The 132,105-nt window shown below is 51.1% G+C and overlaps 4 protein-coding genes, 2 long non-coding RNA genes and 2 other non-coding genes across 9 annotated transcripts; 3 read left to right on the forward strand and 5 right to left on the reverse strand.

The window, feature by feature from the left end:
* Window positions 1–5,626: 5,626 nt before the first annotated feature.
* On the reverse strand, window positions 5,627–11,451 carry LOC138810184 (uncharacterized). Its single transcript, XR_011367047.1, has 3 exons — window positions 11,196–11,451; window positions 7,868–8,037; window positions 5,627–6,760 (listed from the first exon to the last, which is right to left on the reverse strand). It is a non-coding gene; the product is annotated as an uncharacterized lncRNA (long non-coding RNA).
* Window positions 11,452–12,359: 908 nt separating this feature from the next.
* Nub1 (negative regulator of ubiquitin like proteins 1) lies at window positions 12,360–37,979 on the forward strand. Its single transcript, XM_069997110.1, has 15 exons — window positions 12,360–12,530; window positions 15,853–15,970; window positions 20,640–20,807; window positions 21,946–22,004; window positions 24,299–24,369; window positions 26,882–27,064; window positions 27,165–27,253; window positions 28,560–28,666; window positions 30,870–31,056; window positions 31,480–31,587; window positions 32,220–32,372; window positions 33,964–34,110; window positions 35,822–35,917; window positions 36,439–36,613; window positions 36,759–37,979. The coding sequence occupies exons 2-15, from the start codon at window positions 15,854–15,856 to the stop codon at window positions 36,935–36,937; spliced, it is 1,839 nt and encodes a 612-aa protein (XP_069853211.1). The 5' UTR covers window positions 12,360–12,530; window position 15,853; the 3' UTR covers window positions 36,938–37,979.
* A 2,823-nt stretch (window positions 37,980–40,802) lies between these two features.
* On the reverse strand, window positions 40,803–51,332 carry Wdr86 (WD repeat domain 86). 2 transcript variants are annotated; one of them, XM_069997112.1, is made up of 6 exons: window positions 50,657–51,332; window positions 46,379–46,520; window positions 44,688–45,108; window positions 42,907–43,042; window positions 41,160–41,263; window positions 40,803–41,067 (listed from the first exon to the last, which is right to left on the reverse strand). In XM_069997112.1, exons 1-6 carry the CDS (start codon window positions 50,817–50,819, stop codon window positions 40,891–40,893), a joined length of 1,143 nt encoding a protein of 380 aa, XP_069853213.1. In that variant the 5' UTR covers window positions 50,820–51,332; the 3' UTR covers window positions 40,803–40,890. The 2 variants fall into 2 exon arrangements, with proteins under 2 accessions (XP_069853213.1, XP_069853212.1); XM_069997111.1 differs by having other exon boundaries at window positions 46,379–46,523.
* A 5,974-nt stretch (window positions 51,333–57,306) lies between these two features.
* Window positions 57,307–60,771, reverse strand: LOC138810185 (uncharacterized). The gene is made up of 3 exons (XR_011367048.1): window positions 60,464–60,771; window positions 58,287–58,446; window positions 57,307–57,394 (listed from the first exon to the last, which is right to left on the reverse strand). It is a non-coding gene; the product is annotated as an uncharacterized lncRNA (long non-coding RNA).
* Window positions 60,772–64,148: 3,377 nt separating this feature from the next.
* On the forward strand, window positions 64,149–64,274 carry LOC138810262 (small nucleolar RNA SNORA61). Its single transcript, XR_011367069.1, has one exon. It is a non-coding gene; the product is annotated as a small nucleolar RNA SNORA61 (small nucleolar RNA).
* A 3,120-nt stretch (window positions 64,275–67,394) lies between these two features.
* Window positions 67,395–76,869, reverse strand: Crygn (crystallin gamma N). Its single transcript, XM_069997389.1, has 5 exons — window positions 76,697–76,869; window positions 76,520–76,613; window positions 71,455–71,703; window positions 68,373–68,518; window positions 67,395–67,553 (listed from the first exon to the last, which is right to left on the reverse strand). Exons 1-5 carry the CDS (start codon window positions 76,867–76,869, stop codon window positions 67,418–67,420), a joined length of 798 nt encoding a protein of 265 aa, XP_069853490.1. The 3' UTR covers window positions 67,395–67,417.
* A 5,985-nt stretch (window positions 76,870–82,854) lies between these two features.
* On the reverse strand, window positions 82,855–131,785 carry Rheb (Ras homolog, mTORC1 binding). The gene is made up of 8 exons (XM_069997113.1): window positions 131,524–131,785; window positions 103,424–103,495; window positions 96,627–96,694; window positions 90,722–90,804; window positions 87,311–87,367; window positions 87,160–87,207; window positions 85,790–85,871; window positions 82,855–83,351 (listed from the first exon to the last, which is right to left on the reverse strand). Exons 1-8 carry the CDS (start codon window positions 131,573–131,575, stop codon window positions 83,259–83,261), a joined length of 555 nt encoding a protein of 184 aa, XP_069853214.1. The 5' UTR covers window positions 131,576–131,785; the 3' UTR covers window positions 82,855–83,258.
* LOC138810242 (U6 spliceosomal RNA) lies at window positions 113,762–113,865 on the forward strand. Its single transcript, XR_011367053.1, has one exon. It is a non-coding gene; the product is annotated as a U6 spliceosomal RNA (small nuclear RNA).
* Window positions 131,786–132,105: the final 320 nt, after the last annotated feature.

The raw sequence follows: 132,105 nt of genomic DNA on the forward strand, positions 1-132,105 counted from the left end.
GTTGAACTCGGGGGCCTTGCACTTGCTCACTCAGTTGGTGCTCCACCACGTGAGCCACACCTCTAGCCCAGCTTTTTTTTTTTTTTTTTTGCTGGTTAGTCTGGAGATGGCATCGTGTGGATTTTTCTGCCCAGGGCTGGCATCCAGCAGGGATCCTCAGATCTCGGCCTCCCGAGTGCCTAGCCCTACAGGACTGCGCCCGTGGGCTGGCGGCCGGGCACTTTTTCTTTACAGGGGCTGGGTTTAGGTGTTCCCTCTTCCTTATCCGATCCGGGGTTCGCTGTTCCACACTGCATTACCGGGCCTCCCTTTTCGTACTGCAGTCTGCTGGTGGAACTCTGGATTTTGAAATCTTGCAGCTGGGCCTGGCCGAGAGGCCAAGAGGCAAGAGCATCACCTAAGCCCAGGGGGAGGCCGGCCTGGGGTACCCACGACGCCCGCAGGTGGGCTGCGCGGGCTCTGGCGCCACCTGGCGTCCATTGCAGGAACGACACCCCAGAACGGCGCCCCAGAACGGCGCCCCAGGACAGCTCCCTGAGGACAACGCCCCAGGACAGCGCCCCAGGACGGTGCGGAGGGGGTGGGGTCCTTAACCCCGCAGCACCGCCCCCCCACGGACACGGCACACCCCACGGGACACTCCGGGGCCTAACTTTCTGTAATGTTAACAGAAATGCACAGTTCAGCCGGGTACCAGGGGCTATGGTGGCCCGGTGCCAGGCCTAGGCCACTCAGGAGGCTGAGATCTGAGGAAGGTGGTTCGAAGCCAGCCCCGGCAGGAAAGTCTGTGAGACTTATCTCTACTAAACTACCACCAAAAAAAGCCAGAAGTAGAGCTGTGGCTCAGGGGGTAAAGCACTGGCCTTGAGGACAGAAGCCCAAGGACAGTGCCCAGGCCCAGAGCTCAAGCTCCAGGATAAGCAGGAAGGAAGGAAGGAAAAAGGAAGGGAGGAAGGGAGGGAGGGATGGAGGGAGGGAGAAGGAGGGAAGGAAGGAAGGAGGGCTTACCTGGGGAAGGTGAGGTCCGTACAGGAGCCACGCTTCTTATGCTTCTTATCTGAGAACACAATGGGTCTGTGTTGAGCCCAGCGGAGCCAGGCACCCAGGGCCAGCAGACTCGGGGTGTCGGCTTGGCTCTGATAATCAGGTGGGGGGCTCTCCTAGCTTGCTTCCTGCTTCCTCCTGGCTGCAGGGCAGGGGGACCTGCCCAGTAAGACGCCTGCCAAGGATTCTCTGCCAGTTTTCCTTCTGTCACCCGGCGAGTCTGAATCTTGGCACCAGGAAGGCCCCAGCCACCAGGCAAAGGGGAGGGGACGGAGGGGAGGGGACATGGCTGCCTGTCCTCCCGCTAGCTGGCTCTGGAAGCAGGCACCAGAGTTTCCTCCATGTCACTTGATAGAGGCCGCTGGGAGAGAGCCCTGGGACACTTCTGAAGGTCACCTGCCAGAAGCTGCTTGGGGCTGGGGGCCACCAAGGGGGTCAAGCTGTCAGGGAGTCTGGTTTGGGGGGGGCGAGGAGATTGCCTTGTGTAGAGATGATGGCTGCAGGTATAACTTCAGATCTGTATTTTGTGTGTGTGTGCCAGTCCTGAGGCTTGAACTCAGGGCCTAGGTGCTGTCCCTGAAGAACATTTTTGCTCAAGGCTAGTGTTTTACTACTTTGAGCCACAGCACCACTTGTGATTTTCTGGTGGCTCATTGGAGATAAGAGTCTCAGAAATTTTCCAACCAGGGCTGGGAAGGTGGCTCAGTGGTAGAGTGCTTGCCTTGCATGCATGAGGCCCTGGGTTCGATTCCTCAGCACCACATAAGCAAAAAGAAAAGGGCCGGAAGTGGCGCTGTGGCTCAAGTGGTAGAGCGCTAGCCTTGAGCTGAAGAGCTGAGGGACAGCGCCCAGGCCCAGAGTTCAGGCCCCACAACCGGACCAAAAAAAAAAAAAAAAAAAAAGAAATTTTCCAACCAGGGCTGGCTTTGAACCTCAATCCTCAGATCTGAGCCTCCTGAGTAGCTAGGATGACAGGTGTGAGCCACAGGCTCTGCATTTTTGACTAAGACAAGATTTTTGTATATAGCCTAGGCCTACCTGGGACTGGCAATCCTCCCAGCCTGCCTCAGCCTCCCAAACACTGGATTATAGATGTGCGCACACACCTGAGCACACACGCACACATACACACCACTGAGCTTTAAGTTTAATTACATTTTCTTTCTTTTTTCTTTCTTTCTTTCTTTTTTTTTTTTATTGGTTGTGGGGCTTGAACTCTGGGCCTGGGCGCTGTCCCTCAGCTCTTCAGCTCAAGATGAGCACTCTACCACTTGAGCCACAGCACCACTTCTAGCTTTTTCTGCTTATGTGGTGCTGAGGAATCAAACCCAGGGCCTCATGCATGCAAGGCAAGCGCTCTACCACTGAGCCACCTTCCCAGCCCTAAGTACATTTTCTTCTCTTTTTGTACTGGTACCAGGGTTTGAGCTCTGGACCTCTTGCACTCACTATTTTTTTCCCTCATAGCTGGCACTCTACCACTTGAGCCATGCTTCCAGTCCAGGATTTAAGTAGTTAGTTGGAGATGGAGAGTTACACACACAGAGACTTTTCTGCTTGGGCTGGCTTACAATCCTCCTGGCCTCAGCCTCCTGAGTAGCTAGGATTAAAGGCGTGAGTCACCAGCACCTGGCTTTCAATGACAATGTTTTGTTAAGCCAATTGAACACTTTCTTTTTCCAGAGGTGCTTTAAAATTCATTTTAATTATTTTATTTTATGTCCTTGCTCTGCAGCCCAGGGTTGGCCTGGAGGCCTGATTCTCCTGCCTCAGGCTCCCAAGTGCTGGGACTACAGGCATGCACCACTACAACCAGTTTGAGATCTGCAGCTCACATCCAAGCTGCGAGCACTGAGGACGAATGCATCGGATTTTCCGGGCACAGCCCTTGACCACAGAGCGGCTGCAGTCAGCTTCCAGAGGAGAGGAGCTCAGCGAGAACCTGCACTTTCTGTGAGGCAGAAAGGCTGGGGGGGGGGGGGGGGGGAGGAGGGGTGGTGAGGTGTGGCTGTCCGTGCCCTTGACCGCTGTGAGGGGGAAGGCAGGGACCGAGCCTGCCCCCCATGCATCCCTGCGGGTGCCCTGCACACAGGTCACGCCAGCGTGCCGGTTAGGGGTGACCAGTGGCTTCCAGAAGGTGCCCAGGTCCAGGAACCCAGGCCGGTGCCAGTTGTGGCGGCAGGCTGGGCTCCAGGCCTTGCCGGAGCGGGGAGGGTTAACGGGGCTCCCAGCGCGTGGGCGAGGAGCCGGTGCTGGGCGCGGGAGCTGTGTGTGTGGACACGGTCTCTGCGGTCGGGGCCCCGTCGGTGCGGGTTCGTGCCGGGCTGTGTGAGCTGGGGTCCCCGTCGGTGCGGGTTCGTGCCGGGCTGTGTGAGCTGGGTCTCTGCGGTCGGGGTCCCCGCGGCGCCCCTGGGCTCGCAGCGCTCTCGGGGCGCCGTCCTTCCTCGGCAGGGCGCGGGCTGCGTCCGCAGGCTTGCGGGCTGTTTAACTTGCAAATCCCCTCGCTGATTCCCGACGATTCCAGCCCGCGGCGGAGCGCTGATTGCGGCATTAAATGTCTTAGCATTCCTCGCCACACCGGGAGGAGCAGCGCGGGCGGCGGCGGCAGAGCCGCGGGAAGCGGGCGACGCCCTCCCCGCCCCGGACTGCGGAGCGGAAGGCGGGGGACAGGGGATGGGGGTGCATGGGGCAAGGTGGCAAGGGACGGGGGGGGGGCAGGGGACAGGGGGTGAGGGACGGGAGAGGGGACAGGGGAGGGAGGAGCAGGGGGGACAGAGGAGAGGGGCTGGGGGAGAGGGGCTGGGTCAGGGGGACAGGGAGGTGAGGGGGCAGGGGGACAGAGGACTGGGGTAGGGACAGGGAACGGAACGGGGCAGAGGGATGGGGAAAGGGGACAGGGGGACAGGGAGGTGGGGGTGGGGGACGGGAGGGGGAGCAGGAGGACAGGGAGGTAGGGGCAGGGGCCCCCACCTTGGCACTCTGGGCCCCGCATCCTAGCACTGACCCCGGACCCAGGGCCGTCCGTGGCGTCTGCCACAAATGACGATCCCAGCCGCAGCCTCCCTCGCCTCCCGGACTCGGCTTCCCTTCCCGTCCGCAGGCGCAGGGTGGGACAGACGGACGAGCTTCTGGCCTCTCCATCCGGGCCGCCAGAAGCGGCCTGACTGACCTCCAATCTCCGACCTCCGACCTCCGACCCCCATCCGCGGTCAGGGTCCTGGGCTGCTGGACGGGCGGAGGGTGAGCCGCGCCTGCTCGGGGAAGGCCGGTTCGCGTGTGTGAGCACGAGCGTGCCTGCGTGCGTGTGTGCGTGTGAGAGTGCGGGAGTGAGGGAGCGTGAGCACGCGTGAGACAACGTGAAAGCGTGAGACCACGGATGTGCTGTGGGTGTGCGTGCGCACGCCAGTGAGAGTGCGCGCGGCAGCCTGCGCCCTGCAGGCCTCGTCCTGCCTGGCCCGGCCCCGGCGGGCCAGCCTGGGCTTCCCTCCCGCGTGGCCCCACCGCGGGGCGCGCCCGCCTCGGGAGCTGGCGCCCGGGATCCGGGAGTGCCGCGGGCGGCACCGCGTCCCGAGAAAGGCAGAGCTGCCGTGCCGGCACCCCGCACCCTGCAGGAGAGGACGACGGACGCTCCGCACTCCTCTGCTCTTCCCTTTCCTTCTGCGGGGAAAAGATTTGCCAACGTCAGGGGCCATCGCGGTCCACGGGACGGCCCGGCGGGCAGGGGGCGCACGCGAGCGCTACTGGGACCATGGGACAGCCGGGCAGGCAGGGGGCGCACGCGAGCGCTCCGGGAACCATGGGACGGCCCGACGGGCAGGGGGCGCACGCGAGCGCTACTGGGACTACGGGACAGCCGGGCAGGCAGGAGGCGCACGCGAGCGCTCCGGGGGGAAAGGGACAGCCGGGTAGGCAGGGGGCGCACGCGAGCGCTCCGGGGGGCAGGGGACAGCCGGGCAGGCAGGGGGCGCACGCGAGCGCTCCGGGGGGCAGGGGACAGCCGGGCAGGCAGGGGGCGCACGCGAGCGCTGGGGGGGGGACGGCCGGGCGGGCAGGGGGCGCACGCGAGCGCTGGGGGGGGAGGGGACGCCCCGGCGGGCAGGGGGCGCACCCGAGTGCTCTGGCTCCTCTTCCTATTTTTTGTCTTTTTTGTTTTTTTCCTACCAGGTTTGGGACTTGAACTCAGGGCCTTGCACACTCTGCTTTCTTGTGCAAGGCTAGCACTCTACCACTTGAGCACAGCTCCACTTACAGACTTTCCTGCCCAGGCTGGCTTCAATCCTGGATCCTCAGCTCTTAGCCTCCCGAGTAGCTAAGGTTACAGGCGTGAGCCACCGCGCCCAGCCTCTTTTCTATTTTCATGGCATTGGCATGTTTGATAAAACTTGGATTACCTTTTAGCTGAAATTTCGTTATTCTACATTTTAATAAAGAAATTCACACACACATGTATGCCTTGCTAGGCAGATGCTCTACCACTTGAGCCACAGTTCCTGCCCTTTCAGTAAAGGTTTGTGGCATGAACTTAAATGCATGTCCTGCCTTTTCTAGTAGAGTAGCAGTTGCTGCGGGCAGAAGTAGGGTGAGATTTCGGGAGCCATCAAGTCTCCACATCCCTAAGTGGAGAGTTAGGCCCACAATGGAGCAGGGGTCTCAGACCTGAAGGCAAAATCACTAGCACCACATTCACATCTAGGTTGCCTTCTACTCCGTGTGTGTGTTGAGATGGACTCTCACTGTATCGTACTATGTAGCCAAGACTGTCCTAGAATTTGGGATTATTTCACTTCAGCTTCTCTACAGCTGGGATTAGAAGCATGTACCATTATGTCTGACCAGGGTTCCTCTTTTGTTGTTGATGATGATGATAATTTTTGCAGCTCCCAGCAGTGGCCAACAGCCTATCTGAAGAGCAGCAGCCTGGCACAAAGTAGCTGCTTAGTAAACATTGTTCAGACTAATGAATGGTGAGTAGGGATCTGGCTTTGGGAGGGGTGCTGTCCTGTTGTCTGCTGGGGGGCAGTGATGGTCCCCAATGCACAGCTTTAATCTAGGAAGAACTCTCTCAAGGGTGACTGAACTCACTCAGTGTGTGTGGTGGGGGCAGTCCTGGGGCTTGAAATCCAGGCATAGGCACTGTCCCTGAGCTTTTTTGCTCAAAGCTAGCACTCTACCACTTGAGCCACAGCTCCATTTCTGGCTTTTTAGTGACCTGGAGACGAGACTCACCGACTTTCCTGCCTGGGCTGGCTTTGAACCGCGATCCTCAGATTTCAACCTCCTGAGTAGCTAGATTTCAGGGGTGGCACTAATTCTAATTCTTACCACAGTGCTTCCTTCTTGGGCTGTGATTCCACAGTTCTAAATATTGCCACCAGAGGGCGAGCTAACCCCCAGTGACTGCAGTTGAACTATTGCATCTCCCAGCTGTTTCTGATTTCCATGGTATCACTTTTTCCTCACAAGTTTAAATACCCACAGGAGAGGCAATATCCCTCTTATTGAAAGTATTAGCATTTAAAACAAGCTACTTTTTTTTGTTAGTCGTGGGGCTTGAACTCTGGGTCTGGGCACTGTCCCTGAGCTCTTCAGCTCAAGCAGAACACTCTATCACTTGAGTCACAGCGCCACTTCCGTTTTCTGATGGTTCATTGGAGATGAGTCTCATGGATCTTCTTTCTGGGCTGGCTTTGAACCACGGTCCTCAGATCTCAGCCTCCTGAGTAGTTAGGATGACAGGTGTGAGCCACTGGCACCCAGCCTAAAATAAACTATTATGTCACCCATGATTATATGTTCAGGGATGCCTAGATAGCACAAGTTGATACCCACAATTTACGTAAGTTTCTCCTCCTCCTCCTCCTTCTTTTACAGTACTGGGGATCTAATTCAGGGCCTTGCACTTGCAAGACAGATGCTCTACCATTTGAGCCACACCTCCAGCCTCTTTTTTGTGAGTCTTGGGGCTTGAACTCTGGGCCTGGGCACTATCCCTGAGCCTTTCTGCGCTCAAAACTAGTGCTCTACCATCTGAGCCACAGCACCATTTTTGGCTTTTTCTGAGTAGTTTATTGGAGATAAGAATCTCACAGACTTTCCTTCCTGGGCTGGCTTGGAACCGAGATCCTCAGATAGGGTTACATGCATGAGCCACAGGCGCCTGGCTCAGCTGCTGCTGCTGCTTTCCTCCTCCTCGTCCTCCTCCTCGTCCTCCCCCCCCCCTCCTCGTCCTCCTCTTCTTCTTCTTCTTCTGTGTCCACCCTGGGGGTTGAACTCTGGTGCTATCCCTGAGCTTCTCTTTGGTCTACCACTCGATCCACAGGTCCACTTCTGCCTTTTTATTTTAATAGTTTATTGTAGATGAGAGTCTCATGGACTTACTTGCCTGGGATTTTTTTTTTCTTTTGCCAGTTCTGGGGCTTGAACGGTCTTTGAGCTTCTTTTGCTCAAGGCTAGCACTCTACCACTTGAGCCACAGAGCCACTTCTGGCTTTTTTTTTATGTAGTGCTAAGGAATCGAACCCAGAACTTCATGCATGCTAGGCAAGCACTCTGCCACTAAGCCACATTCCCAGCCCTGCCTGGGCTGTCTTTGAATCTCAGTCCTCAGATCTCAGCCTCCAGAGTAGCCAGGATTCACTCTTAAATGTAAAATCATAATGAGATTTCCAGCATCCAGTTACCAGAATGAGGCCCCTACCCACTGCTGGAACAGGGCCTGGTCAGCTGTTCCTGGAGCATGAGCTGGGGGCAAACTAGGAGGGGCTATCTAATCAGTAACAGAAAGCCCACACGCGTGCCTGGAGCTGACTGATGTCTTCCTCACCTGACCTCTGCCTTTCTGATGAATCACTTGATTTTTCTTTGTGTAGCCAGCTTGTGTAAAACTCAGGATTTCGCTTTCCTCAGGGTCTCAACTATCTCTGGTGCCAGCGTGGTTCGGGTTGCTGGGAATAAACTCCAGAAAGTGGTCCTGATTTTTGCTGGTCTGCATGGCTGTAACAAGGAGACAGTATTAGTAGTGTCTCAAGTGGTAGAGTGCCCACCATGAGTGAGATACCCTGAGTTCAAGTCCCAGTCTAGACACACAGAAAAAGGGAAGGGAAAGACGGAAGGAAGAGAAAGGGTGGTGAGATCCCAAGGCGGTGGCTTTTCTTCAGGATCCTTGGTTAAGCTACAGTTTACAGGGACAAGAAAGCAGCCGAAGAGCGGCTTACGTTCAGAAAGGACTCAGGTGGGGAGTTCCAGTTCTGGTTAAAGAAAGGATTTTTGGGGGTTAGTCATTACTAGTAAAACTGAAAACCACCAGAGTGAATGTGTGCGTCATCACTCAAAACCCCCCAAAATTCCAGCTCATAATCACTCCTGGAAATTCCCATTTATAAATAGGCAAGTCAAGAACAAATTTGTTTTCTTAAGCACATTTCTTCTTTTTCTTCTTCTATGGAGAACTAGTTTCCCACACAGCTGAACTTAGTATCCATGTGCGCATGTGCATGGGGGGGGGAGGAACAACAGGACCTGGGTGGGGTTGATAGTTCTGATCAGAGCAGCTGTCTGTCGGTGACAAAGAGCTACCACAGCTCAGCTCCTACCACTGTGCATTGTGTGTGCATGTGTCTGTCTGTCATGGGGCCTGAACTCTGGGCCTGGGCACTGTCTCTCGCTCAGCTCTTCAGCTTGAGTCACAGTGCTACTTCTGGCTTTTTCTGCTTATGTGATGCTGAGAAATGGAACCCAGGGCCTCATGCATGCGAGGCAAGCACTCTGTCACTGAGCCACCTTCCCAGCCCCCACTGTGCATTTCTGCAGCACAAACTGGTAACTCAGCACTAAGTTTCACTGTCATTTAGAGGGTGATTAAAGACTTCCTGAATTTAGACACAAGAAAAAGAAATCAGATACACTCTTCACCACAAAACCCATAGCAACTACACGAACCGAAGTTACAGTGACTTCCCCACCGCATGAAATTGTAGTTGGAGCCACTAAATGTCAGCTTTAGAAAGACAGCAGGATGCTGGAAGCAGTGGCGGGAGTGGTAGAGCATCTGCCTAGCAAGCATGAGACCCTGGGTTCAAATCCCAGTACCCACAACAAAAAAAGGGGGTGGGAGAAAAAGCAAGCTAATAAAATAAAACCAGAATAACAGGAGATAGGCTCAACACTGATGCTCAAGCCTGTAATCCCAGCTACTCAGGAGGGTAAGATCTGAGGATCAAGATTCCAAGGTTTGAAGACACCCTTGGCAGGAGTCTATGAGACTCTTATCTCTAATTAACCACCAAAAAGTTGGGCATGGAACTTTGGCTCAAGTGGGACACACACACACACACACACACATACACACACACATACACACACACACGTGTGCACGCATGCACAGGCACAAGCCTTTAGTTAAAGGATTAAGCTGTACTTCACAAAGTAACTTAGTCACAAAGAGACAAGTAGCAAATGACCTTGGTTTTTGTTTCTTTGTTTGCCACTGTGAAGCTGACATACAGTGATCACAGATATGGAAGTCAGGCATGAGTACATTGCTTTTTGAACTGTGTCAGCCCTCACTCATTTTATCCCAGTTTTTCCTTCCCGATCCTGTTTCTTTCTTTAAACTTTTTTTTTGGGGGATGGTAATCCTGGGGCTTGAACTCAGGCCTAGGCACTGTCCCTGAGCCTCTTTGTGTTCCAGGCAAGCATTCTACCCGTGAGCCATAGCAGCCTTCTGACTTTTTCTGAGTAGCGTTTTGGAGATGACTTAGGTTGGCCTTGAACCACAATCTTCATAGTTCAGCCTCCTGAACAGCTAGGATAACCAGCATGAGCCACCAGCACCCAGCGTATTTACTGTTTCCTTGAGCCAGTTGTTTCAGTGTGCCAATAAGTCAGTGTAGCTTATGTTTCCTTGATAATGAATGCTGTATCGACTTTTGCTGCTTAGCATAAAGATTCCAAAACCTAATGCTTAAAGTGACAACCATTGCTTTAGCTCATGAGTCACGTGGCAGCTGGACAGTTCTAGTCTGGGTTGGCTCAGGTGTCTGCCGTGTGTCTGTGGGCAGCTGGCAGGGGAAAGATCTGGCACAGCTTTCCTGGCTGCTGGCACACTCATCTGGGGCTCCTGGCTTTTCCTCTGGGTGGCTGCTCAAGCTCCAGCAGGGAGCAGGTCAGATATTTGACACAGTGTCTGAAGTAAGAGAAAGCCAGCCACAATCCCAAACCTTTGCTTCTGTCACTGACTAAATCCCTATTGGCCAATGCAAATCAGAAAAGGCCAACCCAAGGGGAAAAACAAATCGTTTAAATAGGGATACAGGTGGACCCATTGCAACAATGAGATGTACAAGTCGTTATGTCGAAAACGAACTTTACAACTTTGGGGGGGAGGGGATGGGTTAGGAGGGAGGGTGGGGGAGGGGAGGATGGGAAGGGATGGGAAGGGGAAACAAAGGAGGCTACAATGCTTGATAAGAAATGTACTCATTATCTTGCCCATGTAATTGTAACCCCTCTGTACAGTATTTTCACAATAAAAGTAAATAAATAAAAAGGCCAACCGAGATTTGAAAGGCCAACAAAGCAAGTTCACTTTTTAACTTATTACTGATACTACTGCACGTGTTATCGTTATTATTACTATTGGAAAGAGGTCTGACTAGTGGAGGTTGGCCTCAAGATCAGCATTCTCTCACCAAGTGCTGCGGCCCCACGCCTGCATTACCTATCACTGCCTAGTACTTCACTTCCTGCTAGTGTCTGCTGCTGGTGCAGTGAACACCGCCCTGGGATTCTGTACGGCTCCTTGGGTTTCTACAACCTCCTTTGGATCATCTTGGAATGCCTTCTGCGCAATGCCCTTGTGGTTGGTAGACAGGCTCAGTGACCCATGTGTAAGACTCCACGCTCTGCACGCAGTGGCGATGTGACACAGCCATTGCAGCCTCTCTGCTCACCGCCATCATCGCTCACTGCATCGCTCCCAACTCTCTCCTCCTCACGGTGAAGGGACTGGGGCCTAAACATCAGGCTTTATTTTTGCATTGCAGGGTTGTTTTTCCCTCTCCTTTTCCTCTCCTCTCTCCACTTCATGGCTGAGTTAACTTCACACCTTCCTCGTGAGACTGCACACCACGTGTGACTTCACTCATACTTACCTTCCTGGAACCAACCTTCCACGCCGGGGCCTCTGACAGCCCCCGTCCCACCGTCACAGTCTTCCCATGCACCATCAGCCTTACTGGAGCTACCCTAAGAAAAGGCGGCCTTCCCGAAGGTTCTGTGTGCACCATCTCCCCAAAGGCCGCCGCGGGGCACCAGGCCCCTGAGACAGAGCATCGGCTGCTGTGCGCACATGTTCCCGGACCTGTGAGCTCAAGCTCTCCCACCACAGGGCTGGAGACCAGAGCCTCACCCCAGCCGTCCGCCTCACGTCCAACCACGCAGGAGCGGCCCTTTAAAGAACGCTCCCCCCGCCCCCCTCCCGCCGCCCACGTGCCCTGCGGTTTCCCGGCGCTCGGCGGAGCGCCTCGGCCGACGCAGGCCGCCCGGCTCCCGGGCTGACGCCCCGGCTCCCGGGCTGACCACAGGGGTGGGCGGGGCCGAGGCCCACACACCCCGGGCCTCTTCGCCGAGATGGGATGGACGGCACCGGGGGTCGAGGTGCGGGGCCAGGATCTCGGGGAAGCAGCCGGGCTTCATCCCGGGGCGGGCCCGGTGGGCCGGCGCCGGGCCACGTCGGTCGGTGTTTAGACCCAGGGATCGGGGCCCGGGCCCCTCCTCGGGGGAAGCGGGTCTCACGGCGACCGGCCCGGCCCTCCTTGGCCTTCGGACGCTCAGCCCTGCTCAGGTCCCTCCGACGTCGGGCGAACCGGGCTCGGCGTGTCGGGGGGGCGGGGTGCTAGGCCCGACCCCGAGAAGCCGCCACGACCCCGCCGCGCCCCGCCCCGCCCTCTCAGTGCGCCCCGCCCACCACGCCGCACCCCTCCAACAGCCCCACTCACAACCGCCACCCCCGGTCCCCGCGTCCCCCTGGCCGGGCCGCCCCACGAATCCCGCTCTCTCCAAGTAACAGCTCCGCCGCGGCCCCCACGCCGTCCACCCCGGTTTTCCGCCCTACGCCTAGCTCCGTCCAGGACCCCCCCAATACCTCCCCCCAATTGGTCCACCCCGGAAAGCCCGCCCACGTCAATCACCTTAGCACCGCCCAGTCCCCCTCCTTCCGGCCCGCGTGGGGGCGGAGGGTCGGGGGCGGAGCCAGCCGTACCCGGAATGAAAACAAACGGCGGCCCCAGCATCCGGGCGCTCGGCCGGGCGTAGCTGGCGCAGCTGTTGCGCAGGTGAGGAGGCGGCGACCGGCGTCCGCGACTCCGGTCCGTTCGCGTCACTTCCCGACGACTCCGGTCCGCTTCGCGACCCCGGTCTCCTCAGCGTCGCCTCCTGACGACTCGGACCCGGGCGCGACCCGACACGTCCTTCGTCTGGGCGGCGAGGTGAGAGGCGGGGCCTGGGGCTCCGGGCCGGGACCTGGGATGGGGAAGGGGGGGAGGGGGCCAGGCCGGGCCGGGTGGGACGGGACCTGGGAGGGGGACGGGAGGGAGGGGGCCAGGCCGAGTCCGGTGGGACGGGACCTGGGAGGGGGGAAGGGAAGGAAGAGGAAGGGGCCCAGGCCGGGCCGGGCTGGACGGGACCTGGGGAGGGAGAGCGGGCGGGCGGAGCCGGGCCGGGAGGGACCTGGGAAGGGGGGAGAGCGGACCGGGCTGGGCCGGGAGGGCTGGGACCTGGGGAGGGGGGGAGAGCCGGCGGGCCGGGCGGGACGGGACCTGGGGAGGGGGGGCGGGCGGGCGGGCCGGGACGGGAGGGCTGGGACCGGGCATTTACGGAAGGCCGAGCGTGTGATTGTGGGGGACCCGCGGGGGTACATGTGCGCGTGTGTAATGCCAAATGACACCGCAGATACCTAAACACCATTCGGGGCTTCTTGTCAAAACCGGAGAACCTTGAGGATCTGAGCCTCGTGTCTCAGCATCTTTTCTTGCTCTTATCTTTAGTACAAGAATCTGTTTGTTTGTTTGTTTGTTTTTAGTCGGTTGTGGGGCTTGAGCTCAGAGCCTGAGCCCTTAGCGTCTTCTGCCTGAGGCCGACATCCTAGCACTTGAGCCAGACATCTACTTCCAGCTTGGTGTTTGCTATTTGGAGATAAGAATCTCATGGGATTTTCTGTCTGAACTGGCTTTAAATCTCAGTCCTGAGATCTTCTCAGCCTCCTGAGTCCCCAAGGTTATAGGAATGTGCACCAGGGGATGGCATGAAAAGCTAATGCTCTTAAGAGCTGTTCTCCTCTGTTGTGAGAAGTTAAGCTCAAAAGCTGGGATTCTTTCATGGGTTCAGAGATAGTGTCCTCCTGTGTGCCTATGCTCTCTTCTTCTCCTTCCCATTCTGATCACCTCTTTCTTATCCTAAACTAGCATAAAACAGATTTTAACTTATTAATTGCCAGTCCTTGGGCTTGAACTCAGGCCCTGGGTACATCCCTGATCTGCTTTTATTCAAGGCTAGGACTCTACCACTTTAGCCACAGCACCACTTCCAGATTTTTCTGTGTATGTGGTACTGAGGAATTGAACCCAGGGCTTCATGCATGCTAGGCAAGCACTTTACCATTAAACCACATTCTCATCCCAACTTCCTTTTTAAAAATACACATTTGTGGAGTACATTTAAGCCACCAATTTGATTTACAAATCAAGTGAATTGGATTTGGGAAGAGTACTGGCCCTCAATAGGGAAAAAAATGTCCTGGGTATGGTGGCTCATGAATGTAATCCTAGCTACTCAAGAGGCTGAAATCTGAGGATTGAGGTTTGAAGCCAGCCTGGCCAGGAAAAGTCTATGAGACTTTTTTTTTTTTGCGGTTGTGGGGCTTGAACTCTGGGCCTGGGCGCTTGTCCCTCAGCTCTTCAGCTCAAGGCGAGCGCTCTACCACTTGAGCTACAGCGCCACTTCCAGTTTTCTAGTGGTTTATTGGAGATAGGAGTCTCATGGTCTCTCCTGCCCAGGCTGGCTTTGAACCGCGATCCTCAGATCTCAGCCTCCTGAGTAGCTAGGATTACAGGCGTGAGCCACCGGCACCCGGCGTCTATGAGACTCTTGTCTCCAATAAACCACCAAAAAGCTAGAAGTGGAGCTGTGGCTCAAGTGGTAGAGCACTAGCCTTGAGCAAAAATCTGAGGGACAGTGCCCAGGCCCTGAAATCAAGTCGTAGGACTACCCCCACAGAGAGGGGGGGGAGGGAAAGAGGAAGGGAGAGAAGTGGGACTCATCTGATACTGACACTCATAGTCCTAGCTACTCCTGGAGGCTGAGATCTGATCCTTATCCCCACTCATCAGCAAAAGCCAGAGTTGAGGCTCAAGTGGTAGGTAGAACATCAGGCAGGAGCTCAAGGCCCTGAGATCAAGCCTCAGTACTTACAAAAAAGGAAAAAAAAAAAAAGTAAGCCAGGTGCTTGTTGCTTATGCCTGTAATCCTAGCTACTCAGGAAGCTGATATCTGAGGGTCGTGGTTCAAAGCCAGTCTTGTCAGGAAACTCCCTAAGACTTTTATTTCCAAAAAAAATGTGCAAGTGGCAGTGTCTCAAGTGGTAGAGTGCTAACCTTGAGCAAAAAGAAGCTCAGGGACCGCCTAGGGTTCAAGCCCCAGGAATGGCAAAAACCAAAAAAAAAACCAACTTGGGGTACTGTTCAGTGGTAGAGCACTTGCTTAGCATGTGTAAAGCCCTAGGTTCTATCCCCAACACTAAACTTTAAAAAAATGGGGTAGAATAATATTTTACTGCATAGCAGCAACTTTAAAGAATACTATATAATTGGATACATAATAAATAATTCTTTTTTTAATTTTTCGGTTGTGGGACTTGAACTCTTGGCCTGAGTGCTGTCCCTCAGCTCTTCAGCTTAAGGCTAGCACTTTACAACTTTGAGCTACAGTACCACTTCTAGTTTTCTGGTGGTTAATTGGAGATAAGAGTCTCACGAGCCGGGCGCCAGTGGCTCACGCCTGTAATCCTAGCTACTCAGGAGGCTGAGATCTAAGGATCATGGTTGAAAGCCAGCATGGGCAGGAAGTCCGTGAGACTGTTATCTCCAATAAACCACTAGAAAACTGGAAGTGGTGCTGTGGCTCAAGCGGTAGAGTGCTCACCTTGAGCTGAAGAGCGCAGGGACAGTGCCCAAGCCCAGAGTTCAAGTCCCATGACCAACCAAAAGAAAGAAAAAAAAAGAGTCTCATGGACTTTCCTGCCTGGGCTGGCTTTTGAACCATGATTCTCAGATCTCAGCCTCCTGAGTAGCTAAGATTATAGGTGTGAGCCACTGGCACCCAGCCTCATAATAAATATTTCTTTTTTTTTTTTTTTTTTTTTTTTTTTTGGTCCGGTCGTGGGGCTTGAACTCTGGGCCTGGGCACTGTTCCTCAGCTCTTCAGCTCAAGGCTAGCACTCTACCACTTGAGCCACAGCGCCACTTCCAGCTTTTTTCTTTTTGCTTATGTGGTGCTGAGGAATCGAACCCAGGGCCTCGAGCATGCAAGGCAAGCGCTCTACCACTGAGCTACCTTCCCAGCCCCATAATAAATATTTCTATGTATATCCTTTTCTAACTGGTTAAAACCTTATCTTAAACACTGTGTGTGTGTGTGTGTGTGTGTGTGTGTAAAGTTTTGCTTATTCTACAAAAGACTTCAACGTGTTAGGTAAGTGCTACAACATTTTTAAATGAATGTGGGGTTTTATTGATACATGGTTTTACTTTCAAGAATGGCACAGAAGAAATATCTTCAAGCAAAATTGACCCAGTTTTTAAGGGAAGACAGGATTCAACTTTGGAAACCTCCATATACAGATGAGAATAAAGAAGTTGGCTTGGCATTAAAGGTATTTTCCTTTTAAAGACATAAAATATTTGTTATGTTATAAATCTTGATAAATAAGATTCTGAAATCACCAGAAAATTTCAGGCATGTCCTTGTATGTAGCACTAAAAAGCACTGGTACTGAGATAGGACAAACTTAGTTTTACTTGTTCTGTGTATTTACCTTTTTCTTTCTGGCTGTTCTGGGGATTGAAGTCAGGGCTTTATGTGAGGCCCTGAATTGCACCCCTAGCCCTTTGACAGTTTCATTCCTAGGAATGTTATCTGATTTCTTGGGACTTTTATCAGAGTTTTCCTTTACCAGGTCCCAGTAATAACCTACGTGTCTTCTTCTAAGGCCTCACCTCCAGTAGTGCCACCCAGAGACCATGCCTTTATCAATGAACCTTTGAGGCTCACTGCTTCTATTCAAACCCTCCCATAAAATGATCTGGGATCTGATTTTGTGTTGCCCTGCAGCAGGAAGAGCAGCATGGCAGAGCTGCGTTTCGAGATGGGATAGTGTTGGGTGCCGTTCAGTCCTTGCTGTCTTCGCTGTGGAACTGTTGCTCTTCTCCCCCAGGCTTTTTGCACTGTGTCCCATCAGTATTCATTTTTCCAGAATACAACCTGATAACAGTGTGTCTTATGTATTGATAAAAATACTGTTCTATATATTTCAAGGAACTGAAATTTTCCTCTGTGTGTGTGTACATGCGCGTGCGGTCCTGAAACTTGAACTCAGGGCCTGGGCAATGTCCCTGAGATATTTTTTTTTTACTCAAGACTAGTGCTCTACTACTTGAGCCACAGCTGCACTTCTAGGGGTTTTTTTTTGGTGGTTAATTGGGGATAAGAAGAGTCTCAAGGACTTTCATACCTTGGCTGGCTTTGAACCAGAATTCTCAGATCTCAGCTTCCGGAGTAGTTAGGATTATAGGCGTGTCTATGGGCGCCCTGCCTTTCTAAGCAAAGAAATTTTACATGTTCTTGACAGAGCTCTTCTCGATTAGAACATCCCAGTACATTCTTTGCTTTCTCAGTCTGTGTTTCCTGAACATGAGGCAATGTTTATCAGCACAGTAAATTTTTTTTATTGTGAAAATACTGTACAGAGGGGTTAACAGTTACATGGGCAAGTAGCACAGTAAATTGTAAATAGGGCATTAACTTGTCTTGAAGGTGACATAAATCAGGAAGTGACTTGTGTGTCTCTCCTGCCACTGGAAACAGGTTTCACTTTTTTTTTTTTTGAACCCACTTTCTGAACTTCTATGTTAGGTTTTTTGTCTCAGAAGGTGGTTATAGTATTAAAAAGACCTAATTTTCTCCCCTCCACCCAGTTCCTGGAAGAGTGGTAAGGGTGAAGAAGCATCTTTTTCTAGTAAGACTTAGTGGTCTGTTCACAGCTCCAGAGCAGGGCTGGTTGCCTTCATTAGAAGCGGGCAGCTAAGCCAGGCGCTGGTGGCTCACACCTGTATTCCTAGCTACTCAGGAGGCTGACATCTGAGGATCACAGTTCAAAGCCAGCCCGGGCAGGAAAGCCCATAAGACTCTTACCTCCAATAAACCATCAGAAAACCAGAAGTGGTGCTGTGGCTCAAGTGGTAGAGCGCTCACCTTGAGCTGAAGAGCTGAGGGACAGTGCCCAGGTTCAGAGTTCAAGCTCTATGACTGACCAAAAAAAAAAAACAAAAAAACAAAAAACTGGCAGCTTTCAGTCTAACCTCGAGCCTCTGGGAGAGGGGGAAGGGGTTGGAGTTGAAGGTGATCACCAATGATTTCGTCGAGCCAGACTCCATACAAGTCACAAAAATGGAGCGGTTGGGGAGCTCCTGACTACCCTCAGGACAGAGACATTAATCTGGACATTCATTTGTTCATTTCCATCCTTCCTAGTAAAACTGTAATAAGTATAGCATGCTCTCCAGAGTTCTTTGAGTCATTGTAGCAACTAGAAAGACCGGAAGGTGGGGGAGGGTGGGAACATTCTACTTTGTAGCCAGCTCAGACTGAGGCTTGGGTAACCTGTGGAGAGCGGGGACCCACCTTTCAACCTGTGGGCTCTAGTGACACGTGTCAATACTGTTGAGCTGAATTGAATTAATAAGAGTAGCAGTTAGAGTCAGGATTGATTGGTATCAGGAGGAAACAAGAAACAACTAAAAGCACTCTTTAGAAAATGACAGAACATTTTTTAAAGAGATTTAGCTATTGCCTGGTGATAAAAAGTAACATATAATTTGTGTGTGGATCCAGACTCTATAGCCACTATGCTTGGGGTTAAAGGGTTTCAGATTGCAGTTTTTCAGGCTTTGGAAATACTTGCATAGACTTTACCAGTTGAACATCCCTAATCTGAAAATACGAAATCCAGAGTGTTCCAAAGTCCAAAGAGTCAACCCTTTTGAATATCATGCTAGCGCTCTAGATTACGTGTTCCTGAAGTTGAGCCTTGCGTGCCCTGGATGAGTTCTGAGGTGTACATCGTAAGTGATTGTGTGAGATGTACGGCACTGCTGCCCACATGGCGTACTCTGTGACAGCACACTTTGTAACTGGAGGAAGGAAAGCTCTCAAATGACAGGAAGTGCGGCAAGGCTCATATAGACCAGCCAGCTTCATCAGCATTTGCTGTCACCGTCAAGTTGTTTGAGTCACACTTTTACACAACGGGCAGCACATTGCCACCAACATGCACCCCATTATGTTGTGATGTTAAGATGGACACAGCGTGGAGACTGAGGTTAAGAGCATCCAGATTGTGTAGTGCAGCTAGGGTTAAAAAACACAAAAACTCGAGACCAAATCTCAACGGAAAGCTGGGCATGGTGACACACTCCTGTCGTCTCCACTAGTGTGGGGAGTGTAACTCGGAGGACGGATGGTGGTGGAAGTCGTGAGCTCCCTTGGTTCTCATCCTTGTCCTTGTACCTCGTCCTGCGTTTGCTGCATAATGGACAGTGTGTATATAAAATACAAAAATGCAGAGAATACGTGTGAAATCATTAAACATCAATAGCTTATTCTAGTCTTTTCCTGTGTAACTATTAAAATGTGTTATTAATAGGCTTATGTAATTCAATCTGTTTTATAGCTTTATGTATCATGAGCATTTTTGTACTGTGTAGTGCTTTAATCATGGACTTTAATCTAGATTCCATTGTTTACCATTTTGTGAGCCACTTAATGAGCTGTTAAGCCTCAATACAAATTTTTTTTTTTTTTTTTTTTTGTTGGTCGTGGGGCTTGAACTCTGGGCCTGGGTGCTGTCCCTCAGCTCTTCAGCTCAAGGTGAGCGCTCTACCACTTGAGCTACAGCGCCACTTCCCGTTTTCTGGTGGTTTATTGGAGATAGGAGTCTCACGGTCTCTCCTGCCCGGGCTGGCTTTGAACCGCGATCCTCAGATCTCAGCCTCCTGAGTAGCTAGGATTACAGGCGTGAGCCACCAGCGCCCGGCGTTCAATACAATTTTTTTTGGGGGGGGGGTCAGTCATGGAGTTTGAACTCAGGACCTGAACACTGTCCTGAGATTTTTTTTGCTTAAAGCTAGCATTTTACCACTTGGAGTCAAAGCATCGCTTCCAATTTTCTGATGGTCAGAGATAAGAGTCTCCTGCACCTTCTTGCCTTGGTTGGCTTTGAACTGTAGTCCTCAGATCTCTGCCTTCTGAGTAGCTAGGATTATAGGCATGAGCCACCAGCACCAGAGACTTCACTGTAATTATTGGTTGACATTGTTTTTTGAAGCACCTTAAACCCATTATCTTAGTGAATTTTAAAGTTTTTCTTAGAAAGTAATTTTACAACTACTACTGATGATCTAGAATTTTTCATTAAGGACGTTATTTTAAGTCTAAACTCTACTTGGGCTTGCCAATTTGGAAAAGTAAAATATATTCCCTATTCTTAAAATTTTTTAGCCTGCAATGCTGTTGAATTATTCGTTATTTCTTAAAATAACTTCTTTGGGGCCTTGAACTCAGGGCCTGGGTACTGTCCCTTAGATCTTTTTGCTTAAGGCTGGTGCTCTACAACTTAAGACACAGCTCAATATTTGACTTTTTGGTGGCTAACTGGAGATAAGAGTCTCATGGACTTCCTGCAGGGCTGACTTTGAACTACGATCTCCTTCTCCTCAGTAGCTAGGATTATAGGCGTGAGCCACCAGTGCCTGACTTAATCTCTTCTGCTTTGCATTGGTGGATCATGCCTGTAATCCTAGTTACTCTTGAAGCTGAGATCTAAAGATGATCAGAGTTTGAAGCCAGCCTGGGCAGACAAATCTGGAAACTTATCTCTAGCCAGCAAAAAACTGGAAATGGAGATAGGACTCAAGTGGTAGAGCACCAGCCATAAGTGGGAAAAGCCAGGCAGTGGCCCTAAAGTAAAGCTCCAGTATAAAAATGAATACTCGTTTCTTATTGTTTTCTGGTCACAAAGATCATAAACTACTCTTCCTGTCCCCAGGATAGTCCCAATTGTTTTCACATTTTCTGCTGAGCCTGTTCTACTGTCTGTCTGTGGAATTTCTCTTTTTTGGATCATAAGAGCCATGACTGGATTTCTGTATGCCATACATAAACTCCTCAGTTTCTGCCCCAGAGGCCCTTGTGCCCTTTCCTGGCTTGCCTGTGCTCATTTCTCATTGGCACTGCATTGAGCTCTCCTTGCTGCTGCTGCTTCTTAGGACCTTGCCAAGAAGTACTCTGACAAGCTAGACTGCTGTGAAAATGAAGTTGAGAATATAATAGAAGAAATACGTTGCAAAGCAATCGAGCGTGGAACAGGAAATGAAAATTATAAAACAACAGGAATTGCAACAATTGAGGTGTTTTTACCTGCAAGGCTACGAAAAGTGAGTAATTCCTCCAAATTAACTTTGGAACCAATACTTAGTGATGTGATCCCAGGAATTGTTTTTGTTCAACTACAGTCCTAAATTAAAATTTCTTTAGGCCAGTTTCCATTGACTGTTGAGGTTCTGGAGCCCAGTCCAGCTGCTCAGAGCTTCCCCCCATCAGTCATGGAGCTTGAACTCTGGGTCTGGGCACTGTCCCTCAGGTCTCCAGTTCAAGGCAAGCACTCTACCTTTTGAGCCTCAGTGCTACTTCCAGTGTTGTGGTGGTTCATTGGAGATGAGAGTTTCAGGGACTTTCCCTCCTGGGCTGGCTTTGAACCTCCATCCTCAGACCTCAGCCTCCTGACTGGGAGGACAGGCAGGCACCGCTGGCACAGTTATTCAGAGCTCAGGATTAGTGGTCAGGATTGCTGTGAGCTAAAGTGGCCACCAGGTTTTTTAGAGAACACTCTCAAGCCACAGTTCCCTTTCCCTGCTCTGCTGCTTGCTCAGGCAGGGCCTAAGCAGGCTCCGTAATGCTACCGTGGCCAGGCCAGTGCCTTAGCACCGGCCATGTGACCATTTCCAGAGCTGGGAGTATATGTATGTAAAATGTATGTGAGGATTCATGACCATGCTACTCATACAGGCAAACCTGGAGGAAATTCCAAATGTCCAGGAGTATATGAATGGAAAAACAAGTGGCATTGTCATATAATAGAAAACTACTTAGTAATGAATAATGAAATACAAGTACGTACACAACACTGGTGAACCTCAAATCATGTGGAATCAAAGGCCACACTGTACGATCTATTACAAAATGTTCAGAACAAGCAAATCTGTAGAGAGAGAAAATTAATTATTTCAGGGGCTGGGGAAAGAAGGGAAGAAATGGTAGGGCCAGGCATGGTATTTGAGGGAAGGTGAATGAAGTGTGAAATTTGGTTCTAAGGTTGGCTGCCCCTGTGACTGGTGCTTAGCAGCCTACTTGGAGGACGTTCACGGCACCTTGTCAGCTCCAGCCCCCTTGGTTTTCCCAGGCATTTTAGTCCTGGACCAGGGACGAGGTTTATATCCCCAGATGTCAGTTTTTTTGTTCTCATAGGGTGATAGCTCCAAGTAACATTTTATTTTGTTTCCCATTTTTAAACAGGACAGGAAGAGCTTGCTGGAGACCCGACTGCATGTCACTGGCAGAGATCTGAGGTCTAAGTAAGTACCTGAAGCTGTTCGGGTGCTGTGCTCCTCTGTACACTGGTTCATTTGATCCTCCTGGCCTTCCTGCAAGTAGGTAGCATGGGTCCTATCCTCACTTTATAGCAGAGAAAGCTGAGACTGGTCAGGGAGGGCTTTGGGGACTCACACTGACATGTGAGAGGCCCAGAACCACTGGACAAACTGCTTGTTCCTCTCTGTCCAGGGCAGCTTCAGGTGGAGCTGGGAAGTGCAGACCTACCATCACAGGTGCTCAGCCCACACAGAAAGGAGTAGATGAGGGACAGACATGGGAGAGAGTCTGGTTCAGCAGATTGTGAGAGGTTTTGGTGCTGGTACTGAGACTTGAACTCAGGGCCTTACACTTTACTTGACTCTACTCACAGCTGGTACTCTACTACTTAAACTATGCCTCCATTTCTGACTTTTTGGTGGTTAATTGGATATGAGTATCCTAGATTTGTCTGTCTAGGCTGGCTTCAAATTTTGATCCTCAGCTCTCTGCCTCCTGAGTAGAAAGAGTTCCAGACCTGAGCCATCAATGCCTGTCAGATCACATGTTTTTTTTTTTTTTGTTGTTGTTGTTATTTTGTTTTTCCATTCTCAGTGCAATAATAATTTGATGTGATTTCAGGCTGTGCTCTCATCTGTAAAAATACCACATCCTAACTTTGAGATCTGGCAAGTTGTTTCACTGATGGTTTGGGCACCTGCCAGGCTAGCCTATCACTTTCTCCACCTGACTCTGATTATCACCTTTGGTCACTTCAGGCTGTCTAGGGGTGGACTGAAGAAGCTTCCTTCAGTCTGGAGTAGACAGTGGTATGGATGACCTTTGATCTCAGCTTCTCCAAAAAGACTACCCTGGAAGGGAGAGGATTTGCTTCTGACAAACAGAATTCACTTGGCTGTTTTTAAGCCTCCTAATGAAATGGGTAGATAGCACGGCTCATGAGGAAACAAATAGGGAGCAGTTTAAGAAAGGACTTTCCTCCTACTGTTTCTAGTAGTCCCAAGTGAACCTGCTTGGTTTGAAGAAAAGGTACAAAATGGCAATCATGATTTAAAAGAAATTTCTTTTTATTGGTCATGGAGCTTAAACTCAGGGCCTGAGCACTGTCCTTGAGCTCTTTTTTTTTGTTGTTGTTGTTGGCCGTGGGGCTTGAACTCTGGGCCTGGGCGCTGTCCCTCAGCTCTTCAGCTCAAGGCGAGCGCTCTACCACTTGAGCTACAGTGCCACTTCCCGTTTTCTGGTGGTTTATTGGAGATAGGAGTCTCACGGTCTCTCCTGCCCGGGTTGGCTTTGAACCGCGATCCTCAGATCTCAGCCTCCTGAGTAGCTAGGATTACAGGCGTGAGCCACCAGCGCCCAGCTTGTCCTTGAGCTCTTTTGCTCAAGGCTGGTGCCCTTCCACTTAGAGCCATAGCTCTACTTCCAGTTTGAGTGGATAATGGGAGATAAGAGTCTCAGGGCACGGGCTGGGAAGGTGGCTTAGTGGGAAGGTGGCTTAGTGGGAAGGTGGCTTAGTGGGAAGGTGGCTTAGTGGGAAGGTGGCTTAGTGGGAAGGTGGCTTAGTGGGAAGGTGGCTTAGTGGGAAGGTGGCTTAGTGGGAAGGTGGCTTAGTGGGAAGGTGGCTTAGTGGGAAGGTGGCTTAGTGGGAAGGTGGCTTAGTGGGAAGGTGGCTTAGTGGGAAGGTGGCTTAGTGGTAAAGCGCTTGCCTTGCATGCCTGAGGCCCTGGGTTCGATTCCTCAGCACCAAATAAGCAAAAAGAAAAAGCCGGAAGTGGCGCTAGGGCTCAAGTGGTAGAGTGCTAGCCTTGAGCTGAAGAGCTGAGGGACAGCGCCCAGGCCCAGAGTTCAGGCCCCACGACCGGACCCAAAAAAAAAAAAAAAAAAAGGTCTCAGGGCACTTCTCTGGCAGGCTTCCAACCACAATCTTCAGATCTCAGCTTCTTAAGTAGCTGCTGACACCTGGCAACTAATTTTTATTTTTTTAATTTATTTACTTATTTATTGCCAGTCCTGGGGCTTGAACTCAGGCAGGGCCTGGACACTGTCCTTGAGCCTCTCTGCATACAAGGCTAGTGCTCTACCACTTGAATCACAGTATCACTACTGGCTTTTTCTGTTCATGTGGTGCTGAGAAATTGAATCCAGGGCTTCATGCATAGTAGGCAAGCACTAGGCAAGCACTCTACCACATTCCTAGTTCCTAAAATATTTTTAATAGATAATAAATACTTGGTGTTTCTACAGTTTTCACTGGGTTGTTTTTTTCTTTTTTTTCCAGAATAGCTGAAACCTTTGGATTTCAAGAAAATTACATCAAGATTGTCATAAATAAGAAACAGCTCCAGCTAGGTATGTTACAGCAAAGAATGCACATCTGTCTAATACAGAAATAATGGTTTTCCATTTTTCTTGCTAATGGCCTAGATGACAGCCACTGCAGCTGGTATGCGGTGGCCCTGCCATTGGGCACACAACCCTTTACCTGGTGCTTCTGCAGAGGGGAAGTGCTGAGCCCTCCAAGCAGAACTTCGCTAGCAAGAACCCCAAGGAACCCAACTTGCATACCAGCAGCTTGGTGGCTCCTCCTTTTATGAAATACAACAGGGTTGGGGGGTTTTTTTTGCTTTGTTTTTGTTTTTGTTTAGGAAAGGCAATGAGACTCTTTATTGCCAACAAACTACTCAGAAAAAGCTGAAGCTCTAGCTCAAGTGGTAGAGTGCTAGCCTTGAGCAAAACAAGCTCAGGGACAGAGCCTTGGCCCTGAGTTCAAGCCCCAGGACCAGCACCAAAAAAAAAAAAAAAAAAGAAAGAAAGAAAAAGAATGGAGTCTTAGACTTTTTGCCCAGTTAGTTTCAAAGTATGTTCTTTCCAATCTAAGTCTTCCAGAAATCAAAACAGTTTTTGAGTGTGCCCAGACTGGATGATGTTAATTTCTGTGAGGGCTTTAATGGGCTGCTAATACTGTAAAATTCAACGCTGGATTAATCTCATCAAAAAGTTCAGGGCTGGGGGCTGGGAAGGTGGCTCAGTGGTAGAGCGCTTGCCTTGCATGTATGAGGCCCTGGGTTGATTTCCTCAGCACACATAAGCAGAAATAGCCGGATGTGGTGCTGTGGTTCAAGTGGTAGAGAGCTCACCTTGAGCTGAAGAGCTGAGGGACAGCACCCAGGCCCAGAGTTCAGGCCCCATGACTGGACCCAAAAAAAAAAAAAAGTTCAGGCTGGGAACTGATGGCTCATTCCTGAAATCCTAGCTACTCAGGAAGTTGAGATCTAAGAACCATGGTTTGAAACCAGCCTGGGCAGACAAATCTGAGGGACTCAGTGATCCCTCACCTATCACAGGAGTTACATTCCAGAGATCCCCACCATAGGTGGAAAATCTATGAAGTCGCATAATATATTTATTTTTATTTATTTATAAGTATATTTTAAGGCTTTATAAACCCTTCCCACTCTCTTATAAACTTTCCTGTACTCTTATAAACTTCATATGCTCTTAAACACGTTCTGTACTGTTAAACCCATGTAATTTTTTTTAATTTTTTTATTGTAAAGATATTATACAGAGGGTTACAGTTACATGAATGAGGTAATGAGTACACTTCCTCTTGAACATTGTTACCCCCTCCATTGTTTTCCCCCTACCATCCCCTCCCTCCCTCCCTTCCCCGAGGTTCTTTTTTTTTTTTTTTTTGATTGTGATTAAGTGATTACATAATTTCCGGAAATTCACAGTATTGTGGAATAATGATGCTCGTTTAAAGTCACAAGTTCATTCTAACTTTCCTGGAGCAAATTGTCTATCACAGTCTGTAATATATAACGGTGCTCACATGTTATATACCATATATGTGATCAGCAGCATGGGGATATTTGGTAGTGGTTCAGCCAGATGAGTGGGAGTTCTTTGTTTCTTAAGTCCTGTTAGTTTTGTCATATCACCTAACATTTTGGATTTAGCATCCACTTATCAGGAAGACCATGTACTGTTTGTCTCTTCGTTCTTGGCTTACCTCGCTCAACATGATTCCTTCTAGCTCCATCCATTTGCCTGCAAATGCCATTATTTTGTCATTTCTAATGGCTGCATAATATTCCATTGTGTATAGATACCACAATTTTTGGATCCATTCATCTGTGGTGGGACATCTAGGTTGTTTCCATATCCTAGCTATTGCAAACAGTGCTGCAATAAACATGGAGGTGCACGTGTCCTTGTATATTGGTTCCTGTTGTTCAGGATAGATGCCTAGAAGTGGTATGACTGGGTCGTAAGGGAAAACCCATGTAATTTTAACAACATATAAAATCCCATATGGGCGCTCACCGGTGACCTCTGACAGAGATGGCGACTTAGGTGGCTGTGAGTGCCGACGGGATGAAGGCGATGAGGAGGAGGTGAATGCACTGCACAGCCACGCAGAGCGTCGCAGCTCTTCCAAAGGCTCTGCCTCCTCAGGCTCCATCAGGTGGTGTGGGATCTTCGCCCTGGGCCGTAACTTCTGTGTTCCTATTAGAAGGGGAGGAAAGCTGTGTGTTCATTGCATTTTCTCATTTTCCTTCTATACTGCCTATCACACTGCTCTGCCTGTGGTAGATTCTCAAATACTTGCGCTTTTGATTTGGTCTTAGAGTAGAAAAAAGAAAACAGGGAGGGATGAATTTAGTTGGTTTTGGTTTCAAGTGCCTGAGTTCAGGGCTGCTTAACAGGTACAAAGTTCCACAACTACATTTAAACACATCCTTACCAATGAGAGCCTGGTGTTTGCAAGTGTGAATGGAGGCTTTGCAATTCCATTCACACTGGAAATGGGTGGTTGCTCAGTGAGCTTACAAGACAGCCATTTTGATGTTTGTAGGAAAAAGCCTTGAAGAACAAGGAGTGACTCACAATGTCAAGGCCATGGTGCTTGAACTAAAACAATCTGAAGAGGATGTGAGGAAAAACTTCCAAGTAGAGGAAGAGGAGCAAAATGAAGCCGAACTCAAAGAGAAACGAATTCAGAGGACGAAAAGAGGACTAGAGATACTGGCAGAGAGAGGTACATGTGGCTGTAGGACATCACCTTACCCACATACAGAGGACCATGAATCATACTGTTGCTGCTGTTTAACCCAAATTAATGGAGTTCTTTGTTCCAGCTGAGATGGTGGATCCAGAAACCATGCCGTACTTGGACATTGCAAACCAGACAGGCAGATCAATCAGAATTCCCCCATCAGAGAGAAAGGTAAGTGCTGGGCCAGTGGGGGCTAGAGTGAGGGGCTGGTGCCTTGTTTACCATCCCTGAGCCAGGCTCAGGCCTCTCCTGACTGTGAAGAGGTGTACTGGCTAGGGTCAGCCTAAACTTAGTGTAAATCACACTTAACGATTTGAGTTATTTCATTTAAAGTTAGTAATATTTATTTTCCTTAATTATTTTCTGCTGGTGTTGGGGCTTGGTGTCAGGACCTCACACTTTTGGCTTTCTGGTGATTAAGTGTTACAGGCCTTCCTGTTCAGGCTGGCTTTGAACCATGATCCTCACAACTCAGCCTCTTGAGTAGCAAGGATACAGGTGTGAGCCACCTGCACTACTAAGTGATGGTATCTAGATCTTTTGGAACATGTTTATAAGACTGAATTATGTAAAAATTCAAACTTAAAAAATTAACTTCAAAAAGTTCTGGATCACGCTTACCTTTGCTATTAGTATAACAAAATGTCTGCAGTAATTAGATTACAAAGCTGGGTACCAGTGGCTCACTCACGTCTGTAATCCTAGCTACTCCGGAGGCTTGAGATCTGAGGATTGCTGTCTGAAGCCAGCCTGAGCAGGAAAGTCTGTGAGACTCTTATCTCCAACTAAGCAGAATTGGAGATATGGTTCAAGTAATAGAGCATCAGCCTTGAGTGAAAAACCTCAGGGACAGCGCCCAGTCCCTGAATTCAAGTCCCAGGACTGGCTTGCACACACACACACACAAAAAGTGTCATCTGGCAAAAATACTTAAAAAAAAACTGGCTATTTTTTAATGCATTGAAACTTACAGAGCACTAAGCGTAGATCTAGATCAGCAGATACTAAAAGTGAACAGATAAAAAAACCTGGCCTGGTCTACTGTAGACCCATAAAACTGAGAGTTCTGCTCTAGTGTTTATATTTTTCTTCCTGCCTGTTAGATTGAGTTGTGGTCTTTCTTACTTTATTTGCTGTTCTTTGTAACTAATGTGCTTTTAGTATAACTTGTTATATATCTTTTTTTTTTTCTCCAGTCCTGGGGCTTGAACTCTGGGCCTGGGTGCTGTCCCTGTGCCCTTTAGCTCAAGGAGAGCACTTTACCACTTGAGGTACAGCGCCACTTCTGGTTTTCTGGTGGTTTATTGGAGATAAGAGTCTCAGGGACTTTTCTGCCCAGGCTGGCTTTGAACTGCGATCCTCAGATCTCAGCCTCCTGAGTAGCTAGGAGCTAGGATTATAGGCCTGAGCCACCTATGCCCGGCTCCTTGTTTTATATCTTAAAGTGATGTTTTTAGGAATATCTGTTCTTTTCTAGGCGCTTATGTTAGCAATGGGCTATCATGAGAAGGGTAGAGCTTTCCTGAAAAGAAAGGAATATGGAATAGCCTTGCCATGCCTTTTGGATGCTGACAGATATTTCTGGTAAGCACTTTCATGCTTGGTGGATCCAGTATTAAGGGAAATGATCCAGGTTTCACACAGTCCCCTCCCACTCTCATCACTTCAAGTGCTTTGTTCTTGCTTTTGTTTTTCTACCTTCTACTACTTGAGCCAGGCAGGAACCACCACTGCAATATGCCATGTTATCTGTTTATATTTTGTGCTAGTACTGGGGCTTGAACTTGGGGTTCTAGATTCTGTCCTTTTGCTTTTTCACTCAAGGCTAGTGCTCTACCACTTAAGCCACAATTCCAGTTCTATTTGTTTGGGATTTTTTTTGTTTTCTGTCTTTTTGGTGGTTAATTGAAGATCAGAGTGTCTTGGATTTGTCTGTGTGGGCTGGCTTTGAACCACAGTCCTCCATTCTCAGCCTCAGTAGCTAAGATTACAAGCATGAGCCACCAGCACCCAGCTTATACCATCCTTTTTAAAGCCTTGATTTTCCTAATTAACATGATCAGATTCAAGTTTAGGCCTAATCATTTCAAAATTATAATATGTAGTGATTTCTTGAAATAGAATATAATGTATCTCAGTAATAGGAGACCTGTGCTTTGCTATCTTTTTGTTTTCATTCTCCTTATAAGATTCTAGGTCAGGTCACACTTAGGCACACATTGCTTTTATTCTTCTTGCTCTTGATATTTATTAATCATGAAAAAGCCTGTTGAGGCTTATAAGAAATGAGAATGAGTGTGGCAGATTGCCATTGCATTCCTGTGGTTGTCAGGAACTCTCCTGAGTATAGGTCACACCTTAGTCCTCTTCTCCAAAGGAGCTAGTTCTCTGATTAAGCAGCAGAGTGGGATAGTGCTTGACCTGGTTCTGTACGTATGTATATACGTACGTACGTACGTGTGTGTGTGTGTGTGTGTAAAATGTGATGTGTATTAAAGACTAGACTGTTAAGAGACAATAAATGAAAAAAGAGAGATAGTAAATGCAACAATACTTCTTTAATACATTAGTTTTTTGCTCTCCCCAATGGATTCTAAGCCTGCCCTGGAGGAGAGCACTGTGTTAAAGGATAAAGATGAGCAATTCTGTGTGATTTGGGGCTGCTGAGCGCGTAGCCATAGCCAGGGTGGAAACTTGAGGATGTGCACCCCACTCCCACCACCCCTCCACCATCCCCCCACCCCGCCTTGGTTTTGGGTCTTGAAGTCAGGGCCTCAGTGCTGTTCCTGAGCCTCTTTGTACTCAAGGCTAAAGCTCTACCATTTGAGCCACAGTGTCACTTCCGGTGTTTTCAGTGGTTAATTGGAGATGAGTCTCATGGGACTTTTCTGCCTGGGCTGGCTTTGAACAAGTCCTCAGATTTCAGCCTCCTGAGTAGCTAGGATTACAGGTGTGAGCCACCAGCACCCGAGGAGGATGTGCAGTCTTATTTTAAACAGATGGCCTTCCTTATTAAAGAATTGGGATCTAGATTTGCATCATATATTTTAACAGGCTGGCCTGGAATTATCTCTGTTGTCTAGTCTGGCCTTGATCTCACAGTCCTGCCTCTGCTTCTCAAATGCTGGGATTACAGGCATGCACCAATAAGTAATGGCCAAACAAGTCATCGTGGTAACTGTCTCTGTCTGCATTCTTCCTAAACCAAACTGCCTTCTACTTACTGTCTTTCTTTCTTTCCCTGTACTGTGTCCAGCCAGTGGTAAAGTGGCCTTTACTCTGTCCACAGGCCCTCAGAAGTCGAGTGAGGCTTTAGCAGGCATGTACTAGATTGTTTCCCCATCTGGAGTGTGATTGAGCACGAATGCCTTGTCAGAGCCACCACCAGCTAGCCACCATCTTAGCGAGGGCAAGAGGGGACGATGCCTTGAAAGCAGAAATCACAACCTGTCCCATACCTTGGAGTCACCCAAGGGCATCTTAGAAATACAGCATCTAGCACGTCTCAGCAGCAGTATTTCTTGCAAAAAGAAGATCAGCTCCTGTGTCTTGGTGGTTCTAGTTGGTAGTTTGGGCCAGCACCACTGTGTTCAAGCTTGGCTTCCTCATGTCCTGGGTCAGGAGTGTTAGGCTGCTATTCCTATGCCTTTTTCTCTTTTCCACTGGAGGGACTCAGGTTATGTGGTTGACTTTAATCAGCCTATGCAAGACCTGAAGAGCAGTCCAGTAGGTCCCACGAGGCTTCCCGTGGGGCCAGCCGGTCAGTGACGCCTCCTTCTCCTTGCAGTGAGTGCTGCAGGGAGCTGTTGGACACGGTGGATAACTACGCCGTGCTCCAGCTGGACATAGTCTGGTGCTACTTCCGCCTGGAGCAGCTGGAGTGCCTTGATGATGCCGAGAAAAAGTTAAACTTGGCCCAGAACTGCTTTAAAAATTGTTACGGAGAAAATCATCAGAGGCTGGTCCACATCAAAGTATGTCACTGTCCTTTGTTTCATGTCACACATCTTTGGAATCTGTGTTTATCCCTGTTCCACTAGACCACTGCCGGGGGTGAGTTGGTCTGGATGTGGCTGTGCAGTGTGTTCTTTGTAAGATTGCAGCATGTGTTAAATGTTTCTGAATCTAGCTGTGTCAAACACAGCTTGCTAGTCATAGACCCCCGATAGTCCCCTACCCTGGAGACAGTCAGTGACCTACCTATGTTCTGTAGTGTCCTAGATGGCCAGAGACAGGCATCCCAGCCCCAGTTTCCTCCCATGTGGAGGCGTGCTGATGCAGTAGTGATTCTGTGGACATTATGCCCTGTGAGACAGAGGGAATTGGAAATGTGAACACTCTACACCTGTAATTGCAAACAAGAATGCTTTATCCCCTTAACTTTATCTGATAACTAGGGAAATTGCGGGAAGGAGAAGGTGTTGTTTTTAAGACTCTACCTGCTTCAGGGGATACGAAATTATCACAGTGGGAATGGAGAAGAGGCTCGGGAGTATCTCAGCAAGGTAAGGCGACTTCCGGGTAGCCGTTTTCATCAGCTCTTCCCAATCCTGCAAGTGAAGAGCACTCTATCAAGCCAGCAGTTTGTGACTTTTGAGAGAAGTGCATCCTCTCCTGTGGTATCCTGAAAACATATTTGTTTGCCTTGCAGGCCAGAGGCCTTAATAAGGCCTTAAGGATGCTGCACCCCAGCATTGTGGGTCGCTCCTGCAGCTGCCTCTGCTACCTGCAGAGGGAGCCAGAGAGTCATTTGGCCTCTAAATGAAGAGAGGACCAGGAAGTGGCTACAGGTCATTGACCTTGCCCTAGACTTTACCACCTTGCCAGGCCTTACTGTAAGGGAGAGTAGTGCTGCTGTATGCACAGCCCAAACTCAGAGACTTTCGTTAACAAAAATGAAGGGGATCCTGTATAGCAGTTACTTCCACAATACCTCACTAATTCCCCATGCTATATTACAGATAAGTTACATAGGCAGTTGTCTGTTTCCATCCTACTGGTTGATAATAGATTGGTTAAAGTTTCCATCTAAAAATCCAACACCGTATTCATGCAGAGTACGGTCGAGTTTCTTTCAGTTTTGCTAAGCTTTTGGGGTTGCTATAGTTACATGACTTGTATTTCTCCCTGTTTGTAGGCAAGTCAGCTCTTTAAAGAGCTGTATATTGATCCGTCGAAAGTTCACAACTTGTTGCAGTTGGGTTTCACAGCCCAGGAAGCCCGGCTTGGCCTGCGAGCCTGTGATGGGAACGTGGATCATGCAGCTACTCACATCTCCAACCGCAGAGAGGTAGCTGGCCACTGCTTCCACAGCCCACGCTCTTGAGGGGCTGCGATGTGTGAGGCAGAGCAGGATCGTTTTAGAAATGCCTGAGCTCCCTGGGGTAGGAAAGAGCAAAGCAGCCCAGCCTGCACGAGGTGTTAATAACAAAGGCATGATTTTTTCATTCCAGATCTAAAAGAAAAGGAGTAACTTGTCTTTTCAGTGAATTGATTTCCAGATGGTATAGCCTCTTACCATGGTGGAGGTTACACCAGCAGTCTTTTTCTTTCAATCTCTTTCTGGTTCTCAATACTAAAATATGTTTCTGAAAACCTTTGTAAAGGGTTTTCCAGTGGGGCAGTTAGGATAATTTAGGCTTAAGTACGTTAAGTAATCTTAAAACCAGGTGCCATGATTCATGCCTATAAATCCCAGCTACTCAGGAGGTGGTGGGGGGAGGATGCAAGTTCAAGGCCAGTCGTGCTGTTAGTAATACCCTATTTCAAACATAGCCAGTAGCGTACATGTGTAATCCAGACTTAGGAGGCTAAGTTAGGGAGGATTTTGATTTGAAGCCAGCAGGAAGAAAATTCCATGTGGTCTTGTCACCAAAATAACCAGCAAAGGCCAGGAGCTGGTGATTCACACCGGTAGTCCTAGGAGACTGAGACACGAGAGTAACAGTTAAAAGTGAGTCTGGTTAGAGAAGTCCATTGGACTCATCTCCAGTTAATCAGCAGAAAGCCAGAAGTGAAGTTGTGGCTCAAGTGGTAGAGCACTAGCCTTGAGGGATGGGATTGGATTGAAGGAATGGTTTGCAAACCTCTTTACATTTTTACTTATTTATTGTTGTGCGGGGCACCAAACCCAGGGCGTTGCACAAGCTAGACAGGATCTGCATTCCCAGCCCTAGTTTTTTTTTTTCCTCATCCTGAGGCTTGAACTGAGCCTGGGCACTGTCCCTGAGCTCTTTTGCTCAAGGCTAGAACTCTGTGACTTGAGCCACAGCGCCTTTCCCAGCTTTTTTGGTAGTTTAGTGGAGAAAAGAGTCTAGCAGACTTTCCTGTTGGAACTGGCTTTGACCTGTAATCCATGGAGCCCAGCCTTCTGAGTAGCAGGCATGAGCCACCGTACTTGACTTTATTTTCTTTTTTGTCTTAGCATTAAAGTCTCCTTTTTTTAGTCACACTTTTATGTGTGTCTCCATTGTTGGGTGCTTCCAGTTAGGGCCTAGTGGGGCAGAAGGAGGGGACTATAGCTGTTTGCGCCCAGCTCAGGCACCTCCAAGGAGCAGGTTGCACAGCCGTGGGTTGAGCTGTCCTTTGTCCCCCTTGAGCATTCTGTGGGTTCCAAATGGATCCTGGCCAAGTATGGCCTGGGGAGGGGGGGGGGCGGGCTCAGCAGCACACTCGTCACCCAGAAGCCCCTACCATGTGCTGAACCCTGGGCACTTCACCGCAGGGGGGGGGTCCCCACAGAGCAAAGCTCTTCTCCAGGGCTTGACGGGGCGAGGGCAGGTAGAGGAGGTCCCTGTGGCAGCTTTGAGAACCTGCAGGGCACAGGGAGACGCGGAGGCCGTGCCTGGTCTCTGACTCGGTGAGACTGCTGTCTTCCTAAGGAGCTGGCCCAGATAAGGAGGGAGGAGAAGGAGAAGAAGCGCCGCCGGCTGGAGAGCATCGACTCCCTGAGACGAATGGGCTACTCGGCACACGCGGCCAAGCGGGCCCTGCACCAGACCAGCGGGAACCTGGAGGAGGCCCTGAAGGTAAGGGTGCCGCCGCCAGGCTCCCAGACCCGCTTCTGCAGCACCGGCTTGCTTAGCTCGTGGGTGCTCTTCCCTGGGTCACAGACCTTCCTCGTAATCTCTGGTCTGATGTGAGGTCAGCTCTGCTGCTCTCCAGCTGAGTGACAGAACACGGGGGTGGAGCCTTGCTCCCTCATGAGACCTCCTGACCTGCAGTACACCGCGGGCTCCTTCCCTGGAGAACTGGATCTGCAGCAAGAGTTTGATAGGAATGGGCGTAATTTCCAAAGTGGTGGAAGAAGAGAATAGTAAAATTTTTGTATTTTTTCGCCCCTCCCATCGTGGGACTCAAACTCGGGGCCTGGGCTTTGTCCCTAAGATTTTTTGTCAAGGCTAGCTCTCTATCGCTTGAGTCACAGTTCCACTTCGGTTTTCTGATGATAAGTCTCCCAGACTTAACTGCCAGGCTGGCTTTGAACTGTGATCCTCAAATCTCAGCCTCCTGAGTAGTAGGATTTCTTTTTTTGACAGTGTCATACCTTCCCTCCCTCTGTACAGTTTTTTTTCATAAAATTGTTATTTCAGTATCTAGTTTTATTTAGTATCTTTTGGCAAAGGAGCTTTTTGAAGAAATTCCTGGAAACTACAGGTTAATAGTACCTTCACAGAAGACCTGTTTCCTCTTCCATTCTTACTTTTTTTTTTTTTCCCCGTGAGTGATGGTCCTTAATTGTTTCACTCAGGGCTGGCACTCCACCATTTGAGCCACAGCTCTGGCTTTTTGCTGGTTAATTGAAGAGTATTACAGACTTTCCTGCCCAGGTTGGCTTTGAACTGTGATCTTCAGCTCTCAGTCTCCTGAGTAGCTAAGATTCTAGGTGTGAGTAGCCGTGCCCAGCAATGAAGTTGTGGCGGGCTCAGGACCTGCGCTGCGTGGCAGCAAGTTGGCATGGAAGACCTTGTCACCAAACACCAGTGGAGACAAACACTGAGCTAAATCCCACAGGCCTGGTCCTCTGCTTTCCTCTGCTCTACCTGTGGGGCTCATGGCAGGCAGCGGGCAGGAGGGGGAGTGAGGAGCAGCTTGCCCCGCACGCCTTTTATCCCATCCCATATTTCAGAAGGCCCCATGGGTTTATTTGAGGCAGGTGCGCTACATTTGAGCCACAGTCTCAGCCATGTTGCTTAGTTATTTTTCCAGATAGGGTCTTATGTGTTTGCTTGAGCTTTTGGACCATGATCCTTCAGAACTCTGCCTTCCACTAGCTAGGGTTGTGGCTTGTGGGTTGAGATGAGATCTCATTAACTTTTTTCATAGTCTGCACCTTTGGTGTAGCTGGTATTACAGGTGCACACCACCATGCTTGGCCACCACTCTGCTTGGTTGGTATCCTTGGGGAGCTCCGAGCTGCCTGAGCCTCTGCTGTGGACCTGTTCTGTGGCACTCGCCTCCAGAGCTGAGCTCTGGGCCAGCGGTCTCCACCTTGGCCCCTGCTGGCCTCCATGAGCTTTGACGAGCCTGGCTGCTCTCGCCCCACTCTATCTTGGCCTCAGAATCCCTTTGGTGGGCTTCCCTGATCACAGCCTGGGGTGGGACCCTTTCCCTGCTTCCCAGCCCCTTGCACAGTGCTCCTCACCTGCTGGTCCCCAAGTCCATGGCGCTGGGGCTGTGCCCCCCACGTGGGGGTGGCTGTGGCTTCGCTGGGGATGAGTGATGGTCCCGTGTGTCCAGTTCCTCCTCAGCAATCCTCACCTGTGGTGGCTGCACGGCTCAGAGTCCGACACTAACGGCCACCAAGGAAGCCCTGCCCAGGAGAGCATCGACCAAGTGAGTGAGGGGCCCTGGCGCCCCGCGTGGGCGGGCGGTTCCGGGCCTGCAGGTGCCTGCCTGGGAGCCCTGAGCGAGCCGGCCAGGCAGGGTGCCGGCAGGGCCAGGAGCCGGGGAGGCGTTGGCATGATCTGGCCACTTCTCTCTCCAGCCCTGTGCCTTCGACCCCCTGAAAAGATCATGGAGCTAGCTGTAGTGGATTCCTGTCCCATGTGCCGGCTCCGTGCACCTTACGTGCCTCGAGCGTGGTGGCCGCTTCACTTGCAGTACTTGTGGCTGGGTGTGAGCAGCACGGTGCTGCCTGGCTCCAGCGTGGGCCCCACCATGGCCTGGCCTGGCCTGGCAGACTCAGGATCTGTGAACCCAAGTCTTCCTAGACCCCTTCCTGAGGGCTTGAGGCCCACTGGCCAAAGAGCGCCTGCAGGAAGGGCAGTTGTGTGCGTGCTGGGCAGCTTGAGGCGAGGTGGGTCCCGTAGCCTCGGCCTTGCTCATGAACACGCCTGTCGCGGTGTCCTCCCCAGCTGGTGTACATGGGCTTTGACACAGTTGTGGCCGAAGCCGCGCTGCGGGTGTTTGGGGGCAACGTCCAGCTGGCGGCTCAGACCCTGGCACACCATGGAGGGACCCTTCCTCCCGACCTGCAGTTCTCGGGGGAGGACGACTCCACGCCATCCACGTCTCCTTCGGACTCCGCAGGTAGGCCGAGGCTCCAGGGAGCCTGTGAACAGTGGCCCGTGAAGTCCCAGGACAGACCGGGCGCTGGCTGCCCCCGGGGTGAACCAGCTGCAGCCGGCCCAGGCCACTGTCCTCACCCCCCCCCCCCACCTGCTGCACCCTGCAGGAACCTCAAGCGCCTCCACGGATGAAGACATGGAGACAGAGGCCGTCAACGAGATCTTGGAGGACATCCCCGAGCACGAGGAGGACTACCTGGACTCCACGCTGGAGGATGAGGAGATGATTATCGCAGAGTACTTATCCTACGTAGAACACATAAAGTCAGCCCCTAAGAGAAACTAGAGAATGAACAGAAATAAGTGCTAAGTTTCTGCTTATAAATCCCGTCATTGTGAAAATTCTAATGCAGGCCTTGCTTGTGTTCCATTTGCTGTTGATGGATTTTGTTGTTTGGTGTAGGAGGGGCCGCAGGGGACCCCCGCAGAGGACAGAGATGAGGGGGACTTGGGAAGGAGCATGCTCTGGCCTGACTCTGCTGTTCCTTCTGGCTCCCAACTCCACCTCCCTGCCTGCCCATCCACAACCAAAGAGCGGGCTCACCACAGGAGCAAGGGGCCGTGGTCCCTGGGGGTCTCGGGGCACAGGGGACAGTTGGGTGTGCTGGGCCCGGCTTGTTTCCTATGTAGCTCTCAAACCGCTTTTGGAGAGGCCCCTCTGCCTGTGTCCCCTTAGCTCATGCCGGCCAGCCCCGCGCTCGCAGCTGCCATAATACTCCGTCCTTCCGGCCAAGGGCCGTGTGCTGACAAGGCTCAGGCCCTCCTGGCAAATGCTTTATCTTGAAACAGTGGTTCCTATGAGTTCAGCAAAACACCCGCTTAAAATTCAAGGTTGCGATCACTCCCTATGTGTCAGTCCTTGTTCAAAGTGAAAATCTTTTATTAAATAACAAATATTAATCAAAGCACCTATTCTAATTAATATTTTGAGACTGCTATCATAAAGTCACGGCTGGCTGTCAGAGACTTAGATGTATTTTTTCCAAGTTTCTGCTGGGGATTTGTCATAGCTGGGTGACAAGATTACGCCTTGGGCATGCGGTCAGCCTTTCATTGGCTGAAGTAACTCCTCCCCATGTCCAGCATCCCTCTTGATGTGGCCTGGACAGCAGCCTTCCACTACTCAGCCTGGGGGCAGCAGCTGTGACCGATGGAGCAGATGTGCACAGCGTGGGCCGCAGGCCACGTGGGCTGTGCCGCCGCCAGGGCTGACTGTGGTGCTTGAGCTGTCAGCAGGTATACACAGCACTCGTGTGGCTAAGTGGACACGGTCTCTCGTCATTCTTTTACAGTGGAGAGTACTGATGGAAATAAAAGGTGGAAAAGCCCTTTGAAACGTGTTGGCCTAGCTGCAGTAAGTAGCTAAAATGCTCTGTGGTTTGATGTGGGGTTTTTTGGTATCAATACGAGGGCTTGAACTCAGGACCAGAGTGCTATCCCTTAGCCTTTTTTGTTCAAGGCCGGTGCTCTACCCCTTGCGCCACAGTTCCACTTGTTTTTGGTGGTTAATTGGAGATGAGTCTCATGGACTATCTGACTCAGATCTTAGTCTCCTGAGTAGCTGGGATGATAGATAGGAGCCACCAGTACCTGGCTGTGGTTTGCCATCTTGAAAACCTCTGTAGTCGTGGGCTGTATATGTAGATCGCTTGCCTGGCACACATGCCACCCTGGGTTCCACTCCCAGTGATGGTAGTTGCTGCTTTGGAAAGGGCATGGGTGGAAAATAGGGCTTGGGGTGGAGCAGGGAGGAGCAAGTCTCCATGAAGCAGGCCACACAGCGGAGAGCCTGGGCTTCACGGGTGAGAATGTGCCTGGATTCGGGTCTGACCTGAAGAGCCCCTGACATGGGCCTCCTGCACATGTGGCTGCCGGTGTCCCAGTAGCTGGAAGGCTGACTGGTTTAAAGCGTGGGCAGCACCATTGTACCGGCAGACACGAAGTGCTGCTGTCCTGAAAGAGCTGCGACCTGCTGGGCCTGGCTGAGACTACTGTGGGGGGGACCGAGGCTGAGAGTCCGGCCAGGCGCAGGAGGGTCTCTGAGAGCCAGAGGAGAAACAATATTCCATACCTGGGGCAAATGACATGTGACATGATCTTAAGTTGGGCAGAGATGAGGCTGGGAGGCGTGCTATGGCCCAATGCCCTGGCTGTCCCCGGCTCACCTGCAGACCTGTGCAGGTGTGAGGGGGACACACAGCTGAGCTTTGCCTAAGGCAGTGGAGGGTGGGCTCAGCTGAGTCTGACGTTGGCCATGCTTACACTGCCCTCCCGGCCGCCAGCCTCCTGCCCTCTCCCAGCCTCCTGCCCTCCCCCAGCCTCCTGCCCTCCCCCCCGGCCGGCTGAGACCCGTCGCAGGCGCACACATTTTCTTGTCTTCTGGATTGACCACACACATACACCTGGTTTCTTATTCTCCCTCCCTTTTTGGGGTGCTGCTGGAGACTGAACCCAGGGTTTTGTTTGCTCCACTAGTCCTGGGGCTCAAACTCAGGGCCTGGGTGCTGTCCCTGAGCTATTTTTTGTTCAAGATTCTACCACTTGAGCCATGGCTCCTTTTGTGGTATTTGTGTTGGGTGTGTGTGTGTGTGTGTGTGTGTGTGTGTGTGGTTAATTAGAGATGAGTCTCATGGGCGTTCTTGTCCAGGCTGGCTTTGAACTTTGATCCTCAGCCTCCTGAATGGCTTGCCTTACAGCAGTGAGCAACTGGCACCCAGCTTGCCCAGATACTAAGAGAGAGCTCTACTACTGAGCTACAAGCCCTACTCTGGCTCTTTTGGTGATGGGAGGGGCCGGGCCTGTCTGAGGACGTGCAACAGCACCACAGCTACCCATCTTAGGCTCATGGGGGCCAGGAGGGGACGGGCCACTTTCATGGTCTAGCGTCAAGCTAGTCTCTTGGTGGAATGTGTTGTGCTAAATCAGTACACAATGGCGGCTTCCTGACTGACTGACTGGGTGGCACAGACTTGGCGTGCAGGGGCGTTCCCCTGGCTGGGTAGATGGCAATGCGTTTACTGTGGCCACGTGAGCGTCACCAGGCAGTGTCAGCCTCTGGGAGAAGGGACGGGAGGGCCAGCAGGCAGCTCTGTGTGCTGCACTCGCTACAACCCCGCTCCACCTGGCCCCGTGGGGAGCTGCGGAGCCTACCGGATCTGGTCCCCTCGCCTGGGAACACCCAAGTAAGTCCCACCCTAAGGATGTTAGGTTCCACTTCCCGGATTCTACCTGCCACCAAACAGCCACTTCCTGTGGCTGCAGCTTTATTGCAAAGGTGTGAGTCCCTCCTTCCTTTAATGTCATTCTTTCATGGGGCCTGAGATCTCAAGAGCGTAGGTATGGCCGTGAAGCCTGAGACTCAAGGGCACTGGACCTTACCAAAGAAACACCTCTCTCCACAAGTCAGGTGCACAGTGCCCGCCTCAGGCTGATCTGCAAGCCAGCTCCTGAGCTGTGTGTGCACATGTGCACGCACGTGTGCATTGGGGCTTGAACTCAAACGAGTCTGGGCACTGTCCCTGAGCTGCTTTTGCTCAAGACTAGCACCACTTGAGTCACAATTTCACTTCTACATTTTCAGTAGTTTTTATTGGAGACAAAGAGTTATGGACTTTGCTGCTTGGGCTGGCTTGAACCATGATCCTCAGATGTCATCCTCCCGAGCTAGGATTACAGTGTGAGCTTTAAATGTCAGCTGCCGTCTGTCACCTCTTTGCGCTCGAGGTCACCAGAGCCTGGCCTGCAGGAGCACGGCATCCCTTCAGGTGAGCCCCCCTCCCCCCACCCAGTGCGTGCGTCTGGTGTGCTGTGTGTCTCCTCCACGCTTGTCCCACAGTGGCCCTCAGCGCAAAGCCAGGGAACGTGCGTGCCCTCCTCGTCACACCTCCGTGCAGAGGCCCTGGGACTCAGCAGGCAGAGACCCCACTGCCCCCGGGATGGCCACAGAACCCCATGCTTAGCCGTCACCTCCACAAGGAAGCCAGGCTCAGTTGCCAAACAAGCCACACTCGACGCTTGGAAGGAAGTGTATTTGATGAGGGGCGGGAGGGGGAGGCCGGCTTCCGGGGCTTCCGTGCCGAGGCTCCACAGCCCCGGGCTCCAAGAGTGGAGTCTTCAGGCCGGGGCACCTGGGCTGGGCGGCTGCAGGCCGGGGGAGCGACAGGGCCTTGGCTGCCGTGGGGGAAGACGGGCCTCGCTGTGGGCAAGGGCCAGGTCTGCAGGGCCTGACCTTCCCTGGGCTCAGGCGGGCTGCAGAGGCGCGGAGGCCGCACAGGCCACCTTGTTGCTGAAGAGCCGGGACAGGCTGCGCGTGGCTGCAGGCCTGCGTGCAGGGGGTGGAGGGCCCAGGAGCCCGCGCACGTCCCACAGGCGCAGAGCCCCGTCGTGCGACGCTGTGTACAGCACCTGGCCGTGCACCTGTGGGTGGGCAGGGTGGGTGTCAGCCGGGCAGGGCCCTCTCCAGGTGGAGGGGCTGCACTCCCCCGGGGCACGGGGGTGGGGCGGGCTACCTGGAGACAGTTGATGACCAGCGCGTGGCCCCGGAACACCCTCTGCAGGACTCCAGACTGGGCATCGAAGGCCCGGGCGCAGGCGTCCCCGCTGCCCGTGAACACTGCAGACACAAGCCGCACGCTGGGCCCGCCCGGCTGTCTCCCTCCTCCCCTCCCCAGGGCGCTGCGGGAACACACTGCAAAGCCGTGTCCTGAGGCGAGAGATGTGTTTTGGTTTTGTTTGGGCCAGTACTGGGGCTTGAACTCAGGGCCTGGGTGCCGTCTCTTAGTTATTTTGCTCAAGGCTGGTGGTCTCCCACATGAACCATACTCTAACTTTTTTGCTAGATAACTAGAGAGAGTGTCACAGAAGCCAGACACTGGTGACTCACGCCTGTAATTCTACCTACTCAGCAGGCTGAGAGCTGAGGATCATGGGTCAAAGCCAGCCCTAACAGGAAAGACAGTCTGTGAAACTCTTATCTCCAATTAACTACTGAAAAAGCCAGAAGTAGACCTGTGGCTCAAGTATCAAAAGTGCTAGCTTTGAATAAAAAAAGCTGGACAGTACTCAGGCCCTGAGTTCAACACCGGGAATGGCACCAACAAAGACTTTTCTGTCCTGGCTGGCTTTGAACCAGGATCCTCAGATCTCAGCCCCCGAGTAGCTATAACAGGAGCGAGCCACCAGCAGCGGGTAGCATCCAGCATCTTGTCTGCCTTTTTTGTTGTTGTTGGTGGTGGTGGTGGTTGTGAGGTTTGAACGCGGCTTGGGCATTGTCCCCGAGCTCTTCAGCTCAAGGCGGGCGCTCTACCACTTGAGCCACAGCACCACTTCCAGTTTTCTAGTGGTTCATTGGAGATAAGAGTCTCACGGACTTTCCTGCCTGGGCTGGCTTTGAACCGCTATCCTCAGATCTCAGCCTCCTTAGTAGCTAGGATTACAGGCGTGAGCCACCAGGGCCCGACTTTGCCCCTTCTATACAGAATAATCCCAGCTCATTGCTAAAATAAGGTTCCAGACATCTAGTCTGCACTGGGCACAGCAGCCTCAGGGAAGGTCTGCAGGTGGCCTTAAAGGGGCTGGTTATCTAACAGAAGCAATCCTTTGTTCTTCCCTCCCTGCTCTTCCTGCCTGGCTAAAATGTGGCGTGCCACGTGACGGCTGGTGTTCCCGCAGCTATCAGAAACCGTGAGGTTCCATGAGGCAGAAGAGGGCTAAGGAAGGAGCACTGGAAGGAATTGGGGTCTGTGGGGTCCTCGCTTCCAGGCTTGACAGCCTCTTAAAGTCATCTGCCTGACAAGGAAATTCACCACGACCTCATTCTTAAATTACTATTATTTGGATTTTCCCTTCTAGTCCAACCTAAAGTCAAAGCAGGCCAAATCCCATGAGCCTGAGGTCTGGCTGGCTCCTGTGTGAACCTTCTTTGCCAAAAGCAAGACCACCTTTACCATAACAAAAAACTTAAACTTTAAAAGAAAGAATCCAATGTATATTCCTCCAAAATTAAGAGTGAGAGAAGGGCTGGGTAGGGGACAGATGGGTGGGAATGTTGAAAAGGGTGACAAATATATTCCTCAACCGTTAAGTGTCCTCTGTACAACTACTTAAAGAAAAAAAAAAACAAGATTAACAGCTCCCGGGAGAGCCTGGGACCTGTGTTCAGAGCAGCCACGGTTCAGTGAAGGAAAACCACACAGGCAGGAAAAAGGCAGGGCAAACCTAGGGAGAGGACGGGGTGGGGCCTAGTGCCCTACTCACAGGTGCCTGCGTGGTACTTGACGGCGCTCACGCTGTGCCCGTGTGCCGGGAAGGTGCGCACCGGCTCCCCCGTGTCAGCCAGCCAGCACTTGACGGTCCGGTCGGCACTACCCGAGTACAGGAGCTGGTCCGTGAGCTGGAGGAGGAAGGGGGAGGGCTGGCCCACGAGGCACCAAGTCTCTGCGGTCCCGGCTGCCCCGATCTCCCTATGATGGGAGGGGAGTATGGGCCTCAGGGCTGACAGGCTTGGATGAGTGTAGAAGGCCCTGGAGCAGGCCCCCAGGGAGAGCCCACTTCACACCGAGGGCCGGGTCTCCACCTTCAAAGGTGGTGGTTTCTTGTCCTCTCGGTCGCGGGGATTGAACCCAGGACCCTGAACTTGCCAGACAAGTGCTTTGCCTCTGAGCCACATCCCAAGCCCTGCTTCCTTCCTTTAAAGTGCTCACACCCACATGTGGTCTCAAGCGTGGCTTCAGCCATGTGTCTGTTTCCCGTTACATCTGAAATGGTCCACGTCTGAGGGGCTTGGGAGTTTGTGCCGGTACCGAGGCTTGAACTTGGAGCATGGCACTCCTGCCTAACTTTTTCTTTCAAGGCTGCCACCCGACCACCTGAGCGACGCCTCCACTTCCAGCTTTTTGGTGCTTCACTGGAATGAGTCTTACAGGCTTTTCTGTCCAGGCTGACTTCAAACTGAAATCTCCAGCTTCCAGCCTCCTGTGCCCAGTCCTAGCTGAAGTTTTTCTTTGTTTTTGTTTTTGGGTCCGGTTATGGGGCCTGAACTCTGGGCCTAGGCGCTGTCCCTCAGTTCTTCAGCTCAAGGCTAGCACTCTACCACTTGAGTCACAGCGCCACTTCCGGCTTTTTTTTCTTTTTGCTTATGTGGTGCTGAGGAATCGAACCCAGGGCTTTGAGCATGCAAGGCAAGTGCTCTACCACTGAGCCACCTTCCCAGCCCCCTAGCTGAAGTTTTTAAACCACACACCTAAAACCATGAAGGAAGCTGGCTGCTGGGGCTCCCGCCTGTCCTCCTAGCTACTCAGGAGGCTGAGATCTGAGGGTCACCGTTCAAAGCCAGCCAGGGCAGGAAAGTTGTGAGATTCTTTAGTGTTTTAAGACAAGATCTTTCTGTGCTGTAGCCCAGGCTGGCCCAAAATGCAGCCATGTTCCCGCCTCTGCCTTCCTCATGCTGGAATTATGTTTTACGCCACGGCACTCAGCACTCGGCACTCAGCACTCGGCCCCAAAAGGACTCATTAAACCCACCTGGCCTGCCCTGGCCTCTGCAGGACCTGCCCTAATCCACTCATTTTTACAACTTCATCCTTTTCATTCACTTAGTGTCCATTTTTCCGGAAGGTTCCCATTGCTGGGATCTGAATGTGTCCCCCAAAGGTCACTGGTGCTGCAGTGGCTCACGTCTGTAATCCCAGCAACTCAGGAGGCTGAGATCTGAGGATCACAGTTAAAAGCCAGCCCAGGCAGGAAAGTCTTTGAACTCTTATCTCCAATGAACCACCAGAAAACCAGAAGTGGCGCTGTGGCTGAAGTGGTAGAGGGCTAGCCCTGAGCTGCTGAGGGACAGCGTCCAGGCTCAGAAAAGCCCTAGGATCAGAAAACAAATGAAGCAAAGATGGCAAACATAGGCCCCAAGGAAGTCCAGGACGGGCGCACAGGGAGGGGCTTGGGTGGTGACAGCGGCCCTCCATTGGTGCCTGGGCCCCTGGGGCTCCTCCCTCGGGCCCAGCTTCCCAGGGCGGTGGCCGGCGGGCCCTTCTCACCTCCAGACAGATGACGGAGCCCTGGTGCTCCCGGAACACCCGCAGCTGCTGGCCGCTCAGGATGTCCCAGGCGCGGACGGTGGCGTCGGTGCTGCCCGTGAAGGCCGTGTGGCCCGGCGCGTCCAGCACGAGGCACAGCACGGCCCCGGTGTGGCCCCGCAGGGTCTGGTGGCAGCAGCCACTAGCCACTTGCCACACCTTGGCCGTGCCGTCTGTGCTGCCAGTCACCAGCAGCCCCCCCGCCACGGGGGCCTCCACGCGGGGCGAGGCCGCCGCGTCCCGGCGGGCAGCGTAGGCCAGGGTCAGCACACAGTTATGGTGGCCCCGGAACTCCCGGGTCACCTGCCCCTGCTCCACCGTCCAGGCACGGGCCGTGCGGTCATACGAGCTGCTGAACAGCTGGTTATCCGCGACCAGGATCCTGCGGGCAAAGGGCGGGGTGCTCACAGGGTGCGGACCCACAGGGGGTCCTGGGGGCTAGCCTTGGCACTGGAACAGCCCGTTGGTCTGCAGTCGCCACCCACAACGTTCAAGGCCCAGGCCAGAGCGCCTGCCTCCAACGACCCCCTCCTCAATCCGGGCGAGCCGTCCGCTGGCCTGGCTCCCACCACCAGTGCAGACTAAGCCTCCACACTCGACCCACACGTTGGGCCCACTCAGAGACAGACCCTCTACCTGGGCATGGGAGGACAGGGCCCTGGGCACTGTGGCTCACGCCTAGAATCCTGACTACTCAGGAGGCTGAGACCTGAGGATCCAGCCTGGGCAGGAACGTCCGAGGGCCTCATCACCAACGAACCACCAGAACACCAGGCTTGGTGCTGTGGTTCAAATGGCAGAGCACTAGCCTAGAGTGGGCCCACCATCTTGGAGTGCTAGGCTGGGGGAGCCCAGCCCCAAAGCCTCTCAGTGGCCACTGGCCGGTCCTGTGTCTGCCTGCCCCAGCCCGGGGCCCACCCAGGCCGCTGTGACTGAGAGCCCTGCGTGACCATCACAGGTGGCAAAAGGTATCAAATTGGTCTGACCAGCAACGGAACTGGCATCACTTGGCACAAGCCCAGGTTCAAAAGGAAAACAAGCCAGCAAGCCCCTGAGAAAGAAGTAAGTGCACTCAACGGCCATGAGGAAAGGAGTTTTCATTTATTGGTGGTAGTTGATGTTTTATCTTTTTCCAGTCCTGGGACTTGAACTCAGGGCCTTGTGGCTTTTACCATTCAAGGATGGTGCTTTTACCACTTGAGCCACACCTCCACTCCTGGCTTTTCATTGGTTAGTTGAAGATAATCCCATGGACCTTTCTATCTAGGCTGGCTCCCAACCGGTATCCTCAGATGTGAGCCTCGTAGAGAGCTGGGATTATAGGAGAGCCACAGTGCCTGGCTCTGGAAAGGAGCTTGAAAAATGCCTCTTCCCGGCAGTCCCCTTTCTCCTCCCAGCCCTGGGCCTGCCCTTGTACCAACTGTGCCTTCAACTTGAGCGTCCTCATCCTGAGGCAGCGCAGCTCCCCCCGCACCCAGGATGCCCAGGCCCACTGAGTCCAAGCACCCACCTCCTCGCCTGCTCCTCTCCCAGCTCCCTGTGGCCAGGCAGTCGGCTCCAGTTCTGAAGTCAGGGTCCCCGGCTAAGCGCCCTCAAGCTCCACGCGGGGCTAACCTGTCCCCCATGGAAGTGTGCCCCCTGGACGGGCTAACCTGTTCACAATGGAGGTGTGGCCACGGTACACCTGCACGCAGCGCCCGCTGGCCACGTCCCACCGGCGGATGGTGCAGTCTGCGCTGCACGTGAAGGCAGATGCCTCCTCCAGCTGGCAGAAGGTCACGTAGCTCTCGTGTCCTGCTGGGGACAGCAGGGAAGCCAGCTCCATTAGGGAAGACCGGGACACAGGAGACAAGGAAGGAAAGGATTGGACAGTCTGGAAGTGCTGGGCTCCTTTTCATTTTCTTTCTCTTTTTTGGAGCTTGTTTTTCTCCTGGCTAGTGCTCTGCTTGAGCCACGGCTCCGTGTCGTTTTTTTTTCGGTGGCTGATTGGCGGTGATGACAGGTGTGCATGCACCCCTCACCCCTGGCTTAATCACACTATGTGGAGAGGCCGGTGGAGGTTTGTGATCTTATTTTAGCATTGTTTCCCTGGCTGGTGTCAGATAAAGAGGTTTTAGAATCTCCTGGGTATCCAGCTAATTGTTTTTTTGGGCCGGGAGGGGGTCAGGGTTTAGTTACTCAGAAAAACTCAACTTCCTGGGTTCTAAGAAACAGAATTTTAAGCTGCAAAGTTTCCCCCTTTTGGAGACTACAGCAGCACCAGGGAGCTTGGAGAACAATGCAGGGCCGGAGCAAACACTTGAGACCGACCAGGGGCTGGGTTTCCCTTAAAATATATCAGCCAAAAAAAAAAAAGAGGGAAAAATGTGTTTGTCAAAACACAGCCCAGATTTTGCCAAGTCCAAAAGTGTTAATAAAACATTCTAACGAGCGGTCCTGAGACCAGAGCTGCGCCTTTCTCCCCATTGCCACCGGTGGGGGGAAAAGGGGGGCACAGAATCCTCAGGAAAGCCTCTTCAGGGTCCCCAGGGGCTGGGGACCCCAGCAGGACAGGCGAAGTGTGTCAGGGCAGCCGAGCCCGGGCTCGTACGAGCAGCACCTGGCATCAGCAAGACGTGGTGCCAAGGCGAGCAGAGCCAGGCTGCAGTGACCCACAAATCAGCAAGGCTGCCCAAGACCTGGGGGAGCCACTTGTAGGTGGCGGGGGGGGGGGGGGTAATGGGGTGGAAGGGAGCCCGTGGCTCACGCCTGTCATCCTAGCTACTCAGGAGGCTGAGATCTGAGGATTGCAGTTCCAAGTCAGCCCAGGCAGAAAAGTCAGCGAGACTCTCATCTCCGCTTCACCACCAAAAGCAAAACAAAAAACAGAAATGAAGCCGTGGCTCCAGCTGTACAGCGCTAGCCTTGAGCCAAAAAACCAGGGACAGCGAGCGCCCAAGGCCCTGAATTCAAGGCCCCGGCCTGGCCCAAGCCAAACTACACACACAGACTGGAAGAAAAGTAATAGTGAAGTCAGCTGAGCCCCAGCCCAGACCCTCAGGTTTTCCCATGTAAAAAAGCAAACAAGAAACCCCTCAAATTTCTGACCCAGAGCTGGGCCGCGCAGCTCTGCCTGGCTGGGGGAGCTCCTGCTGTGGGATGGCTGGAGGCCAAGGGAGATCGCAGGGTCAGACAGAGAGGGGCTGAGGGCGAGAACCACAATGCGGGGCGCCCTGTGACCCAGATTCACACAGCCACAGACAGGCCCGGGCCAGCCCCGAGGGCAGCAGGGGCCCTGCCCCACCACCTCCCCCACCAAGACCCACCGGGACTCCAGCTGTTGGAATTGTGCGGAACAAGCCAAGAATGCCAAACTGAAATGGATTTTTAAAGGGATGAAGAATGCAGATAAGATGTGGTTATTATTTTCAAAAGCAAATCCACAGCCCGGGGGTTTCCTCCTCCTGGGGTACCCGGCTCGCCAGGTCTGAGGCCCAGCCGCTCCGCCTGTCCACGACAAATCACCCAGGGCTGGGAGCGCCTGAGGCCCCATCGGGACGAGCCCTGAAGGTGGCGTGAGACTCGGCTTCCTTTGCCTCCCGCAGTCCCAGAGCTCAACGGCCCCTCCACAGCCACCTGGGGACAGCTGACACCACAGACACACCTGGCCCGCAAGGCCCGGGGACACCGGCCAGCACCTGTGCACCTCTCCCCGGCACAGCCTGGAGGCTGTGGTCCCCGCAGCGGGCTCTGTGTCCCCAAGGAGAAACAGGGACAGCCTTACTTGTGCACTGGTTCTCTCTCCCCCTACCTCTCTCTTGTCAGACGTGGGGCTTGAACTCTAGGCCTGGGCGCTGTCCCTCACTCAGCTCTTCAGCTCAAGGCAAGTGCTCTACCACTTGAGCCACGGCGCCACTTCTGGTTTTCTGGTTCATCAAAGAGTCTTTCGGACTTTCCTGCCCAGGCTGGCTTTGAACCAAGAAGATCTCAGCCTCCTGAATGGCTGGCATTATAGGGGTGAGGCACTGGCCCTCAGACTAGTTCTCTCCTATAGAAACAAATACTCTTGCCGGGCACTGGTGGCTCACGCCTGTATCCTAGCTACTCAGGAGGCTGAAATCTGAGGATAGCCATTCAAACCCAGCCAGGTAGGAAAGTCCGTGAGACTTTTTTTTTTCTTTGGGGGGTGGGGTCCGCTCGTGGGGCCTGGGCGCTGTCCCTCAGCTTTTCAGCTCAAGGCTAGAGCTCTACCACTTGAGCCACAATGCCACTTCTGGCTTTTTTCTTTTTGCTTATGTGGTGCTGAGGAATCAAACCCAGGGCCTCATGCATGCAAGGCAAGCGCTCTACCGCTGAGCCACCTTCCCAGCCCTCCGTGAGACTCATCTCCAATAAACCACTAGAAAGCCGGAAGTGGCGCTGTGGCTCAAGTGATAGAGCACTGGCCTTGAGCTGGAGAGCGAAGGGACAGCGCTCAAACCCAGAGTTCAAGCCCCATAACCAACCAAAAAAAGAACAGCTACTCTGCTGACACTTGGCAGTGCCTTTCCTAGACTATTTCCTTACTTCTTCATGCAGTGCTGGGATTTGAACTGGAGAACCTGAGCCTGCAAGGCATGTGCTGTGCCAGCTGAGCCATGCCTTAGACTGTTCGCCTTCTTCCTTGGCTGCTGTGTGTCAGGTTTTTGGTGGTCCCAGTGCTACTGGGGTGGGAGGCACGGAGCCACGGCAGCCACGCTGTGGCCCTCAGCTGCCCCTGCGGTGTCCTATTGGAAGTGGGGGGGCAGGGGAGGTGCTGGTGTGTCCTCACGCTCCCCAGCAGGCCTCCGTGGAAGCGGGGCTGCACTCGGCGCCTGCCCACTGGATTTCTGCTGGGGGAGTGGGGCACAAGTCTGTCACTGGTGCCTAGTTCTTCCAGAATCATCTCCCACATGGCCCTGACCCTTCCCACGACCCCCCTCCATGCCTCCTCCCCGGCACCCACAGCGTGTCCTCCAACCCAAAGTGCTTTGCGATTCGCCGAAGAATGACTCACGTCCACCACAAGCTCCTGAACTTACACAAAGGTGATTCACGTGAGAGCTTTCCACGCGAGCCCTGCGCCCTTCACAAACAGATCCAGCCACGTGCTGGGCTAACCCATGAAAACCAAGAGAGCCAGAAAGCCAGCCTTGAGGGAAAGCTCCAGGTGAGAGCACAAGGCCCTAAGTTCAAGCCCTGGTACTTGCACACGCACAATCACACACACATACACGCGCGCGCACACACACACACCTCTATCTCATCTCGCCTCCTGTTGTGCACCTCCAGAGTGGGCCCAAAGCCCGCACCCTCACCCGCTCCTTCGCCCCGCTGAGAGGAGCGCACAGGCCTCGGGAAGGGAGCTCGGCGGGAGGGTCCCCGGCCTGGGGGGGTCGGTCCCTGCCGGGCTGGGGGGGGGATGGGGGGAGGGCGGGACGGGGGGGAGGGCGGGTCCCCGGCCTGGGGGGGGTCGGTCCCTGCCCGGCTGGGGCGGGGGGGGGGGGGGAGAGCGGGTCCCCGGCCTGGGGGGGGTCGGTCCCTGCCGGGCTGGGGGGGGATGGGGGGAGGGCGGGACGGGGGGAGGGCGGGTCCCCGGCCTGGGGGGGGGTCGGTCCCTGCCCGGCTGGGGCGGGGGGGGGGGGGGGAGCGGGTCCCCAGCCTGGGGGGGGTCGGTCCCTGCCCGGCTGGGGCGGGGGGAGGGCGGGTCCCCGGCCTGGGGGGGGTCGGTCCCTGCCCGGCTGGGGCGGGGGGGGGGGAGGGCGGGTCCCCGGCCTGGGGGGGGTCGGTCCCTGCCCGGCTGGGGCGGGGGGGGGGGGAAGAGCGGGTCCCCGGCCTGGGGGGGTCGGTCCCTGCCGGGCTGGGGCGGGAGGGGGGGGGAGGGCGGGTCCCCGGCCTGCGGGGGTCGGTCCCTGCCGTCGGCCCGCGCCTACCTTGCAGCAGAGCGCAGCACCGGCCGTCGGCCGTGCTCCAGAGCCGCGCCGTGCCGTCCTCGCTGCCCGTCAGCAGGCGCTGGCCGTCGGGGCTCAGGCTCAGCCAGTTGATGCCCCCGCGGTGGTCGGCGCAGACCCGCAGGGCCGACCCGCCGCCCCCCATGCTGCCCGCCCGGCCCCGCTAGGGATCGGCGGCCATCGCGGGCGTCCGAGCCGGGCCGACCCCGCCGCCGGAGCCGGGAGCGCGGAGACCAGGGCGCGGGCGGAGGGACCGAGGTCTCGGGGCGGCGGGGAGCCCCGGGGACGAGCGGGGAGCCCCGGGGATGGCGGAGAGCCCCGGGGACGAGCGGAGAGCCCCGGAGACGGGCGGGGAGCCCCGGGGACGAGCGGGGAGCCCCGGGGACAAGCAGGGAGCCCCGGGGACGAGCGGAGAACCCCGGGGATGGCGGGGAGCCCCGGGGACGAGCGGGGAGCCCCGGGGACAAGCGGGGAGCCCCGGAGACGAGCGGGGAGCCCCGGGGTCGGGCGGGGAGCCCCGGGGATGGCGGGGAGCCCCGGGGTCGGGCGGGGAGCCCCGGGGATGGCGGGGAGCCCCGGGATGGCGGGGAGCCCCGGGGACGGGAGACGAACCCCGGGGCCCAGCGCCTCGCGCGCCCTCCGTGTCCGGTCGCGCGCTGGGGCGCGGAACAATGCGGCCCGGGCCGCCCTGCCCCAGCCCCTCCGCCTCCCTCCGCCCCCAGGGGCCGGCCCTCACCCCCCACCCCCGGGCCTGACGGGAGGGCGGCCAGGTAACCCCGAGCCCGCCGCGCCGGGGAGCCACGAGCCCTCCCGGGGGCAGGGAGGGGACGGGGAAGCCCAGCCGCGTGCGCACCCCCCGCCCCCCGCCGCGGTCCCCCTCCTCAACCTTCCCGCCCCGCCCACAACGCCCCTCCCGACGCGGTCCCCCTCCTGCCCCGTCCCCTAGCCGGGGTCCCCGCCCCGCAGCCCCCGCCGCGGCCCGCTGCTCCCCCTTAGAGCAGTCCCCGCGCCGACCCCGCTGGGGCGGAAGGCGCCCCCGCGCGGACCCCCAGGTCCAAGAGGCAGCGGGGCTGCGGTCCCGACGGGCTGGGAAGAGGCCGCGGGCGCCCCCTCCCCAACCCTCCCCCCGCAGCCCGCCCCCCGCAGCCGGCCCCCAACCCCACCCGCCCCGCAGCCCGCCCCCCCCTGCCCCGCAGCCAGCCCCCAACCCCCCCCCCCGCCCCGCAGCTGTGGCGCTGTGGCTCAGGGGGTAGAGCGCTCGCCTTGAGCTGAAGAGCGCAGGGACAGCGCCCAAGCCCCACCACCGACCAAAAACAAGAAGCTGGAACCCAGAATCTGTCTACCTGGACCCTGGGACGGGAGGTGTCAGAGGGGCCTGGCCGTGCCCGCACCTGGCCGGCCGTGATCACCGCCTGGAGGGCAGGTTCCTCCGCCCCGCGCCCTCCCCGGCGTGGAGGGTGAAGGCTTTCCTTTCCCTTCTCTGTGGTGTTCTAGGCCTTCAGCTCGGTCTGGTATTCTACCACTTGAACCATGCCTCCAGACCTGTTTTTTTTTGCTGCAGATGGGCTTTTCTCCTGAGCTGGTGGGATTTCAGCCTCCAGAGTAGCTAGGATTACAGGTATAAGCCACTGGACATCCAGCCTTCTGTTGTTTGTCAAGAAAATGGAAGCCTTCACTGAGAGTCATTGTGGGGGTGTGGGGGGGGGGGGTCCCCGCAGGAATTCTAGAAGGAAATAGGCAGCTCAGAAGGCTGTGCAGAAGCAGAGGGCATGAACCCCGGCGTGTCTGTTTCAGGGAGACAGGGCTGTGTGTTCAGGGAGAAAGGGCTGTGTGTTCAGGGAGAAAGGGCTGCCCGGGCTGGACAAAGGCGGGTGCTGAGAAAGGGAATGGAAAGAGAGCTGCAGGTTTGGTTTGGCTGGCTCCAGGATCTCCCTACCTAGCTCATGCTGGCTTCGAACTCATGATCCTCAAGCCTCTGCCTCCCAAGTTCTGAGATGACAAGTGTGCACCACCATGTCTAGCAACAACTGAAGAGCTTTTGAAGAGGCTTGGTTAGGTTTAACGATTGCTAAGGAGGGCAGCAGACCGACAGAGACCCCTGAGGAGCAAGAAAAGGAGGGAGTCTGGAGTGGGAGAGAGGTCTTAAATGCGCAGAAAAGACACTTTCTCCTGTGCTGAGCACAGAGCACGGTCCGCGCCACCTCATGGAGACACCCTGCCTCAGTTACCAAAATCTGGGGCCGCCATGGGTGGTACAAGCCCTGGCCAGCAAGCTCCCCCTTCCGTGCACGGCGCCTCCTACTCTACACTTGAAACAAATAGAAACGCAAAGTGTAAAAGCTGTATAAAGAGACCATGGGAGTGCTGGAGAGCTTTCGGTTACCATGACAGAACACCCGAGGTCCATGTTCAAAGGAAAAAGATGGAAGGCGAGGAAGGAGGCTCAGTGGTAGAGCGCTGGCCTCACACGCATGAGCCCTGGGTTCCATTCCTCAGCACCACATGCACAGAAAAGGCCAGAAGTGGCGCTGTGGTTCAGAGTGCCAGCCTAGAGCAAGAAGCAGCTCAGGGACAGCGCCTGGGCCTTGAGTTCAAGCCCCAGGACTGGCCAAAAGGAAAAAAAAAGTATTTGGACCCAGTGTTTGGGAGATTTCTGGCCGTGATCATTTTACCAGGTTGCTGCGGGCCTGGGTGGAGATGGAAGGACAGAGCTGAAGTCATCCCTGTCCTCAGGAGCCAGGCCCCACCCCTTAAACAGCTCCCACCTCCCAGCACAACCACCCCCTTGGACCCTGGGACCGGGCCTTTCATTTGGGAGGGGTTAGAGTTCATATTCCATGCTCTGTAAACTTCATTAAACCTGATAGATCTCTTGACCAGCAAAGCTCAGGGACCTGTGTTCAAATCCCAGCACCACCAAACCAAACACAAAAGCAACTCTCCTTCCTCTTTTCTTTTTTTTTTTGGGGGGGGGGGCCCGGTCGTGGGCCCTGAACTCGGCCTGGGCGCTGTCCCTCAGCTCTTCAGCTCAAGGCTAACGCTCTACCCCTTGAGCCACAGCGCCACTTTCTGCTTTTTTCATTTTGCTTATGTGGTGCTGAAGAATCGGACCCAGGGCCTCAGGCATGCAAGGCAAGCCTCTACCACTGAGCCACCTTCCCAGCCCAGTCCTGAGACTCTTATCTCCAGTTAACTACAAAACAAAGCCGAAGCGGTGCTGTGGTTCATGTGGTAGAGTGTTAGCCTTGTGCAGAAAAAGCTCAGGGACAGTGCCCAGACTTCAGGAACTAGGACTGGCAAAAAGAAAGGAAGGAGGAAGTAAAGGAGGAAGAGGAGGAAGAGGAAGAAGAAGAGGAAAAGGAGGAAGAAGTTGTTATGTTGGACTCTAGGTCCAGTCCCCAGACACCCTGCCAAAACACACCCCATATGTAGAAACATAGAAGATATCAAGAGTCCTGAAGTGAACTTCTAGAGAAGAAAATAACATCTGAACTGAAACAGTACTGGACAGAGCTAGCAGCAGATTAGACACGACAGAAGAAAATATTAGCAGCCTCGAAGACGGCCATGCGAAATGAAAAACAGAAAAGAATGCAAAACTCCAGGAGGGCATGGGGTCGGGTGAGCTCCACCAGCCTCAGCCGGAAGAAGAGCAAGGGGCGGGAAAGGGTTGCAAGAAACAAGGCTTGAAATGTTGCCAGACTGATGGCGATGGTAAACCACCGATTTAAGAAATTCCCGGAACCTCAGACACGAGAGACAAGAAACACACAAACAACCGAAGCTGCGTCCAGAGGCACAGACAGCCTGCTACCTCACTGAAAGCCCGAATGTCTATTACTGTGCCATGAAGAACAGGGCAAGGCCCGGGCCTCGCTGGGGAATAGAAGCGGCAGTCTGCACTGAAATGATAGATTCTCCACAAATCAAAGAAGTAGGCAGACCTCTCAGTTCACTTCATGAAACGAGTATTCCCTCAACACCAGAATAAATATGTACAAGAGAATGCCATACAAGTCTAGGTGCTAGTGGATCCCACCTATAACCTTAGCTACACAGGATCCTATAGCCAACCTTAGCTACTCAGAATCCTGTAACCAACCTTAGCTCCTCAGGATCCTATAGCCAACCTTAGCTACTCAGGAGGCAGTGATTTAGAGGATCGGGGTTCCAGACTGGCCCCGGAAAAAAAATGATCAATTCTCCATTTCAACGGAAAAAGCAGGGTGCAGTGGTACGTGCTTCTCATCCCAGGGAGGAGGAGGGGGGATAATTAGGAGGATTAAGGTCCAGGCTGGCTTGTGCAAAAAAAGAGAGAGACCCCTTCTCAAAAATCACCAGATGAGCTGGGCGCCGGTGGCTCACGCCTGTAATCCTAGCTACTCAGGAGGCTGAGATCTGAGGATTGTGGTTCAAAGCCAGCCCGGGCAGGAAAGTCTGTGAGACTCATCTCCAATAAACCACTAGAAAACCGGAAGTGGTGCTGCGGCTCAAACAGTAGAGTGCTCGCCTTGAGCTGAAGAGCACAAGGATAGCACCCAGGCCCAGAGTTTAAGTCCCACAACCGACCAAAAACAAAAAATCACCAGATGGGCTGGGAATGTGGCTTACTAGTAGAGTGCTTGCCTAGTATGCATGAAGCCCTGGGTTCAATTCCTCAGTATCACATAAACAGAAAAAGCCAGAAGTGGTGTTATGGCTTAAGTGGTAGAGTGCTAACCTTGAGCACAGAGCGGCACAGGGACAGTGCCCAGGTCCTGAGTTCAAGCCTCAGCACTGGCAAAAATAATTAACAGGGCTGGGAAGGTGGCTCAGTGGTAGAGTGCTTGCCTCAAATGCATGAGGTCTTGGGTTCGATTCCTTAGCACCATATAAGCAGAAAAAAAAAAGCCAGAAGTGGTGCTGTGGCTCAAATGGTAGGGCACTAGCCTTGAGCTGAAGAGCTGAGGGACAGTGCGCAGGCCCAGAGTTCAGGCCCCATGACCGACAAAAAAATTTTAACAAAATAAAATAATAACCGGAACGAAAAGGATGGAGGTGGGGTTCAAATGGTAGAGCATCTGCCTAGTAAGCACGAAGCTGAGTTCAAAGCCCAGTATCATAAAAAAGAGAAAGAAAATCACACACCAGTGTTTGTCATGAAAATGTTAACTAAAATATTCAACAATGTATGAAAACAATAACATAGCGAGTGAGGCTTATCATGGGAATTCAAGGTTGTTTTAGCTTTTTAAAAAAGTCACTTAATGCATGCTACAAAGATAGATATACAAATAAAAGGAAAAGTGGCGCTGTAGCTCAAGTGGTAGAGCGCTCACCTTAAGCTGAAGAGCCTGAGGGACAGCGCCCAGGCCCAGAGTTCAAGCCCCACGACCGACAAAAAACAAAAACAAAAACAAAAATAAAAAACAAATCAAAGGAATAGAATTGAGAGTCCAACTGGTAACGGGTGGCTCACGCCTGTAATTGGAGCTACTCAGGAGGCTGAGGTCTGAGGATCACGGTCTGAAGCCAGCCCCGGCTGAGCAGTCCCCAGGAGACTCTTATCTCCAACTCACATCCAATTAACCACCAGAAAACCAGAATTGGTGTCAAGGCTCAAGTGGTAGAGTGGTAGCCTTGAGCAAAACAGCTCAGGGACAGCGCTGAGGCCCTGAGTTCAAGCCCCAGGGCCAACAACAACAAAGAATTGAGAGCCCAGAAATAAACTGCACACCTATGTCATCTCATTTTCACTTTTTGTTGTTGTTGTTGGTCATGGGGCATCAATTCTGGGCCTGGGCGCTGTCCCTCAGCTCTTCAGCTCAAGGTGAGTGCTCTACCACTGAGCCACCTTCCCAGCCCGTCATCCTCATTTTCAATGAGGATACAGAAACCTTTCACTGGGGGAAAGGAAATCTTTACCAAAAAAAGGTACTAGGAGCCAGTAATCTTAGCTACTTGGGGAGCTTGGGGAGGCTGATTAGGAGGATCACAGTTTAAGGCCACCCTGAACAGCAGAAGGCTTTTTTTTTTTTTTTTGGTAGGTCATTGGGCTTGAACTCTGCGCCTGGGTGCTGTCCCTGAGCTTCTTTTTGCTTAAGGCTAGCACTCTACCACTTGAGCCACAGCGCCATTTCTAGTTTTTTTGGTGGTTAATTGAATATAAGCATCTCACAAGACTTTTCTGCCTGGGCTGGCTGTGAACTGCGATCCTCAGATCTCAGCCTCCTGAGTAGCTAGGATTAAAGGCGTGAGCCGCCAGCGCCTGGCTAGCAGAAAGCTTTTGAGACCCTTTCTCAACAAAGCTGGACATAGTGACTGTGCCTATCATCCTAACTGCCAGGAAGCCTAACATAGGTGGATCCTACAAAGAACCAGGCAGGGAGCTGGACTATCTCACAACTAACCAGCAAAACTCAGGGATGGAGACATGGTTCAGTGGAAAGGTTGCCTGCCTAGGAAGAGCAAGGACTAGAGCTCAAACCACCAAAAAAAAGAAAGAATGACAGCGGAGAGCCACATACAAAAGAATAAATGTGTGTTTTTATGACACACAAAAATTAATAAATCAACGAGGGCTCTAGATAAGAATTAACTCAGAAGTAACACTGGAGAAGAGAACATAGTTTAATTTGGATTAGCCAGTGATTTCCAGCTATCTCCTAAAGCATATACAAACACTAAACAATACAAACACTGATCTTCATCAAGATGAGCATCTTTGTGCTGCAAAGGGCACTGTAAAGAAAGTGGAAATTTCAAGTCAGACACCAGCAGCTCATGCCTGTAATCCTAGCCACCCAGGGCTTTGAGGATTGTAGTTCAACCTCAACTCAGGCAGGAAAGTCTATGAGACTCTTACCTCCAAGTAACCTCCAAAACCCAGGGATTGGAGGTGTGGCTCAAGTGGTAGAGTGCCAGCCTCGAGCAAAAAAAGCCAAGTGAGAATGCAAGGACTGAGTTCGAGTTCCAGTGCCGACACCGCAAAAGAGGCGAAAACCCACAGACTGGAAAACACTTGCAAATCACATGCCTGATAGAGGTTTAGTAACCAAAATATAATTTTTTTGGGGGGTCCAGTCATGGGCCTGAACTCTGGGCGCTGTCCCTCAGCTCTTCAGCTCAAGGCTAGCACTCTACCACTTGAGCCATAGTGCCACTTCCGGCTTTTTTTTTTTTTTGCTTATGTGGTGCTGAGGAATGGAACCCAGGGCCTCAGGCATGCAAGGCAAGCGCTCCACCACTGAGCCACCTTCCCAGCCCCTCCAAAATATAATTTCATAGCTCTCATAACTCAAGCATAGAATGACAAATAACCTAATTTAAAAACTGGCAACGGAGTTGAATAGACATTTCTCCAAACAAGAGACGGGAACAGCTGGCGAGCAGGGCGCTGCTGGTGGCGGAGCGTTGTGCGCCACACGGCCTTCCCAAGGCGCAGCTGCCCGCGAGGATTCTCGCTGGCAGAAGCAGAGATCAACTGGAACCTGCATGCGCCTCCCAGGCGGGCATGCAGCGGTCTGAGCACATGGCAAAGCAAGCTGGCCATGTCTTGGCACCCCCCCCAGCCCTGTTCACCCCTTCCTCTCTGTCCATGAGAAGTGTAGGTGTGCACCTGTGCAGCACTTACCTGTGGATTTGCACACCAGTTTGACTGCTGACAGCCACACGCTGACCACCACCAGACATGTCTCGGCAGGTGATTGGGCGAAGGCACACGTCACATGGATGGAGGGGATGCACATGCGCAGCCATGCAGAGCCTCGCGGCCACGCTATGGCCCTGGAGCACTGCGAGGAGTGGCAGAATGACACAACATGTCATCGGTACTGAAAGGAAGTGGATCTGTGGCTTCCCAGGGAGGAGCCAGGGCTGGGAGGACAAAGAAGCGAGAGGACCTGGGGGCCACTGGACATCCTGGTCCTGGCGATGGTGTCACAGGCACACACATGCCAAACTGTATCCAGATCCCGCCCCAGGAAAGGAGCTCAGGCCCACGGGGCACGGGGCACAGCCCACCTCCTCCTGGGGGCAGAAGGGGGGGGTGTTCTTATGTATGACAGGGAAATTTCTTGGTTAGAAGCGAGTGTACATGTGAGAGTGTGCAGAGTGTACATGGTGAGTGTGTGCACACACTTATGAGAGTGTATTTAGTTAATTCAGTAGCCAGGCACTGGTGGCTTAGGCCTGTAATCCCAGCTACTCAGGAGGCTGAGATCTGAGGAGCAGTTTGAATCCAGCCCAAGGAGAGTCTATAAGACTCTTATCTCCAATTAACCACCAAAAACTGCAACTGGTGGGGCTGGATCCATGCCCAGGCTGTGCTTTCAAGCCCCAGGGCCTGCACAAAAAGTAAATAAACAAATGCTTCTGAGTCTTTCACTTTCATCCCATTGGCCAGATGGCGGAGGAGGAGGAGGAGGAGGAGGAGGAGGAGGAGGGGGAGGAGGGGGAGGGGGAGGAGGGGGAGGAGGAGGAGGGGGGGGAGGAGGAGGGGGGGAGGGGGAGGAGGAGGGGGAGGGGGAGGAGGAGGGGGAGGAGGGGGGAGGGGGAGGAGGAGGAGGAGGAGGAGGAGGGGGAGGAGGAGGGTGCAGAAAGGGTTTTCATGAAAGAATGAAGGATGAGGGGAGCGAGTTGGACCCCATCTCCTCCAATCTCTGTTAAACAGGGCAGGGTTGTGTTTTTCACGCTGGAGAGCTGTGATCCACAGGGCTTGAGAACTGTTTAGCTGGCCTTTGACCAACATGGCTCTAAAGTAAATAAAGTAAAAAACTATCATTGTTCAACTCAATAGTGAAGGTAAAGTCTCTTGGTGATGACTTGTGCCCATTTTACAGACTGTGGCCACACCTGAGTCTTAGTGGGAAAGACCTGGAAGCCCCTGGAAGCCTGGGGCACCTAGAATCATTCATAGTATCAATTTGGACAAAACCAATGTCTACTTATTATAAGAGAAAAATATCACTCACCCCATCCTACATACAAACAGTTCCCCACAGTGGAGGCACAGTACTTGCTCAGTACATCCATTGCTGCTATTGCTATTGATAACTTATTGATAACTAATGATTCCAGACCCCATTATGGGCTTACCCCAAATTAGCTAAATGTTCACATGTAAACAAGTGATGTCAGAACCCTCTCTCTGGGAGCTGGGAAGGTGGCTCAGTGGTAGAGCGCTTGCCTTGCATGCATGAGGCCCTGGGTTCGATTCCTCAGTACCATGTAAGCAGAAAAATCCGGAAGTGGTGCTGTGGCTCAAGTGGTAGAGCGCTCACCTTGAACTGAAGAGTTGAGGGACAGCGCCCAGGCCCAGAGTTCAGGCCCCAAAACCAACCAACAAAACAAAAACAAAACAAAAAAACAAAAAAAAAACCCTCTCTCCCACCAAATCTTCACTTTGGCATTATGCTATCCACCTACTGGTGTGGGAAGCAATCAGCTAGAGGTCCTGGAGAGCGTGTTCCCGTGTCTGTAGGAGGATGTGGCTCGTGAATCACCAGCCAGGGTTCAGGGGACCTACAGAGAAATCTCTCTCTGGCTGAAGTCCCAGGAATTTCTGTGCATCTTCTTTTATGGTTTGGACTCTGTGAATGATGGCGCTGATCCCGTTTCCCTGCTTGTGTTGGAGCAATCCAGACCCCCTCTCTGGTAAAGAACACAGGACTCGTGGCATGTGCTCAGCCTGGCTGTGGCTCACTTTTTTCTACTCCCACCGAAGGTGGTGTCTCCCTTCCCTGGCCTTGGGGAGACCAGTCCCCAGGGTTATGAGGCTGCTCTGCGCTCTGCTGGAGGGGCTTCGCCTACCCGCTGAAGAGGCCCAGGGCTGTGAAGGCTCCTTTGTGTTCTGCTCCTCCGAGCGGCCAGGCGGCCCTGCAGGGCTCAGGTGTTCAGCTCTGGTTCAGGCCCTCCAGGGCCCAGGGCAGGGCTGGACACACGTGTGGCAGACATGCTGTGATGGTCCTGGGCCTGGCCTCAGGCGCCACTGCTCTGTTGGAAAGCGGGCCCAAGGGACAGCCCCCTGTCCAGGGCCAACTGAGGAAGGAAAAGGGAACTGTGCGGGCCACAGTGGTGACACAACACGTGGCAGATAGATTACACGTGGGCCATCTGGTTGCTTCTTCTTCCCAGAGTGCCTTGGGCTCCTGCTTCTTCCCATAATGCCCTGGGATCCCACCCAACCAATGAAAAGAGCCGGGGCGGGGCCTGGGCCTGAGTCAGGGCGAAGCCCGGGGAGGCCAGGTGTGAGGACCCGCCCTGGGAACACCCCAAGAGGACCCCTGGGGCTCAGCTCGGGGGGGGGGGGGGGGGGGGGGGGGGGGGGGCTTCGTGTCTGTCTACTTGAAGCATTTTCCTGCCTTCTAATCATCCCATCCGTACTCCCAGACACAAGGGTCTGTTCCAGGTGGGGGGCTCTTCCAGCCCTGAGTGCTGGGGCTGACTTCTACACAGCTCACAAGGGCCAACGCCATGCCACCCCTGCCCCAGACCTCTCCCACCGCTGCACCACCCCTGGGCGTGCACACATGGGGACGGACAGGCCAGAAGTGGGGTCGCTAGAGCAGGGTTAGCGTTACTGGGGCAGGATGGCTAGGGTAAGGAGACAGGGAAGTTCCCCAAAACGAAGCCGGGTTCAGGAGCTGAACCGGGAAAGCAGGCTGGAAAATGCCATCACAATGACAAGAAGGGAGTCAACTGCTCAGAACGGAGCAGGCCGGCCCTCTTCCCATCACCCTCCCTCCTCTTTTAGATGTTAAATGAGATATACGATTCTGAAGGTGTAATTAGGTCCAGGAATTTTTTTTAAATGCCTGTTTTTTTTTTTTTTGTAAATCTCAACTGAGAAGAATTATTTAAAAGGATCCTAAAACCAAACAGTCCCTTTGATTCAAGGCCAGCCCAGACTGTTTGTCTCCAGACTTGCGTTGATAGCATCAAAACGGATCATTGGGAAGTTGCTAGGCAGCCATACACACAGGTGACTCAGGGGAGCTGGAAACCCTGGCCCAGCCAGGGGACACAAATGCCCCAGATGGAAACTGGCCACTCAGCCTCTGCCGCACAGCTGGCGGCCCTCCCTGCCTTCTCCCTCCCTTGTCTTCCGATGCTAGATGAAGCTCTGCTGGCTGCTACTTGTGTGCATTACTCAGAAATTTCTTTCCTTGTTATTCTAACTTCCTGGAGAGTCATTGGTGAGCTTGGGAAATAGCTGAGAGTTCCTCTTCTCTTTTTCTCCCTCCCTCCGTCCCTCCTTCCCTCCCTCCTCCCTCCATTCCTTCCTTCCTTCTTTCCATGCTGATATCGGGGCTTGAACTCAGGGCCTTGTGCTCTTTCTGTTCAATGCTGGCACTCTACCACAGGATCCATACTTCCACTCTAGATTTTGGCTAGTTAAGCGGAGATAAAGAGTCTCATGGATTTTCCCACCCAGGCTGGCTGTGACCCACAATCCTCAGATCTCAGCCTCCTGAAAAGTTAGGATTACAGGCATGAGCCATGGTGCCCATTGAGTTCTTCTTTCTACAAGGAAATCTCCCCTTTCCCACGTATCTTCCTGATGACATAGCGACATCTGGGCCTGCTGTGAAGACCCTGAGCAGGGGCAAACCACACACACACACACACACACACACACACACACACACACACTCCCTAGGGAGGAGCGCACACCTGCAGGCTGGTTCTGGGGTGACACCACCCCACCACGCGGAGAGTCACAGGGACAGGCTGCAGCTGGCCCCGAGGATTGTTTTCCAGCACAGGCTGCACTGGCCTCGCTGCGGGCAGCTGCAAAGCCAAGCGCCTGTTTACAGAAGCTCCTCCCACAGGGCACAGGCCGCCTCAGTCACCGGGAGAGTCACTCCCGTGTCTCTGGGGACCGCAGCCTCTTTGGGAGGTGGGTTGGGACCAGGCACTCAGCTCCCCCCGCCCTGCAGTGGCCTTGCCGGGTCTCCTGGGAGCTTCCCCTCCGGCCCCTGCCCCCCTAGACTCAGCAGACAGCACAGATCAGTAACAAGGGGACAGGCGGCATAGAACAGAGCAAACCTGGGCGGTACCTCGCCCCAGGGACCTGCCTACAGCCCCGCGCCCCTCAGCAAGAGCTGCTAAACATGCCAGTACCGGGCAACAGCCACAGAGCCAGGAACCCCCTCCCCCCAGCCCGGCACTGAGGTTCAGGGTGCAGATCTCCACAGCTGGGCCTGGGGCCATGGTTCCCACTGATCCACAACTCATTCTTCAAATGAGACTCCGGAGCTCGCTCGGGTGCTGACTGGTTTTATTTAGTGACACTGCCGTGCAATCTGGTGCTTTGTACACAGTCAGGTGAACACAAGACAAAAACACAATGACCGCAAACTGTGTTTTCCATCCCTGGGCGACAGGGCAGGGAGGGGGGGCGGGGGTTGCTCAGGACCAGGGACACGAGGAGAGGCTCTAAAAGGCCCCAGCTTTCCAGACCACAGCGTGGAGACGGAACTATGTGAAGCATTTGGGCTCCGAGCCACTCTGACCCCCTGGACAGACTTCAGATAAACTACAGGCCTGCCCACAAGCTGCGGTGGGAATTTTGTTTTCCTTCTTTCCAACGGAAAAGCAGATTTGCTGACAGATTAGGATGAGGGGGCCGGGTGACAGGGAGGTCACCGTGGAGCACAAAGCCTTGGGAGAAGCCCTAAATCACTGCTAATGAGGTGCTGCTGCCAGAAAAGCAAGCTGGGCAGAAGCCTCTGGAATGGACAGAGCTTGTGGGCGGGGCTCTCCAATTCCCTTGGGGGTAGTGTTACATACATACATACATACATACACACACACACACACACACACACACACACACACACACACACACACACACACACACACACACACACCAGGGGACCCTGAGGACACTGAGGCTTTTACAAGAATATATGATTGCCACGTAGGAAAACAGAACAAACATTGTTTTGTGTGTGTCTAAAGTAAAGGAAGGGCTGGGAAGGTGGCTCCGTGGTAGAGTGCTTGCTGAGCACGCATGAAGTTTGATTCCTCAGTACCACATACACAGAAAAAGCCAGATGTGGAGCTGTGGTTCAAGTGGTAGAGTGCTAGTCTTGAGCAAAAGAAGCTCAGGGACAGTGCCCAGATCCTGAGTTCAAGCCGCAGGACTGGAAAAAAATAAAGGGATACTACCAGGCACTATAGTTCACCCCTGTAATCCTGTCTACTCAGGAGGCTAAGGTTTGGACATAAATGTGAGGCTCATTTCCAATTAACCTGCAAAAAAGTGAAAGCAGAATTATTCAAATGGTATAGCACCAGCCTTGAATGGAAAAAGTCAAGCTTGAGGTCCTGAGTTCAAGCTCCAGTACTGGCACAAAATAAGAGAAGAGAAGAGAAGAGAAAGAAGGAAGGAAGGAAGGAAGGAAGGAAGGAAGGAAGGAAGGAAGGAAGGAAAGAAAGAAAGAAAGAAAGAAAGAAAGAAAGAGAAAGAAAGAAAGAAAGAAAGAAAAAGACCCTCCTCCCTTTCCCATCGGATCTGAATGCTGGGCTTGGTCGTAAAGGAGGGAAGGTGCTAGTGAAGCTCGCTCATAGACTGCATTGCAGTCTGGCATAGCACGTGAGCTTGTTCCAAACAGGATTGAATAAAAGAATAAAAAATAAATAAATAAAAAAGGGGAGGAGGATTGGGTGGGGGGGTAGGGGGGGATAGGAAGGGATGGGAAGGGGAAACAAAGGAGGAGGCTACAATGCTTGATAAGAAATGTACTCATCTTTTACATGTTGAAGATTTGCTCGTAAAGCTATTTGTCTACTGTCAAAAAAAAAAAAGAAATGTACTCATTATCTTGCCCATGTAATTGTAACCCCTCTGTACAGTATTTTCATAATAAAAAAAGAAAGAGAGAAAGAAAGAAAGAAAGAAAGAAAGAAAGAAAGAAAGAAAGAAAGAAAGAAAGAAAGAAAGAAAGAAAGAGAGAAGGGGAGGGAGAGAGAGAACGGGAGGAAGGAAAGGGAAGGAAGAAGTACATTATCTGTGTGATAGAAATATTGCAGTGAGCTAGGTGCGGGCAGCTCACAGTAATCCTAGCTACTCAGGAAGCTGAGATCTGAGAATCACGATGCAGAAAAGTCTGTGAGACTCTTATCTCCAATGAACTATTCAGAAAAAGCCAGAAGTGGCTCTGTGGCTCAAGTGGTAGAGTGCTAGCCTTGAACCAAAGCAGCTCAGGGACAGAGTGCCCAGGCCCTGAGTTCAAATCCCAGGACCAGCAAAAATAAAAAAGGAATGTTGCAAAGAAGCCTCTTTGCACAACGAACGTGCTGCCAGCACAGAGCAGGCCCGAGGCTGGCGGAGGTTTCCGGTGGCTGTGTTCTCCCACTGTGCGTGTCAGCGATGGAAGGCGTGGGGCCAGCTGCCACGTCTGCCCGGCCTGGGTGTGAACCTGCTGTGTGCTCTTAGCACACACACTTAACCAGCCTGTGCCCAGCACACCTCCTGTGACCAGGGTGATGATGACGACTTCACAGCCTTGGAGTTACTATCAGCAAAATTACACGGGTTCTGTCGATTACAGAGCCTGCCGTAACGTCAGTGCTCCGGGAAATGGTGTTACGATCACGTGATCCTGTGTGAGCTCCAGACTGCCCAGGATGGCGCCAGCCTTAGGAGTAGGAGTGGTGGTGTGCTGCGCAGCTGTGGCAGACTAGGCTGGCGTGCAAGGGTCAGGCCCCGTCGGCAGACACACCCCTGTGCGCAGCCGGCTGGTTCATGCCCAGGCTGGTAGTGAAATGACAGGCTGAGGATGACTTTATTTATTTTTGTTGGTCATGGAGCTTGAACTCTGGGCCTGGGCGCTGTCCCTCAGCTCTAAGGCTCTACCTTGTGAGCCACAGCGCAACTTCTGGTTTTCTGGTGGTTAATTGGAGATAAGAGTCTCACAGACTTTCTTGTCCAGGCTGGCTTTGAACTGCCATCCTCAGATCCTAGCCTCCTGAGTAGCTAGGATTAAAGGAATGAGCCACCGTGTTCACTGAGGATGACTTTAAACAAACACCTTTGGTGGCATGCTGGAGTTAGGGATAGACTGGTCTAGGAATCTGAACTCAGGTAGGTGGTTGACTTTTTTTTTCCCTCAGTCCTGGGGCCTGAACTCCGGGCCTGGGCGCTGTCCTTCAGCTCTCCAGCTCAAGGCGAGCACTCTACCATTTGAGCCACAGTGCCACTTCTTTTTTCCGTTTATATGGTGCAGAGGAATTGAACCCAGGGCCTCATGCATGCAAGGCAAGCACTCTACCACTGAGCCACCTTCCCAGCCCTGTGGTTGACTTTTATTAGCTTTTGTCTTATTTTGGTTTTTGTTGGTCATGGGGCTTGAACTCAAGGCCTGGGCGCTGTCCCTGAGCTCTTTTGCTCAAAGCTAGTGCTCTGCCACTTTGAGCCACAGCTCCACTATTGGTTTTCTGGTGGTCAATTAGAGATAAGAATCTCATGGAGGGGCTGGGAAGGTGGCTCAGTGGTAGAGGGCTTGCCTTGCATGCATGAAAGCCCTGGGTTCGATTCCTCAGCACTGCATAAGCAGAAAAAGCCAGAAGTGGCACTGTGGCTCAAGTGGTAGAGCGCTCGCTTTGAGCTGAAGAGCTGAAGGACAGCGCCCGGGCCCAGAGTTCAAGCCCACAACCAACTAAAAAAAAAAAAATCTCATGGACTTTCCTGCCCAGACTGGCTTTGAACCGAGATCCTCAGCTGTCAGCCTCCTGAGTACTAGGATTATTAGTGTAAGTCACTGGCATCAGGCTTTTTTTAGTTTTTCTATAGTGTGTGTGTGTGCGTGTGTTTGTGTGTGTGTGCGCGCACGCCTGTGCATGCTCGCATGCGCATATGTCGGTGTCTATGTTGGAGGGTGTCCGGCTGGGATGTCCGCAGCTCACTTCCGGTCAGCGGCTTCTCTGTGGTTGCCAGGCGGGAAGGGCAGGTGCGGGACTCCACGAGCCCTCTGTGTGTCTGTGAGCCCAGCTACCAGGTGGCAGAAGGCTGCCCTGCCCTTCCCAGAGGCCTGGCGCCACATCGAGGCTCCGCCTGGGCCGCCCCGGGACACCCTGGGGGCCTCCAGCACTCCCAGGGGAGATCTTTGTCACCCAGCTCTCCCTCCGTGAGCGCTGGCTGCGGCTGAGCTGGGCAGGCGGGGTGCTGGGGCGGGCAGAGGCTTGTGCGGCAGGGCCAACAGGCTGAGCCGGGGCGGCACTGGGACTGGCTGTCCCCCTCCCTCTCCATGGCTCCCGCCAGCCCTGCGCCTCCCTCCCGGCAGGATGTCCCGGTGTGGAACCCGGGCGGCTGGGGACTCTCCCCTCGGAGGTGCACGCATGGGCCAGGGTGGACAAACCCCGAGAGGCCGGGTGCAGACGCTGGCAGCGGCAATGCTGAGTCAGGAGAGGCTGGCGGCGGGATCTGGGCACTGGGCCCCACGGGCACAGCCCCCGACCTGGCCTGCAACCTCCCACCCCCCACTGACTGACCAGGGGTCCCCCAGGAGGAGAGGGCACCTGGGGGGCATCCTGGCGGCACCTGGCCCTCCCTGGCCCTGGGTCCATCACCTCCTGCCCCTGGGCAAGGCCACTCAGGGGTGACATGAGGTGTGTGACCCCCCTTGTCCTGCAAGAACCCCAGGATCCATCGGGGCCTCCCAGTTCTCCCTCCAGGGCCAGGGGCGCCTTCCCCCCCGGGGGGCCCAGGAGGCACTGGGCGGGCACAGTGGGCATTCAGGACCTTTATTGCCGGGGTCGCTAGAAGAAGTTGACCACCCTGCGCAGAGACTGCACGCGGGCGCTCGGCGCCTCCCACTCGGAGCAGCTGCGGAAGTCGCCCCTCTCCACCACGTACAGGCGCCCGCGGTAGTTGGGCTCCTCGTACAGCACCCACCTGGGGGCCAGAAGGGTGGTCAGGGGCGCCAGGGTGGCCTGGGGACTCCTGCCCGTCCCTGCCCCGCTGGACAGCTGTGTGGAACCACTCAAAAACTGGAAGTGACACTAGGGCTCAAAGTGGTAGAGCACTAGCCTTGAGCTAAAAGAGCTCAGGGACAGCACCAGGCCCTAAGTCCAAACCCTATGACTGACAAAAGCAGGAAGGCAGGAAGGGAGGGAGGGAGGGAGGGAGGGAACGAACAAGGCAGGCAGGCAGGCAGGCAGGCAGGCAGGCAGGCAGGCAGGCAGGCAGGCAGGAAGCCCTCCCAAGGGCTGCACACGGCTCTGATCTCTCGGGCTGCCTGTGGCCCAGACCAAGGGAGGGCTCTGGCCTTCACTTGGTTCAAACAGTTCCTGCTTTTCAGCCCCAGCGCCCAGGGCTATTGAAGGCTTTTTCTTCCTCTGGGACACTGACCCCAATTTCTGAGTCTTTTAGCTCAAGGCCCTGTGTAGAGGAAGCTCGGGCTAGGAGAGTGAGCACCAGCAACACAGCCCAGCCCGGCCCTGCTCCTGCGGCTGCGGCCTCTTCCTCCCCAGCCCCCCCCCCCCCCAGCCATCGCTACCCAATGCAGAGTGCGCACCCCCCCCCCCCCCCCCCCCGCGTCAGGACAGAGGAGCGGCTACAGGGAGTCTTGGGGACCCCGTGTCTCTCTCTGAAGCCTTGCCGGGCTCCTTGTCTGGGAGCAGAGGAGGCAGCGGGCGGGGGGCGGGGTCTGTGAGGCTTGGGCACGGTGCCCGCCCCTCCCCGCCCTGGGCAGCGGCCCCGCCCAGCACTCACGCGCCATCTCCGTACACCTTGACAGCGTTGACGCAGCTCTTGGGCCAGCCGTGGCTCTGCAGGAAGGGACAGTCTTCCACGAATTCCAGACACTGCCCCGTGAAGTTGCAGCCCTCGAAGATTTCTAGGCGGAAGTGCTCCCCGTGCTCCAAGACACAGCCGAGTAGAGGAAGGAAAGAAGGGAATGTGTGGCGTGCCCCTCCCTCTCCCCCTTCCCTATCAATCCTGTGTACCAGGGTTCTGGGTGCCGAGGGTCTCCGGGCTGAGCGGAGGGGCTGTTCTTTCACATGAGACATGATGGGACAGAAAGGGTTTTTTTTTTACAGTCTTGGGGCTTGAACTCAGGGCCTGGGCACCGTCCCTGAGCTGCTTTTGCTCAGAGCTAGCACTCTACCACTAGGCCACCTTCCCAGCTGGTTTTATTACTCTATAAAGCTGCTGGGAATGGTAGCTTTTTTCTGGAATTCTAGCTACTCTAGAGGCTGAGATCAGATATAGAGCAACCCGGTCAAAAAGTTCTGCAGACCCGATCTCAACCAATAAAAGCTGGATGTGAGCTGGGCTCTGTGGCTCATGCCTGTAATCCTAGCTACTCGGGAGACTGAGATCTCAAGATCACTGTTCAAAGCCAGCTTCAGCATGAAAGGCCATGAGACTCTTATTCCCAATTAGCCACCAGATTGGGCTGGGAAGGTGGCTCAGTGGTAGAGCGCTTGCCTTGCATGCCTGAGGCCTTGGGTTCGATTCCCCAGCACCACTTAAGCAAAAAGAAAAAAAGCTGGAAGTGGCGCTGTGGCTCAAGTGGTAGAGCGCTAGCCTTGAGCTGAAGAGCCCAGGCCCAGAGTTCAGGCCCCACGACCGGACCCAAAAAAAACCCAAAAACTAATTAGCCACCAGAAAACCAGAAGTAGAGCTGTGGCTCAAGGTGGTAGAGTGCTAACCTGGGCTCTAGTGGCTCATAGCTATAATCCTAGCTACTTAGGAGGCTAAGATTTGAGGATCGCAGTTTGAAACCAGCTCAGGCAGACAAATCCAAAAGACTCTAATCTCCAGTTAGCCAGCAAAAAGCTGGGATGGTGGGTGTGGCTTAAGGGGTAAGGCACCATGCTTGAGTGGGAAAAAGCTGAGCAAAAAAGAGAGAAAGGCCCTAAGTACCAGCACACAGACACAGACACAGACACAGACACACACACACACACACACACACACACACACACACACACACACACACATACTGGGGGAGGTAGCAAATACCTATCACCCTAGTGATGCAGGAAGCATAAATAGGAGGATCAAGGTTCAGGCTGATCCAGACCAAAAAACAAGACACCCATTTGAACAATATCAAAAGCAAGGCTAGAGGTGTGGCTTAGAGATAGGGAACTAGCCGAGCAAGTTCCACACTAAGCTTAAACCTCAACGCCACAAAGAAAAAGAAAATCTTCAGAGCCACTGAATGGACGCACTTCTCTGATTTCCACTTTCCTATAACCAAGGAATCCACACGGGACCAGGCGGGCCAGGTGGCTGAGAGGCTCTGGAGCAGGGCTTCGAGTCAGGTGCTGAGCCTGGGCTCCAGCCCCGGCCAGACTAACACACTCTCTGGCCTTGACAATTTCACCCAGGGCGAAGAAGGCAAACCACAGGCAGGCCTTCAGATAACAAAGCTTTAGAAAAGGCAATAGAGCCTTTTCTCAAAACCCGAAAGCATTGATCTAAAACAAATAACGGATCGGGTTGGCTGAAGTCCCTCCGGACGCAGACGACTCCTTCCAGACACAGGAGGCTGCACCCGATGCCAGCCCCTGCGTGGCCCACGTCCCCACCCCAGTTGGCACCAGGGACGGTTCCTATGGGAACAGCATTCACAAGCTGCCCACTCTAGATAGCCATACAAATAGCATTATCCGAGAGCCAGGCCAGCCGTGTTCATTCATTTCCTCAAGGTCCACGGCCTGGCATTCATACTAGGCAGGCGTTCTTAAAATAGGCCGGTTGATTCTGCAAGGTACACGGACAAGAGAGGGGCCCCGCGCAGAGTGGTGCCTGACCCGACTCTCCTGATGTCTCCCAGAGCCCCAGACCACAGGCCACAGAGGACCGGCAGACAGGCGGACAGGCAGACAGGCTCTCTCAGTTTGTGGAAGAGGCCATTCCTCACCCAAACCACTAGCACACAGGAAAGCTGGGGTGAGCGGCAGGCCATGCCGGGGCCGGCGGCCACCTGTGTGTGTCTGAGGGCCTGGCCCGCACGTCCTGCTGCGTGGCCTTGGATTCCTCCTGCTCCCTCCCAAGGGAGGGGCCACTGGCCCCACTCCACGCCATGTTCACACCAGCCTTCCTTTTGCTGATGCTCCTCCATCCAGTTGAAAATCCAAACTTAGATTAGTGTGTGTGTGTGTGTGTGTGTGTGTGTGTGTGTGTGTGTGTGTGTGTGTGTGTGTGTGTGTGTCTACCAGTTCTGGGGCTTGAACTCAGGGCCTGGGTGCTGTCCCTGGGCTTCTTTTGCTTCAGGCTAGCACTCTATCACTTGAGCCACAACACCACTTCCGGTTTCCTGAGTGGTTCATTGGAGATAAGAGTCTTATGGGGGAGCTGGGAAGGTGGCTCAGTGGTAGAGCGCTTGCCTTGCATGCCTGAGGCCCTGGGTTCGATTCCTCAGCACCACATAAGCAAAAAGAAAAAAAGCTGGAAGTGGCGCTGTGGCTCAAGTGGTAGAGCGCTAGCCTTGAGCTGAAGAGCTGAGGGACAGCGCCCAGGCCCAGAGTTCAGGTCCCACGACCGGACCTCCCCACCCCCCCAAAAAAAAAAAGAGTCTCATGGACTTTCCTGCCCAGGCTGGCTTTGAACTGTGATCCTCAGCTCTCAGCCTCCTGAGTAGCTAGGATGACAGGCGGGAACCACCGGTGCCCGGCTACATGTTTAGATATAAATTGGCTCCCTGGAAACTCATAGGGGCTCCCCAACTTGGTTCCCACATGGTGCGCTCGTGCCAGGGGTTAGGTCTGGGCAGGACTCTCTGGGTGTGGAGATGCTGGGGTCAGGAGGGCCCGACTGTCCGTCCCAGCCTGTGGCCACTCACCATGCCTACGGGCCGGCAGGAGCCCATGTGGTCGTTGTGACCGTTCCAGCGGTAGAAGTCGGGGTAGTCGCCGTGCTCCAGGATGAACTGCTGGCCCCGGAAGTCAGGGTGGTCGAAGCAGACCCACGCTCCGCTCTCCACGCGGATAGAGTTCACTCTGTTCATAAAGCCTCGGTCCTGGAAGTTGTCACAGTCCCCAAAAACCTCCAGCTTCCTGCCGGTGAAGTGCTTGCCCTCGTAGAGCGTGATCTAGGCAGGCCACGTGCAGTGACTCAGACAGAGGCCGCGGAACCCAAACTCCCGAGCCCCAAACCTGGCCTCGCTCCTCGCCCTCTGCTGATTGGGCAGAGGACCAAGGCCTGCCGCCGGCGCCGCTGCCCCGCCCACCCCGCCCGCCCCGCCCCAGGGGCCCACACCGCACTCACTCTCGCAGGGACTTGCTCTGCATTCCCGCACACCAACCCTGGCTCATTGGTAAGACATAAAGAGCCGAGAGGAAATGCTGGCAGAGGAATAAACTTCATCTACAACGCATCGCCCCCAACCCCACATTTATTTTTCCAAAATTTCCAGTTCCCAGCGTGGAAGCTCTACCTGGAAGACCAGAGCCAGGTCCCAGGGGCTAGCATGTGTGTCACCTCGGGTCTTTGTTTCTAAGAAGGCCATTCCTCTTGGTGACAGGCCAGTGCCAGATCTGGGATTGTACCAGCCCACAGGATGGCCCTTTGCTTTTGGCCAAAGCCACACCGGTGAGCAAACGCTCGGAAGGCAGGGCACCTTTAGCCTTTGGCACTTTCCCGCCACCTGCTGCTGTGGGCCTGGCCCTGTTAGTTACTGACGAGCAGCCTTGCCCGTGCAGACAGATCCGTGAAGCTTCACCACTGATGACTGAGCCATCAGACAGCACAGGCCTCATCAGACCAGAGGACTGCGAAGGGAGAGGAGAAGAGAGGATACGTGGCTACTCTTCCTGCCTGAGACCTGAGCACCCAGGGTTTGGAGATCCCTTAGATCTCAGCATTTAGCCAAGAAAAGGACAGGAGGGTCCCTGAAGAGACCATGGGGAAGAAAAGCTCCCAGGGACACCTCGGCCGAGAAGGGGCGCTGCAGGGCTCCCCTGCCCTGAGCTAGAGCCCTTCCTGCTCCTGACCCAGTAGGTGGGGGTATTAGGGTGAGGGTTAGGAAGATTGACAGGGGGGTTAGTTGGGGGAGAACAACGGAAGGGGTACATTGCACTCAGCCAGACACTGGTGGCTCACACCTGTCATCCTAGCTACCCAGGAGGCTGGGATCTGAGGATCCAGGTTCAAAGCCAGCTTGGGGAAGAAAGTCCATGAGACTCTTATTTTCAAGGAATCACACACACACACACACACACACACACACACACACACACACACACACACACACACACACGAAAAGCCCAAAATGGAGCTGTGGCTCAAGTGTTAGAGTGCTGGCCTTGAGTACAAAAGCTCAGGGACAGTGCCCAGGCCCTGAGTTACAACTCCAAGACCACACACACACACACACACGCATGTATGCACACACGCATGCACGCACACACGCAAAGTAAGAGAAAGGTGATGCAAAAGGCGCGCACACTGAGGCCTCAGTCAATGGAGACTGCCCACTTAGCTCAAAAGACAAGCCAGCTTTTCGGGGCCATGCTACCCAAAAAGTGCGCAAGGCAGCTCTGCCCCTCTCCATTCCCCGGACAAGAGAGGCCGCGGGCGGCCGCCGCACTCACCTTCCCCGAGCGCTGCGCCATGGCGAGTCTCTGGCCGCCCAGGGACCCGGTTATTATACCCTGGGGCGCCTGCTGGCTCAGCGCCGCCACACACAAAAGATTTGCTTGGCCTGGCAGCCGCGCTTTAGTGCTGTCGGCCGTGCTAAGCCCCGGCCGGGACCCCTGCACCCCCCCAGCCACGGGCCGCGCCCCCTGAGGTCCAGCCTGCCCGTCCAGCGTGCTGATTCAGGGTCCCCTGGGGGGAGGGGAGCGTCTTCTCCCCTGCACCTCCCTGCAGCTCCCCTCCCTCTTTCGCTGGAGGCCTGGCTCCTCCTGCACCCCTCTTTCCATCCAGTGCCTGCCTTGCCTCTCGGGACAGAGAGAACGACACCGACTGGCTGAGCCAGCGCGGGTCCTGTCCACAGCCCGCTCCTCAGCCACCCCTGCGCAGGCCTCTGCCCACACTGCCTCCACCCAGCCATCGTTCTTCCCTGACATCCCCACCACCCGCCTCCCCATGCCGTCCCCACCCGCCTCCCCATGCTCTCTCCCCTCGGAGATCCTGCTCTGAAGAGGGACCTGCATCTTCTGTACCCCTGAGACTCTATGTGGTGCACAGGATACACCACCCTGGATGCCAAGGGCCCTTTACAGAGCCTAGCGGCCCTGGCACCATCATCACCATCTCTACCACCACCATCACCATCACCACCACCACCACCACCATCACCACCATCAGCATTACCACCACCACCACTACCGCCATCACCATGATCATAACTAACACCATCACTACCACCACCACCACCACCACCACCACCATCACCATCACCATCACCACCACCACTACAACCATCACCACCACCATCGCCATCACCATCACCATCACTACCATCACCACATCACCCATCAGCATCACCACCACCACTACCACCATCACCATGATCATAACCACCACCATCACCACCACCACCACATCACCACTACCTCCATCACCACCACCACCTCCATCACCACCACCACCACCAACACCACCACCATCACCATCACTACCATCAACACCATCACCATCACCATCGCCATCACCATCACTACCACCATCACCACCACCACAATCGCCATCATCACCACCATCACCATCACCATCATCGCCATCACCACCATCGCCAGCACCACCATTGCCACTACCATTGTCATCATCATCGCCATCACCACCACCATCACCATCACCACCACCACCACCACCATCACTACCCCTATCACCACCACCATCATCACCATCACTACCACCATCACCATCACCACCACCATCACCACCATAACCACCACCATCAGCACCATCACCACTACCATCAGCACCATCACCACCACCACCACCGCCACCACGGGGGGAGAATCTCCCAGGGGGTTGATGACGGGCTGAATTGTGGTACCTCACAGGTTGTTCATGGCAGGAGTGGAGTAGATGAACACTGGGTTGAAATGGTGGCTGGGGATGATGGCGGCCACCCTGGGCTCAGGGGTCCTGGAGGACTGAGAGGGGCCTGCAGGGGGAAGTAGAATGGGCTTCCCTCGCCGTTTCCCCCACAGACCTCCTGCGGGGAAAAGGACCAGCCGGCGGCGGCTGGGCCGATGGATGACCTTGAGCTGGCTCCAGGAGGTCATCCAAGGCAGACCGGGCAGAGGCTGGAAGCCACACGTCACCCCCACCGCCCGGCTGCCTTCCTCAGGGACCCCGGGGCCTGCCCCTCCTCTCCACACTCCAAACTGCACGTTCCAACATGCTTTTCTGGATTATGGCCCTGCAGGGGGCTGCAACTTAAAACAGTCTTCTGCCAGCTCAGAGAGCAGAAGGGAACGAAAGCAGCTTGGTATTGAATAAGCACCATCCTAAAATGTAGCCTGGGCGTGAGGGCGGAAGGGGGGGAGGGGGGCGCTTTCTGTCCTGGATGTTTATCTTTTTCTATGTGTTTGCTGCTCTTGGGCCTTGAACTCAGAGCCTAGGTGGTGCTGTTCCTGTGCTTCTTTGCTTAAGGCTAGCACTCTACAACTTGAGCCCAGCACCACTTCTGGCATTTTTTGGAGCAGTTTATCAGAGAAAAGAGTCTCATGGACTTTACAGTACGGACTGGCTCTGAACCTTGATCCTCGGATCTCAGCCTCCTGAGCAGCGTGGATGACAGGCCTGAGCCACCGGGGCCCGCCTGCTGTTGACCCTTGTAAGACACGCCCCATCCTTGAGGAATTCATCCAGAATGATGAGACCAGCAAAAGCCTTATTGTGTCAAGAGAAAGATTTACATTCCTTCGAAAGACAAATTCTCAAAGTGCTGGGTAGAGGCGGCTCACATCTGTAATCCTTGCTGCTCAGGAGGCTGAGATTGAGGCTCCCTGTTCCAATGCCAGCCCAGGCAGGAAAGTCTGTGAAACTCTTACCTTCAACTAAGCACCAAAAAGGCTGAAAATAGAACTGTGGCCCAAGTAGTAGAGTTTAAGCAACACACACACACACACACACACACACACACACACACGGCTGACATGTGAGGATGGAGTTTCAAAGCCAGCCTGTGCTGTGCAGGGGTAACTATGTCTACGTCATGTCCGCTCAGGTTCACTCTGCGCACTGTGCGGGGTTTATAAATGTGCTGAGAACATGGCCTGTGCCAAGTACACCACTCAGAGCACTGACTATTTTGAGTTAAAGCCTAAAAACCAGCAGGGGCCAGAGAGCCAGAGAACCGCTTGGAATTCCATTTCTTAAAGGCAGGAGGAATTCCCACGAGAAAGCTGCTGGCTCTTATCTAGAAGCACCGGAAGCTTCGAGCAGGAGTCCGGCCCCAACACACACTTCAGCTGCTGTCTCCCACTGAGCGCAGCCATCCGAGGCTCTTCCTCTAACAACTGCGTCTCTGAGCCCCATCCTTTCTGAGGGCCCCTGTCGAGGAACTTGTAAGATTATACGCCTCCTCCTACTCAGCCATCTTTTTTTATTTGCTAGTCCTGGGGCTTGAACTCTGGGCCTGGGCGCTGTCCCTGAACTTCTTTCGCTGAAGGCTAGCACTCTATCACTTGAGCCATAGTACCATGTCCGGTTTTCTGGTGGTTCCTTGGAGAAGAGTCTCAGGGACTTTCCTGTCTGGGCTGGCTTTGAACCATGATCCTCAGATCTCAGGATTACAGGCATGAACCACCGGCGTCCGGCTGTGTCATGAGCTGTTTAGCTCCAGAAAAGGTTTGCTCCAGAGAATACTTGCCCTTGGCTGTCCTCGATTGTCCCCCTACATAGCTAGCTCCAGTAGCACGCGCTTTGCTAGTCCCGATACCGTGTGGTACCTGCCTGGACGCGGCCTTCCTGTAGAAGCTTTGTGATGGCTGCACTGGGGGCCGCGGGTCTTTGGGACATGCGTCGCCGGCTGTCACTGGCTTCCTGATAAAGACGCGAGTCCACCCTCAAAATGTGGCTTCTCTGCATCTCGCTGATGAGTTCCTGTGTCTACCACGTAGACTCACGTCCTGAATACCTGCAGACCGAATGTAGCTGGCACGACGTTTACAAAGGCAAAAACCACACCCAGGCAGAGACCAGCAAAGTGCGTCCTCCAGAAGCAAAGCAAGCTCCGAGGGGGAACCACCAAGGACAAGTGTTCTCTGGAGCAAGACTTTCCTGGAGCTAAATGACCCATGACACGGCCGAGGTTCACAGAATGACCTGTGCCACCTCCAGCGCTCTCAGAACGACCTATCACCCCTCCCGTTCCCAGAGTGACCTGTATCACCTCTAGAGTGCCCAGAGTGACCAGTGTCACTTCTAGAGTGCCCAGAGTGACCTGTATCACCTCTAGAGTGCCCAGAGTGACCTGTATCACCTCTAGAGTGCCCAGAGTGACCTGTGTCACTTCTAGAGTTCTTGGAACTGGGTGAAAATTCCCCATCATCTGTCAAGACGCCAAGATGGTCATGAGGACAAGATGGTGAAACTTCGACCCAGTATCCATGTTTCAGTACAAGGCTGAGGGAGGCTGATTTCTTAGTTCCTTCGTGTGTGTGTGTGTGTGTGTGTGTGTGTGTGTGTGTGTGCGCGCGCGCGTGCGCATACGTGAGTGTGTGTGTGTTCCTGTTGTGTTATTCCTGGCCACGCCAGACCCCAGACCTGACTCCAACTCATCTCAGAGAATCTTCCCTTCCCTTCCTCTTCCCTTTCCCCTTTTCTTCTTCTCCAAACTATGAATTATGTCAGCGAGACAGGAAGGCCACCACCAGTCCACCTGCCCTGGAGAAACAGCGGGGCACCCGGTGTTCCTCTCTATCTGAACGGACATTTAAACCCAAGGCAGACCCTTTCATCTTCTAGAACCCTCCGGGCTTCCCAAGGTCACAGGACCCGGGCAGCAAGTTCTCTTGTGATCTTGTGCCCAGACCCCTCCCTGTCGGTGCTGGGGAACAGTGCCATCTCCTGAAGGGACTCCCAGGGCTCAGGGGTCTGGTCCCCACCACCCACCTTCTCTGACCACTGAGGGGAGGAGAAGAGGGGAGGGGAAGGAGGCATCAGGAGGGGGGGGAGAGCAGGAAGGGAGGGAGGTGGGCAGGGAGGGAGAAGCGCGTTTCCATCCCACCCTCTCAGGTCTGGGGTCAAATATTGAGTCCGTGGAGAGCAACAGAGGCTGCATGCAGAGACGGGGAAGAATGGGGTGGTGGGAGGGGACACCAGGGCTCGGCCTGGGGTCCCGGCATGCAGCCCCAGCCTGGAGCGTGCTGTGGAGGGGCTGAGGTCCCGCAGAAGGGTCGGCGGGAGGCGCCCCTGGGTCTGGACCCGTCTCCACCACCATGGCCTGGGGGCCAGTGGTCTGCCCCAGCCCCGCCCAGCTGCCTGGGACCATGAGCCTGGCCCTAGCGGCCCACTGTCCTGGGCTCAGCCTTGCTCCCAGGAGAGGGCCTGGGCCTGGGCTCCTCTCGGGCACCTCTGTTCTCGCCAAGCCTCAGTGACGGCGGAAAGGTGTGAAGGCTGACCCCTGGCGGCAGCCATGATGATGGCACCCAGGGAGAAACCTGGGCGGCAGCCGCAGCAGTTCTTATTGCCAAGCACTAACGTGCATTTTCTCATTACTTCTCTCAGCACTTTGTGGGGCATGCAGGGCAATCCTCCCCATTCATACACACGAGACACTGACTGGTTTGTCCACAGGCAATACTAGCATCTGAATTATGAATTTATAGTTCACACCTGCGATCCTAGCTAATCTGGGCATTGTGGTTCTAAACCAGCCTGGGCAGAAAGTCCGTGAGATTCTCCAATTAACCACCAGAAAGAGCTGGAAATATAGATGTGGCTCCAGCAGCAGAGCACCAGCCTTGAACAAAAAAGCCAAGTGAGGGTGAGAGGCCCTGAGTTCCCAATACTGGCACCAAAAAAAAAATAAGTTAAAAACATAAATAAAAAAATAAAAACAGCACATACGGGCTGGGACGTAGCTCAGGGGCAAAGCGCTTCCTAGCAAGCGCAGCGTCCCATGACCAAAAAAGAAAAAGACCAACCAACCAAACAAACCAACCCACAAAAGCCGGGCATGGTGGCTCACGCCTATAATCCTAGCTACTCAGGAGGCTGAGATCTGAGGATCGCAGTTCAAAGCCAGCCTGGGCAGGAAAGTCTGAGAGACTCTTATTTCCAGTGAACCACCAGAAAATGGGAAGTGGTGCTGTGGCTCAAGTGGTAGAGCGCTCGCCTCGAGCTGAAGAGCTGAGGGACAGTGCTCAGGCCGAGTTCAAGCCCCATGACAGACAAAAATGAAACAAAACAACTAACACACACACACAGAGACAAAACTAGAGTTAAAAAAAAATGTACAAACCTGATGTGAGGACAGTTCTCGCAGCTGAGAACTCTCAAGGACTGGAAGCGATCTTGAGTCTTGATTTAGAAGGCGGGCCAGGTACCAAACCCGATGACACTTCCGGTCTGAATACACTGTGGTGAGACTTCAGAACTTCATGGAGGAAATCTTTTAGGTCCCAGGGAGCAAAGCACAGACACAACCCTTGCATCAAGCAGGGACCGCAGTACAAGCGCGAGTGTCCGAGGAAAAGGGAAGGAAAGAAGGGCAAAGCACACTGCCAGGACACCAGTGACACAGTCTCCCCCTGCTGGACGGGCAGCCATACAGGTTTTGTTCTTGTAAGAAATATACCAAGAGCTATAGTGTTGCCTGGGCCTTTCTTGGGCAGGAACAGGAAATAGGTAATATTGTGGCCTCACCAATCAATATGTACAGAATCTGTGCTATTTCTTGTGCAACTACATACCTTAAAAAATATCAACCAGGGGCTGGGAAGGTGGCTCAGTGGTAGAGCGCTTGCCTTGCATGCCTGAGGCCCTGGGTTTGATTCCTTAGCACCACATAAGCAAAAAGAAAAAAGCTGGAAGTGGCGCTGTGGCTCAAATGGTAGAGCGCTAACCTAGAGCTGAGGGACAGCGCCCAGGCCCAGAGTTCAGGCCCCATGACTGGACCCCCCCCCCCCAAAAAAAATGTATCAACCAGGCAATGGTGGCTCACGCCTGTAATCCTAGCTACAGAGGAGGCTGAGATCTGAGGATCTCAGTTCAAAGCCAGCTGGGGCAGGAAATTCCCCATCAGACTCTTATCTCCAATAAACCACCAGAAAACCAGCAGTGGCACTGTGGCTCAAGTGGTAGAGCGCTCGCCTTGAGCTGAAGAGCACAGGGACCATGCCCAGGCCCAGGGTTCAAGCCCCCCAGTTGACCAAAAAAAAAAACAAACAAACAAAAAAACCAGGAAGCTGGGTGTAGTGGCCTGTAATCCTAGCTATTTGGGAAGCCAGTCTAGGCAAAAATTTAGCAAGACCCCATCTCAAACAGGCCAGGAATGGTGGCTCCTGTCTGTAATTCCAACCGTACAGGAGGGTCTGGGTATGACAGAGGGCCAAGGCTGATCCTGGGCCACGATGCCAGACTGCCGTGAGGAATGGTATGGGTCAAGGGGCAGAGCATTGTTCACCTGGCACAGTGCCCTGAGCTCAAAGCCCAGGACCGGCTCCACACACCCTTTATAAAGCTGGGCACGGTGGTGTGTACCTACAGCCCAGCTACGGTAGACAAGGTGGGAGGATCACAGAAGCCAAATTCAGGGCCAGCCTGGACTCAGTCTGCTGGTTTGGAGACAGGGTCTCACTCTGCGGCTCAGGCTGGCCTTGAACTCTCTAGCCTCCTCCTTCGGCTCCACGTGCAGGCATTACAGGTGTCTGTGCACTCACTGCTCATGGCTCAAGACTGTTTCCTAGCTCGGGCGTCTCCTGTCAGCGAGGAACAGGTTCCTCCAGCGGTGATCTGGTGGTGCTATGTTCCTGTGCTGCAGCAGGCTGGTCCGAGCGGGTGCAGGTGGAGCGTGGCCGGCTGAGATGATGAGGGACCACCATCACCCCTGGCCACCAGGGCAGGCCGGTTTCCTCCCGTCCCGGCTGGGAGTGGTGGAAGGATTGCTCACGTCAGGAATCGTGCTTGCCCACCAAGGTCATCTGTGTCTTCGTACTGTCCGTTTGGATGTGGGAAGTTGGAAGGAATACAGTCTGGATGCTTTGGGGGTCGGGGGCCCCTCCGACATCAGGACCGACCTCCAAGCATGCAGGTGCGTGGCCACGACACACATCAGACACCGGTTGGTTCGAGGGAGAAAGGTGGAAGACCCAGGGCCCGGGCAGCAAGCCGGGGCGGGCAGTGGGATGTGGTCTCCGTGGGATGTGGTCTCCGTCGCACGCCGCCCAGCTGTGGTTTTGTGGGGCCCTGGAGCCGTGGTCACGTGGTGGGGTGCCAACAATGGTGCAGGAGGGTGTCCGCCACCCCCTGCAGGGGCGCAGCAGGCTTCCAGGCCTTCGGGCTGCAGAAAGTGTCCAAGGCAAGCTGTCTCAGCAAAGAAGTAATGTGCTTCTGGAATTTTCTCTTTGCTTTTTTGTTGGTTGTGGGGCCTGAATTCTGGGCCTGGGCGCTGTCCCTCAGCTCTTCAGCTCAAGGCTACCGCTCTACCACTTGAACCACAGCGCCACTTCCGGCATTTTCTGCTTATGTGGTGCTGAGGAATTGAACCCAGGACCTCATGCATGCAAGGCAAGCGCTCTACCATGGAGCTACCTTCCCAGCCCAGCGTCTGGAATTTTCTAAGGAATGCTTCAGAAGGCACGTTCTGCCAGGTAGCCTCAAGGGGCGGCCGAGTGTACCCCGGGCCTGGCAGGCTGGCCGCCTTCAGGGTGGTGCTCTGGGCCTCCAGGCCGAGCCAAGTCCTTCACATCATCCACTGCGCAGGCCATGCTGTGTGCGCGGCAGGCCTCTAAACGCAGCTGCACGCAGCGTCCCAGTGCCGCCTCCCGGTGGGGCCCCACAGCTGGCCGCCACCCACTTGAACCCCAGCAGTTCAAACTCCAGCTGACTTTTACTTGAACATGTGCAACCACATGAGGGTGTGGTCGTCAGCAGAGCGAGGAAGCCACACCCCGTCCCCCGATGGCACCAACGGCAGACCTGTTCTCTTCCCAGAGGGAGCGGTGACGTTTCCAGATAAAACCCAAGAACTCATTTCTGGCAGCCGGGGCCCGCAGGAAGCCCCGGGCAACCCCGGAGCTCAGCAGAGGGACACAGCGGAAACGGAATCCACACGCAGCACCAAAAAGCACACGGGAAACACAGACAAAGCAAAGGACTCCCCCCCGCCCCCCCCCCCCCCCCCCGTGGCTCTTGGCTATAATCATAGCTGATTAGGAGGCTGAGATCTGAGGATTATGGTTCAAAGCGAGCTTCGGCAGAAAAGTCTGAGACTCTTATCTCCACTAAACTACCAAAAAAAAAAAAAAAAAAGCCAGAAGTGGAGCTCTGGCTCAAGTGGGCAGCGTCCAGGTTCCAAGTTCAAGTCCCAGGACCAGTACACACGCGTACACACACACCCTGAATTTAGCCCTAGGACCAACCAGCACAAAATACAGTAAATATAAAGGATAACTTTACAAAGCAGTATACAAAAATGTCATTCACAAAATGACTATAGCAGTAGAAATAACTATGCAATGACTGGGGGTGGGGGTGCCTGAGACAGAGGCTGCTCAGCCATCACGGTCCAGGGCACACACACTCCCACCGCAAGGCCCTGACGGTGACCCACCCGCTGGGACGCCCACCTGCCCCCCCAACTGTGGGAGATGACACGGAGGCCTGAAGCTGCCACATCCCGGAAGGGGTGTGTCAGGCAGAGCTGACACATGGAAGCCAGTGTCAGGAACCTCCTGGTCAGGAACGGTAGCGGGTGGCTGGAGACCAGTGGTGGGAGTCCTCAGGGATGGAGGTTCTCAGTGATGGAGGCCCTCACAGGGCAGACATGGCAGCGGAGGCAGCAAGGCTGAACTTGGGCTGGGGCACATGGCTCACGCCTGTCGTCCTAGCTACTTAGGAGGCTGAGATCTGAGGATCGTGGCTCAAAACCAGCCCAGGCAGAAAAGTTCTCACGAGACTCTTATTTCCAATGAACTACCAGAAAACTGAAAGCAGAACTGTGGCTCAAGTGGTAGAGCACTGGCCTTGAGCTGAAGCGCTCAGGGACAGCGCCCAGGCCCAGAGTTCAAGCCCCACACTGACCAAAAAAAAAAAAAGTCACACCAAGCATCAGGAAGGATTAAGGTTTGCAGCTATTTTTATTTACAAGTATACATTTAACACAATGAAATAAACACTGATACACTGAAGCCTAGTTAATAGTAGTGTAACAATATGTATCATTTTGATGATTACATTATTTTAAACAACAAACTACGCTGAAAAAATTAATGCCGATAAAATTCTTGGTCATAATATTAAGAAATACAATATATAAATTGAAAATATGATTGCTTAAAATTTGAAAATGGAAGTGAGCTCATTTGGACAGAGTCAGAGTTGAACATAATCTGGAAGGGGAGGAGTTCTGACCCAAACGCTATCTTTCAGGTGAACAGAAGAGAAAAGCAGCAGTTTGTCTCAAGGCTGGCGCAGCTCGCGTCTTCCGGTGGCGCAGACCCCGGGCCTGCTCTCGCGAGGCCTTCACATCACCGAGCACGAGGATTTTCCTTGTGACGCCGCCCCATCCATTTTTTCTGCCTCCAAAATTATCCTCTTAAAAACGTCAACAGCAGTCTACAGGGAGGAAGAAGCCAAGGCAGTTAGGTCACCCCCATTTTTTGTGTGTGTGACAATAACGAGGCTTGAACTCATCAGGGCTTTGTGCAATTATTGGTTAGCTTTTTTTCTCCAGGCTTTTCATTCAAGTGCTTTTACCACTTGAGCTACATCTGCACTCTTTGTTGGTGGTGGGGCTTGAACTTGGGGCCTGAATGATGTTCCTAAGCCGCTTTGGGTCAAGGCTAGCACTCTACCACTTGAGCCACAGCACCACTTCCAGTGTTGGAGTGGTTAATTAGAGATAAACAATCACATGGGGACTTTTCTGCCAGGGCTGACTCTGAACCGCGATCCTCCATCTCAGCCTCCCGAGCAGCTAGGACACAGGCGCGAGCGTCTCCACTTCCATGGACTTCGTTTTAAGGACTACTTCCTGACTTGCAGGGCATGCGCAAGACAGCACTGCCCCACTCTGCAGGTGGAGGCCAGACGGGGTGGGTCCATTCCCCACTTGTGCCGGCTGCCTCCCCTACTCTGGATTTCTGGGGTCCCTCTCTCTATGCTGGATTTCTGGGGTCCCTCTCTACTCTGAGCTTTTCCTGCCTCTTCGCCCTCCACAGCGGACGGTGCAGCACTGGCATCAAGGGCCTATGGGCAGGGCCTAGGAAGACCACAGTTCACTTGCTAGCCGTCTCCTGAGCCCAATAATGCTCAAGCCCACTCGCACCCCACTTGTTCACCCCAAGACATTTCCCACAGGGGCCCCCCTCTCTTTCCTCCTGGCCACGTGGCCCAGCCCGCCCTGTGGTCAGGGTCCTTTATCTATCTCCCTTCTTGGCAATGTCTAGCAGCACAGAGCCTTGACCAGTGTGGCCACGACGCGGGGGGCACACGCAGACTCGCTTTCCACCCACGAGCAGGAATCCTGTGGATGCTTTGCGTTGCCTAGAAGCCCAAATGTAGTTTCTGGGTGAGCCCAGGAATTTGCCCGGAGGAAGGCAGGCCCTGCGCTGGCCCCGCCCCCTCTGTCCATACGCTGATAACCTGGCTTCCCCTCCCCTGAACACCAGCCACATCCTCGCCTGCCATCCCGCCACGCTGGCATGAATGAGCTGTCTGTGCTCCTAACGCGTCTCAAGCCAAGCCGGGGCCCAGCCCGCCCTGTAAGGTGCGGCCTTGGGGTCACTGATTACCAGTACACACCGTGCACACCAGAAAGGGTAAGATTTGGGTTAGATTTACATCTGGAACAAAGCATAACCTTAGAGAAGCTATTTACCCTCTCTTGACTTTTACTTTCTCACATCTAAAAACAAAGTGCATCCATCTGGCACCTAATAAGCGTCTGATTCAATTCCGTTTAGGCGCAGCACCGGCAATTTGCTGGCCGCGGCTCTCGTCGTCCGAGCCCTCTGCGCTGTCACGCGCCGCCCGGGAAGCCCTGGCCAGCTGGCGCGCATGAGGCAGCGCACACGCGACGCCCAACACATGTCAACTCAGGACACAAGTCAGACAGCACCGGCCCCACCACCAGAGGACAGCGAGGCAAGGGAGACTGGGACCTGGGGAGGAACTCAGGGTTAGGGAACAAAGGACACACTATCCAGCTGAGCGGTGACAAGGTGATGGGGGGCGGGGTGTCATCCCGGGAAGGAGGCGGGGGGGGGGGGGGGGGGGACACTGGCCCGGCGCCCGCCAGCCACCCTCACCAGCTGGAGTTTCTGCAGAGAAATGAAGACCTATTCATTAAACAAGGTCACATGCTGAAAACAGCCTAGACATTAGGAAGCATGAACAAGGAGACAGCGGGAGAGGGCACTTCAAGCCAGGAAAAGCTCAGGGCGCAGTGCGGCCGAGGAGCAGCAGCAGAGGTGTGCGCCTGTGTTGCGCCGCTCCACAGTGGCGGCGGCGCCAGTGGGCGGGGAGAGGACTGCGGGGATCGGTCCTCGGCTCATCCAATCCCTCCAGTTCCGGGGGCAAAGGAAGTGTGTGGTAAGAAAACGGCTCTGGTCTGAACTAAGGCCGTAGAGGCAGAAGGAAAAGGCAGCGATGTTCTTTCCAGAACAGAAGCCACATGTGCCTAGACGTGCTTTTAATGGGCTATCTGTTGGCCGGACTGGGAAACAGCTGGTGTGTCAGATACTGAGTTTGAGGCTGAGTCTTGGACAAAAAAAAAAAAGAAGAAGGAGTAACAGAGGCACGTGACTCATTTCCTTCTACATAAAAAGAGGGGAAAGGGTTACAGAAATAGCTTTTCTGTGTCGTGACTTATTTCTGTACTAACCTATGATTAAAAAATAAAAACAATAGTTTGCATAGTGCTTTCTAAAGCACTCCAAAGTTTGGTGTCAGAAATGGATCAAGTCTAAAATGAGCTAGCAACGCTAAACAGGAAGAACACAGGTCTATGGCTGGGGAGAACTGGAGAAAAATGAACTTTACAGGCACCGAACCTGATTTTCTTTAGCAGATGATTCCAAAAAAGCTGCATTCCAAGACTCTGCCAAAGCCTTCCCTTCTTCATAGCTGATCACCCTAAAAGAAAGAGAGCACTGTCATTCTGTGGGTTTTTAAAATGACATACAACATCTATAATTAATGGAACTGGCTCAACTCTTGATCAGTCTTCTATACCGCGTGACACATGACACGGCGTGACGGTGTTACAAGGAACAACACAGGGGCTTAAGTCAAGCCTGGTGGGGAACAGAAAACACAAGGCCTTGTTGGACCACCCATGATCCAGCAAGTCCATGCAATTCAGAGAACACGAGCTATCCACTATTGGACACCCACCTGCTTCCCAGCGGGGCTGCGAGCACCCGAGGGCAGAGGAAATTCTGAAGGGCCACAGCTGGCGTGTGGCGCGAGCTGCTGCTGGGGTGGTGTCCCTGCGTCAGGCTCACCCTGCGATCCCAGCCCGTTTGAGAAACCACGGCAAGAACAAGGAATGCCTTCTCCTTTGCCACAAGAGAACACGATGTGGCATCCAACGCGCACTGTACTTTCACCTCTGTTGTGCCCCATGACCACATTTCTCTTTTACTTTTTTTCCTTCCAGGCTTTGAATTCTCGATCTGACTTGTTTGCTCACTGGCTGTCATTCTACCTCCGGAGCCATGGCTCCCCACGTTTCTCTTTATTTTTATTTTTTGGTCCGGTTGTGGGGCCTGAACTCTGGGCCTGGGCGCTGTCCCTCAGCTCTTCAGCTCAAGGCTAGCACTGTACCGCTTGAGCCACAGCGCCACTTCTGCTTTTTTTCTTTTTTGCTTATGTGGTGCTGAAGAATCGAACCCAGGGCCTCATGCATGCAAGGCAAGCGCTCTACCACTGAGCCACCTTCCCAGCCCAGGGCCACGGTTCTGAATGGGTAAACCCTTCAGCTTCACACAGACTGCTCGGCAATAACGAAAACTGATGTTAAGGTGACTGAATCTCCTCAGGCTTCATTTCATACATAAATGACTTAAGCCCAGGGCTGGTGGCGACGCCTACAATTCTAGCTACTACTCAGGAGGCTAAGATCTAAGGATCCCAATTTTAAGCTAGACCAGGTAGCAAAGTCCATGAGACTCTTACCTCCAATTAACCAACAGAGCTGGAAAGAGCTGTGGTTCAAGTGGTAGAAAACAAGCCTCAAGTAAATAAGCTCAGGGACAACACACAAGCCTTGAGAGTCCAACACCCAGGGTCAGGACGTGCACGCACAAACAGTGAGTCACACACAGACACACACAGACACACAGACACACAGACACACAGACACACAGACACACACACACACACACACACACACACACGAACGACTGAAAAGGAAACATACCTTTCCATGTGCAGGTCTTTCTTATTCCCAACCAACATAATAGGAATTCTGTTGAAAAGGAAACAGAAACAGAACCATCAGCACCAGGTCCTCTTGATGAGCAGCCACTAACTATAATGAGTTCAATCAAGAAGGAAAGAACTCTACTTACTGCACTTTACCCACCATATCCAACAACTTGCCATGGATGACTTTAATCACTTCAAAACTGCAAGACAGAAAGTGTGCAATTACTATCTACTTATAAAAATTCTCTCATTTTCATTTTAAAAAGTATTATCTTTAAATAGTTGTACAAAGGAGTTGCAATTCTCCAAAGCAGTTTCACAAATACAGCGCATCTGCATGAACCTCCCTTCTTTCAACCTTCTTCCCAGCCCTCCCTGCCTACCCCACGCTTCCCTTAATTCACTATATATTTTAGGTTATGTAGTGATTTTTTTTTGGGGGGGGGTATACGGGACTTGAGCTCTCAGGACCTCAATGCTATCCCCTGAGCTTTTCTATCCAATGATAGTGCTCTACTACTTTGAGCCACAGTTCTACTTCTGGTTTTCTGGTAGCTAATTGGAGATAAGAGTCATGACATGGACTTTCCAGCCCTGGCTGGCTATAAACCATGATCCTCAGATCTCAGCATCACGAATAGCTAGGATTACAGGAACAGGCTTTTGTTTTGTTTAACAAAGCAATGCATGTGTACAATGCATCTTGATCTGTGTTACCACCAACACCTTCACCCCCCTCCAACCCACTCCCTCCTTCCCTTCTAGTTCTCAGGTCTGTGGTATATGCAATAAATTCTTGCCTGCATTTTCTCCCTTCTTCCCCCCTCCCCTTGGCCTTACCCTACCCTCTTACAAGTATCCACTTCACAGCACTTATTTTGTTGGGCTTTCAAAGAAAGATGGATAAGGCCTGGGAAGGTGGCTCAGTGGTAGAATGCATGCTTGCCTTGCATGCATGAGGTCCTGGGTTCAATTCCCCAGCACCACATAAACAGAAAAAGCTGGAAGTGGCGCTGTGGTTCAAGTGGTAGAGCACTAGCTTTGAGCTGAAGAGCTCAAGGGACAGTGCCCAGGCACAGAGTTCAAGCCTCACAACCATCAAAAAGGAAAGATGAATAAATAGGATTGCATCAAACCTAAGTTTGTGCATAGCAAAGGACATCACTAATATGCTATACAGAAAGCCTACAGAATGGGAAAGATTTGGGCTGGGAAGGTGGCTCAGTGGTAGAGTGCTTGCCTTGCATGCATGAGGCCCTGGGTTCAATTTCTCAGCACTATATAAGCAAAAAGAAAAAAGCCGGAAGTGGCACTGTGGCTCAAGTGGTAGAACGCTAGCCTTGAGCTGAAGAGCTGAGGGACAGCGCCCAGGTCCAGAGTTCAGGCCCCACGACCGGACCCAAAAACAAAAAAACAAAACAAAAAACAGAATGGAAAAGATTTTTACAAGCTATATATCAGGACAAGTGACCAACATCCAAAATACACTTAGATTAGAGCTCAAAAAATTAAAACTTCCAAACAATAAACCTCCAAAGGAACAAAAACCCAATTAAGTAATGGGCTAATGACTTCAAGAAATTTCTCAAAAGAAGTAAAATGGGCAGTAGACACATGAAGACATGTTCAACATCCCTGGCCATCAAGGAAATGCAAATCAAAAAAACACTGAGATTCCCCTTTACCCCAGTCAGAATGGCCAATATCAAGAAAAGCAACAAAACAAGCCTGGTGCTAGTGGCTCACACCTGTGATCCTAGCCCAGGAGGCTGAGATTGGAGGATCATGGGTCAAAGCCAGACCGGGCAGGAAAGTCTAAGAGACTCTTAGCTCCAATTCACCACCAGAAATTTGGAAGTGGTGCTGTGGCTCAAAGTGGTAGTGCGCTCATAGTGAGCAAAAGAGCTCAGGGACAGTACCCAGGGCCTGAGTTCAAAAACCAAAAAACAAATATGCTCACACGGCAAAGAGCCAGCTAGAAATGGACTCAAGTATGCGGAGCAAGCCTGGGGCAGGGACGCACGCCCACGCCACCACAGCCCAGATTCCTGTCCCTTCCCAACAGAGGAGCTCCGTGGGCTCTCATCAGGCAGAGAGCCTCTCGGATGACCCCACTTAAACGACGTGCTTTCCACTGAGAACAGGTTCAACAGTGAAAAGCAACAGTTCCGAATTGCTGATTACAACTCAGCATAGTATTAGCTTAGTAGGACTTTGATAAATAACCTTAAAAAAGCAATGACTACCCACTAGAAAGGAATCAGCGCTGCACATTTGCTTCGAGCCAGGGACACTTCCGTGCAGGGACACTTCTGTGTGCCAGGGCACAACAGTCTGACCTGAGTGCACACAGCAGCTCCAGACTACCTCATACATGTTCATTTCTGCTCTAGACCTTTCAAATAGCATAGTTTTTGATTCTCTGAAAGCTACAAGTGGAACACTGTAACAATACTGCTTTTAGCCCAGCACTGGCGGCTCACGCCTGTAATCCTAACTACACAGGAGGCTGAGATCTGAGGATCGCAGTTTGGAGCCAGCTTGAGAATCTTATCTCCAATTAAATCACAGAAAAAGCCAGAAGTGGCACTGTGGCTTGGGCGCTAGAACATTAACCTTGAGCAAAAGATGCTCAGGAGCAGCGCCTAGGCCCAGAGTTCAAGCCCCAGGAATCACAGGAAAGAAAAACACTGCTTCTTAATACAGTATGAAACAGACCAAAGGGAGGGCTGGGATGAAGCTTTAAGGGAGGCTCTGAGTTCAGTCCCCAGCACTTCAGAAAAAAACAGCGCAACAAAGTCCCACAGATTGCTGAATAGTTCTTACACATTTCACTCTAAAACACCAAGGTGGAAATCACAGCTGACACATTCTGGATGCAGTTGATATAAAAAGTAATGTTCTCGGGCTGAGAAGATGGCTCAGTGGTAGAGTGCTTGCTTTGCATGCATAAGGTCCTGGGTTTGATTCCTCAGACCACATAAGCAGAAAAAGCCAGAAGTGGCGCTGTGGCTCAAGTGGTAGAGCAGTTGCCTTGAGCTGAAGAGCTGAGGGACAGTACCCAGGCCCAGAGTTCAGGCCCCATGACATTTAAAAAAAAAAAAAGAAGAAGAAGAAGTAGTGTTCTTATCACTAAGGAAATGCATATTCAAAGATGATGATGAGCTGGGCACTGGTGGCTCACACCTGTAATCCTAGCAATGCAGGAGGCTGAAATCTGAGGACTGCGGATCAAAGCCAGCCCAGGCAAGAAAGTCTGTGAGACTCTGATCTCCAATTAACCACCAGAAAACCAGAAGTGGTGCTGTGGCTCAAGTGGGAGAGCACTAGCCTTGAGTAGAAAAGCTCAGGGACAGCACCCAGACCCCGAGTTCAAGCCCCACTGACCAAAGAAAGTATAGATAAGTAAAAAATCAGATTCTATTGCTAGTACTACCACGTGTGATTCTGACCACGTGTAACCGTGACCATGACTATGTGGCTGAATCCTTTAAATAGGATTCGTGCTATTTATTCAGAGCAAGGAAACCCAAAGCAACGGTCTAGAGCCTTACCTTTTGATTGATGTAACAGAATACACAAGAATATAGCCATTAATATCTATGGAGTATGTCTGAGGAAAAATAGAATATTCATCCTGTGGAAGAAGAAAAAAATTATATTTGAGTAAAATCTCAATCTAAGCAGAGTATATATAATGTTATCCCGGAACTTGTGAGCTCTGAGGGGTTCAGAATGGCTTGGAAGTAACAGTGGCTCCAGCCAAGACTAAGAAATGACTGGAGGTCCCAGGACGCTAGGGTAGAAGCGACAGCATCACTGGCTCCTGGGCGGAGAGGATGGAAGGAGGGAGAAGATGGTGGACTCTGTGGTCATCTATGAAAAGATGAGCACTGCCACATTTTCTTCACGAGGTGTAAAAGTCCAGAATCTCTTGTAAACACCCCCCTCCCCCATGGGAAATGACAAGTCTTTCTGGCTTATAATGCCATTATCATTTGTTCTGATTTTTTTGTGTGACAATATTAGGACTTGAACACAGGGCCTGAGTGCTCTCCTTGAGCTTTTTCATTCAAGGCTAGTGCTCTATCACTTGAGCCACACCTCTACGCTGGGCTTCTTGCAGCTGGCACTGGTGGCTCACACCTGTAATCCTAGCTACTCAGGAGGCTGAGAACTGAGGGTTGCAAATAAAAACCATCCTGTGCAGGAAAGTCCACAAGACTCATTTACAATTAACCACCAGAAAACCGGAAGTGGCGCTGTGGCTCAAGTGGTAGATAGTGCCCAACCAAATCCCACAACCAAGTCTCACAGATTTTCCTGCCCAAGCTGGCTTTGAACTACAATCCTCAGATCTGTCTCCTGAGTAGCTCTAATTACAAGTATGAGCCAACGGTGCCTGTCTTGTCCTATTTTTTATGTTAGACACACCTGAGAAGGCATTTGAGAAAGAGGAAACAATCTAAACCACTAGAATAAATCAGTGTATCCATACTTTGGGGGACCAAGAGATACCACTGACCAACTTCAGGAGTTAAAGACAAAGCACAAACGATGTAATTATGTATTAAGCCCTAATCTTACAAAGCAACTTACCAAACTGCTTTAGATACAGACTTATGAAAACATATAAAAGGTTCTGACATCAATGTGATTTTTCACCAACACACACCACTGCCTGGTACATGCATTTCGTTGTCTGTTGACATGTAATTGTCACCGTACCATATATGACGAGCCTGGCTACAGCAATATCACCCCATGTGCCGTGCTATCAACCATCATCTCTGTTAACTTTGCAACCCATAGTATGGTAAACTACATTTATGATGGCCCAGAATTACTGCTGTATAGTAAGTAAAGTCCATTAAAAAACAAACGAAGGGCTGGGAAGGTGGCTCAGTGGTAGAGCGCTTGCCTTGCATGCCTGAGGCCCTGGGTTCGATTCCTCAGCACCACATAAGCAAAAAGAAAAAAAGCCAGAAGTAGCACTGTGGTTTAAGTGGTAGAGCGCTAGCCTTGAGCTGAAGAGCTGAGGGACAGCCCCAGGCCCAGAGTTCAGGCTCCACAACTGGACCCCCCCCCCAAAACAAAACAAAACAAAAACAACAAAAAAAAAACATATGAAGTCCTTGGTATCATACTCATTAATCAGAAAATACCTTGGGCTGGAAAGGTGGCTCAGTGGTAGGGCGCTTGCCTTGCATGCATGAGGCCCTGGGTTCGATTCCTCAGCACCACATAAGCAGGAAAAAAAAAGCCAGAAGTGGCGCTATGGCTCAAGTGGTAGAGTGCTCGCCTTGAGCTGAAGAGCTGAGGGACAGCGCCCAGGCCCACAGTTCAGGCCTATGACTGACCAAAAAAAAAAAAAAAGAAAAAGAAAAAGAAAGAAAGCAAATACCTCTTCTATTTCACAGCACTTACTTCATAGGCAAAATAGAACTTTTCACTACCAGTACAATTTTTGTTAAATTGGATTTGAGTGTTGATTTCTGAATATAATTTTTGTTAATGCAACTGAAGACTAGACTAAAACCCCCAACCCCAAATCCCTGGGGCTCCGGGGCGGCAGCAGCGCAATGCTCTGGGCCGCCTGGGCTGGGGAGGAAGCTCATGCAGTCAGCTCGAGCAGCCGCTAGCGCATTAGCAGCCCAGGCGCTCAGGTCCACTCCAGCCCACTCCAGCTGTTAGTGCTGTGGACTTGATCTTGTGCTGCTTTGTTCAGTATGGCCCTAGGGGAAATGGCTCTCACAGCTAGGTGGGTGTAAGTTTACACAATGGTGAAATTCCCCACTAGCACATTTCTCAGCATGTGTCCTCATCACTAGCTGGTGAGTGCCTCAGTCAGTGCTGACAGAAACTGCAAAGTAAAAACTACTGGCTACGAGTATTGCTATCACTAACTTACTGCCTGACGTTTTACACCCAAAAAGTAAACTAAACTAGTGAATACATGTCCAATAGGTTATTTTCTTCCTGCAGTTGGGGTTCTCTCTCTGTTGCTTACGCTGGTCCTGGAACTAATGGGCTCAAGCCTCAAGCTCTGGTGTAGCTGGGACTATGTGTAGATGTGCACCACTGGGTCCAGCTACAGATGATTTGAAAAGAGTTTGCCCCTTGACCATTTCTCCTCACCATGCCAGTCTTCACTTGAACCAGCTCACACGAGCCGAATGCAGGAGCATCATCTCAGTCTCCCTGTCGTGGAGTGGAAGGGGAAGCGGGGGTGGGGAGAGGGTCACCTCCAGGAACATGACCTTTGTCACCTGACAACTGCCAATGTCACCTTTAAGAACTATTAAAACCATGAGCCATGGCTCATGCCTGTCATCCTAGCTTCACAGGATGCTGAGATCTGAGGATCCTGGTTCCAAGCTAGCTGGGCCAGGAAAGTCCATGAGACCCTTACCTCCAGTTAACCACCAGAAAAACGGAGGTGGTGCTGTGGCTCTAAGTGGTAGAATGCTTGCCTTGGGCAGAAGAGCTCAAAGACAGTGCCCAGGCCCTGAGTTCAAGTCCCACAACCCCCACAAAAAAAAACAAAAACCTATTAGCTGCACAGCAACTGCCTATAATATTCAAAGTAGCTAAATGTGGATATATTTTGTGCAAAAAGTCTCTAAGAACTCTTACCCACTAGTAACACAAGCCAAGGGAACAAGAGCTGTGCCGGGAGCTCGGTGCAGTCACATCACACTGGGCCTCAGCTCTAACTCGGAGACAACACAAAGCTACTTCCTATGCAGCTCTGCAGGGGTGGACGTGGCACCTCCTCCTACCCTGCACCAGCAGCTGCGTCCCTGCGAGGCACCCAGGACCTGCCGACGCCAGTGTTCTCTCACAGCCCCTGCAGGGAGACCCAGGGATCCCATCCTCGTGCAGAGGAAGGGGCTGGGCCAGCAAAGCTCATTCACTGTCCTGAGTCACCTGTGAAACATGGAGGCCCTACAGCAACAGTGACTGGAGACCTGTCAATTCCCAGCCTCACCCCGTTCCAGGAAAGGAAGACAAAGAGCAAACCACATGTGAGGGGAGTTCAAACCCCAGCACTGCCAAACCCCACCCCATAAATAGCAAGCAAAAACAAAGATTAAAAAAAAAAAAAATCAATTTCCAGCCAGGCGCTGGTGGCTCACGCCTGTAATCCTAGCCACTCAGGAGGCTGAGATCAGAGGATCGTGGTTCAAAGCCTGCCCAGACAGGAGAGACCGTGAGACTCCTATCTCCAATAAACCACCAGAAAACCGGAAGTGGCGCTGTAGCTCAAGTGGTAGAGCGCTTGCCTTGAGCTGAAGAGCTGAGGGACAGCGCCCAGGCCGAGTTCAAGCCCCACGACCGACAAAAAAAAAAAAAAAAAAAAATCAATTTCCAGAGGCTGGGAAGGTGACCCAGTGGTAGAGTGCTTGCCTTGAATCCATGTGGCCCTGGGTTCGATTCCTGAGCATCACATAAGCAGAAAAAGCCGGAAGTGGTGCTGTGGCTCAAGTGGTAGAGCACTAGCCTTGAGCTGAAGAGCTGAGGGACAGCGCCCAGGCCCAGAGTTCAGGCCCCACAACCGACAGACAAACAAACAAACAATAAATAAAGTTTCATAATGTGGAACGGCCACACTCTGCCCAGGGTGTTTCTACCTGTTACCAGCAAACTCAGCACGACCAGCTGCCCTTCTGCCCAGCATGTCTAGTTTCAGGAGATAAAGTTCTTACTCATCTTAACCAAAGAATCCAACACCGATCACAGCCCAGAGGGCTCCTTGCGCTAGTTCTAGGAGCCCTATGTCCTCCATGCCCACAGGCCATTCCTCCTCCCTTTCTGCCAATGAGCCCCACACACTGAGGGACAGGAGCCCCACAGCAAGCACCAGCATGGCTGCTTACAGCTGCTGCGCTTTCAAGCGCAGAGTCTTGATTTTTGATGTATTGTCTTCCAAGCTTTCAGAATGGAAACTCCTACAATTTTAGTGCTAATACCAAGATAGCTGTTTCCTGCTTCATTGGGCATGTATGTGTGTGTGTGTCACACTTTCCAGTTCCAAATTCACACCAAAACATGAAGCACTGGGAATTCATTTCCAACTCACAAGACATGTTTCATTATTCCGAGGCCACTCCACACCCCCAGGTTCCAGAAAAAGGCCCCCATTCAACAAGGCAGATCAGATTAGACCACTCAGCCTCCTGCTGGCCTGACCCTTTGTGATTATAGCTGCAAGGATAGGAGCCAGGAATTAAAATCCCAGCTTCTCTATTCCCTATCCTCCAGCGCAGGGAGAAGTTCAGTCTAACAGAATGGCTTCTAGGAAAAGCAGAACTGGGCACCTTGGAAACGAAGCAGCTAAGTTGTCAAAAGGGCTTTAATTTCCTATTCTTATTTGTCCCCTTTGCCCCCAATCAGTTCCCCTGATGAGCCATTCCACATTACCTGGCTATACTGATTATCTTATTATAATTTTTGTCAGTCATGGGGCTTGAACTTAGCGCCCTGCACTGCTCCTGAGCTTTTTCACTCAAGGCTAGTGCACTACCACTTTGAGCCACAGAACCACTTCCAGTACACTAATTATTATCTTATGATAGTCACGGTAGTGTGTGGCAGCAGCTTGACTTTTGGCAGTTACCTGCTGCATAGAAAAGCAACCAACACTCGACGATCTCCAACCTTACCGCTACACAGTAAGTACACAAACCAAAGAAACATTCAAACTGAATCTGGGATGCCAAAGGAACCAGTGCTTTCTGACCAAGTACTCACAAGATGCAATCAGTTGTTTCTTCCTTGTATATTCTCATGCTAGCTCCTAAGATTTACCTTTGCTCTTAATGGACAATACATATTACAGAGGAAAAGAAAGCACTCTGATTCTGGGATGCAGAATCCTACATTCAGTATCGCATCAACCCTCACATTAAGAATGTATTTTAGAAGCCAGGTGTGGCTGGGCGCCAGTGGCTCATGCCTGTAATCCTCGCTACTCAGCTCTGAGGATTGCAGTTCAAAGCCAGCACAAAAGTCTGTGAGACTCTATCTTCAATAAACCACTCCCTCAGAAAACCAGAAGTGGAGCTGTGGCTCAAGTGGCAGAGTGCTAGCCTTGAGCTCTTGAAGAGCTGAGGGGTAGTGCTCGGGCCCAGAGTTCAAGCCCAATATCCTCCAACAACAACAACAACAACAACAACTCTAAAAAAAAAAACAAAACACAAAAAACAATTTGAGGTGTGGATCCAGTAATAGAGTGCCAGCCGATGATGGAAAACAAGCCTAAGATTACCGAGTTTGAGTCCAGGTCTCAGAAAAGTAAACTACTCGGAACCCTCCATGTGTGTCTTAGAAGACAAAGCAGAATGCCGTGAATGTTCTGTCACACAGCGTGAGGACTGGTCCTGGTAGGACTGTTATTTGGACGCTGCCAGGCATGTTTTCCGGCGGGAGATTTCTGAGGTTTTAGAGGTCACTTACTTGCCCAGCGGTGTCTACAAGTTGAAGATGATATTCTTGTCCATTTACTGTGATCAACTTTGTGAAAGCTACAAGGAAAAAAAATAAACACAGATTAAATAAATTAACTCTATCCCACTTCAAGTCAGAACAATGACAACATACCAGAGTTCCTAATAACCTCAAGAATACCTCCCAGGAAACAAGAAAGGAGTCTCCTGCATGGTACAGATTCGCCTCTACTTCTGTCATTTAACTGGGAGACACTGTGGCTGACTAAGATCAAGCTTGGGGAACTTGACTTTTTTTCCCAAAGAGACCAGGGTAGGCAACACTTCATAGCCAGAAAATACAAGAACCAAATCAAAAATGTTCTTTTTTTTTTTTTTTGGTCCGGTCATGGGGCCTGAACTCTGGGCCTGGGCGCTGTCCCTCAGCTCTTCAGCTCAAGGCTAATGCTCTACCACTTGAGCCACAGCGCCACTTCCGGCTTTTTGCTTATGTGGTGCTGAGGAATTGAACCCAGGGCCTCAGGCATGCAAGGCAAGTGCTCTACCGCTGAGCCACCTTCCCAGCCCCCCAAACCAAAAATGTTCTATGTACAGAGTCCTTTCACCTCCTACCAGTCAGCAAAAGTACACTACAGGAAGCCCGGCTTCCATTAACTTATAGTTGGCCCCTCATTAACTAAAGTACTTGTTAATGGAAACCCTTTGGTCCAACTATTTAAAAGATACTATAAGTTTTAGAACGTGCTAATGTTCAGTACATAGAAGAAAAAAACCGAATTCTTTTTTTGGGGTTAGTTGTGGGCTTGATTTCTGGGGCCTGGGTGCTGTCCCTGAGCTCTTCAGCTCAGGGCGATAGCTCTAACACTGAGCCACAGCGCCACTTCCTAGTTTTCTGGTGGTTTATTGGAGATGAGTGTCTCACAGACTTTCCTGCCCGGGCTGGCTTTTGTACCGTGGATCCTTAGATCTCAGCCTCCTGAGCAGCCAGGATTATAGGCATGAGCCACCAGCATCCCAGCCCAACTTCTTTTATTGAGAAATAAACCAGATAAAAAAGATGTTCTGGGATGAAGCCACTGTTCTCATTTACCTAAGGACCTAAGCAATCTGTCACAACTTGAGTTTTTCCTTTCAAGAAAAAATTATATTCTAGCAACTTGCAAAAAAGCCAATTCAGTCAGAATTCTAAGGAGACAGGCTTTAAATAAATAAAGATAAAAGAGGAGGAACTATTAACAGTAAGAGAATGTTAGGAAGTAACACGCAGAGCCCTACAGGAAGCGTGGCGGATGTCACAGCCACCCTGGCTGGTTATCCCTTGAGATCCAAGCTATCCCTGGCACAACTATCTACTTGGTGCTATAGCCAAAAGGGAAACATAAAGACAAATGGGGGCTGGGAATGTGGCTTAGTGGTAGGGTGCTTGCCTAGCATGCATGAAGCCCTGGGTTCTATTCCTCAGTACCACATAAGAAAGCCAGAAGTGGCACCGTGGTTCAAGTGGTAGAGTACTAGCCTTGAGCAAAAGAAGCTTAGGGACAGTGCCCAGCCCTGAGTTTAAGCACAGGACTGGCAAAACAAACAAGCAAGCAAACAAACAAACAAACATACTAATGGAAAGGGAGGCACCGGTGGCTCACACCTGTGATCCTAGCTACTTTCAGGAGGCTGAGATCTGAGGATCATGGTTCAAAGCCAGCCCAGGCAGGAAAGGACGTGAGACTTTAATCTCCAATTAAGTACTAGAAAACCAGAAGTGGAGCTGTGGCTCAAAGTAGAAGAATGCTAGCCTTAAGCAGAAAAGCTCAGGGACAGTGCCCAGGTCCTAAGTTCAAGCCCCACAACTGACTAAAAAAAGAGACAAATGGAAATTATTCAAGAAAAAAAAAAAAGCCAGGAAATAAGGGACAAAGCCAAGAAAACAAGGAACAAGGGGAGAGAGAGAGACAGGGGATCCTATGTGAACTACAGAGGTTCCCTGGGGAGGATGGCTGGCACCCCTTTCTTCTAGTGTATTCAGGGGTGTCAGGCTCAGGGGCAGAAAGTCTGCAGACCAACAGCCATTTCCACTGGCGGCTTTCTTTTGGGTCCGGTTGTGGGGCCTGAACTCTGTCCCTCAGCTCTTCAGCTCAAGGCTAGCGCTCTACCACTTGAGCCACAGCGCCACTTCCAGCTTTTTTCTTTTTGCTTATGTGGTGCTGAGGAATCGAACCCAGGGCCTCATGTATGCAAGGCAAGCGCTCTACCACTGAGCCACCTTCCCAGCCCCTCCACTGAAGGCTTTCTAGAGAAATCTTTTTTTCTTTTTGTCAGTCATGGAACTTGAGCTCTGGGCCTGGGTGCTGTCCTGAGCTCTTCAGCTCAAGGTGAACACTTTACTACTTGAGCCACAGCCCCAATTCTGGTTTTCTGGTGGTTAACTGAAGATAAGAGTCTCATAGTCTTTCCTGCCTGGGCTGGCTTTGAACCACGAACCTCAGATCTCAGCCTCCTGAATAGCTAGGATTCAGGCATTAGCCACTGGCGCCTGGCTTAGAGACCATCGTTTTTAGGAAATAGGTAAACCAGATGAAAACTGAATCTGAATTATGTCAGGACAGGTAACACCTACTATAATCTGCTTCACTGATTCTAAGTTCCCAGGTATTTTTCACACCGTGACTTGACATGGGAAGGGCTCGTCTGGTACAGCCAGCCAGGCGCAGTCAAGAAACAGCTGTGAGAAACCCTTCTGCTATGATTAGTGTTTCATCAAGATGCATTGTACGCATACATGGACATGCTGAATTAAAACCTCTCTGCACAAAGGATGCTGGTAGTCCTTGACCTTAGGTGGCATCCTAGTGAAGAAAAGCACCCATCTGATATTCTTCCTGGGCAGAAGGTAGACAGTAAGTGAAAAAACCAAGACAGCTGAAGTGAAGGAAACCAGGTAGGGCCTTATGGACCCTTACGAATCCTTGGGAAGCCAAGGATTTTGAGCAAAGGAGTAATATAATCTCAACTATATCCTTCAAATATTATGCTGCAAGCACTGTGAATAACAGGCAAACACAGGTACAGGGAAGCTAGGCATGGTGACAGACACCTGTAATCCCAGTGCTCAGGAGACCAGAGTTTTAGACTAGCCTGCATTTACTTTTTTTTTTTTTTTTGGTCGGTTGTGGGGCCTGAACTCTGGGCCTGGGCGCTGTCCCTCAGCTCTTCAGCTCAAGGCTAGCGCTCTACCACTTGAGCTACAGCGCCACTTCCTGTATTTACTTTAAAAAAAAGAAGAAAATGGCTGGGTGCTGGTGGCTCACACCTGTAATCCTAGCTACTCAGGAGGCTGAGATCTGAGAATCACGGCTCAAAGCCAGCCCGGGCAGGAAAGTCCATGAGACTCTTATCTCCAATAAACTACCAAAAAAAATCAGAAGTAGCGCTATGGCTCAAGTGGTAGAGCACCTGCCTTGAGCTGAAGAGCAGAGGGACACTGCCCAGGCCTAGAGTTCAAGCCCCACAACCACCACCACCACCAACAACAACGGAAAAGAGAGCAGAAAAGCTGGTGCCCATGACTCATGCCTATAATCCCAGCTACTCAAAAGGGTGCTCATAAGATTGTAATGCAAAGCCAGCTGGGGACAGCAAAGTCCCCATGAGATTCTTATCTGCATAACCACCAGAAAGCTGCAAGTAGCACTATCTCAAGAGTGGAAGAGCCCTAGCCTTGAGCATGAAAGCTCAGAAACAGGAACCAGGCCCTGAGTTCAAGCCCCATGACCACCTCCCCCTACCCCAAGAAATGTAGTAGAATGCAATCTCAGCTACTCAGAAGGAGCACTCAAGCCTAAAGAGACCAGCATGGGCAATACAAACACATCACAGGGAAAGAAAAAAAGTAAGATCTTATCAATTGATTTTTTTTTTGTGTGGGGGGGGCAGACAAGTCCTGGGGCTTGAACTCAGGGCCCGAGCACGGTCCCTGAGTTACACTCTACCCCTTGAGCCACAGCTCCACTTCAGGTTGTTTTTGGTTTGTTTTGAGTAGTTTATTAGCATTAAAGAGTTTTTCAGACTTTCCTGCCAAGACTGGCTTTAAACCGTGATCATTTAATCTCAGTTTCCTGAGTAGCATGGATTACAGGTAGGAGCTACTGGCACCTAGCTTGCTTAAACTTACTTGAGCCACAGCTCCACTTCCAGCTTTTTCTGTTTATGTGGTACTGAGGAATTGAACCCAGGGCTTCATGAATGCTAGGCAAGCACTCTACCACTATGCCACATTCCCAGCCCCTTGATTCTTTAATAATATTTTTTTTTTTTTTTTTTTTTTGTCGGTCGTGGGGCTTGAACTGTGGGCCTGGGCGCTGTCCCTCAGCTCTTCAGCTCAAGGCGAGCGCTCTACCACTTGAGCTACAGCGCCACTTCCGGTTTTCTGGTGGTTTATTGGAGATAGGAGTCTCACGGTCTCTCATGCCCGGGCTGGCTTTGAACCACGATCCTCAGATCTCAGCCTCCTGTGTAGCTAGGATTACAGGCGTGAGCCACCAGCGCCCGGCTGATTCTTTAATAATATTGAGTTATGTAAGTTGGACTTTATGACCAAAATCAGGGTTGGTGGCCCAGTCTTATAATCATAACCACTCAGGAGACTTAGATCTGATGATTGTACTTCAAAAGCCAGCCAGGGCAGACAAATCCACAAGACTCTTCTTTCCAATTAACCAGCAAAAAGTTGAAACTTAGAGGCATGGTTCAAGTGGCACAGTAAGCAAGTGGCATGAGTGAAAAAGCCTAGTTGAGAGTCTCTAAATTAATCCCTGGTACTGGCGTGCACGCATGCATGTGCACACATACACACCCAATTAAAAAATCTAGGTAGGAGGCGTGGCTTCTACCTAGGTAGAATGCCTGCGTATTTTAGCAAGTGCCAGGTCAAATTCAAAACCCGGGTTAAGGGGCCGGGAAGGTGGCTCAGTGGTAGAGCGCTTGCCTTGCATGCCTGAGGCCCTGGGTTCGATTCCTCAGCACCACATAAGCAAAAAGAAAAAAGCCGGAAGTGGCGCTGTAGCTCAAGTGGTAGAGCGATAGCCTTGAGCTGAAGAGCTGAGGGACAGCGCCTAGGCCCAGAGTTCAGGCCCCACGACCGGACCCAAAAACAAAAAAAAAAAAATTAGAAAAAACCCCGGTTAACACCCCAATGCATCTGTTCTTCAGACTTGCTTTCTACTCTGTAAGTAACCAGCTAACCTCAACGCAGGATTTAGTCAGGACGTTTCCCTGAGGATTCTAGCTGGTGACTTTTTTTTTTTAAAATTGTGAAAATACTGTACAGAGGAGTTACAATTACATGGGCAAGATAATGAGTACATTTCTTATCAAGCATTGTTGCCTCCTCCTTTGTTTCCCCTTCGTATCCCTTCTCATCTCCCCCCTTACCCCCACTCCTCATCTCCCCCCTAGTGACTTTCAAACACGGGTCTTCTGAAGAGTTAAGTGTCAACCAACAGGAATCCTTTCTGCTACCAGAGCACTAGGATGCAGAGGACACTACTAAACCAGTAGTGGGCAAACTTCTCCTATGAAGGATTAGATAGCAAATATTTTAAGCTTTATGGGCTACACAGTGTGTGGTGTAACTATTAATAGCTACCAGTGCAGAGCAAAAGCAGCCATACATAATACATGAAGGACTGATAACTATTAGGGCAGGACATGTAGTTCAGTGGTAGAGCACTTGCCTAGCACATGCCAGGCCTTGGGTTCCCATCTCAATTTTGCAAAACAATAACAAGAAGAAACAAAATCTTCAGTGGCTGACGTTCGTGCATATTGACACATAAACTCTGTGATTTTCACCCATCACAGTATTATTCTTGGCCCTTTATCTTTGCACTACTGAAAGAAAAGCTGTTGGCCCCTTAGGCCTGTGGGCTGGCCTCCAACCCTGTTACAAGCCAATGCGTATGTGGGTGTTTCTCTTCTGGTAAGAAACCTAGTTGTTTTAAGTTTATGAACCCCTCAGTGAAGGTTCCTTATCCATGCCAATGAGGATTGGACCCAACCCATGTTCCATCTTTGTGTTCCCTGTGACAAAATCCTAGGTAAGTACTGCCTCAAGAATCGGAGGCTGGGTCCAGGCTGGTCCCAGGCCCCACCTGGTGTTTTACAACAGCCCCAAACGAGTCTGCTTCTGCTTTCAACAGCTTCCCTTCATCATCCCTAGAATCTTTAGAAAGATTGAAATAGAGCAAGTGCTGTGGCTGGTTCTGGATGTCTGTGCTTTCTTCTGCACGTGCTCTGAAATGCACAGAGGCCTTCTGAGCAACTTCTTTTTAGTGCTGTGCCTGCTTGCTCCTATCTCAAAATAGCTCACTTCTTGGCAGTCTCTTCTGAGTCTAGAGGACTAGAGTCTGGGAGCGCTCCCCTCCTATGCAAGAAGGTACCGGGGGCTGCAGGGCCTCATCTGTCTTCAGGCTCAAGATGTGGAAAAAGGGCTACTGTGGAGGAAAGGAGGAAAACAAACAAACAAACAGTGCTCTCTGGTTTCTTGAAGCAGATTCTGAACATGAAGGCGCTGGCTGGTACAGGACAAATGGATTCCTATGATTCGAGTAATAATTTCTAGATGGCTAGGGATCCTGACATTGAATGAAAACAGATTCATTGCATAGTGGGGAAAGTTTCTAGAGGCTATCTGACCATAAGAGAAAGGTAGATTTAATGGAATAGCCTGCTAGCCGAGGCTCCTGAGGCACACAAAGGCTGTCTGTAGAGGAGACAAGCATTCTCAGCTCCGGAGTACTTGAAAACAATACTTACTGTTTTCTATGGTTGGATCGTAGGAGTCAACAAACTGGCCTTCAACAAACTGAATCGTTAAGGAGGACTTCCCTGTAAGAGAGAACAACAGTTCAGTATGGCCTGGCCTGAGGGTGCGCCGGTAATTTTGTTTTACAAAAAAGCCACTCTCTAAGATAGAGGAACATGTCTTGTCATTTGAACAACTTTAAAAGTGAAATAAACGTCAATTCGCTTTCTATGTAAAGACTAAGCAATTAGACTACTAACAAAGAACGTTAAGGTAAATATTTGTTCTAAACCAAGCTAATTTTCTCTAGTGTCCTTGGAGTCTGGCAGTTTAATCTGAATATGAAGATTAAAGATGGTTTCTATGCTCTTTCATATATGGCTATTAACAGTGCTACTGGGTACAGTTTTTTTGTGTGCTGGCACTGGGGCTTTAACCACTTTTTGTGGTTAACTGGCGATAAGAGTCTCACAGACTTTTCCTGCCTGGACTGGCTTTGAACTGTGATCCTCAGATCTCAGCCTCCTGAGCAGCAGGCGTGAGCCACTGGCACCAGGCCCAGGTCCAGCTGATGATAAGAGTATAAAAGACATAGGGGTGTCTAAACAAGGAATCTGTTTTGAGCCAGGGTCTGACATAGTTCAGACAGGCCTCAAATCAGTGTACCATCATGCCTGGAGAGAAATACCTTTCATTTCATAAAATCTCCAGTAGTAACTGAGCTTGCGTGTTAACACACACCAAGACCCAGGCAAGCAAGGCTCTAACTTCTTAGTCCTCTTATTTTGCTTCCTAAATTCCTACTGAAGGACTTGAGAACAGTGCGTGCACGTACTGTATGGAAGATACAACTTGAGAACATGGCTCTGATTACTTATCACGGAAACAGGAAGTGGCCTCTCCCTAACACTGCCCAGGAACTCTTCCCTCTCCAGCCTTCAGAACACAAGTTAAACACAAGTGCCATACACTTTCCATCTCAGAAGGAACTGTAATGCCAGGCTTATCCCATGGAGATTAACTTGTACCTCTGCTTTGTGAAACCATAGAGACACACACCTTACAGGCTAGGCTGTGTGAATGTTCTCACACCAAGACATTCCCCACAGACTTGAAAACTGCATCAATTTATTGTAAGGCTGGATTAAAGGCAGGATTTTAGCTGGTGGCTCATACCTGCGATCCTAGCTATTCAGGAGGTTGCGGTCTAGGGTCTCCCAGTATGAAGCCAAGACTGGAGAGTAGCTCAAGTGGTGGAGTACCAGTCCGGCAAGCACGCTGAGCAGATACAAAGCTCTGCGTTCAATCTGCCATTGGGAAGAGCCATTTATTCTTGAGCCGCAGTCAAGTCTCACTGCAAGCAGTGCCCTCCCCAGTGGCAGCTCTGTGATCTCCAGTGAGTCTCATCCTCCCCCAGACTCCAGTCCTGTCCTGTAGGTGTCGCCTGGCTCCTGCTACCTCCACCTCTTTTTTTTTGGGGGGGGGGGGACGGGGGGGGAGGGTCGGTCATGGGGCTTGAACTCTGGGCCTGGGCGCTGTCCTTGAGCTCTTCAGCTCGAGGCAAGCGCTCTTACCGCTTGAGCCACAACGCCACTTCTGGTTTTCTAGTGGTTTATTGGACATAGAGTCTCATAGACTCTCCTGCCCGGGCTGGCTTTGAACTGGGATCCTCAGATCTCAGCCTCCTGAGTAGCTAAGATTACAGGCATGAGCCACCGGCGCCTGGCTGCCTCCACCTCTTTATACCACCAACCTCCCCTCCAACATCTCTGAAAGTACACACCATATTTTGGTCAGAGCTCAATGCCAGTTCTAGAGAGAAATCACCCTGAGACAGCACCTGTTCCCCACCAGTCACGCTCTCCAACTACCTTGTGTCTTTCTTACCACCTCAGTTATCTCAGACTATCCTTACTATTGGTACACGAGACCAGCCTGACCCAGTATTCATTTCTAAACAAATCAGTGACACTGAAGCTCAGACCCAACTCCAGGTCTGAGTATCCATTTAAAGACATTGTCTTTTACACAAATAGGAAACACACATTAATAGAAACGAAGGAACAATTCAACTAGTATTTGTTGGCACCCTGTAATATATGGATACAATATGAGTTCAAGAACTTAAAAAAAAAAAAAGAGGGAGGAGGCCAGGAGCCAGTGGCTCACACTTGTAATCCCAGCTACTTAGAAGGCTGAGATCTGAGGAACGAGGTTCAAAGCCAGCCTGGAAAGGAAAGTCTGTGAGACTCTTAGCTCCAATAAACCACTCAAAAAACTAGAAGTGGCGCTGTGGCTCAAGTGGTAGAGTGAGGGGCTGACAGCGCCCAGGCCCAGAATTCAAGCCCCACAACTGACCAAAAAAAAAAAAAAAGAGAGAGAGAGAGAAGGGGGGCGCTAGTGAGAGAATTTGTGGGAGGTAAGACCATTCTGGACACCATAGAAAAAAAAGATAAACTAGACCAAATTTTCAAAATTTAATTACTGTTACACATTCAAAGAATTCCTCATTTGCATCATAAAATATATTATTTGGTGGGCTAAATTAATATTTGACTTGAATTGTAAATTATCAATCTGGCCAAAGCAGACAATGTAGTCTAGCCAGAACCTCAACAAAAGACAGTCAAGTATTGTCCTCAGGAGAAGTAAAAAGGATAATATGACCTGAAACTATTCCTTGGGGGTATGGGTTTGTCAATTACAATTGCCCTCTGGAGAAAAGTGTTATTCATTAGAAGTGGGACTAAGGGAAAGCTGGGTGTCCCTTGGGTCTGTCTTCCCTTGGACCCGCCCCTGAGGTGAGATGATTAATTACTGAAGTCAAGTAGGGATAGAGTGCTCCTTGCTGATAGGACACAGCAGCTATCGGCCATCTTCACGCAAGACGCAAGGGTTTACCCTGGCTTTAAGGGGTGCCCCAGCGGAGCAGGTTACAGCTGTGGCTGACAGCCTCGAAGGAGCCACGTTCACCAAGTGCATGCATGTCCTATACTGGGATCCCTTTCACAACCTCCCTCAGAATCTCACACACTTCCTCTAGTCGTTGTTCCTAGCAAATTCAGGTTTGGAAACTAGCTATTTCCTGAAGATGATTTAGGAATAATGATCCTGTTCTCAGAAAGGTTATAAATTTGTACAAGTTGGGGCTGAGAAGGTGGCTCAGTGGTAGAGCGCTTGCCTTACAGGCATGAGGCCCTGGGTTCCATTCCTCAGCACCACATAAGCAGAAAAAGCCAAAAGTGGTACTGTGGCTCAAGTGGTAGAGTGCTAGCCTTGAGCTGAAGAGCTGAGGGACAGTGCCCAGGCCCAGAGTTCAGGCCCACGACAGACCCCCAAAAAACAAAACCAAACAAGTTTGTACAACTTGAACTTGAGCTCCAGATTAAGATCAATTCTCTAGCGAAATGATACAGGAAAACAACCAGAGTGACCTCAAATATACAGTAAAGCTGCATATGTCTCTGTGTGTGTGTGTGTAGACAGCTCTCTGTGTGTGTGTGTGTGTGTGTGTGTGTGTGTGTGTGTGTGTACAGCTGTGTGTGTATTCCTGCACAGAAAGAGACACAAATCACTCATTTAAGGGGACACATCATGAAGGTTTGAAACAACCCAGTGCCACAATAAACAGCTGCATGCTCCTCTTCAAAACGAAACACCTTAATATTACAAAACTTCAAAATTTTAAGTTACAAATATTTAAAAAGTTGAACTTTAACCAGGTGCTGGTGGCTCAAGCCTATAATCCTAGCTACAGGAGGCCGAGACCTGAGGATCGTGGTTCAAAGCCAGCCCAGGCAGAAAAGTCCATGAGACTCTTATCTCCAATAAACCAACAGAAAACTGAAAGTGGTGCTGTGGCTTAAGTGGTAGAGCACTCACCTTGGCTGAAGAGCTAAGGGACAGCACCCAGGCCCAGAATTCAAACCCGACTGACCACCCCCCTCAAAATAAAAAGTTGAACTTTAAAAAATATTTGTTTAACTGCCACTTGCGGGGCTTGTACGCAGACGCAAGGTCTGGGCACTGTCCATGAGCTTCTTTTGTTCAAGGCTAGCACTCTACCACTTCAGAGCACCACTCCTGGCTTTTTCGGTTTTGAACCCAAGGCTTCATACATGCTAGGCAAGCACTCTACCACTGAGCCACCTTCCCAGCCCCCAAATTTTTCTTTAAACAAGAAAGAATAGTATTGTTGCATGTTTTCTACACCAATACAATGGCACGGAAGTTAAGTGTTCTATCCAGTGTTTTTACTACAGAAGGTGTATTTTCAAAGTTGTCGCTGGAATCTCATGCTTCATGATCACTGCACCATAGGCATTGTTTAAATAACTCCCTTAATAATTTTCAGATTAGTTTTGAACTTGTTTTCATGCCTGTTCTCCTAAGAAAAAAATATGTAACTAATTGTATACCCCTGCCCCCTACTCCCCAGCATTCTGTAGAACAGTCCACATGTTATTGGTTAACAGGTATGATGGGGAGGTTTTTCATCTACAAACTAATTTATCAAGTCCCCTGGCAGATGAGGAAATTTGTTAGAATTGATGTAATGTATGTGGTATGCAGCCCATTCTGACTGTCCTTTTTTTTTTTTCTTCTGGTGCTGGGCACTGAGCAAAAGAGGCTAGTGCTCTACCACCTGAGCCATAGCTCTCACTTCTGGGCCTTTTCTGTGATTAATTGGAGAGGTAAGAATTTCACGGGGCAGGGAATGTGGCGTAGTGGTAGAGTGCTTGCCTATCATGCATGAGGCCCTGGGTTCCATTCCTCAGTAACACATACACAGAAAAGGCCAGAAGTGGCATTATGGCTCAAGTGGTAGAGTGCTAGACTTGAACAAAAGCAGCTCAGGAACTGTGCCCAGGTCTTGGGTTCAAGCCCCAGAACTGGCTAAATAAAATTCCACAGACATTCCTGCCTGGGTTGGCTTCGAACCTCCTGTAGCTAAAGGATTCTAGGCATAAGCCACTGCAGCTGGCTGATTCTCCTCTTCTTCTGCGCCACTTTTGTTTGGTACTGGGGACTGAACTAGGGAATTGCACATGCTAACCAGAACATGTATAACCACAGCACGGAACAGGAGTCTAGGCCCACCCTAATTATTAATCAACCACAGCCTCAAAGCCCAGTGTCTTTGGCACTTTGGTAACCCACCTCCTGTGCGTGGTAGGAATCATGTGCTGGTCGTCTTGACCCAGACAGTGGCAGCTCTGACTTGGCACCTCTGTAGGTGCAGTCAATTGGCAGGGACGGGCAAGCTGCCTATATGCTCTCTTCCTCACCCCAGTGCCTCAACCAGACGTTCTCTGAAGCAGTGTTTTCTATCCAGGGCGGTGAGCCCTGGGGTCATGAGATCAGTTACTGAGCCAGCACTCACAGGAAGTATTTAAGAAACAGGAACATTGGCCTGGATTGTCAATAAAGGTGTCAGAACACTTTTGTCTGGATTATAAACACATTTAGGACTGGGTGACAATAAAAATGTTTCTTACTAAGGGCTCTAGTAAAAAAAAAAAAAAAAAAAAAAAAAGATAGAAAAATACTACTGTAAACCATGGTCCTAAATCTCCACCTACACAGATTTTTATTTCCTTCCTTATCTAGTTTCAACCCCCAAGATAAATCATTTCTCTTTACTCCAATTCCCTTCTCTGCATCTGCGGCACTCCGCTGTGTAGAACGCGGGTGGCCACTGAGCAGCTGGCCGCCTCCTCTGAGCTCTCTCAGAGGTGATCCTCTGCGCTCTTTCCTTCTATACAACCACACTTCAAACTTGAAAAGTGGGCCCAGAAACCAGCACCACAACAAAAGTATCTCAAATAACACCATTGATGAAATGGAACTTAACAGACATCTAGAGAATTTCATCTTGCAGTAGAGCAAGATTGTTTTATATATAAAATCGTCAGGCAATGATGGCTCATGCCCATAAATTCTAGCTACTCAGGAAGCTGAGATCTGAGGATCACCGTTTGAAGCCAACCCGGGCAGGAAAGTCTGTAAGATCCTCATCTCCAATAAACTACTCAGAAAAGGTCAAAAGTGGTGCTGTGGCTCAGGTGGTAGAGCGCTAGCTTTCAGTGAAAGATGCTCAGGACCCAGGCCTAGAGTACAAGCACCAGACCAAACATACACAAAAAAGAATACAACAAGTCAATGAAACAGAACTGCTTCTTCAAAAAGAAAGAAGTGTGGCAGACCTTTAAGCAAACGAATCAGAAGACTTAAATTGATATCAGAGTTAAAAAGAAGGATATTAGAACAGATGCCAATGGAATTTATCAGATCCTATGGAATATTTCAAAACTTGTACTCCAGCAACCTGGAAAATCAAGGATAAATTCTTCAAGACACCAAAATTGAACCAAGAGGTTATAAACAGCTTAAAGACATGTATAACAAGTAATGAGATTGAATTAGTAGTAAGAGTAACTCAATAAAAAATCCAGGAGTGGGTGGGTTCATTGATGAATCCTAACAGACTTTTAAAAAAGAAAAACAAATAACATTCCTCAAATTACTCAAAACAACATAAAAAAAAACCAGAAGGAAGACCACCAAACTTACAGTATTACACCAATACCAACAAAGGCAAAACCAATTTTCTTGCTTGAACTCAAGGCCTAGGTGCTGTCCCTGAGCTTTTTTTTTTTTTTTGTCGGTCGTGGGGCTTGAACTCTGGGCCTGGGCGCTGTCCCTCAGCTCTTCAGCTCAAGGCGAGCGCTCTACCACTTGAGCTACAGTGCCACTTCCGGTTTTCTGGTGGTTTATTGGAGATAGGAGTCTCATGGTCTTTCCTGCCCGGGCTGGCTTTGAACCGCGATCCTCAGATCTCAGCCTCCTGAGTAGCTAGGATTACAGGCGTGAGCCACCAGCGCCCGGCGGTCCCTGAGCTTTTTGACTCAAGACAAGCACTCTACCAGTTTAGCCACAGCTCTACTTCCAGTTTTCCTTTTCTTGGAGAGGAGGGGTGTAGTTAAATGGAGGTAAGAGCGTCAGGAACTTTGCTGCCCCAGCTAGCTTCAAACCAAAATCCTCAGATCTCAGCTGAGTAGGATTACAGGCATGAGCCACTAGCTCAAAATACTTGTAATCAGAATCTAACATTACATTAAAAAGATCACATATCATGATTAAGATGGTTTCATTCAACATACAAATATCAATAAATATAGGAATGGGACTGTGGCTTAGTGGTAGAGTGCTTGCCTACCATGCATGAAGCCTTGGATTCCATTCCTTGGTAAAAACAAAAAGTCATTAAATAAATCATTAAAAAAAATAATAAAACGGGACTGGGAAGGTGGCTCAGTGGTAGAGCGCTTGCCTTGCATGCATGAGGCCCTGGGTTCGATTCCTTAGCACCACATAAGCAAAAAAAAAAAAAAAAAAAAGCCAGAAGTGGTGCTGTGGCTCAAGTGGTAGAGTGCTAGCCTTGAGCTGAAGAGCTAAGGGACAGCGCCCAGGCCCACAGTTCAGGCCCCACAACAAAAATAAATAAATAAATAAATAAATAAATGTAATACAACACATGAGAGGAATCAAGAGCTGGGCGCTAGTGGCTCATGCCTGTAATCTTAACTACTCAGGAGGCTGAGATCTGAGGATCACAGTTCAAAGCCACTTGGGGCAGGAATGTCCATGAAATTCTTAATCAACAGAAAACCAAAAGTGACGCTGTGGCTCATGTGGTAGAGCACTCTCCTGAGCTGAAGAGTGCAGGAACAGCACCCAGGCCACAGTCAAGACCCATAACCAACCAAAAAACCAGCAGCATAGTACTGGCACAAAAGTAGACATGCAGACAGCATAGTGGCAACACAGGGTGGGACAGGAGCTTTTTCTCCTGCCATCGGCCATTTCCATATTTGCTATCCATGGGCCAAAATTACCTGATACAGTTGGTCAAACATCGAGTTAACTCAGCCCTATGTGACGTCAGTTGGGGGAGGAAGCGGAGGGGAAGGGAGAGAAGCAAGGGGACTGACAACCGTTTGTGCAGGTTTCTGGCCAGTCGGGAGCACGGCCCTCGGTTTATGGTGATATGTTCTGAAAGGTACTGCACTCAGCAGTAAGTTGTTCTACACATAGATGCACAGTTCAATGCACGTCCCCTCAAGTGGGAGTAGTTCACCATCTGTCCGTGTAAGGGTTACCGAAGTCTAGCTAGCAGTGCCGCGGAATGCCTGCACGCTGTACGGTCGCTCACCAGGAACGTCAGCTCTTCCACCCTAACTGGTGTAGCAAAGATATTCAATTCCATTTCTTTACTTTTCATGTCTTTGGCTCTCATTAAATGCCTCGATTAGGTTCGCACATTCACCAGCACATTCAAGTGTTCTTCCAGAGTAGAAAGGCCATATTCTTCCTTTTCAGTTGTACTTTCTGTAGCCTTAATTTGGCTTCAAATCACTTCACATTTGAAAGCAGAGAAGGTGGTTAGGGCCCTGACGTTTGACATGCAGCTCCTGAGAGGGTCCTGGTAACATCACCAGCAATGCCAAGCCACACAGCCGCTGGCAGTTACTGAACTACTCACAGGTTTTCCCTTCATCTCCATGAACTCCTGGCTTCATTCTGCAGTTCATAAAACTCATGCACACTTTCCTGTGACTCAGTCACCACACTTCACGGTGACAAGATCAACCATCAGTCAAGAACAGTCGGAAACTCCTTAAACTGTTAAACTCTCCCTTTTGGAAAAAAAAATTATGCATGACACTATCATGTGGTTAAGCTGAAATGACTGCACAGAGATTTACATGGTCTAGGATTCATGGTGTGTAATTAAATCATTCGGACCAAGATTGAAATGACTGCTGGGTGCCAATGGCTCACACCTGTAATCTTAGCTACACAGGAGGCTAGAGCTGAAGATTATGGTTCAAAGCCAGGCCAGGCAGGAAAGTCAGTGAGACTCTTTTATCTTCAATTAAGCAACCCAAAACCAGAAGTGGAGCACAAAAGCTCAAGGACACACACCACTAAGGTCCTGAGTTCAAGCCCCATAAGCAACAACAACAACAACAAAAATTAAGATGATTAGATGATTTAATTCTTTCTTCACAAACACAATTAAGCCTTTGTGCAAGCCATGACTGGAGCTTCTTCTATAGTAAGGCCACTTAAACTTTTTGAATGCTAGCTGAAATTTTTTCCCTGATAGGAACCAGTCTCTTGAGTCTTCCTATCTTGTAGAGCCACAAATGGTTCCTCTCTTGTCAAACTGTGGTGTGACAACATCATGAAGGACACTGGCCAATTAGAAAGCATTTGTTATGTCCACTGCCTCGTAAGCCAGAGAAAAACCGAACAGAATCCTTCAATGTTTTCTCCACACCTCGTGCAAAGGCAGAATTCAAATCTGAGACAGTTCTCCCAGACCACTCTGAACAATTCTCAGCAGCAGCAGACATGAAACCTCAGCTTCTCTGCGATTACATGTTCACTACATGACTTAGACGACACTGTCTGTCACTACTGGGCCTAGTGAAAGCAGCTTGTACTTCCAAACTCTGCTGAAGAGCATTCATCTCTAGATACATTGGGCCTCCTGTATCATTGAGTTTGACTTCAAGAACAACCAGAAAATAGTAACTTGTCTATTATTCATTTTTTTGTCAGTTATGGAGCTTGAACTCAGGGCCTGGGCACTGTCCCCCAAGGCTAGTACTCTACCACTTTGAGCCACAAGCTCCACTTCTGGTTTTTGAGTGGTTAATTGGAGATAAAGTCTCACGGACTTTACTGCCTGGGCTGGCTTTGAACCGCGATCCTCCTGAGTAGCTACGATTACAGGTGTGAGCCACCAGCGTCCAACACTCTGCATTAACTTTTCTTTGTAACTGCCACTTACAGGATGTCACACCACTAAACTTTTGGTAACTATCCAATGTTTGTACCATGGTCTTTTCCATGTATTGTAATTTCCTTAATCTTCATTCAAGGATTCAGGGGTTTTTTGGTGAGGATTATGGGTATAAGACTAAAGGTTGGATTAGTTATAGTAAAAAGTCTGTGTTGACAAAGATGTCATGACACTGTAGCCAATCAGAGGAAAGGCCCTTGACATCTCATCTTATCTCAGCATCACCAGAGCACCATAGTTTTGCTACGTTGTGTTAACACTTACAAACCATGTACACTCCCAGCTTGCCTGGTATCAAAGAGTGTCCTCTGGATTCTAACAATACAGGTGGACAGCCCTTAGGTAGCTGACAAGAAGTATATGTGGCTCTCCTATCATGCACCCACTTGTGTCTTGTCTATCTTACAACAGACATCCCACATCCCTTCCTTGCCCATCAAAAGTTACACTCTGCTACTATGAAAAAAGCAGAGTCATGCTCGCTTTGGCAGCACATATACTAAAACTGGAACGATACAGAGGCTAGCATGGCCCCTGACCAAGGATGACACGCAAATTCATGAAGTAGTGTGTATGTGTGTATATGTGTTTATGTATGCACATATATATATATATATATATATATATATATATATATATATATATATATATATATATATGCGGAGTCAATGATTTAAAGGGCTGGACACTCAACCATACATGATGTAGCCCAATGGAATAGAGGGCCCAAAAGTAAGCCCATAGTTATAGCCAGCTGAATTCAAGCCCCAGGACTGGAAAAAATAACAATAATAAATAGTTTCTGGGGCTGGGAAGGTGGCTCAGTGGTAGAGCGCTTGCCTTGCATGCCTGAGGCCCTGGGTTCGATTCCTCAGCACCACATAAGCAAAAAGAAAAAAGCCGGAAGTGGCACTGTGGCTCAAGTGGTAGAGTGCTAGCCTTGAGCTGAAGAGCCGAGGGACAGCGCTCAGGCCCAGAGTTCAGGCCCCACGACTGGACCCCCCCCCAAAAAAAAAGTTTCTGCACATCAAAAGAGTTATTAGACTCAAGAAATAGCCAACAGAAATGGAGAAAGTTTTTACCAACTATACACCTAATGAGGGATTAGTAACCATAATATACAGAAAGTTTAAGAAACTTAAATCCTAAAGGATCAACAACCCAATTAATAAATGAACAAATGAACTGAGCAGACCATTCCCGAGATATGCTCAGTAACTACATGAAAAAATATTCATTATCCCTGGCCATACAGGAAATGCAAACCAAAAGTACACTGCGAGTCCATCTCACCCTGGTCCAGAGTGGCAATCATCAAAAACAAATAACAAGAAACGCTATGCTAGTAAAGATGTGGGGAGACAGGCACTGGCGGCTCATGTCTGCAATCCTAGTTACCTCAGGAGGCTGAGATCTGAGGATCGTGGTTCAAAGCCACCCCGAACAAGAAAAGTCCTTGAGACTCTGATCTCCGATTAATCACCAGAAAACCGGAAGTGGAGCTTCCAGTACTCTAAGTGGTAGAGTACTAACTAGCCTTGAGCAAAGAAGCTTAGGGACAGTGCCCAGTCCCTGAGTTCAAGCCCCACGATGTATGAAAGGAAAGTTTTGGGGAAAAAGAAGCCCTTTATACACTGTTGGTGGGAATGTAAATTAGTGTAACCACTGTGGAAAACAGTATGGTGGTTCCTCAAAAAATTAAAAATAGAACCACCCTACAATCTAGCAACAGCACACTTGGCCATTTATCTGAAGAAATAAGTCAGGAAATAATAAAGACACTTGCGAGATGTACCATTGGCTCATGCTTATAAGCCTAGTTACTCAGGAGGCTTGAGATCTGAAGATCATGTTTTGAAGCCAGCCCAGGAAGGAAAGCCCATGAGATTCTTATCTTCAATTAATCACCAAGAGCTGGAAATGGAGCTATGGCTCAAGTGGTAGTGTAAGCCTCCAGCAAAAAGCTAAAAAGACAGAACCTTGAGGTTCAAGCAGCAATATCAGCACCAATCAATCAATCAATCAATAAATGACACAATAACTAAGCTACGGAAGCTGCCTATATGCCCTACAAATGATGTATGAATAAAGAAATATTTGCAAGGCTGGGAATGTGGCTCAGTGGTAGAGTGCTTGCCTTGCATGCATGAGGCCCTGGGTTCGATTCCTGAGCACCACAAAAGCAGAAAAAGCCAGAAGTGGCTCTGTGACTCAAGTGGTAGAGCACTAGCCTTGAGCTGAAGAGCTGCACAGGCCCAGAGTTCAGGTCCCATGACTGGCAAAAAAAAAAAAGGAAAAAGAAATATTTGCACAACCAAGTATTATTCAGCAGTAAAGAATGAATTACACCGGGGCACTGATGCCTTACACCTGTAATCCTAGCTACTCAGGAGGCTGAGATCTGAGGATCACGGTTAAAAGCCAGCCTGGGCAGAAAAGTCCGTGAGACTGATCTCCAATAAACCACTAGAAAACCAGAAGAGGCACTGTGGCTCAAGAGGTAGAGTGCTTGCCTTGAGCTGAAGAGCTGAGGGACAGCGCCCAGGTCCAGACACGACCAATGGGGGGTGGGGAGGGGGAGAGAGAATGAAATTACATCATTTGCAGGAAAAGAGATGGAGACTGAGTTAAGTGAAAGTTCCTGTTAGCCTGGGCTCAGAAGAATAAAAGTCACATATTTTCTCTTAACATGTGGAATTCAGACCTAAATCTCTCTCTCTCTCTCTCTCTCTCTCTCTCTCTCTCTCTCTCTCCTACTTGTCATTAATTGTGAAACTGGGAGACAAGGGGGGAGGGAGAAGGAAAGAGATAGAGAAGAGTACGTTTCATCACCCAAGGCGGCATAGGAATTCACTGACAGCTGCTGAACAGAGGATGGGGAAAGAGCAACAGAGGTTTATCCCATCCATCCAAGTATATATAATATGAGCATGTCTTGTGAAATACTACATGGAAACCCTTTGTCCAGCCAACATACACTAAAAAATGAACGACAGGAATGTAAAACAGGTTCTATTGTGGATTGGCTATCAGAGGAAGGGGAGAGGGCGGAAAGGGTGAGGTGAATACATGAAAACACAATATGAAACTTGTTAAAACCATTTTGGAGCCAGACACTGGTGGCTCACGCCTGTAATCCTAGCTACTCAGGAGGCTAAGATGAGGATTACAGTTCAAAGCCAGCCTGGGCAGGGAAGTCTGTGAAATTCCTACCTCCAATAAACTACTCAGAAAAAACTACAAGTGGCGCTGTGGCTCAAGTAGAGCGCTAGCCTAGAGCACAAGGAGGCTCAGGGGGACAGCACCCAGGCACTGAGTTCAAACCCCAGGATTAGCCCCCCCCCCAAAAAAAAGCACTGGGATATGACAAATGACACAGCATTCTAGATACTCACAGTGAGACCAAAAGAGGAAAGTCTTAGGAAAGACTCACGAAGGTGCAAGGCCCAGGAGCCTCTTAATACGTATATAAAATAATACATATACTGAAACGAATTCTTAAGACATGAAACAAAAATCTTCTTTCTTTTTCTGATGATTCTGCATTCTTTACCTTACACATGGTGTATTCACATGTGTCCATTTAGGAGGGTGGGGAAAGGTAGAACTCGAGGGGAAAAAGGGTGAAAACGTGCAGCCGTGGAGCTCACTGGACACTGATGAACGTGAACTATACAATTCGTGGGAGGAGACAGGAGAGAGGGACTGGGAGACAGTGAGGGAACAGAAGACACTGTATGAAAGGAAATAGTACCTGACTCATGTAAATCTAACCTCTCTGTGCATCACTTCGATGATAACAATAAATTAAAAAGAAAGAAAAACTTTGGAGGAAGGATGAAGGAAAGCCATAAAGGGGTAAATTTGACCAGGATATATTACGTGCATGTTATGGAAATATCACAATGAAACCCTGGTGTACAACCAAAATATGCCACTAAGAATGTACTAAAAATGAAGCTGGGCACTAGAGGCTCACGCCTGTAATCCCAGCTACTCAAGAAGCTGAGATCTGAGGACTGCAATTCAAAGCCTGCCTGGGCAGCTAAGTTGGTGAGACTGTTAGCACCAATAAGTGCACCTCCTCCCCCCAAAAAAGCCAGAAGTGGAGCACTGTCTCAAGTGGTAGAGTGCTAGCCTTGAACACAAAAGCTCAGGGAAATGCCCAGGCACAGAGCTCAAGCCCCATGACTAGCATTAACTAACTAACTAATTAATTAATTAAAGATGAAGACTACCACAGGAGCCAGGCCAGTTGTAAGATGACTAAGACATTCTGTGACCACTGAGGTCCCAGGGAGACTCCCCTCATCCTCTGACCACTTACATTCTCTACCCTCCCAGCATCAGGCCAGAGGCAACTTAGAACTTCTAGCCGCGTGTCTCCCAAGAGCTCAGCTAAGACGTCCCACAGAGCTGTGGCGTGGTTTCTTCTATCCTCAAATTGCCCTGCATTACTCCTAGTCTCACTAGTCATAGTCAGAAGTGCTTTTTATAAAAGCAGAGCAGCATCCCAACCTACCTTTTCTCCTACACTTGTACCTCCTATCAGCTGTATTTTTACAATTCCTAGCTTGGAAACAAATTTTCATTCCATTCTGAATCCCAAGTTTTCAGAATTCTGACTAAAGATTCATTCACCCACCCACTTAAAATGTATGTTAAGCAACTTTTATGTGCCAGGTGGCACAATTCCAGGCACTGGAGGAGCACATCAGGGATCAGACAGCAAACCCCTTTCGGAGCAAGGAAATTCTAGTGGGAGAAACATGCTGAGAGTAAATTCGATAAATGGGAGAAAACCTGCTAGTATCTATTCCCTCTAAGGGAAAGGACTCAGCTTAACCAATTACCTTGTTAGTTTTTTAACTAATGGGTTAACAAATGTATCAAGGCAGGAGCTATTAACATCACAAAAGAGAACAATCAGATTTTATGCACCTTTGACAGAAACAGAAAACATTACCCTGGAAGCAGTTGGGAGAGGAAGAAGCAACCCAAACCTGACCAAATTACTAAATCCACCCCCACAATAATCCTAGCTACTCAAGAGGGAGGCTGAGATCTAAAATCATGGCTCAAAGATAGCTTAGACTAATCTGAGGAACTCTTATCTCCAATTAACCAGCACAAAGGCAGAAGTGAAAGCATAGCCCAAGTGGTAGAGTACCAGCCCGAGTGTAAGCCCCAGTACCCCTAAGTACACACCCAAAACAAACCCTTATGTGTGTGCTAACTCACAGTAGAAAGTGTAAATGTCTCTCAACAGGTAAACTTGCTAAGCCAAACTTACTAAGTTCCAAATGAACAAATTTAAAACTAAAAGATCACATTAACTACTTTAAGTCTTTAAATATGATAAAAATACACACACACACACACACACACACACACACACACACACACACACACACACACACACACACACACACACACACACACATACTATAGCATAATTTACTGTTTCAGCTGCTGAATGAATGACAAACTCCCAAAAGGCTTGGTGAATGAAATCAACAACCAGTTCATGCACTCTGGCCTCAGCAGGAGGCAGGGCCTTCTCCCCCTCCCAGATCTCTCAGACATTTCCTTAGTCTCCCAAAAACATAAAGCAGAGGCGACCCAGTTGTGAAGGCTGAAAGTGGGGAAACTAGCCCACCATCCTTTCCACTGCACTCTTGAGGTTCAGGACAACAGAGCAGTAGGAAGGAACAGCAGGAAGGCCCTCTGTGGGAGCCAACTACAGAACAGACAAAGACTGCAGAAAAGCCGAGGTTATAAATGGACAAGAACTGGATTACATCAGCATTCCTAAAAGGGCTGGAATAACAATGTTTCTTTAAAATTTCCTTAACAATGTGTTCCTTACAAGACTTAACAATTATATGCATCCACTTTAGCATAAATAAATAAATAAATAAATAAATAAATAAATAAATAAATAAATAAATAAAACAACCACCCTAATTCTGTTCATGTAAGACTGGTCCTAGTTGCTTTTATGAGAGAAAGAGTAGGTAGGATGGATGGATGGATGGATGGAGACAGACCCACTGAGCTGGAGCACCAGTATTTGTGGTAAGTATTCATTGTGACTCCAGCCCCTTGTGCCAACATATAGACAAGGGCACACAATGCAGACAATACAAACTTAAACTGTTTAAACAGAATCTTCAAGGGAGATGCTGTTTTATTAGAATCTGCAGATCATTTGCACACGCATTACCTCACCCATCCCTATGAATAAGGGTTGGTATCATCTTGCTTTTTCTCACACCAATTACCCAATTTTAAAAATAGATGTTGGGAGATAAAAAAAAATTAAGGTGCAATTATTATGACAAGGGTGAACAGAATGGCTAAGGAAAACTGGCTTATAAAATGAATACTCATTCAAACCAGGCACTGATGGCTCATGCCTGTAATCCTAGCTACTCAACAGCCTGAGATCTGACAATCACAGCTCAAAGCCAGCCTGGGCAGAAAAGTCCATGAGACGCTTATCACCAATTAATCATACCCCCCCCCCAGTCCCCGCCACACACACACAGCCAGAGTGGTGGGTAATTGTCCCACCATCCTTTCTACTGCTCTCTTGGGGTTTAGGACACCAGGAAAACAGTAGGAAGGTTCAAGTGGCAGACACTAGCCTTTAGCAAAAAAACTGAGAAACTGCCCAGGCCCTGAGTTCAAGAATCTGGAGCAGGGCTGGGAAGGTGGCTCAGTGGTAGAGCGCTTGCCTTGCAATGCATGAGGCCCTGGGTTCGATTCCTCAGCACCACATAAGCAAAAAGAAAAAAGCCGGAAGTGGTGCTGTGGCTCAAGTGGTAGAGCGCTAGCCTTGAGCTGAAGAGCTGAGGGACAGCGCCCAGGCCCAGAGTTCAGGCCCCACGACCGGAACCCCCCCCCCCAAAAATCTGGAGCAGCATGTGCGCGTGCATGCATGCATGCACGCGCACACACGTACATACAAACACATACATACTCTACTCATTTTAAATATTTTTAGCACATGCTTACTACTCCTAAACACGTTATTACTAGAAAACATTCTGCCAAGGAATACAAGTAAAAATAAGAGTATGTGTGCATGTATGCATATATAAACATCAACAACTGAGTTACATAAATGAACAGCTTTATTAACTGTTGGAGTTATTAAGCTAAAAGGCAAAAAAAAAAAAAAAATGCTGCTTAGGAGCGTCAGTGAACTAGTTCTCCAAAGATGTTTTAAATAGGACATCCATTTTTCTAGGATGATTTAAAGATAAAGCCAAACTGCCAGACAAGGAGATAGACCTGATAAACTACAGGAAAACTTAAATATTTGGTACCAAAAGGGGGAGGGAGAATTTCTCAAATTTAGCCCAAGTAGGCTGGGAGCACATGAGGGTAAGAAGTGAGAAAAGGCAAAGCCACAAATTCTCAAGTTTTATTTTTTTATTATTTATTTATTTATTTATTTTATTTATTTTGTCAGTTGTGGGGCTTGAACTCTGGGCCTGGGCGCTTGTCCCTCAGCTCTTCAGCTCAAGGCAAGCGCTCTACCACTTGAGCTACAGCGCCACTTCCAGTTTTCTGGTAGTTTATTGGAGATAGGAGTCTCACGGTCTTTCCTGTCCGGGCTGGCTTTGAACTGCAATCCTCAGATCTCAGCCTCCTGAGTAGCTAGGATTACAGGCATGAGCCACCAGTGCCCGGCTTTCTCAAAAGTTTTAACACAATCTTTAACATTAATAGTCAGCAAGTGACAAAAATATCCATATTCATAATTTCACAAGTTCTTGAGGGTCTGCATTCATCCCTTATACCTCTGCTGCTGGATACTCACCAGGAGCCCCAAGTTTGAGCCTTAAATGTGGCTAGTCCTAACTTAGATATGCAACAGAGTAAAATATGTAAGACTTTGAAAATGTAGTATAAAAAATGTAAAAATAAGCTGGGCACCAGTGGCTCACACTTGTAATCCAAGCTACTCAGGAAGCTGGGATCTGAGGACTGGGGTTCGAAGGCAGCCTGGGCAGAAAAGTCCTCGTGAAACTCTTATCTCCAATAAACTACTCAAAAAAAGCAAGAAGTAGCACTGTGCAAGTGGCAGATCCTTAGCCTTGAGCACAGAGAGGCTCAGGGACAGGCCCCTGGGCTGGGACCGGGCCGTGGGCAGGGTAATAAAAATAGCACATGCTGAAATGTCACCATTTTGGACAACCTGTACTAACATAAATAACAAATTAATTTCATCTGTTTTCTTTTGCTTTGACATGGCTACTGGGAAATTTAGTTCCATGTAGCTTGCTCTGTTTCTAAACGCTATGCTATACTACAGGCCTAATGGAATGGGAACACCCTATTTACATAAATTAAATTCCCTAAATTTGTGTAAACTTTAGCTCCCAAAAGACTTCCAGAAATCTAAACAATTAAAAGCAGGCTCACTTTATGGGCTGTGCTTTTTTTTCTTTAGAATACTTGCTCACCCAGAAGCATTGCTGGATTAAAGGAACAATTTCCTTTATACAAGGTACACTTGTGCAAGCAGTTATGCAGAATGAAGAGGTCTAGAGATGCAGCTCAACTGCTCCCCACGAACAGGGATGGCCTAGACACGGCCCTCAGCCGCCTGCCCTCCGGAGAGCAGTGCGCGCATATACTTCTGGGTCTCCACCTGGGTTCCGTGACCACAGGTGGCTCTGAAGTGACAGGAGATATCAGTGAGAAGGGATGACAGGTCATACCCTTGGGGAGACATAAGGACCCAGGAGCAGCAAACCCCCAAAGCCTATCTAGTTATGGACAAAGCTACCAATCTCTAGACCACAAGAACGGATGGGTCACTGCTAGGGCCTCCACAGCCAGAGGCAGGCCAGTGTGGGGGGCTGGTGTACACAGTGAATCTGCTCTCCCACCCTAGTTCTGTGCCAGCATTTCTCATTTTAGTCAATGGAAACATTGGCTGAAGGTTTCCCTAACAGCACAGCTCCTGCATCACAAAAGCTTCTATGCACATTCCACAGTCCCATGGGACTGTGCATGTGTAGCCTTTTTCTTACACAGCTCTGCTTATACCACACAAGTCCACAACAACTCAGATAGTCTGTTTCTACTCTTCCTGCTTCCCCTTTACCCTTCCAACTTCCCAGAGTAGAGGAGAGACCTTCTGAAGAAGGTTAAGAGAGTAAACTACAGAGCAAGGGCCAAATCTGGGAGGGAGGGAGGGAGGGAGGGAGGGAGGGAGGGAGGGAGGGAGGGAGAGAGAGAGAGAGAGAGAGTGTGTTGTCCTGGGGCTTAAACTCACCGTCTGAGTGCTCTTCCTAAGCTTTTCTGCTCAAGCCAAGCACTTTACCACTTGAGTCACAGCTCTACTTCCAGAGTTATGGATCTCATGGACTTTCCTGCCTAGACTGGCTTTGAACTTTGATGCTCAGATCTCAGCCTCCTGAGTAGCTTAAAATTACAGGTGTGAGCCACTGGTGCCTGCTGGTTGCATTTCCATATTTAAACGATTGGAAAGAAAAATAAATGATTACACACAAGAAAATCAGATAAAATTCCACTGCCAGGTCCAGGAATACAGGTTTGCTGGGATACGGCAAGAGCCGTGGTTCATGCACGGTATAGAGAGGCTTATTTTGTCTACAAAGACCAAGGTGAGTAGCTGTATCAGAAGCCACCTGGCCTGCAAAGCTTGTGATGTTTACTAACTGGCCTGCCAAACTTCAGACCTGCACCGGCATTCCCAACAGACAGCTGGCGCGGAGAGGCCTGCATTCCCTTACCACTACGTCTTGTGGCTCCCTAGAGGAGCTACCCTGCCTTTGTTTGGAGACAATTCTCACACTCCCACCACCTTAGGTGAGGTCTCTAGATTTCCCAAGGACTTACACAATTATACTTCACCCATTTTTCGAGCAGCTGATTAAAAGTGCCAGCTCTACAGCCACTGGGAGCGTGGTTCTGCCACAGGTCTGACTGTGGCAATCACTTAACCCTTTAGGTAACTCAGTTCAGTTTCTTTATCTGCAAAGTAGGCACAATAATTGTACCCACCCCTTAAAACTTAAGGGCTATTAAGACAGTTAATATATGGACGGATGGCATTTAAACCACCAATTACTGCTAGTGTTGTTCTACCATCTGTTTCCTTTGGCTCCCTCTCTAGACTGAAGCTCCAGGAGGCCAGTATGCCAATGCCCAGGATCAGTGACTAAGCACCCCTACTCTAGTAACACGCAGAACTTTAGAACCCACAGACTGCTCTCTCTGACCAACACTTTTGGTAACTGTAGGTGCTGAAATCCTGGAAGGGCTCGTCACATCTAGGATAGCCTCTTTCCCTAGGTTGGCAATGCTCAACAGCTGGATCTCCAGAACTGAGAATGTTCCTGTGGTTCCGTTTGGTTGAGCTGGTTCACAATGAAATGCAACCTACTAACATCTCCAAAAAATCAAGTCAAGTTTCAGTCATCCATACACAATTTTACGGTGGCAGCTCACGTTTGTAAGACTGCTGCTTACACTCTTTGGACACGCACGAACCTTTGCACAGCTCTCCCACACGAATGCAGGCAGCATTCCTACCCTGGTGCACACAGGGCTATGCGGTCATGCCTAAGCCCCCACAAGCCAGCTGAGGGATGGGTAACCACTGTTTTCCCTTTTATACTCCCACCTTAGAGGTTAGCAATCATGCCCAAACTGATTCAAAAACTTTTGAAAATTGCCAGATGCTGGTAGCTCACACCTATAATCCTAGTTACTCAGGAGGCTGAGATCTGTGGATCCCAGTTCAAAGCCAGCCCGGGCAGGAAAGTCTACGACAATTACTTCCAATTAACTACCAAAAAGCCTTAAGTGGAAGTGCAGGGCAAGTAGCAGAGTGCCAAGTCTTGAGTATCAGAGCACAGGGACAGTGCTAGTCCCTGAGTTCAAGCCCCAGGACTGGCGCACACGTGCGCGCACACACACACACACACACACACACACACACACACACACACACACAAATACAATAAGAACACTTGCCTTTTAAAATGTAATTTAAGACTTTTTAAAACTAGGAAAGCATTACCCAGACACATTATATTTAAGACATGGGCTGGGTGCTGGAGTTCATGCCTGTAATCCTAGGCTACAGGGTGAGATGTGAGGGTAGTTGCTGAAGCCAGCTTGGGCAGGAAAACGTCTGTGAGACTCTCATCTCCAGTTAATTACAAAAAGCTAAAAGTCGAACTGTGGTTCAAACAGAGTGCTAGCTTTGAAAAGGCTCCGGGACAGTGCCCAGGCCCAGAGTTCAAGCCCCGGACAGGCCAAAATAAACAAAAACACATGAGTCTTAGAAGGAAAGCATTTATTTTACACAACTTAATAGAGTACAAAAACCAGTATTAGCCTTTCCTGTGAACAGGAAATCCTACTACAACCCCATGTAGTTAGCATTCATTCTTAATCTTGCAAAAACCAATATCATATTGCTAAAATACTAATTTATATCTCAAGAGAAGTAGAGGTGGGAGGGGACTCAATTACATTACATTAAGACACAAACCAGGCAAACAGGACACTTGGGCATGAATTTTACCAGTGTCCTCAGATCACCCTGCTTTAACTAGTCCACAGGGCAAAGCACAAAGACCTCTGTGCTTCCTGTTCCACAGTAATGCCAACATGGACTGAAAATCCCAGAAGTCCTCCAGGGAACTCTTGCACCAGAAGACTGATGCACACATGCTAACGCAGTATTCCCACACCTTCAGGTTTAGGGTACTGAATTACCAATGAAGCAATTCATAATAAAAGCACTCAGCAGTCTGCTGCTAGTGAGTAGTTCAACTAAGTTATATTGTGGCTATCGACTAGTAGGTACAACTGTTAAGATTTACGTGACACTTCCTAATAAAACGCAATGAAGGTAATGGAATAAGGTTCTTTCAAAGCTGTTCACTGATGTTTTCTCAATGCTTTTACATGCACAATCAAGTACAAGTTTAGCTCTGATTTACTCGAATACCTAATTAAGATCCACGCATGGGCAACCTTCTAAGTTATTCTGAACCAGAAATTTAAAAAGGCATTGTATATCAACAGCCTCTGTAATCACAGCTACGTAGAGGCAACCATTTCTCATTCGGTGATGAGGACAATGTTTTCATTTATAAATGTCTCAGCTGACATCCTGACACTTGCTCCAAGGGGGAGCAGACAAGAAATTAAAGGGGTGGGGAATATGATCAAAGTGCACTTACACGCATGTACACAAGTACCCCAGGCATCCCCACACTCTACAGGCCACCCTGATCTAATCTCTGGAAATCTCACTACCACCAACTATAAGCACAGCTCACCCCAAAGTGCCTCCCCCTCATCAAAGGCCGAGCCAATCACACAACACCCTTTTGCAAGCCTCTACTCACTACTCCAAGTTCCACAAGGCCACAGAAGGCGCCTCGTGATTCCCTTCCAACTTCATTTCCTACTCCCACCCACCTCATCATTATGTGCTCACCCTCCGCTTCCTTCCTTCGCAGTCCTGCCAAGTTCCTTCCTGCCGATCCCTGTCATACAATGTAACAAGCCTGCGGAGGCTGCTCTCCATGTCCTTGTCAAAGACATCTAGGACATTGCCACTGTGATTCAACTCTACACAGAAAGAAGCAAGATCCTTTCACGGTCTGCAGATCTCTGGAGCCCCAGACCTTTCCAGGGGCTCCTAAGGTCAGAAGTATTCTCCTCATAGCACTCAGGGTTTTTGTTTGGCCAGTACTGGGGCTTGATCTCAGGCCTGGGCACTGTCCCTTCTTTTGCTCAAGGCCAGCACTCTACCACTTGAGTCACAGTGCCACTTGCGGCTTTTTCTGTTTGTGTGTTGCTAAGGGATTGAACCCAGGATTTCATGCATGCTAGGCAAGCGCTCTACCTTGAAGACACATCCCCAGTCCACACTCAGTTATTGTTGACTTTTTTTTTTTTTTTTTTTTTACTATGTTCACATCTGCACTACAGGTGCTAATGCAATGGTGGGTAAAATTGCTCCCTGGCAACCCTCAATGAACTAAGACAGTGGTTGCTGGGCCGGAGGGAAAACTCTAGTCAGTGTGCCTAGAAAGACTAAGTCTCTTTAAACCCTGGTACTGTGTGTGGTCCTCCCTACCTCACCTTACCCCACAAAAACACAAAAAAACTCCAGAGCAGGCACTGGTGGCTCATGGTTCAAAGCCAGCCTGTGCAGGAAAGTCTGTGAGACTCTTCCCCAATTAACCACCAAAAAGCCAGAAAGAGAAGCTGTGGTTCAAGTGTTTAAGAGAACTAGCCTTGAACCCCAAAAATCAGGCCCTGAGTTCAAGCCCCAGCATGGGCACCAGAAAAATGTAGTTACAAACTGAGTAGTAACTCATTTTATTCATCACTGACGTGCACTCAAAGACATATTTTTTTTAACTGTATTTTTTTTTTTGTCTTTTCTTTTTTGGTACTGGGGATCGAACCCAGGACGTTGCACTTGCTAGGCAAGCGCTTTGCCACTGAGCTACATCCCAGCCCTCAAAGACATATTTTTTAAAATTGTTTTCACTTTAAGCTAACCTTGAGGAAGCAGTAAAAATGACTAAGCTTACTGTATCCTGCCCCTAAAAGTCTGTCTTTATAATATACGTGACAAAATGGGAAAACTAAAGCACCCGTGCCACATTTTGAAGTAGGATGGCTGTTGCCCAGAGAAGATGTTTGAACACGCATGAGCACAAGAAACGTCTGCACCAGTCATGACAAACTATTATTATTTCAAACACAGGTTTCTGGCAGTTTGGATTTTTTGTTTGTTATGCCTGTCCTGGGGCTTGAACTCAGGGCCTGGGCACTGTCCCTGAGCTTCTTTTACTCAGGGACACTCTACCACTTAGCCACAGTGCCACTTCTGGCCTTTTCTGTTTATATGGTACTGAGAAATCAAACCCAGCACTTCATGAGTGCCAGACAAGCACTCTACCACTAAGCCACATTCCCAGCCCTTTGGCCAATTTTTTTAAGAAACAGTAATAAGAGATTACCAATTTGAAGTAAAACCAGGGAGCACACTGCCAAAATTTAGCAAATATACATGTCCTGGGATTAGGCAATGGTTGCCTACATACGACATCAGAAAACACTAATGACCAAAGAGAGAAAAAGTTAAACCAGTTAAAGGTTTTTTCTTCAAAGGACACCTTCCAGAAAGTGTGCTGGTACTAGGTATATAACTCGGTGGCAGAGCACTTGGCTTAGCATGTTCAAGGCCCTGGGTTTGATTCCCAGAACATACCCGCCCCCACCACCAGGGTGAAAAGTCAACCCATAGCTGGAAGAAAATTATTTACAAACCACTTTTGATACTATTTCATGTTAGTAGGGTGCTTAAAACCAGAAAGGACAGTAAGCAGTGTCTGTGAAGACGTGGAGAAACTGCAGCCCCATCACTGCGGGGCTGCAGAGTCCGGCATCCACTCCGAAAACGTGTGGGCAGCTCCTCAAAATGTTAACAAGGCCACATTCCACCCACCAAGTCCACGCCCAGGAACATGCGCAGAAGACATGTAACACATGAAACCAAACAGTGAAAACAGGCCTACTGTATAGAAATGTTCAGAACAGCATTATTAACAGTCAAAAAGTAGAAACTATTCACATACGCAGTTGTTGAATGAATTAAAGCAAATGTGGTAAATTCACATAATGGAATATTATTCAGCCACAAACAGGAATGAAGTCCTGATACAAGCTACAGTATAAAGCTTGAAAATACACATGTAGAAGACTACACCTGCACAGTTTCATTTACATGAAATGTGCAGAACAAGGAAATCCACAGAGGAAGTGGCGCTGTGGCTCAAGTGGTAGAGTACTTGCCTAAGCTGAAGAACGCAGGAACAGCGCCAGGACCCACAACTGACAAAAGAAAAAAAAGGACATCCACAGAACAATGGAGAAATGACTACAAATAACTTTGGGAGAGGTGTAGATGACATGACATGACATCAAAAGTATCACCTGGTACTTAAAAGTTGAGATCTGAGGATCACGATTCAAAGCCAGCCTGGGCAGGAAAGTCCGTGAGACTCTTATCTTCAATAAACCACTAGAAAACCGGAAGTGGCGCTGTGGCTTAAGCGGTAGAGAAATCGCCTTGAGCTGAAGAGAGCAGGGACAGTGCCCAAGCCCAGAGTTCAAACCCCACAACCAACCAAAAAAAAAAAAAATTATAATCACAAATGTGAGCTCTTGTATAAAACAATGCCAAACTCTGAAAAAGGTCATTTCAAACTGAACTACAAAGTAGTCACTACTGGACCACACCCCTCCTGGAGTATACAAAAAATCACATGCTGTTAAGCATCTGCTTATAGAGTGTGTGTGTGTGTGTGTGTAAAATCACATGCTGTGAAGCATCTGCTTATAGAGTGTGTGTGTGCATGTGTGTGTGCGAGCGCCTGGGCACAGTCCCTGAGCTTCTTTTGCCTCAAGGCTGTTGCCCTATCACATAAGCTACAGCCCCACTTCCAGCTAGTCTACTGGAGATAAAGAGACTCATGGAGGGCTGGGAAGGTGGCTCAGTGGTAGAGTGCTTGCCTTGCATGCATGAGGCTCTGGGTTCAGTTCTTCAGCACCACATAAGCAGAAAAAGCCGGAAGTGGCGCTGTGGCTCAAGTGGTAGAGGACTAACCTTGAGCTGAAGAGCTGAGGGACAGTGCCCAGGCCCACAACCGACAAAAAGAGTCTCATGGACTTTCTTGCCTGGACTGGTTTCAAACCCTTCCCTGGGCTTGCTTCAAACTGTGATCTTAGCCTCCAGGTGTGAGCCACCGGCACCCAGCTTTTTGGTTTGAGGCAGGGTCTCATCATGTAACCAGGATAGGCTCAACCTCATGACATTCCCATCTCAGTCTCCTAAGTACAGGGATTACAGGTGTGCAACACCAAACCTAGTGGACAAGGGTTTGATTATGATCTAAAGGAAAACTAGTCTAACAAAAGCTCTCTGTACAAAGTATTCCAGTGTGAGAAACAACAGACTGACACAGCTTACAGACATTGCAAACTTTAAGTTCAGTTACCTTCTCCTACAGTAGGGCTACTTGGCTGTATTCCAGACTGAATTATAGGTGACGTGTCCTTAAAAGCTTTGCCATTGTATATAACAGGAAAAGTATAAATTACCTAAGGATTATTATTTGCCCTATTGGTAGTTTTCAGTCTTCCCAAAAGACAGAAGTTGAAAGCCAAGAAGTAAAACAAAAACAATCATTGTATTTCATAATTTGAACTAAAGACAAACTTGGAAGTCTGTCACATGACAAAGGCACAATAAGCAGTCTACAGTCAAACTGGCATAAGACAATACCAAGAGAACACTCTAAAAATGTGTGGTTCTGAAATAGGCTTATTTCTGACACTATCACCAATCAACATAGACCAACATTTTAGAATCATGAAACATCACAACCTAAGAACACACGTTCATATGTCTTCAGCATGGAACCATTGGCAAGTTTATCAGTGAGCTCGATTTGAGATAATTCTCAAAAGACCAAGCCCACTCTCCGCAGCCATTTGACAGCAGTTGAAATGTTCGTGCAGAAAAAAGGGATCAGAAAGGTCCTTAGCAACATGCAGGGAGAAAGATAAAACAGAATGGGTTGCTACTGAATGTAAGAAACTTCTTTAACCAAACTGATAGAAATTTTACCATCTCAAAACTGTCAAGAGCTAAAGTTTAGATCTGTGGACATTCTCCAGGGTTGACGTTGAAACTGGTGACCCAGGTATATAATTGGTGTGATGGATCTGATTGGTGAGCTCACTCAGGAACTAGGACATGTCACGGTCCCTGTTCCCAAAATACAGTGTAGGAAATTTGGAAAACAGAGAAGCACCGGTGCGGTGATCTAGGCCATCAGTAAAGGTTAGACTGGGCTCTACATTGGTGTTGGGTGGATGTTCGGCTACTTTAGGCCACAGCTGTCAAGCCAAGGCACCCACCCTGCCCGGTCCGGGCTTCTCGTTCGGCGCTGCCCCATCCCCGGCTCCCGGCACCCCCGTCGGGCAAGCCTCTCCGCCGCCCGCGCCGCCCCGCTCGCTGCCCTTGGGAGAGGGAGATGGGGCAGGATGAGTAAGCACGCCGGACCTGAGCTTGGTCAAAGAGCACAGCCCCTGGCACGGGCGGCGGAAAGTGGGGGTGAGCCAGCGCCAGGGAAAGCGTAACGGAACCCCGGCCAACGGGCGGGCGGCGGCCGTTAGCGAGCTTCCCGGGGCCCGCGCGCGGCGCCCCAGCCCCTCGGCACCGGGGGGAGGGGGGGACGGACAGCCGCCTCCTCAACACGGCAGGGAAAGTCGGACGGGGCTTTCCCGGGCTTCGGCTGGCGGCAGACAATAAAGCCTCACCCAGAAGCCTCAAGTTGAGTGGCGCCCGCCGCCCGGCGCGGCCGCGAGGCCACGCTTCCCGCGCCCAGCAGGTCCAGGCCGCCGCCACGCACCGCTCCGCAGGCCTGTCGGCCATTCGGTGCGGAGAAAAACCCGGGACGCCGGCAAACAAAAAGACTTCGGGATTACTTCCCGCAGCCTGGCTACCATTTGCCGGCCTTGTTTCTTCGAGAAGGAAAATAGGACACCGAGTTGAGAAGTGTTTTCCCCTCTCCCTTCCTATTTGGGCCGCCGCGCCCGCAGCTGTCCAGAGGCTTCCGAACAGGTAGGGGGGAGGGGGCTGGGTCTCTGCGGTGGGAAAGTTGAGTCACACGTCCCCGATTCTTCCAAAAGGCTCCACTTCGCCACCGACGGCAGAGAACCCACGGTGTCGCCCCCGGGGCCGGACCCCAGGGCCTCCGTCGGACCCGCGGGGGGCGGGCGGCCCGCCACGTCTGCGGCGCGCGCGGCGCCAGGTGGGGACAGGTGCGGCCCGCCCGCCGGAGCGCGCGGCTCCCACCCCGCGCGGGCCCGCCGCGGACACGCCCGCCCGCCCCGCCGCGCCGCGGGCCCCCCGGCGCCCCAGCCCGGGAAGGGCGCCGAGCTCCCGCACCCGGCGCGCCGCGCGGCCGCCGCCCAGACCGCGCCGCCACCTCCGCTCAAAATGGTGGTTACGAAACGCGCCCGCCCGCCCGCCCGCCACATGGCCGCGCCGGCCCCAAACTTCGCGAGGCCCCACCGCGTCCCGACGCCCAAGAGGTCCCCCCGGCCGGGGACGGCGCGAGGAGGCCGCGCGGCGCCGACACTCACCCACAGACCGGTAGCCCAGGATGGCGATCTTCCGGGACTTGGACTGCGGCATCTCGGCGGCCTCCACCCCGGCCCAACCACATCAACCGCGGCGGCGGCGGCTCCTGCTGGTGCGATCGGCGGCGGCCGCGCCGGGGGAGAGCGGCATACAGAGCGGCAGGCGGCGGGCGCGGCTGCCTCTCTCGTCCCCTCGTTCGCTCGCTCGCTCGCTCGCCCGCTCGCGCCCAACCGCCCGGAACCGACCGCGCGACGGCGCCCCTCCCCCCACAACACGCCCACGTGACCCGCGGGCGGCCCCGCCCCCGGCCCGCGTCAGCGCCGCTCCGCCCGCCCGCCGCCGCGGCCGCCTCCGCCCCCACCCCGGGACGCGCACGCGGTGGAGGGGCGGGGGGTGCGTCGGAACGACGTTCTACTTTAAAGGGAAATAAAAGGGACGCCGAGACGCCCCGGGAAAAGCCACGGCCCAAACTCGCTGCGTCATGACCCTCCCACCTTCTTCCGCCGCTTTTTAATTACGCCAATTCGCCCCGACCGCTGATTGGATACCTCCCGCCTGCCCGCGCGGTGACGCGACGGAAATTC

This window comes from Dipodomys merriami, unplaced genomic scaffold (assembly GCF_024711535.1).
Source record: "Dipodomys merriami isolate MVZ:Mamm:240054 unplaced genomic scaffold, mDipMer1.0.p SCAF_5, whole genome shotgun sequence".
NCBI classification, from domain to species: Eukaryota; Metazoa; Chordata; class Mammalia; order Rodentia; family Heteromyidae; genus Dipodomys; species Dipodomys merriami.

What these genes read in the sequence shown, in the direction of transcription:
- Nub1 (XM_069997110.1), top strand. Translation starts at nt 15,854, where the DNA reads ATGGCACAGAAGAAATATCTTCAAGCAAAATTGACCCAGTTTTTAAGG. An exon ending in AGAGATACTGGCAGAGAGAG is followed by an intron (nt 27,065 to 27,164) that starts GTACATGTGGCT and finishes TCTTTGTTCCAG; the next exon opens with CTGAGATGGTGGATCCAGAA. An exon ending in CTCGGGAGTATCTCAGCAAG is followed by an intron (nt 31,588 to 32,219) that starts GTAAGGCGACTT and finishes CCCTGTTTGTAG; the next exon opens with GCAAGTCAGCTCTTTAAAGA.
- Wdr86 (XM_069997111.1), bottom strand. Translation starts at nt 50,819, where the DNA reads ATGGGGGGCGGCGGGTCGGCCCTGCGGGTCTGCGCCGACCACCGCGGG. An exon ending in GTGCTGCGCTCTGCTGCAAG is followed by an intron (nt 46,524 to 50,656) that starts GTAGGCGCGGGC and finishes TGCTGTCCCCAG; the next exon opens with CAGGACACGAGAGCTACGTG. An exon ending in CACACCTCCATTGTGAACAG is followed by an intron (nt 45,109 to 46,378) that starts GTTAGCCCGTCC and finishes CTTTGCCCGCAG; the next exon opens with GATCCTGGTCGCGGATAACC.
- Crygn (XM_069997389.1), bottom strand. Translation starts at nt 76,869, where the DNA reads ATGGGTCATTTAGCTCCAGGAAAGTCTTGCTCCAGAGAACACTTGTCC. An exon ending in GGTCTGCAGGTATTCAGGAC is followed by an intron (nt 76,614 to 76,696) that starts GTGAGTCTACGT and finishes CGTCTTTATCAG; the next exon opens with GAAGCCAGTGACAGCCGGCG. An exon ending in CCTGCCGGCCCGTAGGCATG is followed by an intron (nt 68,519 to 71,454) that starts GTGAGTGGCCAC and finishes TGTGTCTTGGAG; the next exon opens with CACGGGGAGCACTTCCGCCT.
- Rheb (XM_069997113.1), bottom strand. Translation starts at nt 131,575, where the DNA reads ATGCCGCAGTCCAAGTCCCGGAAGATCGCCATCCTGGGCTACCGGTCT. An exon ending in CCTGGGCTACCGGTCTGTGG is followed by an intron (nt 103,496 to 131,523) that starts GTGAGTGTCGGC and finishes TCTCTCTTACAG; the next exon opens with GGAAGTCCTCCTTAACGATT. An exon ending in CATCTGCTAAAGAAAATCAG is followed by an intron (nt 83,352 to 85,789) that starts GTTCGGTGCCTG and finishes TCCTCCCTGTAG; the next exon opens with ACTGCTGTTGACGTTTTTAA.